General features: G+C 42.4%; 1 protein-coding gene across 2 annotated transcripts; it reads left to right on the top strand.

Annotated features, from left to right (window-relative positions):
* The first annotated feature begins 15145 nt into the window (after window positions 1-15145).
* SHOC2 (SHOC2 leucine rich repeat scaffold protein) lies at window positions 15146-99253 on the top strand. Of its 2 annotated transcripts, none has more exons than XM_084846280.1 (9): window positions 15146-15345; window positions 47654-48632; window positions 55426-55563; window positions 78991-79121; window positions 82555-82743; window positions 85599-85721; window positions 87373-87510; window positions 88438-88555; window positions 90133-99253. In XM_084846280.1, the coding sequence occupies exons 2-9, from the start codon at window positions 47930-47932 to the stop codon at window positions 90339-90341; spliced, it is 1749 nt and encodes a 582-aa protein (XP_084702406.1). In that variant the 5' UTR covers window positions 15146-15345; window positions 47654-47929; the 3' UTR covers window positions 90342-99253. The 2 variants fall into 2 exon arrangements, with proteins under 2 accessions (XP_084702406.1, XP_084702407.1); XM_084846281.1 differs by lacking the exon at window positions 15146-15345 and adding an exon at window positions 15582-16289.
* Window positions 99254-118290: the final 19037 nt, after the last annotated feature.

Genomic DNA, 118290 nt, shown 5'->3' with positions numbered 1-118290 from the left:
ATGGCGGATGGCGATGCCCGGGCAAGCGCGCGCGCACCTACCGCTTTGCGTCCGCGGATACGACTCGGCGTAGAACAGAAGACGAGCCGCGTCCGCGCTAATAGTCGTGGACGCAGCCGGCGCAAAAATCCCCCTCGGCTTGGCTGGGAATAGCCTGAAGAGAAGCCCCGGCAGTAAAACGGCCTCCTCCCCACGCGGGCATGGGAGAAGGCATGGCCGTCCGGCCTCGCGCCAGGGCGCAACCGCCGCCGCTGCCGGGCGCCGCATTCCGCGCTCCCCGCCCGGTGCTTTCCTTTATTCACGCATTCGTTGCTTTCCTGTGTCGCCCAGTAGCCGAAGCTGTCTGGGCGGTTCACAGCAACTAAAACCACAACACACAACAGAAGATACGATAGAAGTTTGAAACTACGGTATAAAATAAAACTAAAAACCAAAATAAGGCCCCGCAGCAATGCAAAGATTTAAAATACGGCGACAGATTTAAAACAGAAACCGCACGACTAAAATGCCTGGGAAAATAAACAGCGCCGGAGAGAGCACCATATAGGTGCCAGGCGAGCCTCTCTGTGGGGAAGCTAGTCCACAACTGGGGTGCCACAGCAGAAAAGGCCCTCTTCTTAGCAGCCACCCATCTTACTTCCTTTGGCGTGCAGTTCATGAGAGACCCTGGGCAACGAGCATGAAAAAAGAAGCATCGCTTCAAGATCACCTCCCACCAACTGGATCAACCAACCTTACTCAGAAAAGGAGCCCTCCCCGTCCCCCTCGATCAGGACGATAATAAAAACACAAATGTCAAGAACGGTGTAAAGCCGGAACAGAATGGAACGGGCCAAGCCGGCACCCTTATGAAAAACAAAACCCCAAACAATGGCATGTTTTACAGACGCCTGAGAAAACTATTTTAGGATTGAAACACTTGCAATATTATATCATTATTAACCCCATAATGCTCAGAACCCATCCGGAACGGAACGTAGTGGCCCGGAAGTCCAGCTTCCAAGTGAGCCAGACCAACCAAATTCACTAGTCACTAGACGGGAGTGATGTCATAAGCCATGAAACCTCCACAGAAACCGTGTTCCAATACCTGCTGAAGCTGGCAGGGCAGGAAGAGCGGTGGAGGTGATCTTCACCTCCCCGTCCTCTGTCTTTGGTGATTTTCTCTAGAGGGCACTTTGGAGCGGGAAGGGAGGAGGCTCAGGATATCTCGTAATTTGGCCTCTCTGGTCTCCTCCCTCCGCGCCCACTGGAACACCCCCTTTCCGCCGCCTCCTCCTCGGTCGCTTTTCCAACCTTGGAAGGCAGCGGCACAGCTCTTTCCCCCGAGGGGCCAGGAGGAGGCAGATCTCCAACTCCCCCTTCCAAGGTCGGAGCACCCTTTCCAACCTCGGAAGGGTTTTCCAAGCAATCCTATGGTCCCTGGGATGCTTTCCCGAGAACCATAGGATTGCTTTTTTCATACACTTGTTGTGGGCAATAGGCAGTTCCAGAGGTTATAATTCCTATTCCCTATGCATCTTTGTCATGAAAATTGACCTGCTGTATTGAATCAAATGGGATTTAAACAGCATGAAAAGTTCAAGGTTAAAGCCACCCAAGCAGGTAAACCTGCTAATGTCCTACTTACATACGCAGTGAAAGATTAGGGCCATATGCTGCAATTGTTTTCAGTGACAGATTAGACAAATTCAATTGGTGTAATAATAGGCAAATTTCATGGGATGATGTCAAATGTTACTTGGCAAGGCTGAGTTAAAGGCACATTTCCGTAATTTTTTAGGTTGTTTTGATTCTGTTCTGGCACTATAAAAGACACTAACGATGACTTTTCATTCTAACAACGAGTGGCAGTGCTTGCTTATGGCGTATTGCACACTCCCATGCAGTTCAGTGAGACGGGTGAACTTGGTTGATTTGGCTGACTTGACAATTGGTGTTCCAGGCCATTTCCCTTCGACAACATTTATTGTCTGGAACAGGTAACAGAACTTGGCCTATGGGGAAGTGGCATGGCTTCTGGCATCCTTCCCATCAGGGGTGCTGCTAGCCAACCCCCCGCAAATAAGTCTTTCCCTTTATCGCAATTAAGCTTAGAAAAATAACTTGTTCCATTGGTTTGGGATGATACAAGGCAGGGTGAAAATGAATTGGAGAATTTATTGTATTTGAGATTATTTGGATGAGAAATTAATTGGTTGGCTTTGCCTCCTGAGAAATTTAAATACACCCTAGTAATTTCTACATTTCCACATATAGACTAGCATATGCAGATTTCATGCGGATTTGTGTCCTGGGGGCCTGGGTTCTGAATCTTTTTAAGCGCCTAGCAACGCCCCTGCCTCTGATACAGTTATGTCTGACTGGTGAATTTCTCTTGGCTAGGCTCATTCAAAAGCTGGTGTTCCGGACAAAAGGCCATTGTATCTGAGACCACAAGGGGGCAGGCTTCCATACATATTGGAGCTGGCCATCCAGTAATACCTTTTTGACTAGGATCCCTTTTTATGGGCAGCATGTTCATGTGGGCTATATGACCGAAGCCTCCCTGCATGTAGACCAAAGGGTGCAGATGCATTTACAGAGCACTTTATAAACTAAGGCTTCCTGTGTGACCAGAGGTAATGGCAAAGTCCTTTCTGGTCCTGACGTTTTGAAAGTAAAGACCTATAGATCTTCAACAGCTTTGAAGACGGGCACTTTTAATAAGGCGGAATGCAACCATATCACTTAGGTCCTTGGCCAGTAAACACAGCAACGCTTTGCACAGATTACGTACTATCTGAAAATACACCCCTCCACTTGGGGTGCTTCCAGATGGAAGTCTCCCAATGCTACGAATCAAAAGGTATTGTGCGCTTATTCCATCTTTTCCTCTGTAATGGATTTTTTTTTTTCTAGTAAGAAAAAAGACAGAAGAAGTGGTGGGAAAACACTGGAAAGTTACAAATGGTAGATGATGTCTGGACGCTCTCCACCCTCCCAGCCCCCCCCCCCAATTCAATGTCTGAGGCAGAGAGACTGCAAGCTAAACGCTTCATATAGAAACACACTTGGGGAAAAAACCCTGTTTGCCCAGGAGCAAGCAAGCAAGCAACTTTTCCACCTTTTCAAGGAACAAATACTTTACTGTCCATAGTCACAATGCTGATCCGAGAGATTTCGCCTTAGCTTGGAGTGCTGGGAGAAATAAATATTTTGCGAGAAATTTTAAGCCAATTTTGTTGTACAACATTATTAGCTGCTAATATTATTCATGTCAATAATTGCCTTTGTATATGAAAACTATTATGTGCATGGTTCACCAATTCAACACTTCTGGTTTTGTATTGTAAATAAACTGTCCATCCTCTCAACCCAATGAAATGGACATTTAAAGGTAGACAGAAGGGGACAATGATGCAATAATGTAGCATGCCTCAGCCAGTACTACCATTTGACTGTATTTTTCCACAGAATAAACAATTGCTTCTTCCAAACAAATATTTGGTGTACTAGACAGGTCAGTTCAAGATGTATAAATAGTTCTTCGCCAAGGTGAGCAGGAGAATGAATGCTCCTGCTTAGGTTATAAGTAAAGCCAAGCCCGCGTATATGTCATGATTCTGTAACATTTCAGCTTCTAAAAAAACTCATAGTCACCTTCTTTAAGTTCTCACCTTTATGCTTGTTGATGTATGCTTGAAAGTTGCTGATGCCAGAGGGGTGGCTGAAGCTGCAATCCTATGCACCAGCATGTATCAATTTAGAGTGCAATCTTATGGGTTGCGCCTCTTAGGGTGGGAGGAGCAACGGAGACTATTTTTGCCTTTCTGTGCTCCTGCCTCTTCCCTCTGAGCTCAGCAGCCGTGTAGTCACCATGAGGCCTTAGGATTCACTCCCTTGGCAGACCAATGCGGGGTGTAATATGAAGGCAAAAACTATAGAAGACACCGCCATCCCCCCCCCCCCACACACACACACCTTCCCTACTTTCCTACTCTTATATGCCTGCTGCTGGGAGCTTGCTTGAAATGAAAATCTGCAGAGGGAGGGGGAAGGGCAGGAAGAGCTCCCTGTGGAATCCTGGTATTTGATAGTCCATCTGATTTTACTGCTCCAAACTGGGACTTCGGGGTTCTACAGAAGCTAAGTGGCTTCAGTGCAGCAAAGGATTTAATTGCCCCCCACAAACTTCTTCCCCCTGCCCCTCCACCTTTGACTTCTCCCGCACGGCTGCAGACTGCAGATTATACCGAGAGGAGGGTTCGAGCGATGTGGCCTCATGTTTCAGAAAGTGCCGCGGAGGCTGTGTGCAGAGTGCCTCATAGCAGTTCCATGGGGATGTAGGGAGCTGCCTTACACCGAGTCAGACCGTTGGTCCGTCTAGCCCAGCGTTGTTGACAGTGACTGGCAGCGGCTCTCCAGGGTTTCAGGGGGGAGTTTTACCTGCACAACCTGGAGATGCCAGGGATTGGATCTCAAATGTTCTGCCTGCAAACCATGTGCTCTACCACTGAGTTATGGCCCCTCCCCAATGGGGCTTTTAAATAGGTTTTACCATTTTAAAAAAGCAAGAACAAGCCCCCAACCACGTCTCCTCATAAAGTTAATTACGAGAGCAATCCTGTGGCCCACAGAGAGAGTCTGGGGGGCCATAGGATACTTCAGAACCCTGGATGCGAGGTCGGAGAGAGCACTCCGACCTCAGACCCAGGAGTCTGAGCTCCCTGCCCCCTCCTCCCAGCACAGAAAGAACTGCATGTGCTGCTTCTCCAAAGTTGCAAAAAGTGACCTCAGAGGGAGGGGAAAGGGGGCGTGCTGGTGGGCGGGGAGGGGAGGGGAGTGGGGAAGTGGGGATACAAGCTATCCCCAGCCTCCGTCCCTCCCCCTTCCTGACACCTCAACTAGATGGGTAAAAATGCCCATCTAGCTAGACTTGCCTCCATGGTCCTCCAACTCTGCCTGGGTTCCTTGTCAGCCTCCAAGTTCGGAGGCTGATGGGAATCCTGATAGGATTGCACCCTAAGATATTTAAAACCCTAACACCCGCAGTTCCTCTGAAGTGCTACCCCTCTGAAAGGAGCTACTTGGCTTGGGGAATTTTGTCTCTCCCCTTCCATTTCCAATCACCATTCTTCTTTTCCTCCTCTTTCCTCCCCTACCCTCTCCTTGTCTTTCTCTTCTTTATTCCTCCAGAGCAAGTCTTGGAATTCTCAAGAGGGGAGGGGAGTGTGGAAGAGACGTTCTGAACTGTATTTGACTTTATACAAACAGGCAAGAAGGATTTCTTTTTCTCTTTCTCATCTAATTCTTTGGGAAAGTGGGTTCACATGGTTGCAGAGGAAGGAATTTGGGTCTGTTTTGTTTGTCCGTTGCCATTATCCAACAATGCAATGACAAATTTTAATAAAATCAGGAGTTAATGGGGCGGGGGGGGGGGAAATACTGCTCAATTATACAGACCTATATATGTGTACTATAACTCCCAGAAAAGTGTACCCAAGACTGTGATTCATATTACTTTCTGCAGCCTGGTCCTCTGCATATTTACTCAGAAATAAGTCCTGAGTTGTGAGCAAGGTGCTGCAGGTTTAAAAAACTGCCCACCCCATTTCATTCCACTAATGTGGCTACCCTTTCAGTTCAATCCTGTGCATGTTTTCTCATTTGTGTTTTGCCATGGACTCTACCTTCAGTGGTGAGGGAAAAGTACTTTGTCTATGCTCAGATGTGCTTTTTCCATAACTTAGCCCTAGTATTGAAAACAGACTCCTTGGCTGAATCGTGGTGAAGTTTGGGCACAGATTAAGTTATGGGAAGGAAGAGACAAGGAAAGCTTGCACATAAGAAGGAAGGGGTAGAGGAAAGTTCCAAAAAACAAAAACAAAGCATCTATTTGATGAAGCATTGCCAGAAGATGGAAAAATGAGGAGGGACTATTGTGTGGAGGGGAACAGAATGTATGTGATCTTGTTGTAGTTTTCTTGCAACAGGTGTGGTCAGTGTTTAATCCCTAAAAAGGGAATGCTGAGACTCTAATCTGTATGCGATATATTCCATCACCATTAAATGTGTGGGGAGGGTGCTATCTCAGTGGTGCGAGAACAGTATTCTGCATATGCTCTGAGGCACTCTTTATTTTGCGGGGGGGGGGGGTTGCTAACATTAGTGAAATATAAATAAATTCTAGTAATTCTATCCTTGCATGCATACTCGCACATATATTCACACACACATACATGCAAATGTATGCCATCAGCTTGTGCCCCAAACCTTTTAAGTACTTAGCAGTGCTCCTGTTACCCACAAACCTAGCCCATCCCACCCCGCCTGGTCTAGCAGGATGGCCTGATTCTCCCTGGAATCATGATGCATAATCTCCATCTATCACTTATATAAGGTGAGGGCAACCTCCAGCCTGCAGGCCTAATCCGGCCCACAGTGGAGCCCAATCTGGCCCACCAAGTGTTGAGCATCCACCAGGCCCCTTCCCTCCCCAAGTCCCACACCTCGGGAAGAGGAATCCCTATGCTATCTCCAGGGAGAGATAACAAAGGGATTCCCCTTTGTGCTGCTCATCCTCCATCAGAGACATTAGCTTGGGATTCCCCTGCGCCACTAGGCTGAGGCTTGCAGGAGCCAGATCTCGCAAGCCCTGGCCAAGCCCCTTCCTGCACCGCTCATACCCTAATCAGCACACAAGCAATGAGGGAAGGAACAGTCTGACTTGACCAGGGCTTGCAGGAGCTGACTCCTGCAAACCTTGGATGAGCCAGACTCCATCTTCCCGCCCTGATTACCCCTGCGCAGGATGCGAGCAGGCAGGAAGAGGAGCTGCTCAACTTGGCTGGCACCCTGATCAGGATGCAAGTGGGGCAGGAAGGAGGCACTCAGCTGGTGTTTGGAGGAGCCTGCAAGTGCCCGCTGAGTTGCTTTCCTATGCACCAGCATGTATCAGTTTACTGGTGTACTATCACGTGTGAACTATCTGGGAGAAAGAAATGGCTTGAATGAAAGAAATGGCTTGAATGTTTTACAATTTTGCTGTAAAACATTATTAGCTGCTAATATTACTCAATGCCTAAGAAAGATGATCCAAAAGTCCCCACCCACAATGCCAATATAGTAAGCTTAGTAATTTTTTTCTGCCCTTTACTGGCATGGTGCCTCTCTCTGCACAAAAATAAAAGTGGGCAACACAGTCCCAATGATGTCATGGGAGGGGATGGACTTTGGGATGGAGTCCCACCCCTTGATGTCATCTGGCCTACCAGCCTTGGTGGCGATGGGGGCAATCCGGGCTCCATTCAAAAAGAGGTGTGTCCCCCGCCCGCCTGTTGACATATGCCTTCTTGGGCTCTCTTCACTCCCTTTGAGATACATCACCTGAATGTTAGCAGCTATCAACAATCTTTTCTCAATCTTTTGTCAGCAAACAGAGGAAAAAGTATGAGTTTCCATCTAGATGCAAACCAGTTGACTGCGTTACTGATGTACAAAGAGAAAAAATTATGTTTCTGACTGAGTCACTGGGAAAACTCCAACAAATGAATAATTGTGGGCAACCCCCAGAATATAATATTTCCTGTCATATATCGAAACACTATTTTACCTTCACTTCAATAAGTACAAATAGTAGGTTTTTGGAGAGGCAACACAAATATAGTCCCAGCAACATATGACCAGAGGATTTTTAAACCTCACAAGTGGATTTGGCCTTGCTGGTTAATTTTTTGTCTTCTTCTGAAGCCCACCTTAAAGCATTGTTGGTATAAACTGCACCAAGATAGAAAGTAAGAGACTCATCCTTGCCTACAGTGTTGTCATTTATCTACAGGGAAGTTTTCAAGTGAAACTAAATCTTTCTTAACTGAATAGTGCTGTGATGTGCTGTGCTGGAAACAACTGGGCATGAGAGGTAGCCTGTGTCACGTAGCCAGTAAAGGGCAGAAAAAAATTACTAAGCTTACTATATTGGCATTGTGGGTGGGGACTTTTGGATCATCTTTCTTAGGCATTGAGTAATATTAGCAGCTAATAATGTTTTACAGCAAAATTGTAAAACATTCAAGCCATTTCTTTCATTCAAGCCATTTCTTTCTCCCAGATAGTTCACACGTGATAGTACACCAGTAAACTGATACATGCTGGTGCATAGGAAAGCAACTCAGCGGGCACTTGCAGGCTCCTCCAAACACCAGCTGAGTGCCTCCTTCCTGCCCCACTTGCATCCTGATCAGGGTGCCAGCCAAGTTGAGCAGCTCCTCTTCCTGCCTGCTCGCATCCTGCGCAGGGGTAATCAGGGCGGGAAGATGGAGTCTGGCTCATCCAAGGTTTGCAGGAGTCAGCTCCTGCAAGCCCTGGTCAAGTCAGACTGTTCCTTCCCTCATTGCTTGTGTGCTGATTAGGGTATGAGCGGTGCAGGAAGGGGCTTGGCCAGGGCTTGCGAGATCTGGCTCCTGCAAGCCTCAGCCTAGTGGCGCAGGGGAATCCCAAGCTAATGTCTCTGATGGAGGATGAGCAGCACAAAGGGGAATCCCTTTGTTATCTCTCCCTGGAGATAGCATAGGGATTCCTCTTCCCGAGGTGTGGGACTTGGGGAGGGAAGGGGCCTGGTGGATGCTCAACACTTGGTGGGCCAGATTGGGCTCCACTGTGGGCCGGATTAGGCCTGCAGGCTGGAGGTTGCCCTCACCTTATATAAGTGATAGATGGAGATTATGCATCATGATTCCAGGGAGAATCAGGCCATCCTGCTAGACCAGGCGGGGTGGGATGGGCTAGGTTTGTGGGTAACAGGAGCACTGCTAAGTACTTAAAAGGTTTGGGGCACAAGCTGATGGCATACATTTGCATGTATGTGTGTGTGAATATATGTGCGAGTATGCATGCAAGGATAGAATTACTAGAATTTATTTATATTTCACTAATGTTAGCAACCCCCCCCCCCGCAAAATAAAGAGTGCCTCAGAGCATATGCAGAATACTGTTCTCGCACCACTGAGATAGCACCCTCCCCACACATTTAATGGTGATGGAATATATCGCATACAGATTAGAGTCTCAGCATTCCCTTTTTAGGGATTAAACACTGACCACACCTGTTGCAAGAAAACTACAACAAGATCACATACATTCTGTTCCCCTCCACACAATAGTCCCTCCTCATTTTTCCATCTTCTGGCAATGCTTCATCAAATAGATGCTTTGTTTTTGTTTTTTGGAACTTTCCTCTACCCCTTCCTTCTTATGTGCAAGCTTTCCTTGTCTCTTCCTTCCCATAACTTAATCTGTGCCCAAACTTCACCACGATTCAGCCAAGGAGTCTGTTTTCAATACTAGGGCTAAGTTATGGAAAAAGCACATCTGAGCATAGACAAAGTACTTTTCCCTCACCACTGAAGGTAGAGTCCATGGCAAAACACAAATGAGAAAACATGCACAGGATTGAACTGAAAGGGTAGCCACATTAGTGGAATGAAATGGGGTGGGCAGTTTTTTAAACCTGCAGCACCTTGCTCACAACTCAGGACTTATTTCTGAGTAAATATGCAGAGGACCAGGCTGCAGAAAGTAATATGAATCACAGTCTTGGGTACACTTTTCTGGGAGTTATAGTACACATATATAGGTCTGTATAATTGAGCAGTATTTCCCCCCCCCCCGCCCCATTAACTCCTGATTTTATTAAAATTTGTCATTGCATTGTTGGATAATGGCAACGGACAAACAAAACAGACCCAAATTCCTTCCTCTGCAACCATGTGAACCCACTTTCCCAAAGAATTAGATGAGAAAGAGAAAAAGAAATCCTTCTTGCCTGTTTGTATAAAGTCAAATACAGTTCAGAACGTCTCTTCCACACTCCCCTCCCCTCTTGAGAATTCCAAGACTTGCTCTGGAGGAATAAAGAAGAGAAAGACAAGGAGAGGGTAGGGGAGGAAAGAGGAGGAAAAGAAGAATGGTGATTGGAAATGGAAGGGGAGAGACAAAATTCCCCAAGCCAAGTAGCTCCTTTCAGAGGGGTAGCACTTCAGAGGAACTGCGGGTGTTAGGGTTTTAAATATCTTAGGGTGCAATCCTATCAGGATTCCCATCAGCCTCCGAACTTGGAGGCTGACAAGGAACCCAGGCAGAGTTGGAGGACCATGGAGGCAAGTCTAGCTAGATGGGCATTTTTACCCATCTAGTTGAGGTGTCAGGAAGGGGGAGGGACGGAGGCTGGGGATAGCTTGTATCCCCACTTCCCCACTCCCCTCCCCTCCCCGCCCACCAGCACGCCCCCTTTCCCCTCCCTCTGAGGTCACTTTTTGCAACTTTGGAGAAGCAGCACATGCAGTTCTTTCTGTGCTGGGAGGAGGGGGCAGGGAGCTCAGACTCCTGGGTCTGAGGTCGGAGTGCTCTCTCCGACCTCGCATCCAGGGTTCTGAAGTATCCTATGGCCCCCCAGACTCTCTCTGTGGGCCACAGGATTGCTCTCGTAATTAACTTTATGAGGAGACGTGGTTGGGGGCTTGTTCTTGCTTTTTTAAAATGGTAAAACCTATTTAAAAGCCCCATTGGGGAGGGGCCATAACTCAGTGGTAGAGCACATGGTTTGCAGGCAGAACATTTGAGATCCAATCCCTGGCATCTCCAGGTTGTGCAGGTAAAACTCCCCCCTGAAACCCTGGAGAGCCGCTGCCAGTCACTGTCAACAACGCTGGGCTAGACGGACCAACGGTCTGACTCGGTGTAAGGCAGCTCCCTACATCCCCATGGAACTGCTATGAGGCACTCTGCACACAGCCTCCACGGCACTTTCTGAAACATGAGGCCACATCGCTCGAACCCTCCTCTCGGTATAATCTGCAGTCTGCAGCCGTGCGGGAGAAGTCAAAGGTGGAGGGGCAGGGGGAAGAAGTTTGTGGGGGGCAATTAAATCCTTTGCTGCACTGAAGCCACTTAGCTTCTGTAGAACCCCGAAGTCCCAGTTTGGAGCAGTAAAATCAGATGGACTATCAAATACCAGGATTCCACAGGGAGCTCTTCCTGCCCTTCCCCCTCCCTCTGCAGATTTTCATTTCAAGCAAGCTCCCAGCAGCAGGCATATAAGAGTAGGAAAGTAGGGAAGGTGTGTGTGTGTGTGTGGGGGGGGGATGGCGGTGTCTTCTATAGTTTTTGCCTTCATATTACACCCCGCATTGGTCTGCCAAGGGAGTGAATCCTAAGGCCTCATGGTGACTACATGGCTGCTGAGCTCAGAGGGAAGAGGCAGGAGCACAGAAAGGCAAAAATAGTCTCCGTTGCTCCTCCCACCCTAAGAGGCGCAACCCATAAGATTGCACTCTAAATTGATACATGCTGGTGCATAGGATTGCAGCTTCAGCCACCCCTCTGGCATCAGCAACTTTCAAGCATACATCAACAAGCATAAAGGTGAGAACTTAAAGAAGGTGACTATGAGTTTTTTTAGAAGCTGAAATGTTACAGAATCATGACATATACGCGGGCTTGGCTTTACTTATAACCTAAGCAGGAGCATTCATTCTCCTGCTCACCTTGGCGAAGAACTATTTATACATCTTGAACTGACCTGTCTAGTACACCAAATATTTGTTTGGAAGAAGCAATTGTTTATTCTGTGGAAAAATACAGTCAAATGGTAGTACTGGCTGAGGCATGCTACATTATTGCATCATTGTCCCCTTCTGTCTACCTTTAAATGTCCATTTCATTGGGTTGAGAGGATGGACAGTTTATTTACAATACAAAACCAGAAGTGTTGAATTGGTGAACCATGCACATAATAGTTTTCATATACAAAGGCAATTATTGACATGAATAATATTAGCAGCTAATAATGTTGTACAACAAAATTGGCTTAAAATTTCTCGCAAAATATTTATTTCTCCCAGCACTCCAAGCTAAGGCGAAATCTCTCGGATCAGCATTGTGACTATGGACAGTAAAGTATTTGTTCCTTGAAAAGGTGGAAAAGTTGCTTGCTTGCTTGCTCCTGGGCAAACAGGGTTTTTTCCCCAAGTGTGTTTCTATATGAAGCGTTTAGCTTGCAGTCTCTCTGCCTCAGACATTGAATTGGGGGGGGGGGGCTGGGAGGGTGGAGAGCGTCCAGACATCATCTACCATTTGTAACTTTCCAGTGTTTTCCCACCACTTCTTCTGTCTTTTTTCTTACTAGAAAAAAAAAAATCCATTACAGAGGAAAAGATGGAATAAGCGCACAATACCTTTTGATTCGTAGCATTGGGAGACTTCCATCTGGAAGCACCCCAAGTGGAGGGGTGTATTTTCAGATAGTACGTAATCTGTGCAAAGCGTTGCTGTGTTTACTGGCCAAGGACCTAAGTGATATGGTTGCATTCCGCCTTATTAAAAGTGCCCGTCTTCAAAGCTGTTGAAGATCTATAGGTCTTTACTTTCAAAACGTCAGGACCAGAAAGGACTTTGCCATTACCTCTGGTCACACAGGAAGCCTTAGTTTATAAAGTGCTCTGTAAATGCATCTGCACCCTTTGGTCTACATGCAGGGAGGCTTCGGTCATATAGCCCACATGAACATGCTGCCCATAAAAAGGGATCCTAGTCAAAAAGGTATTACTGGATGGCCAGCTCCAATATGTATGGAAGCCTGCCCCCTTGTGGTCTCAGATACAATGGCCTTTTGTCCGGAACACCAGCTTTTGAATGAGCCTAGCCAAGAGAAATTCACCAGTCAGACATAACTGTATCAGAGGCAGGGGCGTTGCTAGGCGCTTAAAAAGATTCAGAACCCAGGCCCCCAGGACACAAATCCGCATGAAATCTGCATATGCTAGTCTATATGTGGAAATGTAGAAATTACTAGGGTGTATTTAAATTTCTCAGGAGGCAAAGCCAACCAATTAATTTCTCATCCAAATAATCTCAAATACAATAAATTCTCCAATTCATTTTCACCCTGCCTTGTATCATCCCAAACCAATGGAACAAGTTATTTTTCTAAGCTTAATTGCGATAAAGGGAAAGACTTATTTGCGGGGGGTTGGCTAGCAGCACCCCTGATGGGAAGGATGCCAGAAGCCATGCCACTTCCCCATAGGCCAAGTTCTGTTACCTGTTCCAGACAATAAATGTTGTCGAAGGGAAATGGCCTGGAACACCAATTGTCAAGTCAGCCAAATCAACCAAGTTCACCCGTCTCACTGAACTGCATGGGAGTGTGCAATACGCCATAAGCAAGCACTGCCACTCGTTGTTAGAATGAAAAGTCATCGTTAGTGTCTTTTATAGTGCCAGAACAGAATCAAAACAACCTAAAAAATTACGGAAATGTGCCTTTAACTCAGCCTTGCCAAGTAACATTTGACATCATCCCATGAAATTTGCCTATTATTACACCAATTGAATTTGTCTAATCTGTCACTGAAAACAATTGCAGCATATGGCCCTAATCTTTCACTGCGTATGTAAGTAGGACATTAGCAGGTTTACCTGCTTGGGTGGCTTTAACCTTGAACTTTTCATGCTGTTTAAATCCCATTTGATTCAATACAGCAGGTCAATTTTCATGACAAAGATGCATAGGGAATAGGAATTATAACCTCTGGAACTGCCTATTGCCCACAACAAGTGTATGAAAAAAGCAATCCTATGGTTCTCGGGAAAGCATCCCAGGGACCATAGGATTGCTTGGAAAACCCTTCCGAGGTTGGAAAGGGTGCTCCGACCTTGGAAGGGGGAGTTGGAGATCTGCCTCCTCCTGGCCCCTCGGGGGAAAGAGCTGTGCCGCTGCCTTCCAAGGTTGGAAAAGCGACCGAGGAGGAGGCGGCGGAAAGGGGGTGTTCCAGTGGGCGCGGAGGGAGGAGACCAGAGAGGCCAAATTACGAGATATCCTGAGCCTCCTCCCTTCCCGCTCCAAAGTGCCCTCTAGAGAAAATCACCAAAGACAGAGGACGGGGAGGTGAAGATCACCTCCACCGCTCTTCCTGCCCTGCCAGCTTCAGCAGGTATTGGAACACGGTTTCTGTGGAGGTTTCATGGCTTATGACATCACTCCCGTCTAGTGACTAGTGAATTTGGTTGGTCTGGCTCACTTGGAAGCTGGACTTCCGGGCCACTACGTTCCGTTCCGGATGGGTTCTGAGCATTATGGGGTTAATAATGATATAATATTGCAAGTGTTTCAATCCTAAAATAGTTTTCTCAGGCGTCTGTAAAACATGCCATTGTTTGGGGTTTTGTTTTTCATAAGGGTGCCGGCTTGGCCCGTTCCATTCTGTTCCGGCTTTACACCGTTCTTGACATTTGTGTTTTTATTATCGTCCTGATCGAGGGGGACGGGGAGGGCTCCTTTTCTGAGTAAGGTTGGTTGATCCAGTTGGTGGGAGGTGATCTTGAAGCGATGCTTCTTTTTTCATGCTCGTTGCCCAGGGTCTCTCATGAACTGCACGCCAAAGGAAGTAAGATGGGTGGCTGCTAAGAAGAGGGCCTTTTCTGCTGTGGCACCCCAGTTGTGGACTAGCTTCCCCACAGAGAGGCTCGCCTGGCACCTATATGGTGCTCTCTCCGGCGCTGTTTATTTTCCCAGGCATTTTAGTCGTGCGGTTTCTGTTTTAAATCTGTCGCCGTATTTTAAATCTTTGCATTGCTGCGGGGCCTTATTTTGGTTTTTAGTTTTATTTTATACCGTAGTTTCAAACTTCTATCGTATCTTCTGTTGTGTGTTGTGGTTTTAGTTGCTGTGAACCGCCCAGACAGCTTCGGCTACTGGGCGACACAGGAAAGCAACGAATGCGTGAATAAAGGAAAGCACCGGGCGGGGAGCGCGGAATGCGGCGCCCGGCAGCGGCGGCGGTTGCGCCCTGGCGCGAGGCCGGACGGCCATGCCTTCTCCCATGCCCGCGTGGGGAGGAGGCCGTTTTACTGCCGGGGCTTCTCTTCAGGCTATTCCCAGCCAAGCCGAGGGGGATTTTTGCGCCGGCTGCGTCCACGACTATTAGCGCGGACGCGGCTCGTCTTCTGTTCTACGCCGAGTCGTATCCGCGGACGCAAAGCGGTAGGTGCGCGCGCGCTTGCCCGGGCATCGCCATCCGCCATCGCCCCGCCCCTCTCCTAATGCGCGTTTCGCTCCCCCCCGCCATTACTCTGAGTCGTGCCCGCCGGTTGCCAATAGCGACCTCGGTTTTTCTGCCCTCGGCCAACATGGCGGCGCCCGGGCGCTGAAGCCGGCGCGCCGCTCCACCTGCCACTCTCCCTCTCTATGGTCACCGTGGAGGTCTGTGGGCGGGGAGTCCCGTGACGGGCCGCTCGGTGCGCGGTGACGGTGGCCGGCAGGAGAGGCGGACGGTGCTGGCGGCCGAGAGGGATGGCGGAGCCTGCACGGTAGGCGAGGCGGCCGGGCGGGCGGAGAGGCCTCGGGGTGTGGGCGTGCGCCGACGGGCAGGGAGCGGGCTGCGGCTGGAATGCGGAGGGAGGGAAGCGCCGCAGCGCGTCTGGCGCGGCGGGCAAGGCTGCTGGCGCGGGGGGGGGGCTTCGCGGCGGCGGCGGCGGGCGAGCCGGAGCCTGGTGATGACGGGACGGGACGGGACGGGGCGGGAGGGGGCGGGCGGGCGGAGGCTCGGAGCGGAGGAATGCGGAGGCAGGGCGGCTGGAGCCGAGGGGTCCTCGGCGGCCGGGAGATGGGCGAGGCGCGGCTGGCGGCGGAGGCGCGGCTGGAGCTGCGCGCGAGTCCCGGGGCCTCCGGAGGGCGGGTCGCCGAGGTGAGGGGACACGAGCCCGCCGTTCGGAGGGCGGCGGGCGGCTGCAGGGGCGGCGTGCGTGGAGGAGTGGGGCCAGGCGGGAGCGGGAGGCCGTGGACACGACGGGCCGCGCGGTCCGGGGAGCAGGCTCTGCACCTGTGCGGAGGAGCCCTTCGCGACGGGGGGCGGCGCCAGCGCCGAGGGCCCGGGAAGCCGCGGCTGCGAGAGGGAGCCCCGCGCTCGAGCTGGGGCCGTGGGTGGGGTACGCAGGGAGGAGGGCTGGAGAGGCGGCGGCGAGAGGACGAGCCTGTGCCTGCGCGCGCGCGCGCGCGATTCTGCTTTGCTTTGCTTCGCTTTGCTTCGCCTTGCTTGCTTCGCTTCGCTTCGCCTTGCCTTGCTGGCTGCTGCGCGGCTGTAGGTGGAGAAGCCTCTCCACAGGCTGGGCTCGCGCCGCTGTTGCTGGCAGGAGGCAGGGGCCGGGCCTCAGAGGCGCGAGCAGAAGGGGAAGCTGCAGCGGCAGAGGAGGCAGCGGCGAGAAGCAGCAGGAAGCCCCAAGCACACGAAAGCACTGACGCCTTTCGCTAGCAGGTAGAGCCGGCGTCCTGAGCTGGGTCAGGCATGGACGGTCTGCGCCGCAGTAACATGTCTGGTGGTGGCAGAGAGAGAGCTTCCTCTTTCCTGGGGGCTGTGATGAAGCGTGGACTTGCGCTAGTCGTTTTCAGTCAGGGAGACGCCCCTGTTTCGAGACCCCCTGGCTCGCGCTGCTTCCAAGCACTCCGAGGAGGCAAAGGGTAGCCCTTCAGTTTTTGTGGCGCATGCTGCTTTCTTACCTGTAGGGCGCTGCACTGACCTTTCCGCTGCCTTTCTTTGCCAGCCGAGGTAGTTGTCAGGTGCCCTGGCAAGTACTTTGGGTAGACTCCAGCTGCTGCCTGTTGTCACCGAAATTCTGCAGCCTCTCTCAAAGCGGTGCTAGTGGGTCTTTTTGCAAGTCAGAGTTCTGGTTCACAACATAGCTGCTTTTATATATATATATATATATATATATATATGTATGTATGTATGCAAGTAACATATAAATAGAGTGTAGGGGTGATGCTAATTAAGGCAATGGGGAATGCTAGCTTGTCTCTTACCTAATACGATCAAGTGACATTAAAAGTTGTTTAAGGGCAGGTGAATGTGTATAGTGACCACTGTTGTTTAGGGTTGCATTTTTAACACCAGGCGTCTCAATAGCTCTCTTCTCTTCGAAGGGATGTGCAATTATTGCCCTATTTCATTGTAGCTATTTTGTTAATTGTGTTGGCGGTACGTATGACCTTACTGTATTTAATCAGCTATCAGATATAAAAGATTTGATTGTAAACAACTGTATAGTGGTGTTCTTATGATAAACGTTTTGCACTGATTTGATATTCTTCCTATTTACGTTTATACCTTGAACAAATATAAATACAGTAAATGTATTTGGATCGCTGACCGTAAAAAGACATGCACCGTAGATTCTATAATACACCATGGCATATTTCAAGTTTGCTCACTCAATACCCTTTATAAGGGTTTTAAAGATGAACGGTAATTCAAAAGAAACCCAGTAGCTCAATATTTGATTATGCAAACTTCGAAACGTAGCTTGACATGGGCCGCGGAATCGTCATTCTTAGTAAATGCGTATGCGCGTGGACAAAGATGTTTCCACAGACAAATAGTAATTATGACTTCATTTCAGTTGTATATTGTCTGTCTTTTAGAACCATCAAATAGCTGAAACAGAATTTTAGTGTTTTCCACAATTTATATAGATGTTTAGTAGCTTTCAGCAGGAAAAGTAGAATGGAAATCAAGTTGATCATATTGGAAGTTCCACAATGTATGCAGTCACATTTTAGGCAAGGTTTTTATTGATGATGGTGTTTATTATGTTCAGGGTTGTATTCTAGGTGGACTGGGTTTTTAAAATCCATTACAGTGGACATGGGCTTAAATGGTTGTTCTGAGCATGCAAGCTCTTAGCAAGTAGAGGATTGGATTACCTAAGAGATGACAGCTGGACTCATTTTGGATTGTGATAATCACATGTAAATTGGTTTTATTTAGCTTTTGGGTTTCTCTGGATGTAACAAGTGAAACGAAACGCCCATAGTCGTTTACATACGACTTGGGAAAATAGCAATTGGGGGTGGGGGAGGCTACTTTGGGCTTGGAGCTCTGTTTGTAGTAGATTTAAAAAGAAGAAGGAGAAGAAGCAGCAGCAGAGTGAGAATTATTGATGTTGCTCCTACATCCTCCTAATAGTTGATAGACATTGAAAGTGATTTCCTTATCTGTGCTGTGGATAAGAACAGAAGTAAAGTTTGTAAACAATGCTAGCTGTGTGCTAGTTACAGTTTTGGCTTAGTTTACAAATGTCATGGTGAGGAGTGTGGAGTGCAGAGGCATTCACATATATTATCTTGACAGTTATATCTGATTAACAAGCTGGTTGTTGTTGAAGTATGCTAGATGGTCAAATCTTTGGTCACAGAAATGTATAATTTCAGCAACACTTTCTATGTGTACTAATTTGTGAATGTTTCATATTTGTGTGTGTGCACTTTCATGGTTCTTCTAGTGATCGCATCCATAGAAACAGGTTGATTTTGATGGTCTATTAATTTTATGAGGGAAGTGTGTATGTGGCGGTATACATTGTATCCTATGTTTAAAGTAGATGACCAAGAATTGATGGGGAGAAACATTTTCGATTGGATCAGAATTCATAAAAAGCTGTTGGAACAGACTGGCACAAGAGGAAAGTCTTGTAAGAAGAGCCTGAAATAATTTTTGGATGCTGTAAATGTGGTTGTAATATTCTGTTTAAACTGTGATAATAGATTGTAGGCTCAGGCAGCTGATCTATCGTTTGCTCGTTTTGCCTCAGCTGCTTGTGGTAATGTTAAGCAGATACTTGCTTTCAGATAGAGGAAAGGGGAAGGCAAAGTGAGGCTATCATTTATATCCAAGTATAACTCTAATGTCTTGCTCCACTCTTCTTTTGTTTTTGCTCCCCCATCAGAAGTTGCTGCCTACTACTTTTTCTGTTGATTAGGGTTGGACCAGCAGAGCTTGCTGAAGAACTGTCATACAAGCTCAGTTCCTCATCTTGGTACTTGCCTCAGTGCAATATGAATTTTGGCATTAGATGCTGGATATTGTGGTAGGACCAGTATGCTGATTTCCCCCCCAATTCTAGTGTTTGGATAACTTCTGTGCTGCAAACAGGATACAATATAATGAATTCATTGTAAACTATGACAGGAAATAGTAAAAGCTCCGCTTTCTATAGGATCAGCTACTCTTGGTTAAAAAACTTTCAAAATAAATCCAGACAGAGATGGATCTTGTTTTTATGTAAAAATATGTTTTTTGCTTCACAGTGTTCAACAGCACTTCTGTTTCTGGTTGCGTTTTCCAGTGCTTCTGTATAGGAGCACATCCTGTGAATGCATTTGGGGACTGGACTCTTTCAGGATGTGTGGCATAGTTTGGTTTCTGTGATACTCCCATCTTTTTAGCCATCCTTTACCCTGAAGGCTTGAAGCAGCTAGCTGTATAATAAAATACAAAGAGAAAGTGCCATTTTGTCCCAAAGGCCTAAATCCGATAAAGCGACTGGAACATTTAAAAAAAGGTGGGGGTAGAATACATGGAGGACTAAACTGCAAATCCTGTTTATGGCACAATCCTATGCATGTTTAAATAGAAAAAAAAGTTCTACAACTCCCAGCGTAGCTGGCTGGGGCATCCTGGGAGTTGTAGGGCTTTTTTTCTGTCTAAACATGCACAGGATTGTACCCTTAGTGTGTGAGAACCCAACCAGCTGTGTTTGTGTTAGAACTGAAGTGACTAATACAGCTATTATATTGTATTTTCTGTTTAGATAGCTGTTTGCTTGGCATGATAAGTGTCTGAAGTGTTTCATTTCACCTGCACTGCTTACAGCTCATTTTCCATCAGACACACCTGAAGTACTAAATCTGTTTTAACAGTGATATTTTCCAGCATAAAAGTAAATATTTTTTGACCCTGCTTGTTTTTATTATGTAGGCTAATGGATGCGAGGTGGTGGTGGTGCATTCATATATCTGTGGAACCAGAAGTAACTCCAAATTACATGCACAGACTTCTCTTCCTTGTGCTTCGCAGTCAGGCATTCAATTTTCTCTCATGAGGGGAAGGGGAAATCTGTAGGAGAGGGGCCTCCTTATTTATCGTGTTAGCCAACGGCCTACAGTATATCCCCACTACAATTTTCTCAGGCAGCACCTGACATGGTCATTGCATTATGTAAGTGTTCTTTATTTTTTTGACCATGGGTATATCCTCAAAGCATCCTTCATTCGGAAGGGCTGCTTAAAATGTGACTAATCTCCTAAGAGAAAGCACCTCAGTGCTGGAAGTGTCAAATGTTTAGCAAACATTTTTTGTAAATAGAGAGTCATGTGATTGTGCGTGTCCATTCTGATGGTTTTGGTAGCAGCCAGCTGCAGCTTCCTAGCATGTGTGTGTTCAGTGAAATAGGTGGTGTGTGTAGCTTTCAACTTTGGTACATGGCTATAACATAGTCTGCATGGACAATTAAAATGTCCCGAAATTATGCCACGGTGAGCAGGCAGCCTGAGTTATTCTAGTAGTTAGAGAATTGCCATTTGTCAGTTCTGTTTCTTACCATAGTAGATTGCATTTTCTAAAGGAACTGTACTGTTTACATGATGCAAGTACATTTTGAAATATCTTCTGCGTTTTATACTATCATGAGTTATGAAATATTGCTTTCTGCACAACTGAGTTCATGCTTGCTGTCTAACAGTTGGTAGTAAAATATATTCTCTGTTTATGGAGATTTTCTCAGAGCTGATACTGTGTTTTATTAAGAGAGGATTGTATGGGGTGCTACTTCTATGTAGCTAGGCTTGATTGTTGATAGTTTTTTTGGTTGGTCCTAATAAAGGTATTGCCCAACTATGGATTTTGGATTTTCACTTGCATATATTCCACATTCCTCTTGCTTTTGCTACATGTTAATTAGAGCTTTTTGCTTATACAGTTTTATTCTGTTGTGATTATATTGCATTTTTTTCCAGAGGGGTAGCTATGTTAGTCTGTTGCAGCACAAAAACAAGTCTTGTAGCACTTTAAAGATTAACAAATGTATTGTGGAATAAGCTTTTGTGGACTACATTCAGTTGCATCTGATGAAGTGGATTGTGGTCCACGGAAGCTTATGCAACAATATTTTTTTTAGTCTTTAAAGTGCCACAAGATTCTGAGTTTTTATTATATTATTGTATTGGTTAAAACGGTACATTGCTTTGAGGGCAATGGTGGGTAGAAAAGCAATTTATAAATACTTTGAATTATTTCAAACATCCTCTTTTAAAACTCTCTTCTCTCTTCAGCTATTATATCTGCTTCAGACGGTTGATAATTTTCAACTCCAAAATATTAAGAACTCTAAAACATCTTCCTTTAATCTTTCTCTCTGTGTGCCTCTTGTATACTCTTTCTTCTTGCTCCTTGCCCACATTTCTTCCTCCACCTGCTACACTCTTTATTTAGACTAGGGGTGGGGAACCTATGGCCCTCCAAATCCCATCAGCCCCAGCCAGCATGGCCAGTTGTCAGGGATGATGGGAGTTGCAGTCCAACAAGATCTGAAGAACCAAAGGTTCCCCACCTCTAGTTTGCCCCTTTCTAGTGTTTGGGGGAAATGTAATAGCAGAAGCTAGTTTGGCCTTTTACTGAGGCCTCTGTTAATACCAGGCTTTCATAGAATTGGTGCTCATGAAACCTGATTGGGTTGAAATCTCATGTTTGTAGAAAGCATCGTGATGTACACTAGAGGAGGAGAATTTGGAAACTGCTTCAAAAATGACAGCTTTTCCAAGTAGACATATGTAGTAGGCCTATTGCTTTCCAAATAACTGCTTGGGATTGGGAAAAGCTCAAAAGTAATTTCAAAATTATTTTGAGATCCAGAAGTGAGTGCTCTATAGTATATAGGATTTAGTGGAAATTCTGATTATATGAAAAATTAGATCCTTTTTCTCACTTTATTTCAGAAATTATGAGTACTGTTATAAAAGGCACTTTGAATTTCTGCAGAAAGGCATTCTTGTTGGCCACTGGAAGAAACAGATGCTTTTACAAGCAGGGAATTTGTCATTGATTACACTTCGTGAAAGTTCGTTCTGTTTACATGACTGTTTAAACTTGGACCAATCATTGAACTAACTCTTCTAAAGAATGCAACATTAATTTTAGTTGGACTTGTACCAACTTGCAGTTTTGAGTATCAGTGCCTGTGGCGCTATGCCCTTTGCAATGAATGCTTGCTGAGGAAGTAAAAATAACTTTGTATTTGAGACTGGGAGTAGTTGAAGATGCATGAAATTGATTTTAAATCATGTAATGAAAATCATCCTGAATTGGTGATGATATTTTTCTCCAAACTTTTTCAGATTTATTCATATAGTTATAGTAATATTAAAAGAATCTTGGCTCATACTGATAGGAAGTATTCATACATTTAACCAAAAGCTGGAAGTCTTAGATCCAAGTTCTGCATTCAGCCTTAAATGGTATACTTTTGGAAGATGCATATTATTTTAGTATAATGGTTTTGGAGAAAACTGGAAACCCCTGTTCTGTCTCCTGTAAACTGGGTACTTGTTGGATGCATGCCATATTAGTGTCTCTTGCCCCTGAAGCTGTCATAATCATCATGACAGAAATTTAATCACCACAAATTACTCTGTTCGTGGTCCCTGTCCTCTAAAATGGCTCCAGCATTCCCATGGGTTCTTGGATCTCTAAATGTATGCCCAATGATAACTGGTAGATAACTAAATGTAGCAGAGCACAAAAAGCTGTATTAGTTTTGCAAAATAAAGGTCTTAATTGAAAATCTATTTGGAAATTTTGTTCTATATCATTTTAACATATATTGTTTTCTGTCTTAGGAATAGAAAGCTTAATTGTAGTACTGTATCTTAAACCTGGTATTACAAGACTATGGCTTGAATCCAAAGGTGCCCTACTGCTACATAAAAGCTTATTCTGGTCATGTAAGGGCTGTTTCTGACACAGAAGAAGGGTATTGCATGGGAAAGGTGGCCCCCAAATCCAAAGAAGCTATTCTGTTTGTACAAGCCCCTGCTCAACACTTTTCACCAGCTCTTTTCAGTACCTCTTAATGGAATGAATATGCTGCTAGAGCATGTGTCTTCCTTATTTACCATGACTTCGATCTTGTGTATTTAGTCTGTGAGCACAAAGGACCCATTACGTTCATAGAGCAAAAACTCAGAATGCAAGCCCATGTGGAATGCAACCCCTGCCTGATATGTTGTTGCACAGTGCTACAAGAAATTAACAGCACAAGTATATTCCTTCTGCTGACGGTTCTGTGGATCTAAGTCTGTAAGTCTAGTTTTATGCATTAATTTTTAAAAAGCTATCTCTGCAAAAACTTGTAACTGGATGAACCTTAGAACATGATAAGAGTTCAGATTCCTAACCACAGAGCAAAATTATCTTTGCAATCATAATATGTCAGTTGATGCATCTTTCCGTCATAATTACAGATTTCTTAATAGGAAAAGGCAGAACGTCTTTGAACGTCTCAACCAGTTGTGTGATTATATTTTTCTAGTCTGTATGTGTATACTTGGCTTGAAACAGTATCATGGTGGCTATGCTGCTCTGTGATGCTTCATTTTCTTAACCAGTAGGTTGAAAACACACACACAGTCATGTTTTCAGCCACTTGTAATGGAGAAGTAGAATGTCCTCCCTCCCAAAATAGGCACCCCTCTCCCAAAGTCTTGTAAAAAACCCCAAACCCATTTGGTGAGGAGGGAGTCCCTCTCATATTTCTGTAAATACCGACTTTCATTTTGATGGTCCTCTTTGTTCTTAGTGGGAGGTGTTGTAATAGAGAACAGGACTACTTGTACAAAATAGGATTCCCATAAAAGCTGGAGACATCAGGTGGTTTTACATATAAATAAATACCCACAGAAGTCTAAAAAAGGTATTTGTAAAACCAAACAGTGCCAAAAAGTGACTTTCCAAACAAGGCTGTGTAAAGTTACCAGAAAAGTGCTACAACACAATAGTATCTTGGCTGTCTGCAATTCTGAGATCACTGCAGAATGTTAAGAACTTGCCTTGCAAACCCACACAGCCTTTGCTAACAGAGAGTTTTCCACCCACATTAGTAGCCTAGATTTGTTCTCTTATCAATCTAAAAGAATACAAAAGTGAAGTTGCTAGTTTTACCATCTACTTTTTGTTTCTTCTCATTTGTTAAAGGCAGAGCTTTATCTTAGGCTTGCTTAATGTTGAACACAAATAACAATCAAATCATAATTGGGGTGAACATTATGTTCACAGTGAAGGAAGTAAAGGTCTGTTGGCTCAAGAAGAGAAAAATCTTAACTGGTTTGTATTGTTCCTAAATTTGATTCTCCTTTTGAAAAATCAGAATAAAACTTAGTTCCCCTCTCTCTTCTTTTATTGGTCTCATGGACCATCTGAATGTGTACCTAGATCAGTTTAAGGATTGCTGACCTAGACTATTATATATCAGGTTTTCATGAAATTGACTCTTCTAAACTCATCATCCATGTCCTGGTAACCTAGAAACCACATTGCCTATAATTGCACTATATCTTGTCTGAAACATCTTACTGTGTTCCAAAACGTATGCCACTGCATCTGCAAACTGAGCTAACTGGACCTGCAGCAGTCATGAATTCATGATCTCTCTTCCTCTTCAGAGGGGTTAACCTCCCACTCTGGGAAAGTCTGAAGGGGGTACACTTGCCCCCCTCCACATACTGAATGAATGCACAGAAAGCTTATGGAATCATGCAGGTTAGCCTCACACACTGACAGTGCCAAACATGGTCCTCCCCTGAATGTCTGTTGTAACACTCATTGGGACGAATTCTCCTTATATACATCTGTACATGCAGATAACTCTTTCTGACAAATGCTGAGTGGATGTTCATAGCAGAATGGCGGAAGTGTGCAGGCACAGTATGGCCCTGCAATCCCCTCTGTGCTTTCATTCAGTGTGTGGAGGGGGTTGAGTGTATCCCACTCCTGTCCTCACTTCATAGATTTCTTAGAATTAAAATTTATAATAGTTGTTTTCAGCAATCTGCTGATTTTCCCCATTCCATTTAGGACAGAACTCAGCATTAGAAGAATCACAGAGCTGCTGTCATTCTGTTTCTCTCTCTTCCTGGTAACATGTAGCATAACACAGCATGCGATGTGATGTCATCATGCTGAGTTTGCCTCTATGCTGACAGCCATTTACACAAAGCAGGAGTATGGAAATGCAGTGCAGTGATATAATATCGCACGTTGTGTGATATGATATTGTGTTGTATATACTACTGCAAAATACTAGGAAGAGGTGAGAAAGAAAGATGGAGTTGTGGCAGCTCTGTGGTTTTTGTAAAATCTAGTTCTGTTCTTAGAGGAAAACACTAGTCTAATCCATGGTGTTGAGATAGGTTTCCTAAAGCAACCATGAGAAATGGGTTCCTAATCTTTTATTGAACATCTCAAGAGAAAGGAGATACCAGAGTCTTGTTTTCATTGCTGAGTGGATCATATTGTTAGATTTAGGTTGACAGTAGGTTTCAAACGATCTCCAGTACTTATGGTGAACAGTGATTTAACTCTTGTTTCAGATGAGCTTTTATATATTCTAAACTTGTTTGAATCTTCTGCCAACCCCCAAGCCCCCAAATAATATTTTTTATCTTGGCTAAAAATATGCAGTTCCTTGAGCTTGCACTTTCATTCATAGTGTGTTTTATATCCTCTTCATAGTTCTCATTAAAACCTTTTTGAACAGTAGGAGCACAATACCTCTGATAAGATTTTACCAGTACTGATTAGACAGGTACTATAAATTCCAGAGGTTTGGAAACAATGCTTTTGTTGATACAACCTAAATGGTCATTGACCTTCAGATTCACAGCACCACATTAAATTGGTTAGATTATAGTGGATAGTAGTATTGGAAGTATTGGCGGTCTGGCCATTTATTCCTCATACGCTGTCTCTCCCCCCCCCCCTTCTATGTATAGGCTTAAATTTGCTTTTAAATGTGTTTGTGTTGCAATCTGGCTAAAACCTACAGTGGAAGGATTGCTTTGGATTTTTTAGTCCTTCAAAATTGTCTGTAACTGACAGAATTTAAGAAGTTCTAGCAATATGCAGATGACACCCACCTATTTCTCATTTTCAGCTAAGATAGATGAGACAGTGGAAATACTCAACTAGTGCCTGAAATGAGCTGGATAAGGGCCATTAAATTGAAACTTAAGCCTAACAAGACAGAGGAAGGCTTAAGTTTCTGTGATTGCATCCATTGATTCAGTCCTGCAGGCCCAGTTCCACTCCTGGCCCTTTTAGTGGTTCTCGCTCCCATACCAATGCCAGATTGCCCACAAGATATATCTGAGACTTTGCCTCCCTTAGAGGATGGTACAGCCCCTACAGGTGGCTTGACACATCTCATCTGGCCAGGGGTGGGCAATACATGGCCCACACACAACCACCCTGTCCTCTGGTGTGGCCCCGCTGTGTCACTAAAATTTGCTGCAACACAAAAATTGGTGCCACTGAATTTTGGCTGCAAACTGCTATGATGGCTTAAAAAGGACAAATTTATCTTGACAACTGCCAATTTTTTTGCCACTCTGCTTCCAGAAGTGAGGCTCATGGGAGTGGTTGCAAAGTGGCCCCTGGACACCTTGAAGTTTCCCACCCTGCCTTACGGGAACTCTCCTGCATCTGGGCCCCCAAAGATGCCAGTTTAACTGGAGGGAGGTACATTGCAAGGAAGAGGTGGCACAGGATCTCTGGAGCTGCCCACATAGTCAGTTGTCTCGACCTCAAGGCAGGCTGTTTCTCTCTCTCCAAGCATCCAACTTTTAAACAGCCACATTTTGGTCCAGGTAGGCAATGTGACTGCGAAGGTGTACATTGATAGGCAAGGGGGAACATGCTCCAGCGACCTCCAAGAAGAAGCTAACCTTCTAACATGGACGGAAGCTTATCTAGCCTTAATTTTGGTGGAATATGTCAAGGTCACCCAGAACATTCAGGTGGACTGGCTGAGTCGAAAGGTGATTCAGCAAGGAGAACAATTGTGCCCTAGAACAGTTGGTCATGAAACCGACCAAAGGGGAGGCGGCCTTGGATTTAATCCTAAATGGTGTCGCCCAGGACCTACGAGATGTAAATGTTGTTGACCGTAGTACTATCAGATTTAATATATATTTAAGTGAAAAATTGCCCGGGAAGTTCAACACAGTCACATTTGACTTCAAAAGAGGAAACTTCTCTAAAATGAGGGAACTGGTGAAAAGGAAATTAAAAGGAGGAGTCAAGAGGATTAAATCCCTTCAAAATGCTTGGAGATTACTCAAAACCACAATAATGGAAGCTCAGTTAAAATGTATATCACAGATCAGGAAAGGTAGCACCAAGCCCAAAAGGTCACTGGCATGGTTAACGAGCAGTGTCAAAGAAGCTATTACAGAAAAGAGAGCTTCCATCAGAAAATGGAAGTCTTGCTCAAGTGAGGAAAACAAAAGGGAACACAAGCTTGCACAAAGGAGATGCAAGCAGACAATAAGAGATGCAAAAAAGCATTCTGAAGAGCATATTGCTAACAATATCAAGGCCAACAATAAATAATTATGTAAATATATCAGAAGCAGAAACCAACTAGGGAGACCGTTGGACCATTGGATGACAATGGAGTTAAAGGAGTGCTGAAGGAGGACAAGGAGGTCGTAGAGAAGCTGAATGATTTTTTAAAAAAATCTGTCTTCACTGCAGAAGATATAGGACAGATACCTGTGCCTGAACTGATGTTTTCAGGAAAGGAGTCTGAGAAACTGAGACAAATAGTGGTGACAAAAGATGAAGTTCTCAATCTTATTGATAAATTGAAAGCAAATAAATCACCAGGCCCAGATGGTATCCATCCTAGAGTTCTCAAAGAACTCAAATATGAAATTGCTGATCTTCTAACCAAAATATACAACGTGTCCCAAAGATCAGCCTCTATACCAGAGGACTGGAAGATGGCCAGTGTAACACCAATTTTCAAAAAGGGATCCAGCAGTAGCACTGGGCAGCATCATGACAAATATGCATTGTCCAAGGGGTCCTTTAGATGGAAGTCCTGAAACAAGTCCTATAGAACAAGAATGGAGAATAGTGTTGGAATTGGTGGTACATAATGTTCAGGGTTGCCCCCTCTCTCACCACCTCCTCCTCAATCTCACCACCTGATGTCATAGGGAAATTTTTCCGTGCAGGGAGAGTCACAGAGTGCTATCTCCTGCCTCTCTCTGCAGGGAGAAAAGACTGATCTTTTCTCCATGCAGACAAAGCATGGGGTGGTTGTGCCTTTCTCTGGACAGAGAAGAGGAATGACGCATTAAAGTGATAACATGGTGAGGAAAGGCCTTCTTTGAAGTGTGTGCCTGCTTTTTTGTATGTTATGGTCTGTAGATTTCAGCTTTTTAAAATATAACTTTAAAAGTTAAGTATGAGCTGCTTGGGGAAGCTCATTGTATCAATTAGGGCTCTGTTCTTCACTGCAAGGCCTGAGGGCCACTGGCAGCACCCAATCACCTCAAGTGTGGCTCTCTGCCTCTCTTTATCACTCTTCTTTTGCAGTAGCTACTTGTTCTCAGCAGGGACTCCCTAGCTTTGCCTTGTTGTTTGCTTTAGCAGTGAGCTGCCTGCTGTGATCTAGGCTACCAGAGGAGGCTTTGGGGGTGGGTAGTGTGGAGACTCCTTAGCTGTAAAGTGGCGGGTGGGGTGGGGCTCCAGCTGAGTCCGGTGCACAGCGTCGCCAGTTTACCGGCAGGGGAAGTGAAGCCCACCCCACAGCCCATGAAAGGCCCTTGGTGGTGATGCCTGGAGCCAAAGTGGCTCCTGTTTAAACAATAGTGACAGTCAGTGAATTAGGATGGTATTTGTTGACACAGTGGGTGCCAGGGGAGCAGAAACATTTTTAAAAATGTAGTAGTGCATTCACTGAAAGACAGTGGCTGTGCTGAAATGACTATCACTACCTGAGGGCTGGAAAAAGCTGTGAAGCAAGTTTTCAAACCTGTTAGATGAATTGGTTAAGGACAGCTGACAAGTTTCATGGGTCAGATCCCTCTGCTTGTGGCTCTTGCTACAATAACAGACATCCATGTCTTTTTTATTTTTGGAGTCTAGCTATTGTTTGTGTGAAAAAATATAGTAGGTGGTAGTCTGCTACTCATAAAACTTAGGTTTCAGTCCTGTGCGCATTTAACTGGATGTGAGCTCCCTTTAGTGAATTTTCTGGGTAAACAATTATCAGATCAGTCTGAAAGGTTCTGTAATCAGTAGCATGTTCCTGAAAATTTATGTTGAATTGACAACTGTTCTGTAAAAGACAGTACTGATTCTGCAGTCTCCTTTTCTAGTTTTGCTTTTAAAACTTAATTTACTCTCTCTTGTAGGTCCATCTCTGGTTATCTTGACAGAATCAGTAATGGTATTTAGAATACATGTTCTTGTGCTATGAAGCTAAAATTAAAACAAACTTTTCAAAGATCGGTCCATGCTAAATAGTGGAGGTAAAATATGCAAGGAAGGAGGTAATGGACTATGTGGTATGGATTTTGCCAGCTTTTGAAAGTTCCTTTGTTATCTGAGTTGTCTCCTTCACAACAACGGCGGCAAACCTGTGACACAAGTGGCACAGGAAGCAGGAGTTTGTGGCACACTTGTATAGAACTAGGAGGGCCCATGTGTCTGGTTCTAGCGTAAAGTCAAGCATGCACTCCTGTCTACTTCTTTGCTGCATTTGCTGCTTGCTCTTCTGCTCAGTAGACAGAAACCAAACCTGACCAAGGTGTCAGGGTATATTCTGTAGCATGGTACAATGCAATACTTTGGATTTGAGTTGTGACACACTCGGCTAATAGGTTAGCTACCCTCGCTTTAAGGAATGTAATCTAGTGTGTGGAACACCATGGCCTAGGTGCTGCTATGTCCAAATTTCTATTCCAACTACATACCCTGGTTTAAAAGCACTATCAGATTTGGAAGTAGTACTTTTCCAGCTCCACTGTGTTTCAGATAGGAATTTTATTATTTAAAATACTTTTTGGCTGCCTTGGCTGTCTCAAGGCGGCTTCCAGAATAAAATATAAATAACAATAAACGTCAAATATTAATAAAAGTCAGCAATGTTACTGAAACAAACATCCAGTCCCCCCAATAGTCAAATCAAATAAGTGCAACTAAAACCATTAGCAGTCCATTAAACACAACTCAAGAAAATCTGAAGAGAACAAATAGGTCTTTGGGGCTTTCCTAAAAGCCTGTAACAATGGGGCATGATGAATCCCAGCTGGTAGTACATTCCACCTTGCAGAAGTTATTGTGAAGCCAAGTAAAGCTATAGTGGAATCTGATAGCTGTTTGCCTCTGGAAGGACTAAATCTGTTGATCTGTCACCACAGTGTGATAGGTGCTACTTCAGTACTCTAGGAGAGAATACCTCTGAAACCTCTCTCTATATGTGTGTGAAATGTTCTCATTTTGCATTGGGGAAGGGTACTGCTGGTTAAGAAGCAGTGTATTGCTTATGGTCTTGGCCTCTTCGATATCCTGACCTCCCATTATGGGAGGGAAGTCTGAAAACTTATTCAGCATGCAGGGATGTAATCTCTAGTGAGGCTTTTTGAGGGGGAGAATGACATTGTCAAGGAGGGCATGTCTACAGTCCACAAGCAGCTGTGACTGGCATCCAGTCCCTAGGGCATGAAGAAGCTGGCTTTCTCTGATTAAGGGAATAATAGCACTGATTGGTTTTGCATTGGTCATATACAGGTGAGTAAGCCAAGCACAAGATCCACAGTTGTCATACTGGGAACCTCATACATAATCCTTCCTCTCAATTTTTGCTGTACTTGAATGCAATTGGTGATAACCCTAGGTTTGTGTAACATTTCTGAGAGCTGTTCCTAAAGGATAATTGAAGAACCTTGGTATATTTAGTGTAACCCACGTTGCAGTTCACATTGCTTCCTTTGCTCCCTCTTTTTGAACCTGGATTTTAGTTTTTGGGGCTTGGGGAGGAGGAAATCTGCTTTCAGTAGGAGGACACTGCTCTCTCCCATAGGCTCCCTTCCAGTATTGGTCAGGCCAGCCAATATTAGGGACAGTAAGTAATTACTGCCCTGCCTAATGTTGTCCCCAAGTGTGACACTTTACTTACTCTCATATAAGCAATGGGGGTGGGGAGGTTCATTCCTGCATGTGAAAGTAAAGGCATACACTTGGGGACACTAGTGATGCTAGAGTCTGGAGCAAGAAGTCGGTTTTGCCCCCACAGCTATATTCCATATGTTTCTTGGTCATATTAGAGCAGGGGTGGGCAAACTTTTTGGGCCCGTGGATAGATTTAGCAATTTGAGAAACTGTCCTCGGCACCATCACAAAAATCATTGCAATGGGAAGCACAGCTAGTCACAAAGAAGTAACCTGCACAAAAGCTGAGTAGAAGGCATGTAGTCTGAGTCCCAACACACTAAATAAGTCCCTTGAACCCACAGTTTTCAGTGCCAACAGAAACGTGTTTCTCAGAAGGTAAACTCTTTTTCTGTTCCCACCCTATGCCAGCCAACTCATTCCCCTCATCTCTTTTTCTCTGTCACTCTGGATTACCACCTATATTCTCTGTCTCTGTCTCTCTCCCCCCTCTGCCTGCCCCCCCTTTCTCTGTCTCTCACACTCACACCCTCCCTTCCTCATGTAACCATCATGCATGTATACACACAACTCCCTCCCTTCTCCTCCTCATGGCAATCACACCCTGATTGCCCTAAACCATGTCCCCTAAACCATTTATCTCTCTATTTCTCACACACATGCACCTCTCATCCATTCAGTCATACAAGCACACAACCCTGCCCAAACCTCCAGGTTGCACCCCAATGGCTTCATGCTGGCTTCCCTGACCTTCCCTCCCCATCTGGCTTACCACTGCTCTCCCTAGCCCCTCTAGCCCTTTTCTGCTGTATTTGCATCCCTCTAACCCCCAGCTTACCAGACATGAGTCTCCTTTTCTTCGTTCTCTTTTACGTGGTGGATGTGTGTGCTATAGAGGAAAGCATCCGCCTGCAGCTGGTACCATCTTCATTTCCTAAGTATGTCTCTGAGCCCCATGCGTGGCCCAGAGCTATTCATGGGAAATGAAGGTGGGAACAGCTTCAAATACTTCCCTTTGAAGTGATCACAGCTGCCAGTAAGAAAAATGTTAATTAAAACGAAGTAGGAGAGGTAGGACACCTTGGTGGGTGCCATGAAAGGTGTCCAAAGGCGCACTGGTGCCTACAGGCACCACATTCTCTGCTCCTGTGCTAGAGTATGATAGAAGGTTGGGAATTGGCATATATATATATATATATATCATGAAGCTTTACAACATAAGCAAGACCAAATGTGAAATAATTTGAAGAAATGTGGAACGAATGGTTTCTTGTTTTCTTCTGATATTTGTGATTGCTATTCAGCTGTATCTTGGCTGAGTGTGCTTGATTTGAAGTCTATATGCATTTGAAAACAAATGCAGAAATCACAACCAAGAAGTTAAAAGTTCTTATTGCAAAATAAGAGAAGAAAATCTAATTGCAGCAGATGGTAGTTTTCAACCCACACTAGCAATACAGAGTTACTAGTTCATTATCAAATTTTCTTTTCCTTTATGAAAATCAGTCTAACAAATGCTATCTGCTTTTTGTCACATCACAACTTTTTTTAGTTAAAACAGAAGGCGTTAATTTAGGTTTCCTTGATATTTAACCCAATAATACTTCAAATCATAATTGAGGTGAATGTCAGTTCATAGCTTAGAGAGTGGACAAGTGATTTCAAATGTATATGCTTGCTGGCTTAGAGGTGAAAAAATTCAGAGGGATATATTGCAGCTAGAACTTCTGTAAATACTTTTGCATTTTGCGTGGGCACTTATGCTTGATCACCAGATCAATTCAGATCATACGCAGTTTAACATAGCAAAACTTGCTAATTCTTTTCTGTACATTATCAAGTTGTTCTTGAGTGTCATAAGGAGACACTTAATTTATATTCATGGTATTAATAGTTCAGTGTTTTTAAAGAAACAGTCAGGTATTTCATTTACAAATGTCAGGATTTGTTCAGGTTTTCTGGATGTCAATGTTCTCTAAAATCACATCATTGCTTTCCCACGTTTCTAATGATGTTTCATTTGGCGTCCATTATTGGCATGTTCTATCTCGTTTTTAGAATTGTTTGTTGTCCTAATAAATCTGATTTTATGGCCGTTCTTGTACTTTAAAAAAAATTCTCAGTATGTTTCCCAGAGGCCTAGCTCCATTAAAGACAGTTGGACATTTTGCTTTATTTTAATGGAATTATATATTTATTTGTAATAGGTAATATGCTGTAATGTAGTACTAATGTTGTACAAACTTCTTTAGGCTCAGTTTGAAATAAGCTTTCCTCAAATGGGTGAACTGGGGCTTAATTTTGATTTGGATTCCAATTAAACTTACTTAAGCATTGCCTCGCCTCATTCTAAGCAAAGACTGTGTTGCATACCTGAGAATGTCTTTGAGAGCACACATAGCAATGGTGGTGAGGCCTGACTGCCTTCTTCCTTTTCCATGCTGCCAAATGCCACTTATAACAGTTTTCTCCATGATTAATTGCCACAGAAAACCAGGATCATTTTGTAAATAAGAATCGCCATACTTCATTAGGAATTATTATCTGTACATCTCTGCTCCATTTAGCTTCATATTTTTAAAAAATATTTTATTTTTAAAATGATACTTTTGATAACTTCCTTCCTTCTTCCAGTACATAACCTTTCAAATTTTATGTATTACCAATATTTAATTTTGAATTTAATATTTTAACATATTTAACATATTTAATTTAGATATATGGTAAAAACACAGGAAGTCATTTCCAAGATGTCAACCATTTTGTTATATTTTAAAATCCCTGTATTTTTAATGATATTTTGATATTTATTCTCAGATATCAAAACTCTGTAGATGACCATCCAAATTAATATCTTCACCTTTAAAAACTGATGTTATTGGGGAAATTTAAGATGCTAATTTCTGCTTAAGATTTATCCCATATCCTTCTCCTTAACATTTATTCCATATCTCAAACCATGAATAAATGGTTTCATACTTAAAGTGTATGAAAAGTGTATTGGGCGTTTAAAGGAAAAACTATATAACCACAATTAATGGAGATGGCTGGAACATTAAGTGGTTAGGTGATTGTTTTATAGATATGTGATCTGTTGGATTTAATCAAGGCAGCCTTCTCCAACCTGGTGCTCTCCAGATATTTTGGACCAACTCCCATCAGCCCAGCCAGCTTGGCCAATGGTCAGGAATATTGAAAGTTGTAGTCCAAAACATCTGGAAGGCACCAAACTGGGGAAGGCTGGTTTAAGGACATGAAGTAAAAATATCACAATTTAAATCTGGCTGTGTTCACACACAGATTTTATGGTTGATTTTCTTCTCTTCCCAGCCCCTGCTTCCCCCAGTGGTTGACAAATGGATCTTGCCAAGGGTTTGCACTTTTCCAGGATAACTCAGGGTCCGTTCCATTAAGCTCTCACTTGAAGAGCAGTGGTAGTCCTCAAAGCTAATCTTAAAAAATGTAACATAAGCATTGAGAACTGGGAAGCTCTAACCCATGAGCGTTCCAACTGGAGGTCAGCCTATATTAAAGGCGCTATGGACTTTGAAGAAGCATGAGTACAGAGCGAAAGGGAGAAGCGAGCTCCGCGGGTGGCACATCAAGCAAACGCTCACCGTGACCGCTTCCCACCTGGAAACCTATGTCCTCACTGTGGGAGGCTGTATGGATCCAGAATCGGCCTTCACAGCCACCTGCAGACCCACTGCTAAGACTCTACCCCTGGAAGATGATCTTACTCAGTCACGAGTGATCGCCATGATGAGTCAGAGCCTGCCCTATAATTAGGCAAAGTGAGGCACATGCCTGGTCCCCTCTTCTGCCCCTACCACACTCATTTCCATTTTCCTCCTGAGTCTGGCCACAGCCTCCCTTTCTCTGAAAAAACACACAAAACAAACCCCAGCCACCAACAACCATGTTATCTCTTTGGCAGCCACTGGTCAGCGTGCTGTCCTTGCAAGGGGTGGCCCATTACTCTGGAAATCAGTAACGGGGGTCAGGAATCTTACTGGCTAGGGCATGACAACTTGAATTTGCCATCCACTCCTAGGAAGTTAGGACATGCACATGCATGTACACACACGCACATGCATGTACACACACACACACACACACGGATTTGAAATGGTGGTGAGGATAAGGATGAAAATGTGGCTAAGAGAGGCTATGTTTAGGGGCAGGTTGGCCTAGCTAATGGTGCTGATTGTGGCAGGAGAAAGATAATGATGGCAGCTGGCTGGCTTGCTGCCAGCCAGCACATTAACAAGGGATTGTGCTCTCCAACTTCTCCTGCCCTGCCTGTAATTGGAGTGAAGATGGGGAGGAGGAGGACAGGCAGACCACAGAGACTGACCAGGTGTGCATCCATTTGTCTTTCCCTCCATTCCCCTTTCATGCCCTTGTTAGCCCCCTTCCTTCCCCAAGTTGGAAGAAATGTTTTATTTCTTTATACTTATTGTCTACGCCTTCCACTAACTTTTAACTTCCTGCTAATGCTTTGATTTTGCTGAACTGTTCCCCAGGCTGGGTATTGAAGAAAAAACTTGGGATGGGTCATTGGGGAGAAAGACCCTTGCAAAGATTTTGTAGTATATTCTATTATGTCAGACTTTTAGTGTTAAATCTGGACTTGTCATACTTAGATTATTAAAAGCAATGGGACTAACAAGTTCCATTGATGTGAATGGATCTACTTGGCTAAGTTTGGATCCAACCCATGCCATATCCTCCAACACTGCACACACGAATATAGGGATATGCTTGTAATTATACCATCACTGTCCGATTTCCCTACTCCAGCCACGTATGCATGAAGCTCTACTAAGGCCATCTCCTATGTGCTACATTAATTCACTTACCCTGCAAGGTCATCTCTTTCTTTGTCTTAAAAGACAAGAAGGTGTCTCTTCTATACTTTCAAGACATGTTAGAAAAACATAAGGGGCCCACGAATTGTTATAAACAGTTCAAAATGACCCTTACAAGCAACCCAGAGTTTCCGGGTTCAGAATAGCATTCCTGGGTTGTTCATTAAAAGCGGAAATGGGTTGCGTGTAGCTCGCACACTCCACTCGTTCCTGCAGTTCTTGGGCTAAATAATGCAGGAACTGCTGCCATGACATGCAAACTGGGTCAGAGGGATTTTCTCCTGAGCAACCAAACATATGGGCTCTGTGGGCCCAGAATGAGGATAGTTCTTTTTGCTTAAAAAAGTAATTTGAACAAGGGTGCCTGCAATGGGTGGTTTGTACTACTAAGGTAATTCTGCTGTGCTGTACTCTGAAACTACTTGGTTGGAGTGGAATTGCTCCAATTAAACTTGAAAATTTTTTACTAGCAAAAACACTCCTTTTAGCACAATGTTTATCTTCTGAAATTATGGTGGGAACAGAGGAGAAAGTGCAAAGGTCTCCATGGTGATAAGCATCTTTACTCACTTTGTGACGTAATTCTGTCTGTGTTCAAGGCTGTTAGCTTCCTGAGTTCTTAATGGATATTTGGGCTTGGGAGAAAAGGGTGTGGATGTAAAGGAGTCTGTTTGCAAAATGTGAGATCTTATTTAGATTTTTTTGGCAGGGGATGGAATTGGGGGGTTATGTAAGAAAAAGGCATGAGTTGAGATAAGGAAATAAAATGTTAAGTGGAAAGGAGGAAGTTTTGTGGAAAATAACAGGGAGGGTTTGGATATAGAGGCTGTGAATGCTGTACCTGGCATATGCAGACATCAGAGCTTTTTCACATGATACATTTCTCCACAAGACGAAAGCTTGTGTAGCATAATTGCTATGGGTGCTTTCAGCCAAGGCTTTTATTGCACTATTGCTGTGCCTCATTCATGGAATTTTACAGGGGTGCAGACATCACTGGCATTCACGTGTCATCCTCCATGCTTTGCTATTACTGCTTCCATCTTTTTTCGTAAAGCGGAAAATCTTTTAAGAAAGAAAAGGTGGAATAGCTGTACAAGCCTCCTGACTGCTACCGCTAGGACTCTCTGTCTGGAAGTACCTAAGAAGGTGAGGAGTGAGTCAGAATTCCTTAGTTCAGATTTTACCTCTGCTATAAACATATTTGGAAAGCCATTACGGCTAGGCCTGAACCCCCTTTATTGTATGCGGATACTATTGAGCAGAAAATCACAATTCTTGCTGGACTTAGTAACCATATAATATTTTCAGTCACTACCAACTTCTCCTTTTCTCCAACTCCTCACTAAGGGCAGAATCCAATGGGGTGCTTACACCTCTGCCGATACTCTTGTGCCCTGCTGATTCTGTTGCTCAAGTGGTGGGTCCACCGATTCTGTTGCACGAGCAGAACCCACCGCTTGCACAACAGCAATTTAGTGCTTCCCAGAGGAAGCCCTGAAAGGAGTAGAAATGCTTGTTTCTTGATTGGGGCAGGTCAGCGGAGCTCCCTTATGTGAGCTCCGCTGACCTGCCTCATTCCAGAAATGAGCATTTTTGCTTGTTTCCTGTTGCTCCGGAAGCACTATATCTTCCTTCCTCAAGTGATGGGTCCTGCTTGTGGACAGGAATTGGCGGGGTGTCAGGGACTCAGCGATGGCAGAAGTGCCGCGTTGGATTCTGCCCATAGACCCCTTACGTGCGGTGGCTTTGGAGAAGGTGAAAAATAGTGCAGGTCTCTCTCACTGCTTTTGACTTTTCTACAGTGGCTGATGCAAAGTGAGACATGAGACCCTGACCTTCCCCCATGTTCTCTACATGCGTGAAAGGACAGGGGGAGAGGGAGGTTGCCTCTTGCTTCCGGCACAGACTTAGAGATAGGACTCCCTGCCTTAAAGTTTTCTGCAAGTCTTGGAAGGCAAGGGATGCTGGAGATGGAAGGTGGTGGTTGCCAGAATTCATTGTAAGTTCACCACTGGATTATATGTGTGGTCCCCTGATATTGAAGCTACTTTAGATTGTAAGGATTACGGAGAATTTATGTGAAGTGCTGTATAAATATTAAACATTAAGGCATTTAAAAAAAAATAAACCTATGGTTCTCAAGACTGTAAAGAATATGATTATTTTAAGGTAGTCACATAAACGTATATGTTCTGGGACTGTGATCCTGAAAGTAGTGGTGTTTCAATTTACAGTAACATGGGCCACAATCCAGTCTTTCTGCTGATTTGCTACAATACAAGCACAAACGTGTATGTGTGGGAGATGGCATTAACAGGTGTTCATGTTGATGTTTCCTTCCTGTTAGGCAGTGGAAGGACATCCCAGAAGGGCTGAGTATGTCAGTGGTAGAGCATATGTTTTGCATTCAGAAGGTCCCAGGTTCAGTCCAAGGCATCGCCAGCTGAGCTTGGAAAACCTCCTGCCTGAAACCCTGGAGAGCTGTTGCCAGTCAGTGTCGACAATACTAAGCTACACGAACCGAATGGTTTGACTCAGTATAAGGCAGCTTCCTCTGTTCCTTTGACTAGATGGTCCTTTGTTCTGCCTGTTCCTGCTCAGTTTACAGATAATTGTCACTGCGTCTGAAAGTTTGTACTGCATCTGAAAGTTTGTATCACTATGTGGGGAAAGTTCTATGAATGCAGCTCTCCACTCCCTGGCTTGGGGCGATTACTTGATGTAATAATTTGTGCTAGTTAGTAAATTAGCATGCTGTACTGCCCTATAGAGGAAAAACCTGTGGCCTAAAATGTATTTTGTGCTAGTCATGAAATTCCACAGACCAAAATACATTTCTGAATAAATCTCACCTCATCTATTTTCCACTTAAAGTGGAAAATACGTTGAGATAATGAAAGGGTTGCTTTACAAGATTTTTGTCAGGGTGTTCTTTAATACCAACATGAAGATGTATACATTCCAGATAGATAATGAAAATACAATGTTAATAACCAAACAGGCACGCGTATCTGTGAGTCCAAATGACACACTTCTGTTTAACTATGAACTGCTTGTGAGTTTCTAATATTTAATCTGTGATACAGTTTATCCTGCTTAATTTGGAAACCTAGAAATCCAGAACTCTATTCCTGGTACGTGAAAACAAATCAATTTTTAGATTTATGCTTTACATTTTTGATTGATTGACAGGGCAATAATGTAGCCTCTAACTAGGATATGCAGGAAAGCTTGAGACCCCCACCATTTTACACAGTAGAAATGTCATTGAACACATTTTTGTGATAAAATATGATACATCATTCTAACAGACTTTGAAGAATCTGTTTGGAAAAGATTATATTCTCCCCCCACCCCTGGACAAGATCTTCTGACCTTACTCCTTTTATCATGACATCAAACAGAGCTTGATTTAGAGTTTCTGTCTTTCGCCCTGTTTTGTGGGTTAGAGAGATAGAAAAAGAGGATCAGGCCTGCTAGTCCTGAAGCCTGTAATAACCAGCTCTATTCTTGAAGCAGCATGTGGGTCTCTTTCACTCCCTTTGCGTCTAGTCTAGGAAAGAGGAGAGAGATTGCCCAGCATGCAGCCTTCAGAACAGAGAATCCTTGCTCTGGTGGAAGTGCATGTAGTTTTTCTTTCTCCTTTCTTAGGGAGCAGCTCAGGCATCATTTCAGAGTTACAGAACAACTGAATGCACACAAGTATATCTTGCCTGGAAGCAATCTGGTTATTTTTCAAGCCTGGGTCACATGTAATGTCTGGGGTTGTAGGACTGCCTAACTTCCTCTTAAGAACAGCCTTAAGAATAGCTTTAATTTCAGTATGTGAAGTTTGTGCGTGATCTGAGTGTGATTCCCTACTGGGAATGCTCTCTGGATCTGTGCTGTTTAGCCCTGAAATTTAGAGATTTTGAATGCTTTGGTCGTAGCATTTTGGCTGTTCTCTTAACAGACATTTTATTGTACTCTTAGATGTTTTCTTATGAACAAATGTCTTAAGAGTTCCTCTTTTGTTTACCATGCCTCATGATGTAACATTGTAACCCTCCTTGTGGTCTTTGATGTGTCGTATATATTAAAGTGACTCACTTGAAGGAAGCGTTGAAACACTTTTGTATGTTGCAGTCTTAATTTTTTGTAAAGTTGTGAACCTATGATTATAAACAATAATAATTGGCAATGTGTATCTTGTTTACAGCAATTGCTATGTATCAGCTTTGCTACAGATAGTATATATTTTCATTTCTTCGAGGCTTTTAACTGTGTGCACATTTTTCTGCAAGAGAAAGCCTTCATATTTATAGCCTATTTTATTGCCATAGTTTCCAAGCTATCACCAATCTTTATAAAATGTTCTGCATTTTGTAAATCTATGTCTGAAAATTGTTGGTGTTGCAAAAATGTCCAAAGTATTTTTGATGTTTTCTTCCTTGCCAAGCAAATTCAGGGGTTGGCAAACCTCCCTTCTAATATACTTTGTAATGAGCATTTGCTAATGTGGACTTCAGACCTGCAATGGTAGTTTAGGGAGAAAGGCTCTGTTTTAAATTTGCCATACTGTGGTAGTTTTAATCATGTTCAAAAAGGATTATGTCCTTCCCCATTATGTATATAGCCCTCCACCCTAGATGTAGCCTAGGATTGTTCGCCATTTGTCTCCTTTCCTCGCCCATGTTCCCATCTCTGCTTTTTCCTCTCTTTTCCCACAATGGCAATAGTAAACTGCATATGTGAGAATAATTAAAATACAAAGTGCTGTAGCATAGTTCTCCATTGTTTTTAGAAATATTTCACTCTTCATGTGACAATCATGTTTGCCATGGCTATGTGGATGACTGTTGCAATAAACAAATACTACAGAAGGTAGATATGCGTTTCTAGGTGATGCTGGAAATATGCAAGGGAGTTGCTGTTGGCCATAATTTCCCTGGCATCTGTCCGTGGCATGTTTGGAGATCCATGTCTCCCTTTTACGGTATGTGTTTAGTGAACCAAGCATGATTGTGGTGTAAAGTGCAGTGCCCTTTTAGGAATAGAATGGACTTCTTGGTTTTCATAATGCTTCTGAATATGAAACTCCATTCTAGCCTTTTAAAAGGATTTCTTCATAGCCATAAAAGGAAAGATATTAGAAATTTTGCAGAGATTATAACGTTTGTAGCATATATATACTCCCCAAAATGTGGACTGGAAAATAAAGTATTTCGTTCAAATCAATTTGACTGTGGCGTGTATTTAAATTAAATCTAACCATTGAAACAATTTCCAGAAGGGTATCCGTGTTAATCTGTTGTAGCAAAAACAACAAAGACTAACAAATTTGTGAAAACGTAGGCCATAATAAATTTGTTGGTCTTTTAAGATTCCACAAGACTGCATTTTTCTAATCACTGAAAAAAACAGTCAATAATAAAATGCAACAGTTTTTGAGAATTTGTCTTAGCAGTACTCTTGTTTTAGAAAAACAGAATAGCATATAGACATGAAGGGGCGTGTCTGCTTTTGTTTTGTCAGCTTGTGTTCTTTGCTTTAAATTAATATATGGATACCCTCCTTTTTCTTGTTCAGAACTGAGCTGAAAATACTTCCTTGTTTCATCTTGAAATAAAATCAGTCTTTACTTTCTGAGAAATATAATCCTGTGATTTTGAATGTACAATTATGGGCAGAAAATGCAGAGTGCTGAAAACCATTGCATTTTACACTACTTAGAGGCCAGAGCTGACATGCTAAAAGCATTTAGAATAGAAGCAGACAATTTATAGCAGATAAGATCGGTAGGCAGAGGAACAGCAATTAATATAACCCAGTAGTGGAACAATACTTTGTATGTCTACTCAGAAGTAAGCCTCCCTAAATTCAGTTGGGCTTACTCCTAGGTAAGGGTGTATATAGTATTGCAGCCTTAGTGTACTTAAATTTCCTGATAGACTTTTGTGATTCTGTGTTCTGGGAAAGCCATGGGGATGGATAGCAACATTCCATTTAATTCTTTGCTACCATGGTGTTTAATCAACTCTCTTCTAATAAACCTTCGTTGTATTGAGCTTAGCAAAATATTTCATGGTACTTCGTCCGTCTTTTGTACTTACTGCATTGCTTTGGGATGTCTTGAGTGTTTATTATTTCATCCTGTTCTTCAGCCAAGAAGACTCCCAGAGCAGCTTACATAAGGTTAATAAAAACAATTTAAAGAGGTGGTAATGATGAAAGTTCGTTTCTTCTTTTTCCTCTCCGGCTCACAGGGTAGTTGGTTGTAATGGCCTCTGCATGAGAGGAGGTGCCCAGTCCCACCTTGTTGTGACAATAGTTTGTGTGTGTGAAATGTTTGCAGCTACACAAGTAGCCTCAGCAAACTCTACCATCCCTGCAGAGCTGTTTTCAGGTTAAGGCTTTGGAAACCATTATTTCTTTTGTGCAACATTTGCTGTGTAAAATGATACGTGCTGTTGTCAACAGATATTTGTTTTTTCAGAATTTAGTCTCCACTCATCCTGCTATTGTAACACCAGTACAAGTGATTTATGAAATTCAACTCATAATCATTTTTCAGAGTTAAATATCCACCTCATAGTTATTATTTTTGGGTTCATTTTTTAAAGTTATCCTTAGTTCTTTTTTTCTTTCTGCTACCCCCTCGCCCCTCCACAGTTCTGTTACTCTACGAAACAATAGATCTGATCCAGCATGGTTCTTAGGTTGTTATCTGCCTGGAATAGACTTGTATATTGCTAGTGAAAAAAATTAACTCTGTGGTTCTGTAAACAAGAATAGGAATGCAGAGAGAGAGAGAGAGAGAGAGAGAGAGAGAGAAGCTGCTTTTCAATTGTGTGAAAGGATAGTTTTGCTTACCATACTCTTGAGCACGTTGTCTCTGTCTTTAACTTGAGTATATATTTAACCAAAACTGGTGTAACATTGCTTCCAAAGCTAGTCAACCTTTGCATGTACTCTCATCTATCAACAAATATGTTGGTAGTGCTAGCATTTTTGTAATGTGGGTGTTATCAGATGGGAGCTAAGACTATCGCTCATAGCAATGTATGGCTTTCAGGATTTAACCGATTATGCAAAATTCCAGTACACCACACATTGCCATGACAACAATGATAACTCAAAATTGTACATACTGAGGAACCACATGGGCTGGTGTACAAGCTGTTTCCAATTGCCAGAGGTAAGATAATGCAGGATTGCTATCTGAATTTTTGCTTCACAGATTGCCAGAGGTGAGATAATGCAGGATTGCTATCTGAATTTTGCTTCACAGATTATTTGCTAAAGACTAAAGTAGACATACTGACTAAAGTTTATTGTGAACGTCCTGATAAAACCTGGCTGTCTCCACTTGAAACTGGAGCTAAGCATTCTCTTCTGTGACAGATTTGCTGTCACGTGCAGACAAAATTGCTTACGCAAAATTCAGTGTAACTTGGGAATTGGAAGTTTGAATGCAGAACTTGAGGTATAGCATCTTTTGTGGTGGGTGTATGTTTTAATGACTTATATTCGGTACTGACTGCCTAATGATATGGAGGAGTTATTTGAAAGGATACACATGACTAGCTATGTTTTTGCTAGTAGAAAAATAGCCAGGAGAAATCAGAAGTAGTATTTCCTTTCAAAATTAGTGGAGCAGTTAAGCCAGGATGTTTGACTAAATCATGCCTTTTGGGTTAAAAGCATCGAACGTACCATGGATATGCAGTGATAATACCTAAACATTTCTCATCATGGATCCTCCTTGCATTTACTCCTGTTTTGAAATAAATTAGTTTTAATGTTTATACTTTCCACTTACAAATGAATATTCTCTACATTGAGGTAAAGTTCCCAGTGGTGATTGTAAGGTCCTAACAGAAATAGATGACAAATTTAAATTGAATGCACATAATAAAACACAAAATGAGGAATATGCATGTTCACAAAGTCATATGAAATCCTATAACATTGCTAAATAAATGTACGTAGAAGTGACTCAAGTAACAACTAGAAAATGCTGTTAAAATATGCAAGATACTGTGTCTAAAAACTCATTTTATATCTGTCACTGACCTGATATTAACCCCAAACAGTAACCTCCAAATAAACTTGCAGGCTTCTTAGTTATGTGTGCAAATTGATACTATAGGAGGCATTCATTGATTTATGGGACATAAATATACCAATCCTGTTTGATGGATAAACTTCAACTGGAAACTGAGATATTCTGTTTAAGGTATAACTTCACTCTATGAAGTATATAATATCACTCCTGTTCAGGTTAAAGTATTGCTGAAAACAGTTTTATTTATGGTGGCAAAGAGCAGTTCAGTTAAGGGTGATACTGTAGCATAGGCCTTTGCATGCCTTTTTGCGATTACAGTGACTGGGTTTGGAGAAGAACACGATAACCTACATGGGTTAACCCACTCTTTGTGGGTGTGCCAACCCATGACGGGTTATGTCGTCTGTCAATAATTTTTTGACCCACGATAGCTTATTTACCCAAATTACCCTGTGGGTTATCATATACCCTGTTGGGCACTGTGGGGTTTTTTTTTGCTCACTTACAGAGTCGCGCAGCAAGAATGGTTCAGCTCTCTGCCCTCACTCTGTTTTTCACGCGTGTTTTCTGTTTAATGGAGACACACTGATAGTTTGCTGTGATGGGGCAAAAACAGAGCATGTTTTCCCCCAATTCCCCCATTTTCCACATTTCCCTTTGTTCCTCTTTTTTAATTTTTAACTTCTATACAATTCTGGTTTTGCAGGAAAGCGCTATATCGCTTTACCCAATGAGCAATCTTTCAAACCCCCAAGGTTTTAGGTTTTACAGCCACCCCCCTTTTTTTGTGCTCTTGGGATTTTTGCTCCTCTGGGATGGAGTTTCTTGGTTGGATTGGGTGTGTCCTCAGTGGGAGAGGCTGTGTGTGAAGTTTTCTCCCAATCCTGCAAACCCCCAGCCTTTAAAGCCACAAATCCCTTTTTGGTGCACTTGGGATCTCCGCTCCTGGGTGAGTGATAGTGCAAGGTTTGGTAAATTGGGTGCCTCCTCAGTGAGGGAGGCTGTGTGTGAAGTTTTCTCCTGATTCTGCACCCCCCCCCCGCTTTTATCGCCACAAAACCCTTTTTTTGCGCACTTGGGATCTTCGCTGCTTGGTGAATGATCATGCTAGGTTTGGCTGGTGGATCAGGTGCCTCAGTGGGGGAGGCTGTATGTGAAGTTTTCTCCCGATCCTGCAAGCCTCCCAAGCTTTTATTGGCTCAACCCCCCTGTTTTGTGCAGTTGGGAACTTTGCTCCAATGTGAATGATTGCACCGGGTTTGGCTGTTGGTGTGGGTGCCTTTGGACTGCAAACATCCAGCACTGTAGGTGTGAAACAGCGCCACTGCTCGGGCAAGAAGACTACAGCAAGACGGGGCGGGTGTGTACGTGTGAGTCAGATTATACACAGTAGCTTAATAAGCTACTCACAGTAGCTGTTAGCCCATTCGTGTGGTGGGGGAATCGTGGACTAATTCACAAATAAGCTACTGTGAGTAGCTTATTAACCCATCATGGGCTATCAAGATATCTGAACACGACCATAGACTGGGTTCACATGACATGGCAGCCCACCATGAGCAGCCAGCCATGGTGGGTTGTTGTGTCATCCAAACCCAGTGCATTTTCTGTGGGGTAGCTTAATCTTCATGAACAAGCCACTCTGAGAACCCATGGCTTGTTGTAGGGTTGTTTATGCCCATGGTGGGTTGTCATGTCATCTGAACCCGGGAGATCTCATGGGTTGCCAGGATCAGCTATAGAGCCGCAAGAATGGCAAAAAAGGCCCATGCTGCTGTTTGCAATCTTGGCGGTGCCACCTCCAGCGCCCCTTGCCAGATTGCCCCTTAACCGATGCCAAAACGGCATTTTGGAGGGATGATCACTGGTTCACTACCTGTGTTTTTTCCCCAGGTTTTAGAGCTTTGGAGGTATGCAAATGGGGCCATTTAAATGTTTTAATTATTTTTCCCATTCCTTATTAGTTCCCATTCCTTTTCACGGCTCCTTTTAGGAGCAGTTACTGCTGTGGTTAGCAGGAAGTGGAGACTCCAGGAAGTGTTGAATAGTAGGAGGACACTGACAAGTGTCAGTTCAACACTTAAAACCAAGAGGATTACATTGCCAAATGGGAGATATTGCCCCCGCCCCCACTTTTTTTGGTGTACCTACTTCTCTCACTTCCATGCTCCCTTTTACAGTTGAAACATACAAGGAAATTGACAAGGCAAGGCTGCACATATCCAACAGACGAAAATGTGCTCCTGTGCACTTGCAAAAGAACGAGAAAAATAATTAAAAACAAACAAACAAACACAGCCCCATTTGTGTACTCCTGAAGCACCGGGGGGGGGGGGGAGTGCCAGGTAGCAATCGGAGTGGGGAGGGGGCCAGACGAGGAGGCAAGTTCTGCTGTAAAGGCACTTGGGATACATGCTGGAGGATTGAGGAGGAAGGAGGGGAAGAACAATCCACAGCCAACCCTATAATCTGTTGGGGGTATTGTGCGTTGTTCAGTGAACAACCAACCCACTGTGGGTTTATCTCAGGGTGGCTTAGCGTGACTATGAACCTGCCCAGGGTGTCAGTTCATAGTACTTTACTGCAGCTTGGTCAAGTATCTATATCGCAGCTTGGTCAACTATCTGTCCATCTGTTATTTGCGTGTCTTTACCACTCAATAGATGAAGTTAAAACCATAAAATACAACAACATGATAAAACATAATATTAAACTGTTAAAAGTTTAAAGCTACAACACAAAACTGAAGTAAAAGCCAGCAGCACTGTAATAAAGATCTAAAAATACAATATCACATTTTAAAATAAAAAATCTTAAAGGACTAAAATGCCTGGGAGAATAAAAAGGTCTTCACCTGGTGCTGAAAAGACCACAATTTAGGTGCCAGGCAAGCCTCTCTGGGGCATTCAAGAACTGGGGTGCCAACACTGATCAGGCCCTCTCCTTAGTAGCCACCAGCCTCACTTCATTTGGTGGGGGCACCCAGAGAAGGTCCTCTGAAGGTGATATTATATGGGTGAAAACAATCCTTCAGGTAACCTGGCCCCAAACTGTTTATGGCTTTGAAAGTTAATAGCAGCACTTTGAAATGGGCCCAGAAACAGACTGGAAGCCATCTATCTACTCTGGTTACCATTGAAATTTATTTTTCCTCTGCCAACCATAGGACAGTCTCTAATGGGGCACCTGCACTTATGTAATTGACGTAGTGTTAGTGTAAGCGACCTCTAGTAGAAAGCTAAGCTGGCACAGGGGGTTTTCTGGGGAAACGCATCACACCAGGTTACTCCCTTGGTGTTGACATGCTAACACTATGTCAGTTGTGTAAGTCCAGCATCCCTGTTGGATACTGCCCATACAATGCAGTCAAGTTAGAAAATGCCAGCTTAGAAGAAGACAGGGGAGTCTCTTTGAAATTTCATTTCTGGTGATGGATCGTTTTAAGAAATTTAGAGCTTGGGTTTTTTTCATTCATTTATTACGGTAGTTTTACGTAATATTCATTAGCAGTGAATTGTACCTTTTAAAAGTGTATTGTACTTTTTAAATTGGTTTCTGAAAAACTAAAAAAAAAGGTGGTGGTTAGGTGTGATTTCATGCCATCCTTTTCTTTCAGTGCAAATCCTCAACATGTTGTCTGAAAATGTGTCCATGTATTAATATCTGCCTTTTCAATCTTTGTATTACAGAGCTTCTAAGGAAGATCCTCGGATTATCTAAATTCCAATTGTTGGGTCTTCTACTATCAAAGCTGGGAAAGAGTACTTCTGGAACCAACATGTAGCAGATAGCTACTGTGTCATCAAACCTGCTGCTTCTAGCCAAGGTTTTTGTCTATTAATCCTCCTTGTGCATTCAGCAGTGAATGAATCATTTTAGGGATTCTTATTTCTTGGGTGGTGAATGAATTTTGTTAACTAAAATTCAAATTGGATTTCACGAGGTGTTGGTTAAACTAAGAAACCATGAGTAGTAATCTTGGAAAAGAAAAAGATTGTAAGGAGAAGGACCCCAAAGTGTCATCAGCAAAAGAGAGAGAGAAAGAGGCCAAGGCTTCTGGTGGATTTGGGAAAGAAAGCAAAGAGAGAGAGCCGAAGACCAAAGGGAAAGAAGCCAAAGATGGGAAAAAGGATGCAAGCAGTGCACAGCCAGGTGTGGCTTTTTCAGTGGACAATACAATAAAACGACCTAATCCAGCTCCAGGCGCTCGTAAAAAATCCAGCAATGCCGAGGTGATCAAAGAGCTAAACAAATGTCGAGAAGAAAATTCAGTGCGCTTGGACTTGGCAAAGAGATCTATACATATGCTCCCATCATCTGTCAAAGAGTTAACACAGTTGACGGAACTTTATTTATATGGAAACAAACTGCAGTCACTACCAGCTGAGGTGGGCTGTCTTGTGAATTTGGTGACACTGGCCCTAAGTGAGAACTCGCTTACCAGCCTTCCTGACTCTCTCGATAACTTGAAGCAACTTCGCATGGTTGATCTACGGCATAACAAATTAAGAGAAATTCCTCCAGTGGTGTACAGGCTAACTTCCCTTACCACACTTTATCTACGCTTTAATCGTATCACAACTGTGGAAAAGGATATTAAAAATTTGTCAATACTGACCATGCTAAGCATACGGGAGAACAAAATCAAGCAACTACCTGCAGAAATTGGTAAGAACTTCATTTTAAAATCCTGTACTAAATCTTATTACGTAGCTGAATGTTCACATACAAAGACATCAACAGTGCTTAGCTGCCTTCTCCCTGTCAATGCTAGCATTATTGCATGTCTGGCTTTAACGGTGCTTGTAACAGTATACTGAAGAACTGATATTGATTAATGCATATAACTATTCAATTCTTAAATACTGGGCTGTTCTTTATATTAAAATTCCATTTATAATGACTGAACGAATGAATAAAATGTATATTTCACTGATTTTCAACCACTGTCCCACAGATTTATACCTACTGATTGGAAACCATAAAACCACAGAACGTAAGTTCTGCCTATGAACCTGTTTCTCCAATTTTCAGCCACAAATAAAGGCATATAGATCTAATAAGGAGAGGCTCTTCTTCCTGTCTCCTCCCAGAGCAAATAAAGATACTTTGGTGTATTTGGCTCTGGAGCCCTCTCTTGGCTACCTGGGGTCAGATGCCCATGACTGGATATTAAGGGTTGTGTATTTCAGTCACTATAGACACAGGAAGAAATTTCATTTGAGGTAATTGTTTATGTATGTAAAAGCAGAGCAGATAAGATGAGAGGGGAAATAGGGCTGTTCCACCAGCCCTGCTGAAAGACTTCGTGGGCGGCTCCTCCTCCGTCAGCTGTCGTCACCAGCCGCCATTCTAGCAGGCTGTACAGAGAGAAATGAGAGGGGAAGCAGGGCCATTCCACCAGCCCTCCTCAAAGGCTTCTTAATTCCCTCCCCCCGCCCTTTCCTTCCCATCCCCTTTTCCTTGTGTGTCATGTCTTTTTAGACATGTCCCTGTGTGCAGGGACTGTCTTGTTTTAATGACTGCATGTAAGCTACTCCAGGAGCCTTTTAAAGGATAAGAATACTTTAAATAAATACCTTCTGGTTAAGAATTGGGTATAAACAACCCCTTAGATATTTATCTGATCATTATGAATAAATATGCCTGAAATTAATCCTTTTATAAGTGTAACATTGAATTGTACATTAACATTTCTTTCAAGAATGGAAACCAGGTTAAGTTGCAAAAAAGCATGATTACTGTCTCAAGGCTTAGTAGGTGATATATATACCATACATACATAAACTGAGAGAGAGAGTGCAGCAGTTCAGTTTGTAAGCCTGTGAATTGTCTGTCGATCCCGGAGACCTTCCAACTCCTATGTTGGAAGTCATAATACAGAAAGCACTCCCTTTCATGAAGACACAAGTCATTTGACAGTGATCAGGCTTGCACGTCATAACAAACCCAGAATTGTTGAGGCTGAGAAGCAGTGAGCAAGCGTGTTGCCTCCCACGCACTTGTTACTTTTGCTTTCAGTTAACCCACGAACACTCATTCCTGGATTGTTACCTTGATGTCCACACCCAGAACTCTGGGTTGTTGAGGGGTACACAATCCACAGTTAACCCAACAACAAACTCTGGGCTGTTTAATCCCACTTCCTGGGTTGTTGATTGAAAGTAGAAGCCATGAGCACGCGGGAGGCAGTGCACTAGTTCCCTAGTCTCCAGCCCTGACAACCCATGGTTTAAATAACCCATGGGTTATCATCACATGCAAGCCAGGCCAGTACCTGTTAGGCTGGATTGGGTTTCGGGAATATGTTCACTGTTTTCTTGAATTAGGACCATATGGGGTAGTCTGAAGACCTAAAGAAGCATCATGCAGAATAAAAGTCTGCATAGGTAAACTCAGTACAACTTCAATATCTCCTGAATAAATGACCAATTACATGCAAACATCTGTCCTTTGAGTTCCTTAAGAAATTCAGCTTACTTTTAACTGGCCTTAATAGTCTTATATTATTCCTAATTTTATAACATGGAAGCAGATACTTCTGATTCAAGAAATTTAGGAGACTATGGCTACAATCCTGTATCAATGGAATCAGTCAGACTTTCTTCTGAGTAGACATGTGTAGGATTGCACTGTAAGGCAACAATCCCATACCCAGTTATCTGGGACTAAGCCTCAGTGAAATCAATGAGATTTTCTTCTGAGTCGACATGTAAAGGATTGCAGTGTAAAGTGGTTGAGATATAAAAGTTGATCCACATAGGCAGATAGACTTCATGCAGTCCATCTTGACTGTCTCAGGTATGGTGATCAAGAGGAGAGAGAGAGAGAGAAAGAGAGAGAGAGAGTGTGTGTGTGTGTGTGTGTGTGTGTGTGAATGGATGAATGAACGAACCAATAATGTGGGGCAGAAAATGTTCCAAATAGTTTGTTGGGTTGTAAACTTGTGGTTGTTCATGGTTAACAGGACACAGTTAAACCATAGTGCAGGATTCGCACATAACAACAACCCACGATTCAACAACCCATACTCAACCCACACTCAGGGTTGTTATTACATGTGAACCAGGTCACTATGTCAACAGTTTCCAGTACCTTTGTTTCTTTTCTCCTTAAATTTAAACAATGTAAGGGACCTATATGCTCTTGTCTTTCATTTTTTTACAAGTATTCCAATTAAAATGTCTATATAATATAATTAAATCATGATAAGTGTGCTTTAAATTCCCCCCCTCAAATATTTCAGGTCAAATACTTGTGGTGCAATGGGACATAAAATTAACATGGTTTTTTTTAGCTTTGTTTACTAAATAAGAGTAAAATAAACATGCTAAATTAGATTAACCCATGGCCTCTTGCTGAGTTATTTGAGGGTTGTTTTCCCCTCAAACAAGACATGCTGCCCAGGTTTGGACATCAAGACAAGCCGCACCCAGGCAGGTAATTAGGGAAATGGTACCCGGCATGCACTGGGACGTGCCAGGAATTCAAACAAGCCATTGTGGCTTGTTTTGATCGTGTGAATTGACACAAAGTCTTGGAAGACTGTCCTGTGCTGTTTGTATTGGAGAAATACTTACTATACAATACTTCTGTGCTTTTGTACATTCAAGCTGAGACCAGTTGTTGCATCAGGAGCAGGTATTATCCTAACCCTGTTTGCAAGTTTGTTTGAAGCTCATGGCTGCTCTTGGAAACTGTCTTCTTGCCATGAGCTTGGTGCCTTTTGAAAATAGTTCTTCTTTGTCTAGGTCTTGGCTAAGACTTTTCAGGCCTCTGCTCTGTGCTTGGATCATTTTGCTGCCAACGTTAGGGTAGTGGCCATAATGTTACCCACTATGGTTCAAGAGGATGCCACCAACGAGGTTTCTGTTTCTCTTCTCTGACCTGTTTAGTCTGTGTCACCCTCTAGTTAAAATAGGAAGTCTTGACAACAGCTAATGCTGAGAATTATGCACTTCCTTAAAAACTTTGGGGATCTCCCTCTGGTAGATTCAGCTTATTTTCCATATCTCTCCAAGAAATCCACCATTCCATTGAAGCAATAAAGATGAAGAGTGGGATAGAAAATGCAAAATGCTAGTGAGTCACAGACCAAGCATGAGAAATATGCAGATGGGAGTGTCTGTGACCGAATTCAAGGCATTCTTATAATCTGAAATTGTTGTTTAGAGTTATCCTGTGTATTAATTTTATCTGCTAGGAGGCTTTCTGTGGCTAATTTAGGAAGATTGTGCAGACAATTCCTTATTAGAGATACTTAATGCATTTGGTTAAATTTTCAGTCTCAGTGCCTTTATTCTTAAGGGGTTACATGTGTATAGACTCTAAAAGAAATCTGAAATTGTCATATGTCAGCAAAACAGACCAAGAGTAGATGCTTAAAAAAATTATTTAATTTTGATTGGTTTGGGGAAATGGCAACAAAAGCTGAAATCTTGCACCCCCAACATAGAGAAGCTCATGTACTACACATTACACAAGGATGTAGATATTTTTTTTAATATGGAGCAGTGTGGGGCGGGTGGGAAGATCTTGGAATTGTGGGCTGGCATGTCCCAGAGATATGTGGGCCACCTTCTGGGACTTCTACCACATGGCAGTAGAACTGTAGACTTGATATAGGATGGCTGGTCAGTGCCCCACATAAACCAGAAGCAGTAAGACAGCATGCAAGGCTGCCGCAGTGTAGATTTGAGTTGGGAGATGTGAGGAGGAGTTTCTTGTGTTGTGCTACTGAGCTTCTGCTAGCTCTTAGGCCCAGTGTGTTATGTGGAAAACCTACCTCCTCTCTCCCAGTTGGGGAAGGCAAAGAGGGAGTGTCTCATGTTGCTAAGTTTAGGCATCAGCAGAAGCAACAGGGGAGACCCATTGATTCTGCTTCCTACAAAATCTAGCGTGGCATAAGACCCACAACCATTGACATGTGCAGAGGACTTGGGGAAAGTGAGGATCAGTGTTGACCACAAGTTAAGGCTGACGATAAGCTAAGCCAAAACTTGTGGACTCCTGATCAAAATCCATTATATTTCTTATTTCTAGAGCTGCCAGCAATAGAAATGAAAGCTCATTGTTCTTAGTAAGATGGCATTTTCAGAATCAAGCAGGACACACAGTTGATCATCTCTTCTGAATTCTAAAATTTCAAATAGTTTTATGGACACTGCTACTCAGTAGCGGAATGACTGGCTGTAAGAGAGAGGACAGGATTTAGAAAAAAAAAGAATAGTAAGGGATGATTTTTACAAATGCTAATTGAAGCAAACATAAAATAAAATGGCTAATATTCATAATGCCCTTTTTCTTATACAGCCTAGTAAAAGCTCTTATTATTTTCTTCTGCCAGTTGGTGCAGGATTTATCACGATATAAAATTTTAGAAATTTCAATCTGATTAAGGAGAGAGAGCATAGTCAGTCTGGAGAGTTAATCCAGTGAGTGAAAGGCTATCTTGCATGTCATGTTTACAGTCTTGAATATTTTCTAAGTAAATTGTGGCAGGAAGAAATTAAGAGTCTGGGATATTTACTGTATCTGTCTTTGTATAGTTTATGTATACATAAACATGATACTGATACTTTACTTTTAGTAGAACTGTAGCCCATTTCTGCATGTATACCTTTTTCTTTTAAAACTCATTATATAGGTCATATCATCTGTTCTCACAGTTATGGCTGAAAACTAAAGTTATTTAGGTGAGCCAAGTTTGGGATTCCTATCCCTGGAAGAGGTGCATAGTATTTAACAGCAGCGTCAGGTTGTGCACATGTTGTGTGTCTCTATCATTAAATGCAGGACCATCTTCTCCCATATCAGTCTGCCCATCCACTGAGATTGACATCTGAAGCTCTTAACCAAGTACTACCATCATTGGAAATAAGGCATGTGGCAACCAGAGAGAGAGCCTTCTCAGTGGTGGTGCCCTGCCTGTGGGATGCCTTCCATAAGGAGGCTTGCCTGGCCCCTTCTTTGCTAACATTTCACTGCGTGATGAAGACCTTTTTATTCTAGGGTTTTAAACATGATTAACTTAAAAACGTTTTAAAAAAATATTTTTGGTTGTTGTGAGTCTCGGTTGGTTTTTTATTCTATTCTGCTTTGTGCTGCTATTTTATTGGTTTATTTGTTCTGTAATGTATGTATTTTTAAAACTAAGCTGTCTTGGGGATGCCAGTTGGCCCTTGAAGAGTGGGATATAAATGGTACAAATAGGAACCCTTTTCAAAACCTATATTTTGGTTCTAGCACATTCTCTTAATTTTATGGAAATATTAATTTTATTTACCTCTTCAATTCTAACTCGAATTTGTCTATCCAGAGATGTATCATGGAAGCCTCAGCACACAACAGGGTCTCTTTTTCCCACTTTGCTAAAAGCTTCTTCACAGTACATTATAAGAAGCTTTTAAAACTCAGTTGAAAGTGTTTGGTATCAACAATACCTTGGGTTTTTCTCTCTAGCTCCATTGTAGTTCTAGTGAAATAATCAGCTGAACAAAATCTATAATGGAGGGGGATATTAAAACCAAGCAATGGTTTTGACTGTCAGTTTTAATTAGGGAAAATGTGTAAATAAATAAATCTGAGTTTTTCATTTTCACTGTGAACAAAGGTTGAAGACTTGCTGTTACTGTCAGAGTTCTACTTTTTATTTGCACGGTCCTAAAGTGTAATCTCTGAATCTTTCATGCAATCACAATTTGTATGTTATGAAAACTGAACCAGATGTCATGTGATATGTATTGATGGAACAATTTTAAGGAAAGGATGCTTACAGTGGAATCCCATATGTGCGTATGTAGAAGTAAATCTCATTGAACTCAATGGGACTTACTACCAGGTAAGTGAACATAGGATTGCAGCCTTACATTGGGATTAATATGTTTCCCCAACATTTTTATTGTAGAGAAACCTGCCCTTAAAAATACCATGTCAACCCAGGTAATTTAGGATTCTGTGGTGTTCAAAGTACTAAGTCTAACAGAAGCCAAATTAGTGCAAAATGGAAGGAAGAAGTGAAAAATACAGATTATTCTAGTAGGAAGAATACTGGCATCATACAACTATTACTCCTATTACCATTTTACTACATTAGACTGATAAAACAGCAATATGGAACTAAGGGTTGGAGGATTAGAGGTTGGAGCTTGATAATTAGTACTTGAGATACTAATGTGGTAAGGAATAGTTAAGGGACTGTTAAGAATAGGTAAGGAAGCCTGATAGAGGGTGGACCTGTCCATGGCACAGATATTCTTTTCTATGAAAACCTTACTTTGAGACTCTGATTTAACAGTCGTAATGAATAAAGTAGATTGAGACCCAAATATTGAAGTGCTACATCTATAACATTAGCTAATGATTGAAAGTGTCATGCATGACCTTTCACATCTGCACTCAATGCTTAGTCCTAGGCAGAATGATAACTTTCTCATTCCCATCTATCTTTGTGCACTTTCAGGTGAGTTGTGTAACCTCATAACGCTGGATGTAGCACACAATCAGCTCGAACATCTTCCAAAGGAGATTGGAAATTGCACACAGATCACCAAACTTGACCTACAGCACAATGAACTCTTGGACCTTCCAGACACTATAGGTATGTAAACATGTGTTTAAAATCTTTATTTCCTGGGTTCAAGTTTTGAAAAAACAAAACGTTTTACATGTTGCCTGTAACTATATAAAGGAGAAGTGAGTTTCATTATAGATGTCTGCAGTGTTGACTGGTTACAATAAAGTACACTTTGGAAACTCAGATTTAAAATAATTCCGTTGGTTGTATACACTCAGGATTTCTGATCTGAGGGTTACTTCACATATTGCGCTTTCCATACATGAGACACACTTCTGTGTAGAAAAAACTATGTAACTTGTATAGGCATGTGTTGTGATTACAAGCATGCATGTATTTTCTCTGGAAATACAAGCTGGGTAACTGAAGCCAATTACAACTTTCCATATAGTTTGTATAGTAGGCACATGTTACCTGGCTTATTTTTTTCTGCATGGAAGTACTTCGTGTACAGAGAAAGAGTAAACTGTGAAGGAGCTTTAAATGTGGGGTACATGTAAGAACTCAGCAGTTTCTCAAAGAGAAAAACCTCTTGGAGATTTACAGGAGGGGATAGAATTGAAAGAATACAAATTATGGGAAGGAAGGGAAAATTTATTTTTTTTAATGTTATTTATTTATTTATTTTTGCATTGTGGGGTTGCATATGTGAAGAGCTCTCTCACTTTTTGGAGGTGGGGGAATAAATACCATCCCTTTCGTAGTGCTAGTACCGGAATATTTAAGAGTTGTGGTGTTCCATTATGTCTTGAGTAAATATTGTCCAGTTTATGGTCGCTGATAAGCACAGATTGCAGTGATTTGAAAAAGAACTAATCTTCTGAGTTTAAAGAGTCTTCTGGAGTAATCCACTCTGACCAATATGTGTTACCCATTGTGGGTGGATCATTTTAGTAAGTTTTCAGGTCCAGAGGTTGAAAAAAGTGTGGTGTAGCTTGCTTGTGCCACTCATTAAATTGTGCCACCATTCTAAATTGTTCGTAATCCTCCGTAACTCTTTTCACTGCTTGCTTCCTTTTCGTTGTTGTTGGCTTGTATGTTTTTTGTTCTTAACCCTGAAGACTGACTATACATACTGGTTTGAATCCTTTCTTTTCCTGCTACCTGCATACTCCTAAAATGGAGATGTCACAGAATGTGAACCGAAATTTATTTTGTTTTAGTTACTTCTGGAGTAAATAAACAAAATTTATTTTGTTTTAGTTACTTCTTGAATAAAGTTTGCAAAGTCTTGTTTAATGTTCCTTTAAAGTATTTTCAACTGACGAGAGCACAGAAGGTATAGGATTATGGTTCTATATATGGTTCACAGTACTAATGCAAAAGTTTATATTCTGTATTTTTAGTATTAGCATTATTCTAGGTTCAAAGCCCCTTTGGTTTAAGACAGGGGTGCACAATCTGCAGGCAACTCCCCAATACCCCCAGCTGCTACCACAAAATCTGCCAGTGCCGAAAAAACTGTGATGCGGTAGTAAACAGGATCAGGGCATGGGGTGGAGAGGAGGCCACATTGGGTGGCTGGGGGTCACACATGCTGGGGGTCACACATGTGTGCACGCACATAGTATCACACTTCAAGGGTTGCTGGAGGTGGGAGGAGGCTAAAGTCCCCACCCTGACCCAATCACTGCTTAGGGTTCACAGGGAGGGAAGAGGCAGCCTCCTCCCCACCTCATGCCCTAGATCCTGCTTTATCATTGCCATTAGTGCCATGCCGCCACAGTTTTTTCAGCGGCAGCAGTTTTCACAGCAGCAGCTGAGCATCTTGGGTTGGCTGTGGATTGTGCACCCTCTAGCTAGCCAGCCCATGATCACCCACTGAGCTTCATGGCTGAGTAGCGATATGAACTTGTCTCCCTGTTTTAAGTCCAAAACTCTAGTCATATTGACTCTTGCTTGTTGGTGTGTTAAGTATGCACTTGTTAAGAATCATTGCTGAAGGCAAACACGTATAGGAACTGTTTAGTTTAAAGATGCTCAACAGCAAAGGAATTATCAATAGTTAAATAGATGCTTCATAGAATCATAGAATAGTAGGGTTGGAAGGGGCCTATAAGACCATCAAGTCCAACCCCCTGCTCAATGTAGGTATCCAAGTCAAAGCATCCCTGACAGATGGCTGTCCAGCTTCATCTTGAATGCCTCCAGTGTGGGAGAGCCCAGCACCTCCCTAGGTTAATTGGTTCCATTGTTGTATTGCTCTAACAGTCAGGAAGTTTTTCCTGATGTTCAGCCAGAATCTGGCTTCCTATAACTTGAGCCCATTATCCGTGTCCTGCACTCTGGGATGATTGAGAGGAGACCCTGGCCTTCTCTGTGGCAGCCTTTCGGGTACTTGAAGAGCGCCCAATTAGCTATCCCGCCCAATTTTGTGTCATCTGCAAATTTGATGAGCGTCCCCTTCATTTCCTCTTCCAAGTCATTAATAAAAATGTTGAAGAGCACTGGGCCCAGGACTGAGCCCTGCTTCTTACCTCTCCCCAGTTTGAGAAGATCCCATTGATAAGCACTCTTTGGGTCCGATTCTGTAGCCAGCTGTAGATCCAGCTGATCGTTGTTTCATCTAGCCCACTTTGAGCCAGTTTGCTCATCAGGATATCATGGGGCACTTCGTCGAAAGCTCTGCTGAAGGTGAGATATATTATGTCCACAGCATTCCCACAGTCCACAAGGGAGGTTACCTGATCAAAAAATGAGATCAGATTCATCTGGCAGGATTTCTTCTTGACAAATCCCTGTTGGCTTTGAGTAATCACAGCATTGTTTTCAAGGTGCTTCCAGATGGATTGCTTTATCATCTGCTCCAGAATTTTCCCAGGGATTGATGTCAGACTGACTGGTCTGTAGTTCCCAGGTTCCTCCTTTTTGCCCTTTTTGAAGATAGGGACAACATTAGCCCTCCCCCAGTCATCTGGCACTTCACCCGTCCTCCATGATTTCTCTAAGAGAATAGACAGCGGTTCTGAGAGTTCTTCTGCCAGTTCCTTTATGACTCTAGGATGCAGTTCATCTGGCCCTGGAGATCTGAACTCATTCAAAGTAATTAGGTATTTCTTGACCATATGCCTTTCAATCTCAAGCTGCAACCCTGCCCCTTCAGCCTGTACTTTGCCTTTGGCAGGCTGGTCATAGATCCTCTTTCCGGAGAAGACTGAGCCGAAGTAGGAATCAAGCTTTATTTTTAGATAACATTTAAAATGAGATTAGATTTGACAAGATTCCTAGTATGAGTGTTGTGTTTTTTCTTTGCCATTTCTGTAGAATACTTTAATTTGTGACTGATAACTTTTGCAATTTAGAAAGTTTGTTTTTGAAAATGACTTTCTGGGCAGGTTAGGATGTCACTTTAAGCCATGGTGGTTAATAAACTGCTCACAGTAGCTTATATTTGAAATAGTCCATGATGCCCCACCACCCAAGCAGGCTAATAAGCTACTGTGAGTAGCTAATTAAGTTATTGTGAGTAATCTGTGTCATCTCCCTGCCCCCAGTCCCACTGCTGTCCTCCAACCCAAGCAGTGTTACTGTTTCACCCATTGACAACACTGCAGCAGCCTGTTTTAACCTTCCACAATATCCCAATGAGAGGGGAGAGGTGTGGGGTGAAGTACAGGGTCTTAATTCAGCACTTCCAGCATCATCCTGACAAGGGGATGGTGGTTCTAAAGTGCTGGACGTTTGTAGAATTGGGACCACACTTCACGCACAGCCTCCCCTAGTTTGGAAGCACCTAACGCACCATCAAAACCCTGCGCGATTACTTAGAAGGAGCGAAGCGCCTGGGTACACCAAAAAGGGGTGGTGCAAATAAACCCTTGGAAGTTTGCAGAAACAGGACAAATTCTCGCTCACAGATTTATTTATTTATATTTATTTATTTATTGCATTTATACCCCGCCTTTTTTCCTCTTGCAAGGAACCCAAGGCGGCTTACATTATCATCCTCCTCTCCATTTTATCCTCACAACAACAACCCTGTGAGGTGGGTTGGGCTGAGAGTCTGTGACTGGCCCAAAGTCACCCAGTGAGCTTCCATGGCCGAGTGGGGACTAGAACCCAGATCTCCCAGCTCCTAGTCCAACACTCTTGCCACTACACCACACTGGCATGAGATGCCACTCAGGGAGGCACACCCTCAAATCCCTGTAACTTTTTCCTCACCCATTTCTTGTGTTTCCCCCACTGGCAGTAGCATGCTTTGGAGCACTGTAGTGCTCTTTCGCTCATTTATTAAAGCGCTGCAGCGCTAAAGCACAATTGCACATTTTTTCCCATAGACGCTTCTGGCATAGATGCTTTAACGTGTTCCCAATTGTGCATTTCCCCCATAGACAATACTGAAATAGCCTGTGTAAGCTGTTTCCTTTACAAAGAGAACGCCTGCGAGGAGCAGAGCAGCAACAATCTGAACTGCTCTTGCAGCACAACTCTGTAGGTGACGAAAATAATCCATGGTGACCGCCAGGTGACAATGGGTTAAATAACCCCTACTGTGGACTGTGGGTTATCAGAGTGGGTTATTTTGTGCGAATAAGCCATTGTGGATTTAAAAATTTATGAAAGATGACACAATAACCCACAATGGGTTAAAGAAACCATCATGGTTTATTTAACCCATCATGGGTTATTGTGTCATCTCAACCCAGTCTCTTTCTGAGGAACCTCTTACTACCCATAAATGGAAATAGTGTTTGCAAAGTGAGAAACTTACGGAATGAATAATCTTTCTAAACTGCTTTAATGACCCCATGTTACCACATGCCCATCTATATAGTACTTATAATTATTTAGTCAATTTGTGTCATCTGCTGATTTAGTACAAGATATTTCCTGTGAGAAGAATGTTTATATTCCCCAAGGAACATTTCCTCATTGTTCCAGCTTTTAGTGTATGTAGAACAACATGTATATGAGTCTGAAAGCTTGCATGGGAATTGTTGACCATAAACAATACTTTGCCTATAGGCAAATCCTGTGTCTTAGAGTCCTGTTCCATCTCCAAGTTTTCCAGTTTTTCTAAGTGGACTATTTTTTAACAATTAGTCAGAGTAGGAGCCCTTTCAATCACTGATTTTGTTGAAGTCCAATGAAAGACTACAGCCTAGCAACTCCAGAGCCCATATCCACAAGCTTACTGTTAACTGTCCCCATACAAGATTGACATCACTCTGTTTTATATTGAGATATTTGACATTAATTCTGTGCCAATTTGGGGGCTGTTTAATGTGTGAATTTCAGATAGGTTGAGGATATTACTGGAGGACAGCCTGCAGAGGAAGAATTACAGGGGAACCTGCATGAGAGTGAGCCAGAGGCTGAAGGTCAGTCAAGCAGAGGAGATGAAACCAAGGCCTACAACAACAGGAAGAGAAGAGTAGTAATAGTGGGAGACTCCCAGCTGCGTGGGATAGAAATCCAAGTATGTCGCGAAGACCCATGGACTCACCAGGTATGTTGTCTCCTGGAAGTTAGAGACGTGACTGAAAGGTTGCCTGCACTCATAAAGCCCACTGACAGGTATCCCTTTCTTCTCATCCATGTGGGAACAAATGATATTGCCAAGCGGAGCTACGAAGAAATCACGTCAGATTTTGAAGCTTTGGGAAGGAAACTCAAGAACTTTGGGGCCCAGATAGTTTTCTCATCCATCCTTCCAGTAGTTAGAAGAGGGATAGAAAGGGAAAGAAAAATACTCCGGGTGAATGACTGGCTATGAAGGTGGTGCCGGCGTGAGAGATTTGGCTTCTGGGACCACAGGCTATACTTCCTGGAAGATGGGCTGTTGGCAAGGGACAGGTCGCACCTCACAAAATGTGGGAAGAATGTGTTTGGCCACAGCATGAAGAACTTCATCAGGAGGGCTTTAAACTGAATCCTACGGGGAAGGGAGATGTAAAGTTGGGGGTAGCAATGGACGAAGGCTCATTCACCGCAACAGAGAGAACAGCTCTGATAGCGCCCAATGATAGTCTTCAGACACATGTAGGAAGAAAGCCAGACTATGAAGCACATGGTCTTCGATGTCTATATACTAATGCCCAGAGTATGGGAAACAAACAGAACGAACTTGAACTCTTAATACAAGAGGGAAATTATGATTTGATAGGTATAACTGAGACTTGGTGGGATGACTCTCATGACTGGAATACAGCAATTGAAGGATATAACTTGTTCAAAAAGAACAGGAGGAATAGAAAGGTAGGTGGGGTTGCGCTCTATGTGAAAAACGCATTATCTCTGCACAGAAATACAGGAGGATGAGCTTGGTATCCCCATTGAGAGCATCTGGATCAAAATAAATAGAGCAAAGAATAAAAGGAACATGGTGGTTGGAGTCTACTACTGGCCACCCAATCAAGGAGAAGATGAGGATGAAACTTTTGAAAAGCAAATTGCCAGTGTTTCAAGGAAGCATGATGTAGTAGTCATGGGGGACTTCAATTTCCCCAATATCTGGAGACAAATTCTCCAAAACATGGCCCCTCCAGGAAATTCCTGACTTGTATATTGGATAACTTCCTCCTACAGAAAGTAGAGGAAGGAACTAGAGGATTAGCTATCCTTGACTTGAATCTAACCAACAGAGATGACTTAGTGGATAAAGTAGCAGATACAGGAACTCTGGGGGAAAGCGACCATGTTGTACTTGAGTTCTTGGTTCTAAGGGAAGCAAAAGCCGAGTGTAGTCAAACACGTAGCCTGGATTTTAGGAGAGCTGATTTTAATAAACTCAGAACAGTGATCAGTAAGGTCCCACGGCAAGTGACTCTAACGAGAAAAGGAGTCCAAGATGGGTGGGAGCTCTTAAAAAAGGAAATTCTCAAGGCACAATTACAAACCATTCCAACAAGAAGAAAAGGTGGAAGACAACAGAAGAAGCCAATGTGGCTTCACAAAAAGCTGAGAGATGACCTGAAAACAAAAAAGGACACATACAGGAAGTGGAAAGAAGGCCAAGCAACAAAGGAAGAGTACAGGCAGGTAGCACAGAATTGCAGGGATGGCGTCAGGAAGGCTAAAGCTGAGAATGAGCTGAGATTAGCAAGGGATGCTAAAAACAACAAAAAGGCTCTCTTCAGATACATGCATAGTAAAAGACAGAGGAAAGAAATGGTGGTTCAGCTATTAAATAACTGATAACAGAGGACAAAGAAAAGGCAGAGGTGCTCAATTCCTACTTTGGCTCAGTCTTCTCCCAAAAGAGTGTCTATGAGCTTCCTGGCAAAGGCGAAGTACAGGCTGAAGGGGCAGGATTGCCGCTTGAGATCGATAGGCATATGGTCTATGCCTATTAGACCATAATTATTTTGAATGACTTCAAATCTCCAGGGCCAGATGAACTGCATCCTAGAGTCATAAAGCAACTGGCAAAAGAACTCTCAGAACCACTATCTATTCTCTTTGAGAAATCATGGAGGACTGCCAGATGACTGGAGGAGGGCTATTGTTGTCCCTATTTTCAAAAAGGGCAAAAAGGAGGAACCTGGGAACTACAGACCAGTCAGTCTGACATCAATCCCTGGGAAAATTCTGTTAGAGCAATCCATCTGTAAGCACCTTGAAAACAATGCAGTGATTACTTGAAGCCAACAGGGATTGTCAAGAACAAGTCCTGCCAGACAAATCTGATCTCATTTTTTGATCAAGTAACCTCCCTTGTGGACTGTGGGAATACTATAGACATAATATACCTCGACTTCAGCAAAGCTTTCGACCAAGTGCCCCATGATATACTGATAAGCAGACGAGCTCAAAGTGGGCTAGATGAAATAACGATCCAGTGGATCCACAGTTGGCTACAGAATCGGACTCAAAGAGTGCTTGTCAATGGGACCTTCTCAAACTGGGGAGAGGTAACGAGTGGGGTACCGCAGGGCTCAGTCTTGTGCCCAGTGCTCTTCAACATTTTTATTAATGACTTGGAGGAGGAGGTGCAGGGAATGCTGATCAGATTTGCAGATGACACAAAATTGGGCGGGATAGCTAATACTTTGGAAGACAGAAACAAAATTCAAAGTGATCTTGATAGACTGGAGCGCTGGGCAGAAAACAAGATGGGGGATACGTGGCTCAACAACACTACAAGCGAGAAAGATCTTGGAATTGTTGTCGATCACAAGCTGAATATGAGCCAACAATGTGATGTGGCTGCAAAAAAGGCCAATGCGCTTTTGGGCTGCATTAATAGAAGCATAGCTTCCAAATTCCGGGAAGTACTAGTTCCTCTCTACTCAGCACTGGTGAGGCCTCATCTGGAGTACTGTGTCCAGTTCTGGGCAGCACACTTGAAGAAGGATGCAGACAAACTGGAGAGGGTTCAGAGGAGGGCAACAAAGATGTTCAGGGGACTGGAAACAAAGCCCTATGAAGAGAGACTGAAAGAACTGGGCATGTTTAGCCTTGAGAAGAGAAGACTGAGGGGAGATAGGATATGCTCTTCAAGTAGTTGAAAGGTTGTCACAGAGAGGAAGGCCAGGATCTCTTCTCGATCATCCCAGAGTGCAGGACACGGAATAATGGGCTCAAGTTACGGGAAGCCAGATTCCGGCTGAACATCAGGAGAAACGTCCTGGCTGTTAGAGCAATACGACAATGGAACCAATTACCTAGGGAGGTGGTGGGCTCTCCCACACTGGAGGCATTCAAGATGAGGCTGGACAGCCATCACTTAGGGATGCTCTGACTTGGATTCCTGCATTGAGCAGGGGGTTGGACTCGATGGCTTTGTTGGCCCCTTCCAACCCTACTATTCTATGATTCTATGATTCTTTTGTACTGTGCAGGAAGCTGATGACTCTTTGAGCTCAATATAAACCAGCAAAATGTGTGTCTCCAAAGCATAGAACTCCGCCCAAGTTCCCACATACCTCCCCTACATTCTTGGTTCAGTCTCCTTGTCCATCACCTATTCCATCTATGTTGCCAGAGGCTTCTTGTATTCCCTTCACCTCCAGTTGGGACCAACAGCAGCTTTGAATGAGGTGTTGGGAATAGCTTGGTGAAATATACAGAATGGGGGCGAGAAGGATTAATTCCTCACTGGGTGCTGCTGCTCTGATCATATTTGGAGCCGCCTGCCACCCCCCCCACACCTGATTTTAATTAAAAATAAATGCATTGGGAGATCCAGTCACTGCAGGCTTCAGGTTCTGTGGTACTTGGGCAACAGAGTACCACCGGGCCTTCTTTGTCACTGCCTCTTCCTCGTCTTATAAACATAAAATGGGACTTCTATCAATATGCAGTATGTATCAGGCGCTTTACTACAAAAGCATTTGGTTAAAGACTTGTTCATCCAGCTCCTAAACAAAAACGTAGACCGAAGATTAAGTTTGTATCGCTTCATTCATTATGCTATATTTGTGCAAGCTGTTCTAGATTCACATTGAATTCAGTGTGGCTTTTTGTTATTTATTCAGTCAGTCGCTTCCGACTCTTCGTGACTTCATGGACCAGCCCACACCAGAGCTTCCTGTTGGCCGTCGCCACCCCCAGCTCCCCCAAGGTTGAGTCCGTCACCTCCAGAATATCATCCATCCACCTTGCCCTTGGTCGGCCCCTCTTCCTTTTGCCTTCCACTTTCCCTAGCATCAGCATCTTCTCCAGGGTATCCTATCTTCTCATTATGTAGCCAAAGTACTTCAGTTTTGCCTTTAATATCATTCCCTCAAGTGAGCAGTCTGGCTTTATTTCCTAGAGTATGGACTGGTTTGATCTTCTTGCAGTCCAAGGCACGCTCAGAATTTTCCTCCAGCACCACAGTTCAAAAGCATCTATCTTCCTTCTCTCAGCCTTCCTTATGGTCTAGCTGTCGCAGCCATAGGTAACTACGGGGAATACCACTGCTTTAACTATGTGGACCTTTGCTGTCAGTGTGATGTCTCTGCTCTTAACTGTTTTATCAAGATTTGTCATTGCTGTGCTCCCAAGAAGTAAATGTCTTCTGATTTCCTGGCTGCAGTCAGTGTCTGCAGTAATCTTTGCGCCTAGAAAGACAAAAGTCTGTCACTGCCTCCACGTTTTCTCCCTCTATTTGCCAGTTCTCAATCAAGCTGGTTGCCATAATCTTGGTTTTTTTGAAATTTAACTGCAACCCAGCTTTTGCACTTTCTTATTTCACCTTCGTCATGAGGTTCCTCAGCTCCTCCTCGCTTTCAGCCATCAAAGTGGTATCATCTGCATATCTGAGATTGTTAATGTTTCTTCCAGCAATTTTAACTCCAGCCTTGGCTTCATCAAGCCCAGCACGTCGCATGATGTGTTCTGCGTACAGGTTGAATGGGTAGGGTGAGAGTATACAACCCCGCCGTACTCCTTTCCCAATCTTAAACCAGTCCGTTGTTCTGTGGTCTGTTCTTACCATTGCTACTTGGTCGTTATACAGATTCTTCAGGAGGCAGACAAGATGACTTGGTATCCCCATACCACCAAGAACTTACCATAATATGTTATGATCCACACAGTCAAAGGCTGTAGAATAGTCAATAAAACAGAAATAGATGTTTTTCTGAAACTCCCTGGCTTTCTCCATTATCCAGCAGATATTGGCAGTTTGGTCTCTAGTTCCTCTGCCTTTTCTAAACCCAGCTTGTACATCTGGCACTTCTCGTTCCATGAATTGCTGTAGTCTACCTTGCAAGATCTTGAGCATTACCTTACTGGCATGTGAAATAAGTGCCACTGTTCGATAGTTTGAACATTCTTTGGTGCTTCCCTTTTTTGGTATGGGGATATAGGTTGATTTTTTCCAATATGTTGGCCATTCTTGTGTTTTCCAAATTTGCTGGCATATGGCATGCATCACCTTGACAGCATCATCTTGCAAGATTTTAAACAGTTCAGCTGGGATACCGTCCTCTCCTGATGCCTTGTTATTAGCAATGCTTCTTAAGACCCATTTAACCTCACTCTTCAGGATGTCTGGCTCTAGCTCACTGACCACACCGTCAAATCTATCCCCGATATTATTATCCCTCCTATACAGATCTTCCGTATATTCTTGCCACCTTTTCTTGATCTCTTCTGCTTCTGTTAGGTCCTTGCCATCTTTGTTTTTGATCATACCCATTTTTGCCTGGAATTTACCTCCGATGTTTCTAATTTTCTGGAAGAGGTCTCTTGTCCTTCCTATTCTATTATCTTCTTCTGCTTCCGCGCATTGCTTGTTTAAAAATAATTCCTTATCTCTTCTGGCTAACCTCTGGAATTTTGCATTTAATTGGGCATATCTCCCCCTATCACTGTTGCATTTTGCTTTCCTTCTTTCTTGGGCTGCTTCCAGTGTCTCAGCAGAAAGCCCTCTTGCCTTCTTGGTTTTCTTTTTCTTTGGGACGTTTTTTGTTGCTGCCTCCTGAACAATGTTGCAAACTTCTGTCCATAGTTCTTCCGGGACCCTATAGTCCCTTAAATCTATTCTTCACCTCCACTGCATATTCATAAGGAATATTCGTGAGCTCCTAACTGATCTGTGGGTCTTCCCTATTCTCTTTAGTCTGATTCTAAATTGTGCAATAAGTAGTTTGTGATCTGAACTACAATCAGCTCCAGGTCTTGTTTTTACTGACTGCATAGATGTCCGCCACCTTTGGCTACAAAGGATGTAGTCAATCTGATTTCGGTGTCGACCGTCTGGTGAAGTCCATGTATAAAGTCGTCTCTTAGGTTGTTGGAAGAGAGTGTTTGTTATGCACAGTGAGTTGTCTTGGCAAAATTCTATCAGCCTATGTCCTGCTTCATTTTGTTCTCCCAGACCATGCTTGCCTGTAATTCCAGGTGTCATCTGACTATCCACCTTAGCATTCCAGTCTCCTGTAATGAAAATAACATATTTTTTTGGCTCACTATCCAGTATGTGCTGCAGATCCTCATAGAACTGATCTACTTCTGCTTCTTCAGCATCTGTGGTTGGAGCGTATATTTGGATCACTGTGATGTTAAGTGGCTTACCGTGAATTCAATGTGGCTTACAATGTGGCAGATAAATGAGTATAGGATTGCAGCCTCAATCACTGATGTTGCAATCCTGGACAAATGTACTAGGGAATAGATGCCTTATGGAACACAGTGGGACTTGCTTTGGAGTAAACATGCATAAGATTGCGCTGCACAGATCAAAGTATGTAAGATTTAGTAAGTGACAATTTTAGAGATAAAATTGTCGTTAAGTTTTTTTTTCTTTATTTTTGCAAGCATTGGTTTGTGTAAATGTCTGCTGTTACTCATCAGTTTTCATAACTAACTGAAAAGCTTTGCTCTATGGAGCATGCATTGGATACATGCAGTTTTGATTATAAGCTATCTGGAAGGTTTGTTAGAAAGGCATGGTATAAACGTTGAAAATAATAAACACAACATATTAGATTGATTGGTGGTCCTGGAGTTTGTCTGGCTTGTCTCTAACTTCGTCCTTTAACAGATTTTGAGTTCATTCCAGTTAGAATTTAAATGTAAACTTATTCAAGCAGATTGTAGCAGTTGAGCATCAACTGTGTGTCATGAGCTGCATACCAGTCTTTGAACCCAACAAAGCTTTGAATGGTCTGCCCACTTGTACCTTATTTTGGGAATATGTTGCTATAGACAAAGATAGATTTTACATCTTATCAAAAGAGGTTGAAATCCCCCCCCCCTTTAGGCAGGGGGCTTCTTTCTCCATAATTTCTTGGGACATATGTCACAAGAAATTGTCATATATTGGAATAGAGATGTAAAATTTCTGGAAATTTGAAGCCATAGAAAACAACTGGGCATCTTTTGGGGGGGGGGGGCACAGAAAAGAACAGAAATTTTGGGAAAAATTGAAAAACATGCAATACTTTTTTGGGGGTGCTTTTTACAGATCTAAAGTCACTTTGTTGCTTTAGGACAGCCTTCCCCAACCTGGTACCCTTCAAATGTTTTAGACCTCAGCTCCCACCAGCACTAGCAGCCTGGCCAGTGGTCAGGAATGCTGGGAATTGTAGTCCAGAATATCTGGAGGAAACCAGGCTGCTTTAGGAACATAAAATATATTATGTGTAACGTGGTTTGTTAATAAAATTATCATTAAAATTAAACTTTTAAAAGTAAACTCAGTAAATTCGTAATTATTGTCTGAATAAACTGTACTTTTAAATGCATTACACCAAACATGATAATTTTATGAGCAAAGCAAATTATACATAGTATATATTTAGATTCCTATTTTATGTTTGACCAAAGGGAACTTTAGTAAATAGTCCCTGGAATATATGAATCACCCTAGAAGACTGAAGAAGCAGTAAGAACTGGAGGCAGAGGAAAACTAGTGTACAGCATCTGTTCCTATTTGTAAGGAAGTTTTGGGAAATCCCTAAACCTGTTACTGTTTGTGGGGTAGAGTCTAAGGAAATCTGGTCTGAAGGAAAAGCTACTGAGATTTTATTTAGCTGGGAAAGACACCCTCACCTATTAGGAATGGTAAGCATCCATATTAATCTCTGCCTGTTATTTGAAGTGTGACATTTTATTTTTGTTTGTAAATCATTTCCGTTAATGAACATGTTTACTTTTGTTCCTTTTGAAAGGTTGTCTATAGTGGTGGTGTCGATCCCATGCCTGTGCAATAGGAACTGAATTTCTTTTATAGATTGAGAGGGTTTATTCTAGTGGCAGCAGTTAAAGGTTTTATAGCCGAGACAGGATTCCCTAGCAGTGATGTCTAATTCGGAACTTTATTAAAAATTAGGAAATGACCTCCATAGACTCAAGCCTCAAAGTTAATTAAAAAAAAAGAAAAGAAACATTGGTGGGATAATCCACATGCTATTCTGTCACTTCTGGTGACAGTGGCAGGATAACCTTCAGTATTCCTTCCACATGTAAGCTTTAGATTAGAACTACGTTAATTGACTGTTACAGAATTTAGGCAGAACAAGTCCAGAAACACAGGAGTCTTTTAGAGATGTAACATTTTCGGAAATTTTGAGGCTCTGGGAAAAAAAACATTTTTTTTTTCCTCTGGGGTGAATTAATTGTGTGTGTGTGTGTGTGTGTGTAAAAACTGAAAAATAAGCAATACTTTTTTTTAGCACTCTTTATAGATCTAAAGTCACGATGTTGCTGTAGGGAAAAACTTCCCCAATCTAGTATCCTTCAGATACTTTGGACTTCAGATCCCATCATCCTCAGGCAGCATAGCCAATGGTCAGGAATGCTGGGCACTGTAGTCCAACACATCCGGAGGGTACCAGGTTGGGGAGGGCTGCTTTAGGAACATAAAACAGCCTTTCTGTTCCTAAAGTTATTTTATGCATGACTTAGGGCTCAATCCTAACTAGATAGGTGTCCGCCTCCAAACTTGGAGGCGACCGCCTGTCCAAAGCAAGGCAGGAGAGGCACGGGGGAATCGTTCCTCCGAACCTCTCCTGCCTTGCTATTTTTCACTAGACAGTCATTTTCAGCTGTCTAGTGGCGGGGGGGGCGGGGGGCGACCAGGAGAGGAAGCTGCCATACGACACACTAGATGTCTCGTACGCGCAGCTCCGCTCTCCCTGCCTCGGAACACCCCCCAGGAATGCCCCTTTTCAGTTCCTCCGTGCTCCTCTTCCAAGCGCAGAGGATGGGGTTTCTCCGTGCTGCCTGGGAGGCAGCGCGGATGATGGGGGAGGTTAGTTTTCCGGGAACCAACCTCGGAGCACGGGCTCCAAGGTCAGTTCCTGGAAATGAGCATATCCTGTGGTCCTCTAGACAGTGTCTAGTGGCCATAGGATTGCTCCCTTAGTTTGCTCATAAAATTATCATTATATTTTAAAACTTTTAAAAGTAAACTCAGTAAATTTGTAATTATTGTCTGAATAGATTAGAACTACATTAAATGACTGCTACAGCATCAGAAACACAAAACTCTAGAACAAAACCCAAGCTGTCAAGAACACACATTTACTGTCAAGAATCACAATGGCAACTGTACTCACATGTTGGGAAACTGAGCCTGTCTTATCAGTAAAATATACTTTAGAGCAATAATTTTAATAAGGAATGAAAGAACAAACTATGCTGGGAATCTTACAGAGAGGATTAAAAAATATTTTCCCCCATGGAGTCCTTATTTCCAGACATTTTACATCTCTATAGTCTTTCTGTAAAAGTGTTCTTATTACATAGTTTTTAGAAATAATTTTAGGGGTAATAAAGTCTATGTAACAATACATAAATACTTCATCTTAAATTTTGTAAGAAAATATTTCATAATCCAAAGCTGTTCAATATTTTTTTTCATAAACGTTTGGTGGTGGTGATATTAGAATCTTTCCAGTAGTTTCTAATAATGGCTAGACAGTTAACCTTGGAAGCTCACACACAGGATATGAAGACAATGCCCATTCTCTACCGTGCATATCCTCTATCTGGTAATTAGAAACTGCTTCTGCACATGTAGGTTCTATTTTGCTGTTGTGGCCAATAGCAACTGTTTTGTCCTCCATAAATTTGTCTGACATGTTTTTGCAAGCCATCTAACCCAGTGTCCACCACCATATTATTGTTCCCCAATGCTGAGGAATGTCGAATCTTCCCTGTACTATATACAGTCATGTGAAAAAGTACACCCTCTTTTGAGTTCTATGGTTTTACGTATCAGGACATAATAAAAATCATCTGGTCCTTAGCAGGTCTTAAAATTAGGCAAATACAACCTCAGATGAACAACAACACATAACATATTACACCGTGTCATTATTTATTTTACAGAAATAAAGCCAAAGTGGAGAAGCCATGTGTGAAAAACTTAAGTACACCTTATGATTCAATAGCTTGTAGAACCACCTTTAGCAGCAATAAGTTGAAGTAATTGTTTTCTGTATGACTTTATCAGTCTCTCACATCGTTGTGGAGGAATTTTGGCCCACTCTACTTTACAACATTGCTTCAGTTCATTGAGGTTTGCGGGCATTTGTTTATGCACAGCTCTCTTAAGGTCCCGCCACAGCGTTTCAATCGGGTTGAGGTCTGGACTTTGACTGGGCCATTGCAACACCTTAATTCTTTTCTTTTTCAGCCATTCTGTTGTAGATTTGCTGGTGTGCTTGGGATCATTGTCCTGTTGCATGACCCAATTTCGGCCAACCTTTAGCTATTGGACAGATGGCCTCACGTTTGACTCGAGAATACTTTGGTATACAGAGGAGGTCATGGTCGACTCAATGTCTGCAAGGTGCCCAGGTCCTGTGGCTGCAAAACAAGCCCAAATCATCACCCCTCCACCACCATGCTTGACAGTTGGTATCAGATGTTTGTGCTGATATGCTGTGTTTGGTTTTTGCCAAACATGGCGCTGTGCGTTATGGCCAAACATCTCCACTTTGGTCTCATCTGTCCAAAGGACATTGTTCCAGAAGTCTTATGATTTGTTTAGATGCAACTTTGCAAACCTAAGCCGTGCTGCCATGTTCTTTTTAGAGAGAAGAGGCTTTCTCCTGGCAACCCTTCCAAACAAACCATACTTTTTCTAATTGTACTGTCATGGACTGTAACATTTAACATGCTAACTGAGGCCTGTAGAGTCTGAGATGTAACTCTTGGATGTTTTGCAATTTCTCCGAGCATTTCACAGTCTGCCCTTGGGGTGAATTTGCTGGGACGTCCACTCCTGGGAAGATTGGCAACTGTCTTGAATGTTTTCCACTTGTGAATAATCTTCTTCACTGTAGAATGATGGACTTTAAATTGTTTGGAAATGGCCTTATAACCCTTCCCAGATTGATGGGCAGGAACAATTGCTTCTCTAAGATCATTGCTGATGTCTTTACTCTTTGGCATTGTGTTAACACACACCTGAATGCTCAAGACCAGCAGACTCCTGAGACTTCAGCTTTTATAGAGGTGGTCACACTTGCTGATATTAATCAAGGGCATTTGATTAGCAGCGCCTGGCTGCTACTTAGCCTCTTCATACCTATGGAAGCAGTAAGGGTGTACTTAGTTTTTCACATATGGCTTCTCCATTTTGGCTTTATTTCTGTAAAATAAATAATGACACGGTGTAATTTGTGTTGTTGTTCATCTGAGGTTGTATTTACCTAATTTTAAGACCTGCTAAGGACCAGATGATTTTTATTATGTCCTGATACGTAAAACCATAGAACTCAAAGAGGGTGTACTTTCTTTTTCACAGGACTGTAAGTGCAGTTCAGTAACATTAGCTATATTTTAGCCATGTTTAGTTCAACATTAAGCAAGTTGGGGCCTTGTTTTTGGATTACATTTTATTTTGTGGTTAGTATTGGAGGATCTAACACTGGGAGACTTCAATGGTGGGTGAATCACAAGTCCTGGAATTAGAATTCTGACTTACAGTATTCAGTCATATAGCCTTTAGCTTGAGGAATTTTAAAGACCTTTTCACCATCCTTTTCCTATAGCCTCCCATATCAGCTTGTTCCATTGCTGTGAACTAGTACTTACAGTGAGGATGTTTTTCCTGATTTTTTTAAATACCTAAAATCTATTTTCCTGTAACTTCCATGGTTCTCAGCGGAAAGGGCAAGCAGTATTTTTCTCCAACCTCTTTAATATTTGCAACCTGTCAACATCTCCTCTTAATCATAATTTTTGCTACAGACTAAATGTTTCTGGGTTTTGAGCCTCCTTGCTTTTTAGGCCACTTAGTATCCTCATAGCTCTTCACTAAATGCTTTGACTGTCAACATTATTTTGGAAAGGTCAAGTGGCAACCCAAAACTGCCTATTTGTTATGCATATTCCAAAGGTCATAGCCATTAGTTGAAAGGACTAAAAGCTGAACTTCCAACTTTTCTATCATGCCATCACTTCTGTGTGTGTTTAAATCCTATTAAGACCTGTGAGGTCTGTGCACACTAATTAACTGAGCACAGCATTGTAATCTTCATTATTAGTTCAAAAAGAGTTATATGATTTGCTTGCTTAGAAAGGGAGGGAGAGTTTATCATCATCTCCTCCTCCTCCTCCTTTTGAGAAGCTTAGGGGGAAAAGGAGAATGCATGGCTTAAAGACCTGTAATTTCAAAATAAATCCAGGCAAGTACAATAGAGACATCTCCTAAACTGCTCTGAGCAAAATGTTGTCCTGGACAAAGTTTACAAGCATCATTGTAACCTTGGTACTTAGTCTATTTCTGGATTACCCATGCTGTGCTATGTGACTAAGCATAATTCCTCAGTCTCTGTGAAGTGGTTCTCTGTCTTCAAGAGCAGTTTAGCTTGTTTCACTTGTTCTAACCTATGTTGGCAGATCCAAGATTTGCTACTTTTATTTTTTCTAGATGATAAAATCTAGACCATAAAAACTAGACCATAAAATGTTCTTGGGTCCACACCAAAAGCTTCACTTTTAAAGGAATTTTTTGCTTAATCAAGCACCTCCTGAAGAATACCTACAAGAGTGTTAACAGGATCTCCAGCTCATTCTGAGGATATGATGAGTTCCTCCTCCATGCTTGGTTCTGGAAACAAAGCATCCATGATGTGGCAAGCAAGTGGAGAGGAAGATGAGGTTTGACAGGCTGTTAGGTGCTGTGGCCATAAAGGCCAAAAGTGGCTTGTTGTTTGCAAAATTGCTGTTGCATTTGAAGGAATGCTCCCATTGTATAAAAAGACAAGTCAGACATATCTGCTGTTTCTGTGGTTTTGCATCGTCTTCAGAGGAAGCTGAACCACCGTGCAGAGGCAGTGAAGTCACTTATGTTGATCATAGGTATTGATAAAAGTTGCTTGTAAAAATAGGGCTTTGAAAAGACTAAAAAATTCAGAATTGGCGTGAGATGCCCACATCAACAGTGTCAACAGACTTGAATTGCTGAACCCAACTATACCCAAACTTGAATAGGAATTGGTTACTTTCAAAATATTTTCACTGCTCTTTCTGTTCCCTTATTAGAGCCATCACAGAAGTAAAACAGAACGACTACCCTCCCCTTCCATTTCTAGGATTTAACAGTTTAATTCATATCTATTACAAATAAATTCAGTGTTGATATCTGCTTTTTACAAACATTGCCCTGGTTTGCATGACACAAAAGCCCACTGAGGCTTAATTTACCCACAGGGGCTGGTGTGGCATGGCTTGTCGTGTGAACCCAGGCAGCAGGGGTTGTTTGACAGTTAGAAAACTCTCAACCCATGATTTGTTATTTGAGGGTTGTCTAACAATGTGACAGCCCCTGTGGGTAGATTAAGCCCCAGTGGGCTGTCATGTCCTGTGAACCAGGTCATTGTGTTACTTGATAGGAAGAAGGTTGTCTGTCCTGCTTTATGTATAAGGTTGCATCATGCAAGTGCAGAACTGGTTGGGATTTGGATGTTTTGGGTTTTGGGTTACCAAGGTCTTTCCACTGAAGAAGACTTTTTAGGCTGCGTAGTTACATCACAGACTTTCCTAGGACTATGATTGTGTTATGAGTGAAAAGCTTATGTTCCCAGGAAAGGGAGGTATGTCATTCTGAAAAAGGGTGGTGCAGAGATGGACAGTGACTTGCAGATTTATGGCTTCTGTGCAAACCTTATCAGCCTCAAAATTAGTTGAGCTTGGTAATAATGTACATTAAATAGAGAACAATGCATACTAGAAGGCCTTATTAAAGCATGTTGCAATCATGATCACAAGTATATTTCTGCAGGAGGAAAGACTGAAAAATAGCACCTGCACAAAAGTTTTGATTATCTCAGAAGTGGGACTTCCTTTTTTTGTTTTTGATAAATAAAAACATACTATAGTATATGTTTTCCAGGAAAATATGAGATTATTATGGCACTCAGACAGCTGTTCTTTGAAGTTTAGTTTAGTCTCCAAAATGTTACTTCGGCAGCATAAATGAAGAATGGACATTTTTGTGGAGAAAAAAGCTTTAGGGTAGTGCACTTCTAAATACATGTTTAAACTGCCAGACTATTATATAGTGCACCGTCTTTAACTACTTTACAGCTATACTGTAGTTTTTCTACAGTAGCTGTAATTTTAAACAGAAGTAAGAGCTTTAGCTGACAAAAACAAACCTCTAAATGTGGAAATTCTAGCAGAACATTTCTATATGCATTTAGCAGACAAGAGATTCTTGGATTCTAAATTTCACTTGGCAGTATTTCTTAAGACAAATCTTCAGCCCAGTGTGTTCTCTTATCTGACTAGGTGGAGTGAATTCAGTGACTAATGACTCATTTCAGTATGAGGAAAGGTAAAATGCTTTTTAACACCAAATTAATGAGAATGAGGGAGCGTTTTGGATGAAACTGCATTATTCAACCACACAGAACTATGTTTGATGTGGAACACATCAATAAAAAACTTATCTGAAGTAGAGAAGCGTCAGCAACTGGTGGCTCTTGAAGGTGCTCTTGAAAGTGTAGTCTGGCCAGTCTCCTTTCCCTCTGGCTGAAGGAAAGACAGAAAGAGAGGCAACTTGAATTTCTTCTGTGTGCCACTTTCTCTTTAAGAAGCGTCTCAAAGGAGGATGACAGGAGGTTACCACAGGAGGACTGCCTGTCATCTTCCTGGTTGGCTTTTAGGAGGCAGGTAAAACAATTTTATTTCAGAGATCTTTAATTTAACATTCATACATACATACATACATACATGCTTCGTTTCCATGCTTTAAAAAAGGTTCAAGGCGGTTTACAATATATTTAAAATGAAACGTCACAACTTCAAAAATAAAATTTTAAATATCAGTTTAAATGAGAGGGGCATAGCAAATGAAATGGACAAAGAAGTAGATCAGCAGAAAAACTTGAATTCAACAGGCCAAATGCCTGCTGGAAGAGATAGGTCTTTACCAAGAAAGCCATTAGTAAGAGGGCAAAACAGATCACTATCAGACTGGGGGTTGCCACAGAAAAGACTCTCTCACTGTACATCCCAGCTGGGCCTCAACCTATGATGGGATGTGGAGTAGAGCCTCTTAGATATACTGGACTGAAACAGTTTAAGGTTTTTAAAGTAAAAACTTGTATTTTGAACACATTCATGTGACGAGGCTTTCTTCCCTTTCTCCTAAGCCCCCAGACATCTGCTCCTGGGGTTTAGGGGACCTGTGGAAATGGTGTGGGATATTGTGAGGGGAGTTGGAGGAAATTTTTAATTTTATTTTGAGAAATGATTTTATAGCTGATTATTCCAGATATTGAACTTTGATTTCCTTAGCTTGCTTTTGTTGGCGGAAATAATTCTTTTTACGTACTGTTCATCGCCTTCCTTAATTCTAATAGGTTTCAAATACTTGTTTTTTAATAGTTTCTTAGCTAAACTTTGAATGTCAGCTCTTGCCCTTCTCGTAACACCACCTTCCTCCTTTTATATGCGAGTGCTGATGTTTTCTGAACCATTTCCTGTATGTCAGCATTTCTTGGATATTTTAGAGAAATGAGCATTTTGCACTGAACTGGAAAACAAGGCAGTTACACATTTTCAGAGTTCTACCATGGTCTTAAAACATGAAGCTGCTTAAGGCTTCCACTAAATTAAAGTGGAAGTGCACCTAACCTTTTGGGAGACTAGCAAGATAATTTTAAATCGTATTTTGCAGTTAAATGAAACCCTTGATTGCATGAAGAATGATTCCATGTCTGTTCACTTGGAAATGAGGAACTTCTTAAAATTAGGATTTTAATTCAAAGAAAAGAATTGTGCTGCATGAGTCTGAAATATCTGCCTTTTAGGTTGTTTATTCTTCATCTATGAATTTTGTTTAAGCTGATAGTCCTAGTGATTTACCTCCTATTTAGGTTATTTTCTAGAGCAGCACTGCTTTTTAGCCAAAGTACCTAACTTTAATTTCAGATTTCACAAATTGCTTCTAAATTGATCAGTCTTTGGACTTACTGTTGCCCAAATCATAATCAATAAAAAGGTGGTGAATTGATGGATGGGTAGAAATGTGAAGGCCTGGGGGACCCCCGCCCCTGGAAAACAACATTTTTTTTCCATTTTTTCCCCAGGACTGTTTTTGTCCCGTTCCCCCCCCCCAATTGGAAAAATGGAACAGTTTTGGATTAGGAAATACTTTCTTTTAGAATTTAAGACAAAGTATTTGTATATTGTTACCCAGCCTTTACTCCCCCAAAATGATTTATAAATACTATGTAATAAGAATACTTTTATAGAAAGACTATAGAGATGTAAAATGTCTGGAAATAATGAAGCCATGGGGAAAATATTTTTTAATCCTCTCTGTAAGATTCCCAGCATAGTTCGTTCTTTCATTTCTTATTAAAATGATTGCGCTAAAGTATATTTTACTGATAGACATTTATGCTCAGTATCCCAACATGTGAGTACAGTTGCCATTGTGCATTCTTGACAGTAAATGTGTGTCCTCGACAGCTTGGATTTTGTTCTAGAGTCCTGTGTTTCTGATGCTGTAGCAGTTATTTAATGTAGTTCTAATCTATTCATACAATAATTACAAATTTACTAACTTTAAAAGTTTTAAAATATAATGATAATTGTATGAGCAAACTAAGTCATGCATAAAATAACTTTAGGAACAGAAAGGCTGCTTTATGTTCCTAAAGCAGCCTTCCCAACCTGGGCCCTCCAGATGTATTGGACTACAGTGCCCAGCATTCCTGACCATTGGCTATGTTGCTGATGGGAGCTGAAGTCCAAAATACCTGGAGGGTACCAGGTTGGGGAAGTCTTTCCTAAAGCAACAAAGTGACTTTAGATCTGCAAAGGGTGCTAAAAAAAAAAAAAAAAAAGTATTGCTTATTGTTCAGTTTCCCCCCAAATTTCCATTTTTCCCCGAACCCCCCTAGAAAAAGTCAGTTTTTCCCCATGGCCTCAACATTTCTGGACATTTTACATCTCTAGGAAGTTTGCCTTGGCAATACTGATCCTGTGTGCAATGTTGTACCATGCAGGATACATACATTTGCAACTAAGCATCATAGATGTGTGCAGAAAGCATTAGGAGATGGCACCAGGTTTTTCATTAATTAGCTCCTGGCATGCAGCCCTCTTGTGAGGCTTTTTATGTCCTTTATTGTACTGCTTTTGAAGGCTGTTAATATTCCCCATCTCTGCTCTTGTAGAAATGCTTATCCTTGTAATCTAAAATGTGTAAAGTGGTCTAAAGTACTCTAGTGATGAGTGGCCAGAGGCAGTAATGTTTAAAAAGAAATGAAAACTCAGATGAATGCTTTTAGAGAATTGCTAGGAAGACAGAGATTAAAGCACAGCTCAGTAGAGGAAAGTGATCATACCCAATGGGACATTGCCGAAATACTGATTAATTTATCAATGTTTTGTATGTGTTGTTGTGAAATCCTTTGAAAATATAGTACTGCTTGAAGTATTCATAGATATTTTTGTGGAAAGAGTGTCCCCCTTCTGATAAAAAGAAATTCAAGGGATAGAGGAATTCATTCTTTCCCAAGTTAATATAGTCACTTGAAATTTCTAAGTACTTATTCAAGTTTCTAAAGCAAATCTCTCTTAACCATTTTCTTTTGTTTTTAGGAAATCTATCCAGTCTGAAAAGCCTTGGTCTGAGGTATAACCGGCTCTCAGCAATACCCAGGTCTCTAGCACAGTGCAGTAAACTTGATGAGCTGAATTTGGAGAACAACATCATTTCTACTCTACCAGAGGTGAGGCACTCAACAGCTTAGGGGTCCTAAAGAACGTAAACATTACATTTTGGTAAGGCATTGAAAGCAAGGATTTACTTTTCTGTGAAGGAAAGGGGAGCACTTTGTGAAGAACACTTTAAATCTGCCAAATTCACAGCCATTAAACCAAAGCCTTAAGGCAGCCTTCCCTAACCTGGTACCTTCCAGATATTTTGGACTTCAACTCCCTTCAGTCACAGCTCGCATGACCAATGGACAGGGACGATGGGAGTTGAAGTTCAAAACATCTGGAGGGCACCATGCTGGGGAAGGGTGCCCTTAGGATTGAGCTTTGTGTTAACCCAAGCTTGAGAAGGGTGTTTTTAGGGCTGTCTTCCTCATCCTGCTGCCCTCCAAATATTTTGGTCTACAGCTCCCAGGATTCCTGACCATTGGCCATTCTGGATGGGGCTGCTTGGGAGTTATAGTCCAAAATGTCTGGAGGGCACCAGGTTGGGGAAGGCTGATGTAGAGTGTGTGTGTGAGAGAGAGAAAGGATGAGGGAAGACTTTGATCATAGTTATAATTATTGAAAAACTGGCAAATTTGAATCACACGTTTTAAAAGTGTGGACAGTTTCTTATGGGCAGTTCCTCTGGACTTTTTTTTTGAGAGATTATTTAGTGAATTTCTATGATATAAGATTGGTCCAATGTTAAGTGAGTCCAGGGTTGAACTGGCAGAATGAGTTTAGTTCTAGAGACTCACTTCAATAAGGACACAATATGTAAAAATGTGAAGTGAAGACTTTTTGGCTGACACTTCAGATTAGTCAGTATTTTCGTAGTCTGTCTGTAAACTGAAAAGATACAAAAATGCATAGACTTTCCAATTTGTATTCCATTTCTCCCGTAAAAAAAAAAATATAGGGAAAAACCTTATGTGCAAAGCAGGATTGAGTTTTCAGCATCCATAACTGAGCGTAATGAGGCTATATGCTATCTTTTGGAAACTGCTTTCAATGCTTAACCTGTTGCACACCACAAATAACCACATATGGTGATGATTTCTTTTTAATGTTATATAATGTTGATCTAAAGCACTGGAATCTGCACTGGTTTTAATAAAGAAAAATGATCTGGGAATGAGAGCATGCTAAAATCTGTCGAATTGGTTATAAGTGATTAGCATTAGCACTGATTGGGAATGAATGAATATTTCTTGAAGAAATTGCTGATGGGAAAAAGTTGCCTGGTAGCTTTTAAGAACAAAGCTGAATCGCCCCTCCCAAGAACATTACGAAAGTTTCTGAGGTCTAATTGCATATACAAAGGAGACTGGCTGGAAAACAGATTGCTTTATCTTAAGATAAGTTGGCTTCCAATTCAGAACTCCCTTAACAAATAAAAACAATTTGCTTTATTCACAAGTGCTAGTATGTGTATAAGTTGTAATTGTTGCTGAAAAGAGCCTCTTACATGTTATTGTAGTGGTGTAATCCATTAAAGTAAGTCTCTGGCGGCAGAAGAAAGAAAATACATTTGCAAAGAAAACTGCAGAATTGCAAAACATGCCAAGCTCGTGATGATGCAATGCCTAACAAACCTTAGGTCTTAAAAGACTAGTTTGGGAGAGGCAGCTGTCCATGAGTAGTCATAAATACTGTGGACTTTGTTTCTTTTTAAAGGAGTATATTATCCAATCTCATCTGATTCTTTTTTAAAATACGCAATGTGTTTGAAAAGTCTAAGACATGTAATATCTATGTGGCTCAGTGTATTATGACAGTCTTGAGCAGGCTTTTGGAAATGCCAGGATCCTTTTGAAAAGTCAGCTGTTCCAAAGCTTCATTGCAGTCTTTGGAATGACGGACTCAAGTAATAAAAATGCAGAGAGAACCCTGTTCTAATGATTAGAATTTAATATGCTCTGCCTCTCTTAAAGTTATGTTTTTTAGGATTTAAACAAAAGAAATTGCTCAGCAGAACAGCAAGTGTGTTTTTTCCCCCATGGGTAAAGGTATAGACCAGTCTTCCCCAACCTTTTGCCCTGCAGATGTATTGCTCTGCAACTCCAGTCGTCCCCAGCCAGCATGGCCATTGGTTGAGGATGGTGAGAGCTGTAGTTCGACATCTAGAAGACAACAGGTTTGGGAAGGCTGGCTTTAATTATGTCATCATGTACAAAGGTAAAAGACAGGTTTATATATGATTAATCTGGAATACCCACAGGTTTAATCTTTTGAGACAACTAACTGGTCATTCCTCTTACCAGTACTTCAGAGTACATTGCAGTATGATCTAAAATTTAGCTGCTAGCTGGGCTGCTAAAGCATTGATCCAGGCTGTGTTGTGGTCATTAGGAGAGGGAGGAAGCAGCCGCCTCCCTGCACCCAGATCCTGCTTTGCCGCCACCATTAGCATCATGCTGCCACTGTTTTTTTTGGTGGCAGTTAGGATTTTTGGGTGCTCCACAACAGGGCCTGGTGGTTCTCCTGTGGGCAGTGGGTTGTGCACCCCTGATCTAAATACTAAAAATAAGACTCTAGTTCTCAGATGATTTGCAAGCTTGCCAGCATCCTATTCCCACCTTAATGGGATGGGATGGGATGTTTTGTGTATACCAAAGTACTGCACTTTTAAACTGCAGTGGGTATGTAGCTATAGCTATTTGAATGGAGAACTTACTGTGTCGCTCAAGTGAGATCATAGCGTAGCTCGTACAGAGATATTAGTTTTCATTGAAAATCAGATAAGCAATTAATTTGTTATCTTCTATAATATGAGGATATAATAAATGGTGAGAGGAGAATGTTAAGTCCCTGAAAGACTACTACAGCCATGAAGTAATCGGTCCCCCTTACCTTTGACCGAGCTTGTTACATACTATGCTGAACTTGTAACTGTACTATAATTGGCTGAGCTATCTAGACATTACCTCACTGCTCAGAACTACTTGTAGGCTTTCGTGATGCCCAAAGTTTCTTTTCAGCCATCACTGTGGGGAAATAATTTACCAATGTAATGAGTTTCTAAAAAATGACATACATGTCTTTTGAAACACGTGTGAATTATTAGTTACACCAGTACATGTCTACCTCAGTACAAACAGATGGTTCCTTTTCACATCCATTTTGGTGACAACTTGGCATCCCCCCTCCCCATTGTGCACATGAAACCATTTCTGAATATTGAAGAAAACACAGAAACTCGTGTGAGTGTGTTTCATCAGTGCTTTGGGGTTCTTCAGACATTTGGATCAGGCTGAACATGTCTAAGAAGAAAGAAGCATGAAGTTAATGTGGTGTCTGTAAAAATAACAACAAAACGCTTTATGTTGCTGCACTAAAGTGTTCAACAGACTGTGGAAATTAGGTTGCGTGCAAGAGAAAAAAGAATGCCTTTTCAAATGTTTTGGGGTTCAGGGTTCACGTGAATCTGTAATTAGACATATTTCTTTTTCTCTTCTCCAGGGTCTATTATCTAGTCTTGTGAATTTGACCAGCCTTACTCTGGCAAGGAACTGTTTCCAATCATATCCGGTGGGTGGCCCATCACAATTCTCCACCATCTACGCTCTCAACATGGAGCATAACCGCATCAATAAAATCCCCTTTGGAATTTTTTCTAGAGCAAAAGTGTTAAGTAAGCTAAATATGAAGGTAAGGCATTATTATCTGTCAGGAATTGAGTTGCTTCTGGGCTTGTCAGTGGTAAAAAAAATATTCTATGAATGTGCAGTCAAAGAGATACTGCACCATGTATTTTTGACAGTTTACAGGATGAATTTTCCAGTGTTAATTACAAAACTGAAAAACATAGCTTTTAACCGTTAATATACAGTTTTTCATATTCCTGATGCTTTAGATCAGATGTTAATCTAAAATTAGATTATGGAGCACAAACATTTTTTCTGATTTGTTGAATGTCTGACATTAGCAGCAGGCAGAGACCTTCCACTTTTCTACAGCTCCTGCAAAGGACAGAGTACTTTCGTTTTGTATAATCAGAATTTCAAGCTGACCGAGCCCAAATGGCAGCAAGTTCATCCTTTTCCTAGTGAAAAACAAATGCATTGGCTCCCATAAAAAGATAAATAGACAAAAAGGACCCTACCATATAAGATCTTGAAATTTTTTTAAATTAAAAAGTTGTTCAAATGTTGGCAGTCTGAAAAATAGAAGGGCTTGCTTCTGTTGTAGTTGAGGTGGTAAAGATTGTTGAACAACCCAGCTACTTGCATAATACAAAATATGGCTTTGGAACATAAGGTGTTGTGAGCATAGATCAGTAACATTTGGTTTTCTTCTTAGCTTCCATTAAGATATAGTATTTAGACTGTACACACGTCATTTGGGTGAAAGCAACCTTATACTTGGATTTCCATTTATACTTACATTTCCAAAAGCAAGATTTTATGGTTGTTTTGTTTGGAGTCCAGCTGAACTCTGTTGCAGCACATCACTTCTCTTGTTTGGTGATCCACTAAAACAACGGACCTAAGTTTTGCCAATTTTGTTAAATGCTGCTGTTATACAGGTGATGAGTCCTTAATTATAGAGAACTGGTTCTTCTATAAAGATGAGTAGTACTTCCAGTTAACATGAATACTAGTCACAGCCTGCTTTTTAAAATAACCTATGGTTTTCTTGGCCAGATTATCATTACTGGTTCAAATAATATACAGTTTTGATTTGATTACAAATATTTTACTGTAAGCACAGTATAGCAGCATTGTATGCATTAATGAAATTCTAGGCATTGCCATAAATATTAGCTGCTCCTTTGCATCACTTATCAGGTATTTTTATTTAAATAAAATGTTTAAAAGGTTTTCTCTAATACATTCTTCAGTTTTTATTGTCAGGGTTTCCAAATAGTGCTCTGCTTTCCCTAGTAAACTGTTTTAACTTGATAAACAGGAGGGGAAAGCCTTGCTGTATAATTTGTTTGCTTATTTTTTAAATTTAAAAATGGTGTTCACTCCAGTGCTAGAAAAAAGACACCATAAGCCTTTCAGAGAATCTATATATGAACAGTGCCATCTCCAGGTTTTTGAGGGCCCTTGGGCAAGACACCCTCAATGGGCCCCCTCCCTCAATGAATCTAACTTTTCACCACAATTGTCATCAGCTGCTGTTGCTCCTTATCCTCTTTCTCATCATTGCTACCACTTGCTTGCTTGCTTGCTTGACAGGCAGAGAGCCAGTGAGCAAGTAAACTGTGGCATCTCCTCCTTTTCACCACCACCATTGTCTTGAGCCAGAGCGAGAGGAAGGTGAACAAGCAAGTTGCAATGAGGAGGAGGAGCAACTCCAGGGGATTCTTGACAGTGGGCCCCTGCTGGGGGTTGGGTCCCTGGCAGGTATCCAACCATGCCTACCCTTGATGCTGGCCCTGTATACACACACGCGCGCATATGTATGCACGCGCACACACATATAGAAAAGATTGCTATGGAGGAGAGAGCAGCCTTGCATTTTCCTCTTTTTATATGTTTGACTATTTATGTACCACAGTGGATAAGCACTTACACTTTACCGACTCCCTCCCCCAGCAGCCATCGGTGAAGGGGATTGTGTCTGGTGTCAGCAGTGGTGTCAAGGGAACTATCTAGTAGGAATCCATGACAATAGCTAAACTAGATTCTGCTTATCTTTTACAAGTGGGGAATGGACTTGTGGGGGGAAATTGGCTTTTACCAGAGACATCTATTTCCAGTTTAAGTGCTGGCAAAACCTATTTATCCAGCAATGGAAGTGCAGTAAGGAGGTTTGCATTCCCTACAGTCCATGTGCCCTGACCTCCTGCAAAAAACTAATTGCTTATACACAGTGTAAGGATAACTTAATGTGTCCCAGATGAATTATATGTGGAGATGATGTTATGCCATGTTTATACACGAGATAATGAGCAATTACAGGCGATATTTTCACACCCGATCACCCTCTTCAGACATGGCTGCATGTGTTTTGTAAGCACATATAGCAAAACATGTCTTTGGGCTGCACCACAAAGCTGCATCTTCCACAGCTGCATCTTCAGCTGTGAAAGTTTAGTGAACTCTTCCAGTTTATGAATTAGTTTCTTATATCTCAAATATTTTCTATCATTTTATATTTCAGTTCTTTAGATTTGTACGATCTGATCAATTTTACAACCTTGTCCTCGGAAGTAATGAATTTGTCCATTCTCATAGTGATAGTTTAATATGTATATCCTGCTTTTCTTTTAAAACATAGTGGCTTATAATAAAAATTGGAAAATACAATAGGACAAAAATGAAAATAAAGTTAAAAACAGATTAATAATAATATCAGTTAAAATATTAATGAACAGCAGTAACAATCTAAAACCTCAATAGCTTTCAAAGTTTTTAAAGAGCAAATTAAAAGTAAAAATGTTTAATTTGTGAGAACCTAAGTGATTTTGTTCCTTTACTTAAATAAATGTCATCTCCAAATTGTTTTTACCTTTTCAACTGGATTGCTAATTTTGCTTTTATGTTAAATTGCAGGACAATCAGTTGACATCCCTTCCGCTGGACTTTGGGACATGGACCAGCATGGTAGAACTCAACTTAGCTACAAATCAACTCAACAAGATTCCTGAGGATGTGTCTGGACTTGTTTCCCTTGAGGTGAGCAGAATGCATTAGAAAAGCCAACTAAGCAAATCCTGTCAAAGAGGCTTGCCCAGCACTTAACACTAATCCATCAGAGGATTAATAGAAGTAGCAAACATATATTGAAACAGCAAATAGCCTATCTTGGAATGAGTATTAGCCCAAACTTTGAACTAAGCTTTTGTGTGATATTTAGAGGATTTTTGTTTTCATCCTGCCTTTTAGTTCTATGTGACACCTTAGGACAGGGGAAAATACATCTATCAGATGATCTCAAAATCTCCATTTGCTGACACGATAGTATATGATAGTAGTCCGCAGCACCAGTTTTATTGAAACCTATATTTTCTTTTTTTATGAAAATTTTGACCTGAAACATTTTATTACAGTTGTAATGTAAAATAATGACATAGTAAGGGAAGGGAGCATGGGAGAAACTGCAGCCATTTAGAGAACTTGTGCATACATGTAAAGCTAAGAGACAATGTGAAGCCTGCAAGCCGCCTCTGTCCCTCTTTAAGGCTTCTGCCTAGATTGTACAGCCTATGTTTCCACTATGTGGTGATACACCCACAGGTTAGTTATTATGGGGAAAAGAGAAATCTTTTTCTTAGGGAAAGAGCCTTAGTTGATGGTTACAGCCTGTGGGCCTTGGGTTGTCCACCCTTCATGTAAAGAACAGGATTATTTTTGAGATCCTAGAACTCAGGAATTCGGGTGTAATCTTATAGTCCCTGGGAGGGTGCCCGAGGGGCCATAAGGTACTGCAAACCTCCCTGTACATGAGGCAGAGGGGGAAGTCTACCACCGGAAGTTTTCTTGTTGCAGTGGCAGAAACCTCCCACAGCGGGGAGGGGCTTGGGGGCAGACTGGGGGATTGATTGAGGGAATCTCTGGGCCCACAGGATCCAAAGCTCTCCCATTCACCTGACCCCCACCAAAGAAAACAAGGGAGGGAAAGTAAGGCAACCCTGGAGATGGCATACGTATTTTCCTTCCAGCTGCCCCCCAGCCCATCCTGGTACCCTCTGGCCTAGCTGGTGTGAGCTCAGCAGGACTTTGGATGCAGTGGCTCCTCCAGTGCAGATTTTCCCTCCCCAGCCACCATAGGATTGCTCTGTGTGCGGTACATAATGGAATATGAAACCATAAAAGAATATGAAATAGAAAACAGATTTGTACAAAACAGGTGCGAAGCTACACAGGAATTTTCTAAACGTGGTTTTCTTAAAGTTCCTTTGTAAAAGTTGTTTTTATTCTTGGTAGTGTTTCTATCTACTTTCAGTGGTTGTTAAAATTATTTAGTCTTTTACTCTGTCCAATTTTTAAACTGAAAATTAATTTATTTTATATACATTTATATTTTGAGAAACCCACTGAAGTGCCATTTCTACTTAAACATCTGCTGGCAAGAATGTAGAAGTATAATACTTTCCATAGATCCTAAATAGCTACCTAAAGAATAATTGTATAAAGTTGAAAGCTTATGTGCTCCCCCCTATTGGCCAATAGTTTCCTTGTCTATTTCATGATTTCCATTGCTGGAACCAACATGGCATTAAAGTTTGATACTGAACAGCATCTAGATTTTTTCACTGAAGAATACTTAGCTTACTTAGCGGATAGCTGCTGGCTTACTGAAAGTTCTACATGCGTTTTTCCTTAGGTTCTTATCTTGTCAAACAACCTTCTAAGAAACCTCCCCCATGGCATTGGAAACCTGAGGAAACTAAGAGAATTGGATCTAGAGGAAAACAAGTTGGAATCCCTGCCAAATGAAATAGCATACCTTAGGGATCTACAGGTGAAATAATCATATGGAGCGGTGACCATTCAATTCATGTTTTGGCAATAGAAAACATCTAAGTCTGTGGGCAGTATCCAGTAGAGCACTGCGCCCCCGCCAATTCCCTTGCACCCCCACTTACTCTGTTCAGGAAGTGAGACCCACCACTTGCATAATGGAAATTTAGCGCTTCTGGAAGCAACCGGAAACAAGCGGAAATACTAGTTTCTGGAATGGGGCAGGTCAGCCGAGCTCGCATAAGAGAGCTCTACCGACCTGTCCCGATCCAGAAACAAGCATTTCTGCTTGTTTCAGGACTTTCTATAGGAAGCGCTAAAGCTTGGTTGTGCAACGGTATCCGTGGAAGGGGCCACGTGCTCAATGGCCCCACTGGATACTGCCCTATGTAAATGTTGCCTGGCAGTGTGCCACATCAAAACTGAATCCATATCATTGGGTCAGGTTGCTGATTTGGTGGTAGGCTTTGCCCCTTTTTATGCATTGTTACATTGGTATGTGGCATTGCCATGTAAGGAAGAGAGTCTTAGGTACTGAGGATGGAAAACTCAGAATGTATCTTAGGCTATAATTGTGGGAAGAGTTTATGGAAAATACAGGTCCTATGCTTATTATATAGTGTTTCAGAGTGATGAAGCCCAAACTTTAGGCCAGGGATGGGCAACTTGTGGTCCACAAGATGTTTTGCCCTACAGTTCCTAGCCAGCATAGACAGTGATGAGGGGTGATGGGAGTCGTAGGCCAGAACATCTGGAGAGCCTCAGGTTGCCCATCCCTGGTTGACGCCATGTTTTGTTGACCATTGGGGGCTGGAAGAGAGGCTGTGATGCTAATTATTGGATAACATTACTCACCTTTGTTAAGGCTGATTTTTGTGACAGAAGATAGTATTAATTTGATATTTACATATACATATTCCTCCACTAGAGACTTATTCTAACCAATAATCAGCTGAGTACCCTCCCTAGAGGAATTGGCCACCTTATCAACCTGACGCATCTTGGACTGGGAGAGAATTTTCTTACACAGCTTCCTGAGGAAATTGGTAAGATGAGATTGGCTTTTCCCATGCATAAATGATGTAGTATCTTTTCAGCTGCCCCAGGATCAAGACGTATTCTGTATATCCTGATGTTCTGCAGTATCCACTATGTTCCAGTTACATTTTGCCCCCCGGGGGGAAACGAAAGGGGTAGTCCATTCTGCTGTAACTTTTATCACATGAATACTCTCCTGTTCACTATCATTGGAAATTGACACATGGCTATAACATTTTTTTCTTTTAAGAATTGGATGAAATTTGCAGGTGTACTGGTCCCCTATAAGGGGGTTGCATTTGCAAAATTTCGAACAAATAGGTATAGGGGGTTTTCTGCTATGTGCCTTTTAATTTTTTTTTTTAAGGGAACTGTCAATAACTTTTTTATTTCTTGGCAGAATTGAAATTTGCTGTGATAGTTGTCCCTTCTGAGGGGATGAAGCCTGCCAAGTTTCAGATGAGTAGGTGCAGGGAGCTTTGTAGAAGACCAGCCATTACAGTTTGGGGGTGTCCAAAAAGAGTGCACTTATTCCACCTGTTTTTTGTGGGCAATTGTTATGAAAATGACATGGAGCATAGAGGTGTCCCTAGTTAAGAAACCTGTAAAATTTCAGACGGATAGGTGCAGTGATCTTTGTGGAAGGGGAGTTTTCAAATGCGGGTGGTGGTAAGTGATCCACTTCTCCTCCCCCCCTGGTTTTTTTGGCAATTTGTTTGAAAGCTGCACATGTCAGAGGTATCCCTAGGTAAGAAACTTGCAGACTTTGAGAAGCATAGTTGTAGGGACCAAGACGTTACGGTAAATGAAAAACAGTTTAAGCATTTTTTTGTTTTATGCTCAATTGGGACCAAAGCCACAGAAAGTGCAATAGGACAGGGGTGGGTGATTGATGTGAAGTATACAGTGGCAGAGGCAGAAGGACTTGAACATCCAGCATTTTCAAGCATGCATCCAGTACTGCACCCTCCCAGGTCACACAGGCTCCACCAAACTTCTTTTAAAATTCCTGTTCCTGGGGGAGAGAATTAGCAAAGAGCTGTGATATATTACTTCACCATCTCTTCCCAAAGCACTGGGATTGGAGAGCCCTGTTAAAACCATTCGCTATGATTAGAAGCTAGAGCTGCCAGTCACAAAGTTACACCCTCTCCCTACCCTGGTGTTTGGGGAGAAGTGTATCAATTTTTGGAGAGACACTGTCTGGCTTCCCCCAAATTCCAAATCTTCATGAGTGTTCAGATTCAGATTTGGTCCACTTCAGAGGAGCCCTGCTTCAGTTTGGGCATATCCTGAAGCTGTCTGAATCAGCCTGATTTGATTCAGCGTTTGTAAGAATCCGAAGCATACCCCTAGTTATAAGTTCTCATCATTAAGGTATTTTCTTTATGAATAGTATAAATCAGGAACATATGGCTCTCCAAATGTTGTTGGACTGCAACACACATCATCCCTCACCATTGCTGTACTGGCTAGGGCTGACTGGAGTTACAGTCCAGCAACATCCCCCATACCTGGAATAAATTGCTTTCAGCCAAGGGTATGTTTTTAAAATACTAATTGTGGTAATGCTTGCTTTTTGTAGGTACACTGGAGAATCTGGAGGAATTGTATCTAAATGACAACCCGCATCTGAACAGCCTTCCTTTTGAACTGGCTCTCTGCAGTAAACTCTCTATAATGAGCATTGAGAATTGCCCACTCAATACCCTTCCTGCTCAAATTGTTGCAGGCGGACCTTCCTTTATCATCCAGTTCCTCAAAATGCAGGGACCATATCGTGCCATGGTCTGATGGATATCTGCTCTAATGATGTACAAAATATAAATGGCTTTGGGGGGTGTCGTGTATATAATATCTAGGCTACATGGTGCCAGGATTATTGAATAAAAGTTGAATTGTCCCATGCACTGTACAAAATGCAAAGAGCATTACTGGTATTGTGTATGTGTGTATATATAATATAATATATAGGCTGTATATTATATTATATATATAAAACATAAATAATATAAAACAGACAAATTTAAGACCACATTTATGTGTTTCTGCTAATAGAGGAAACATAGCCATTTAGCATTTGTTTTTCTTTGTAAAATGCTTGTCTAAGTTTTCTTTGCTGAATTTGATGTATATCAGGGGATACCAGTTCACTGAAATCAATTGCCAGCTAATTGTGGATCAATTTCAGGGACAAAACATTTTTTGATGGAGCTTTCTTCCCATGGAAAAAGCAAGCAAATTGATTATTCCCCTCAGCACGCCTTCTTTCTGTCCAAAATCCTTTGGGATAATTTGTCCTTTAGTTGTGGAGATCCTTTAACTTATTTTAAGATTTGAAACAAGCAGTCTTGTATGTTGTTTACAATCAGAGTAAATCACTGGATTTGGGGTGGGGAGATTTACTCTGTTTTAATCATATCTAGAATTTTTATGCTCCTGCTGAGGGCCTTTTATTGATTGATTCATATTAAAACAAAATCATAAGCATCTGGTAAATAGGAAAAGATGCAGTCCAACAAAAGCTTGAATTAATTTTAGCATATCGTATTTGAACCAATTATTTTATGGTTGGCCTCATCTAGCACAAGCAACATTTTCTTGTTTAGAAATTGACAGATTTGTTGAAATGCTACATCTTCTGTTAAGGTCTAATAGTGCATTGATGAGGATATATATATTGGTGTTGATATAAAATGCAACAGGCAATTGTAAGGGTTTCTCCTGGTCTTTGTACAATTAATGAATGTGTCTTTCTTTGAAACACTGCAGTATATGTAAGATTTACGGTTGGTTGACAATGTTACTCTGGTTTTATATCTTGCCTTGCCTTGTACATCCTTCCATTATTATGGGGCACCTGCATCCAAGCACAATATCTTCATGCTGTGCTGTTTTGCTGCTGAACTAAATGCACTTTTCCCTACAGATGGGACACTTGCTTCAAAGTAATCAGTTCAGTGCCATGATTTATTCACTTAACTTCATCCTATCAATCTCAGTATTAAAGTCTGGTCTGTTAAAAAGGACACCTTTTCATTCGTATTTAGAATTTGATTGCTCTCTAGAAAAACAGTAAAGTGGTTCACATGCGGTTTACTGTCATTTTCATGGCTGTACAAAGGGCTAATGCTGCTGCGGTGAAATAGACACTTGCTACTACACTAGGAGTGCCATTTCAAGTTTGATTTTTGGAAACTCATATAGCAGTTACATTCCAGATAGTTTTGTTTTCCACATCAATTCACTATGGTGGGTTTGCTTCTGGGATATAAGAATTTAGAGAATTCTGTATCTTTTGAACAAATTTTGCATCATAGGTGCCAGAATTATTTTTTTCACCTATTGAAGGTTTTGTAATGTTTGTTTCTGACATTAGGATCTATTTAATAGGCACAATTCAGAGATAGTCAGGCATGTTTGTCCGACTGAAATCAGTAGGACTTAAGCTCCAAATAGTATACTTAAGGCTGTGATAATAAGCACAGTTACTTCTGAGTAAATATGCCTAAGAATGCCCTGCAAATCTCATTGATTTCAGTGCGATTTGGCTGTTCATGAGTTCTTTTGGGTTGAGTCAACATAACTTACTGCCTACTTTCTCTGCGGTGAATTCTAGCTTTCATTAGTTTTCTCACTAGCAAGTAAGAATTTCCTAAAGAAAGGCAGGTAGAGATTTAAAACCTTTAAAGGGCTTAAGCTGGTAGTAAAAACTGCTCTAGATATCACTGGATTTTCGAAGGAATATTGGATTGGATTCAGAGTTATGGTATGTGACTGGATTGGCAAAAGCAGACTTCGCAGTCCCTCTCTGCCCCTCAAAAATGCTACACGGAAGATCTGGGAACATGCTGAATTGCACGGGCTATGGCATGGGGCAGAGGTTAGGAGGAAGGGTGATGGCCCCTAAAATTGATCAGAGGCATGTTCTGTGAGTGTCTCCTCCATTCCACAGTGTCCCCTGACCCTCTTGTGTAGAATGGTATGGGGCAGTACCTAGGAAGGACGGGCAGGGTTCTGCATGCGTAAGTCTGGATCCATCCCATTAATTCTGCCGCCTTTAAAAAAAAACTACTAATAACTATTTCACTCTAGATATTTGTTTATAAAAATGTATAGTTTCAGCTGTGTGCAAGCGTACCCATCTGAGCATTAAAGTGTTAAAATACAAAGATGCCTGTAGTGGTGGTTTAAAAGTCGTTGTTTTTTAAAAAAGATTAAAGTCCACTTTATGCTCAAGCTGTAAACTTGTTCTATTGATTCAATATTTGTCTTTTTATATGCTGCCCACATGCACTTTTACTTTTGGGTGGGGATGATATTTTCAAGTCATTTGTTTGTGTTACTTTTAAGGCCAGAGTTTAGCCATGCATTGAACATTGTTCCAGGCAGAATTGGAGGACTCTCTTTGTAAGCTTTTACAGAACTGAAGTAGGATAGTATGCTTCTAGTAGGCTGGCTTCTTCTGCCACTCTGTGGAATTGTGGGTAGATGAAGTTGGGCTGCATTTATGGAACTGATAGTTTTGTCTGTAAATATATTAATATGATTGTTCATCTTGCCAAGGATTATATGACTGACTGTTTCTCTCTCTCAGATTTTCCTGCATGTTAGAAACTGGTTTTTCATTCATTGATACACTTCAACAAATTATCTCAAATAACTATTTGTTTGTTCTTTTAAAACCAGTAATTATACTTTAGCATCATATGTAAACAGGAGTTGAAATGCATTCTGATACTAAGCGTTGAAACCAAGTGTTCCCAAAACATATCTGCATTATGTTTTTGTTCTGTAATCAGTCCAGAATGCAAAGGTAATAAATTTACAGAGAGGTAGTAATAAATTCTGGGCTAAAAAGAATTGAAATATATTTTCATGATGCAGGTAATTGTAATGTGGATTTTAAAACTTGATTAATTGAAAATTATTATGTTTCATGGTGTATCTTTACTTTCATTGGTAAAATAATGGAGTTTAACCAGTTAGGTAATCTTCACCTAAATCTAGGAAGAATACATTAACTGAAGTTTAAGAATCGCCAATCAGAATGCATGAGATGCAGGTGGGTGGGGGGTGGGGAGAGAAGGAATGCTAGGATTGTTAATACTGAGGCATTATCAAGGTAGACGAACATATATCTAGATAATTTTTTTTGGAATACCTTTTTGAAGAGCTAATAAATGTATGCCAAATGTTTTAGTTGCTCTACTAATTCAGTTCTACCTTCTAGGTGAGGCTTCAGAACTTGTGACAATCTTCCCAAGTGTTTCTAAAGGTTTTGATGGAAATCAATGTGTATCCTCTAGTATTCATCACTGAAACATCACCAGCTCTCTTTAGAGCACTCTTAAGATTCCCTACCACAAGGACCATCTGGTCATCTTGTGTCAGTTTAGGAAACATTAGCCCTGTTGCAGCAGCTGCCATCAATGCTGTGGTTTCTATTCTGTCCTCCAGTTGCTGTAAAAACTTTCTCCCTCAACCTGGTGCCCTCCAGATGTGTGGGGCTACATCTCTGATCACCTGGAGGGCAGCAAGTTGAGGAAGGCTGCTGCAGAACAGAGGGATAAAACCTGAGTCACTTGTCTGTAATGTATATGGTTATCAGTATAGCCATTGATGTTGTGTGTTGGGACTGCCCCATACCTGTGTGATGGAACAGTTAACAGCATTTTAATGGCTAGTAGGACAGAGCTGACTTCAGTTGCAGCAGTGCAAATCACCTGTGCAATATTGAAGCAGCTCCTTAGATGGGGCTTTGCTACTATTAGGGGAAATGCAAGAATCCGGCCTCTACTTCCTAGGATTGTGTTACAGCATTGAAGTCTAATGGAGGAATGTTGGCATTGTGATTCCTTTTGAAATAAATGTATTTATCATCTTAGTATACACCTCATGGAATATTAATGGCAGCTGAAATGCTATGTTTTAGGGGCAAGGATAACTAGAAGGAAAGCAATTAGGCTGTATAATTGGCCTTAAAGACCTTTGCCCAACTTCCTTGGTGAATGCTTTTAAATTTGTTTTCTGTTAAAAGTTTGCTGTGTTTACTATTAGGTATTTCAGACTTTATTTACATTATTTATTTTTGCAAATATTCAGACTTGGAAGGGAATCTAGCTCACCAAAATGGTTTTGCAAAATAGTACTAAGAAATAAGACCTGCAGCTACTTACTTGCTATGGAGACACACACATTTCAAAGTAGCATTTTTAACCTGGATAGTTTTTGAAATGGGACATGGGAATGGTTTTGTATTCTTCACATATCAGAGAAAAAATGCTGAATGCAGCAGAGCATTTGTGTAGTCAATATTGCACTTCCATTGTATCTTTAATCAGCATGTCAGAACTTGCTTTTAATTAGGTATACACTTGGCAGTAATTTGCACAATGCACCAACTTTAAAAGGCACATGTAGGACAGTTACTGATGATGATATCTGCAAAAAAAAATCTGATGGCTTTTTTATTCTACAAAAATCTGAAGAGTCTGTTATGATTTCAATGTTTAGGTCTTAAGCAGGACAGTGCAGGATTCTGCCTGTTAAATATAAGGCCACACTAATTTGTGATTAAAAATGAAAGAGTGTAAACAGTCTACAAAAAATTGTACTTTCTGAATTATTGTAATGTTGATTGTTATGTCTATAAAAGATTGCCTTGCTTTTTTATAAGTCATTCTGTATCAATGTATTCATTATAAATAGTACATTTGTAAATGAGCTGCCACTGAGTGTTTTGGGCATTTTCTAGTGGTTAAGTCTCAACTTGATCTGTAAATCTGTGCAGTATCACAGATAATTGACATTTTGGATAGCCGTTATGTATCTCATTTTTCAAAGAGCTCCTCCTACCCTATACCTCCAATATAAAACAAGGTTTAGGGCGCAGTCCTATGGGGATAATCAACCGCCTCCAAACTCGGAGGCGACCAACTGTCCAGTGTAGGGCAGGCAGAGCACAGAGGGGGTCTTCTCCTCCCTGCTCCAGCTGCCCTGCATTTGCAGCTAGATGAGTGATTTCAGATGATTAGATGGGTGATTAGCCAGGGCACCTCAGAGTCGGTGCGGGGGAGGCTGGATGGTGCCTAGGAAGCATCGCAAAAGCGCTTCTGCCACCCCCAAGACTGCCCCCCTTCCCCCAGCTCCACGCTGCTCTTACGAGCTCGGAGCTTCAGATGAACTGCACTGCCTATGAGGTGGCAGTGGTGGGGAGTCAGTTTTCTGGGAACCGACCTCAGAGCGCTGGCTCCGAGCTTGGTTCCCAGAAAATGAAAAATCCTATGGCTGTCCAGCTGCTGTCTAGTGGCCACAGGATTGCACCCTTAATGTATATTACCCTTTATTTCCAAAGCTGCATGACAATAACTGGTCTAAAACGAAGCAAGTTGTGTTAAAATGCACACCTTTATAAAGGAAATCTTGGTTAAAAACCCATCCCTCCTTTTTTCCATTAAGCCTTAAAGTGCAAATTACTGGGTGGAACACTACATTTGATAGATGGAAAACCTATTTTGACAAGGAATTTTGGTTCATACTAGATTTTATATATTGTATAGATGGGATATCTGGAGTCAACCAACCTTACTATAGAAAAGCATACAAAAACAGCTGTTTCTTCCAAATGTTTTGCAGATTGATATACATTATGTCATTCCAGGTAGTTCGGGCTGAATTCATATATTACAAGTGTTGTTGTTTTTTTTCATGGAATACTTAGGATTACAAAACAATTCAAATGATAGCTAATATACTTAACTTTTAACACAAGGTCAAATAAGAATGTTACAGAAGAAGGTGCCACAGAGCTTCTTGGATCAAAACATGATTTTCTCTACCAGGATTATAAATATGCGAACAAGGCCCTGTTCAGTGTGTTTCTCTAAACACCTTAACACTTTTTTGAAACCTGAGTTTTAAGAGATTCCATGCTTCTAAAACATCACCCAAATGTGCTTTTCATGGCCACTTTCAAAACTGGAGCCTAGGTTAGTTCTAAACTTTACACTTGTGGGGGTGTAAAACCAGCCAAGTGTGCCTACTATTAATAGCGTTGTCTTTCCATCTGCTGTCGTTCCCTTTTCATGCTTACTCTGACCTTCTTGGTGGCCTTTTGCAAATCGGTTCAGTCAGTTTCCTCATTGGTGTATAATGATAATGCAGGGCCGCTGTGGGGATTTATTAATGCTTATCCTGCACTGGGAAGATAAATCCCAAATGCAAAGGAGTTATATCAATGGAAAATAATCCTATTACAGAATCTATAATTTGGATTAAAACTATCAGAATGAGAAGTCACCTACAGCAGTGATTTATTTTTTATGATTGAATTAGTTACAAATTACATTATTTTGGTCTGTCTTCTGCTTCATGTTCCTATTCATGTTCTCTTGTTCATGTTCACTTCATGTTCACTTCTGCTTCATGTTCCTTCATGTTACTGTTCGTGTTCACTTCATGTTCACTTCATGTTCATTTCATGTTCCTGTTCACTTCATGTTCCTGTTCCCTTCATGTTCCTATTTCTGAAAGCCTGAGGCCTTATCAAGGGCTGGTGCACTTGGCAGTGAGGCTCAACGGCTGCTCTTTCCTTGTACCCATGACTGCTCATTGCTCAGGGCAAACCAATATCTCATCTGTTTTACATGTTGCAGAATTTCTCAGTGTGGGTTGAATGCTAATGTGCACTCTGAAGGTTCTGTTTGTAAATCATCACTGCCCTTGTGTGTGATATTCTGGCCAGTGTTGTAGAACGTGAATGGTTTATTGTGGCACAACCTTACAGTGTCCAGCTACTGAATGAGATGGAGGAACTGAATGTTTCTACCATGTGTGAATGGTCTCCAAGTTTGGCCCCACTTAGGGTTCATTCCACATATGAGAAAATTTCTGTATGAATATTGATTCCATTTAGAGGTTTCACATATACTGTAGCATGGGAGAAATGCACATGTCTGTCCTATCACATGTATATATAGGAAGATTTAATTCCTTTGATTGCAGTTCCCTTGAATTCCATGAGTCAGTGGATTCTCACTGCATTGTTTTCATAACACCTACTGGTATCTCAGATCACAGTTTGTCCATCTGTGTATGTATCCTGCTGGGTTTTGTCTCAATTTTTGCAGACCATATTCCATTGTAATCTCAAGGAATCTCACATTATGTACATCACAAATTATCTTTGCGCCCACTGTAACATGTAAAACTTTTTGTGGGTTGTTAAGTCATGTCCGACTCTTCGTGACCCCATGGACCATAGCATGCCAGGCCTTCCTGTCCTCCGCTCTCTCCCGGAGTGTGCTCAAGTTCATTTTTGTGGGTTGCTGCCATCATGTTATTAGTCTCCATACTCTTGGTCAGTCAACAAGATAGGTGTAAGCAGAGGTATGGACCTCATAACATGATAGCAGTGATTCACTCGGTAAATGATTTTACAAGTTATGGGCTGAACAGAAATTGCTTGTCATCTGGGGGCTAGTTTCAGTGGCATTTCCCATGGCAAAATAACACATGTTCTGGGCTTCCTTTAGTTTCTTAAGAACATGCGAATTGCATGATCTGTACCATGAAGTAATGCAGCAAAATATATGTCTATAAGTGAGTTCTTCTGAGTTTGATTGTGAATTCATTTCATGAAAGAAAATTTTTCCACTATTGAATATAACCTGCCTCCTGAAAGATGGCAATAACAAGCAGACCACATAAGTTTCTGTATAACAGAGAAAGCCACTGAAAAAGCAATGTCTGCCACTCTGTGGTCAGGTAAGACATTACAATGAAACATAGCTAACAGACCATCAAATTAAAACACAATAGAGGTACATAATCAGCAGAGTGTCAACTAAGGAGATGGATACATTTCCCATTTACACATATGCCAACAGCTGAAGCCCACATTGAGTGGATTTGTGGTCCTCAACCTTGTAATATGTTGCCTTCTGTTGTACTTTCTACCAATCCTGAATATAGGAGCCCACGGGGGGGGGGGGGGTTAAGCAGCCACTCTCCAGCTCTCTCTCCAGTGAAACTTGTGACTGCTCTTCATTTTATTTCTAAGGCAGGTGGTTGAATGCATCTGCTCTTGGCCCTTGGCTCTAATAAGATTGTTTCAAACTACCATTATGGTTTTTAAAGATAGCTTGTTGAAGAAACTAAATCACATCATTAGCGCTTTGAAGGGGCCTTGTGCCCAAACAAGCTAGGAGGCGTAGATACGAAGATTTTAAAGTAGGAGAAGAAAATGGCCCTGGTATTGTGGATATCACTTATCCAAAGACAATGAGCTGCAGTCCACTTAAATCCAAGAAACTGGCTGATAATCATTGTGATTTTCTTAGAGGCATTTTGTAGTAGGTTGTTTTGACAGCAGGAGGTTTGAAACCAATGTCAGTCAAGCAGTGGTGCTTTGGCTCCATAATTTTTGAATGAACAGATGGTTATTCCAGACTGTTCCATTTAATTATCCTACTGCATAGTTCATTATTCATGTGGACTGGTTTTTAGCAGATCTCTGCAATTCATCCAATCTTATGGGTTTCAGTATGATAGAGGCTGCCAAAGTTCAAAGAACATGTTCTTGTGCAGTTAAACAGGTCTCAAGACTTCTACCACGATGAGATGCTTTCCATCATATCTGCATTTTGGGCAGATAAAATCCTCTTCTATGTAGTTTGAACATATCACATAATTAACACATTTGTTTCGCTTAGGAATTTGTGGGTAAGTACTAAGTAATGAAGCCTTTAACAGGGCAATATACATATTGATAGCATTTGCTCTTTTAAAAACCTCATGTCTGCTTTTTGAGAATATTAGCTATAGATACATAAAATAACATTTCTGACATACCAAAGAATAATGGGAGAAAAGGAATGAGAGCCACACATTGGAAAGATATGGCAAACTGACAATGAAATCCTATTCCGAACTATGTTCCACTGAATTCAATGGGTCTTACATCACTTATTTTCAGTTGTATGTATAGGATTGCAGCCTGAGTGATGTATTCAGGTGCTGACCACTTTATTTATAGAAGCCCCATCAAACTCTCCTGGTTTTTGAGCATTTGTTAAATCTTTTTCACACACCCCCTCACTTTAGGATGGCTCCAATGTAACATATTTTTAAAAGTGAAACTCAGTGGAAGCTTATAACTGGCAGTGCTTACATCTTTAATATTATAAACTCTAAATTATCACTATCTCTGTGGCTAGATCACCTAGGCAATTGTCCTCTCTTGTCATCTTTTCTCCAAACTATGTTGTACCGCTTTTCTGCCTCTTGATATTGACAGGTTTCCAGGGCCAAGGAAGCACTCGTTGCAGTAGCTCTGGCCCAGGATACTGCAACTCTAGATTAATATTGGCTGCCCCATCATCTCCATGGGCATACGTGGACAGGAATGTGCACATACTGGGCTCGGCTATTGTTGCCCGATCATCAGTCTGGGATCTTGCCCTCAGAGCTGCTTGGGCTTTGTTCAGAATTTGTACAGGTTTGGGAGAGGAGGGGTCTCCAAGCTCAGCCTCTATCCTCTGGCTTCCTCCCTTTCTCATAGCAGTCCCATAAGCTGCTACTTAGAAAAGTGCTGAGGGGCAGTATGGCTGCCAGGGTCTTCAGTGATGTCAGTTCCTTGCCCACAGGCAGCAAGGACCTAGTTTAAAGTGCAGGGTTCTCCCTTTCCCTCCTCACCTGCTCCTTTAAAAACACACACAAAACAATACTCAGCCCTGCCCACTTCCCCTGATTGTCTGCAATCCAGCAAGACAATCTGGGAGGGAAGAAGGAAGCCACCTTTCTCTGCTATATTGTAACAAGGGGTTGCAAGGGGGGGGGGCACGGCTCTTTGCAGAGCAAACAGCCCCTGACTATCTAGACCCATTTCAGTCGGGCTTCAGGCCTGGGCATGGGACAGAAACGGCCTTGGTCGCCTTGGTGGATGATATGAGGAGGGCTCTGGATAGGGGTGAATGCTCCTTCCTTGTTCTCCTCGACCTCTCAGCGGCTTTTGATACCGTTGACCACGGTATCCTCCTGGACCGCCTGGAGGGGTTGGGCATTGGAAACACTGTATTGCGGTGGTTCCAGTCCTTCCTCTCTGGCAGGTACCAGAGGGTAGCACTGGGAGAGGAGGTTTCGGACCCGTGGCCACTTGTGGGGTGCCACAGGGTTCCATCCTCTCCCCGATGCTATTTAACATCTATGTGAAGCCACTGGGGGCTATCATCAGGAGGTTTGGGGTGCAGTGTCATCAATATGCGGATGACACTCAGCTCTACCTCTCATTCAAATCTTCACCAAGGTTGGCCGTAGAATCCCTGTCCAAATGTCTGGAGACGGTGAGTGGCTGGATGGGGAGGAATAAGCTGAAGCTCAACCCTGACAAGACCGAGGTACTTTTGGTGGGAGACAAGAGGAAGCTGGGGGATGTTGACCTGGTGTTGAATGGGGTACAGCTACCCTTGAAAGACCAGGTCCGCAGCCTGGGGGTCATTTTGGACTCCCAGCTGTCCATGGAGGCTCAGGTGTCAGCTGTGAGCCGGACAGCGCTGTATCAACTCCATCTGATACGGCGGCTGCGCCCCTACCTTCCCGACCATCTGCTCCCATCAGTAGTACATGCCCTGGTCTCCTCTCGTTTAGACTACTGTAATGCGCTCTACGTGGGGTTACCCTTGAAGACGGTTCGGAAACTGCAGCTGGTACAGAACGCGGCGGCTCGCCTGATTAAAGGCAGCCGCCGGCGAGATCACATCACTCCAGTGCTGAAGGAGTTGCACTGGTTACCAGTTGTTTTCCGGGCCAAATTCAAGGTGTTGGTTTTGACCTTTAAAACCCTATATGGTTCCGGCCCAGCCTATCTTAAGGAGCGCCTCCAGCAACACCAGACAGGCCGCTTAACAAGATCAGCCTCGGATGGCCTTCTCTCTGTCCCATCAGCCAGGACAGCTAGACTGGTGGGGACGAGGGAGAGGGCCTTCTCTGTGGTGGCCCCCACTCTGTGGAACTCCCTCCCTAGGGAACTCCGTCATGCCCCCTCTTTAATGAGCTTCCGTCGTGCATTAAAAACGTGGTTGTTCAGGCAGGCATTTGGGGTGGGTTAGGGTATTTTTTTTAAAAAAAAATTATGGTAAAATTTTATTGTTTTAAATTGTTTATGGTGGGTTGTACATCGCCCAGAGTGGCTGGGTGACCAGTCAGATGGGCGATTAATAAATTTAATAAATAAATAAATAAATAAACTGACTAGGTAAGCAGTAGCAGTGCCCCTCTTTGTCTGGCAGTGCTCATTTTCTAGTCCTGCTCGTGTTTGAGCCTTGCTAGAGCAGCTGCTGTTCTGTCCAAGTAAATGCCAGGCTGAGCAAACCAAATATCTGTGAGTACAAGAATGCAAAAGGTCTCCAACTTGATATGATGGCCCTTAATTGTACTCGCATGAAAATTCTTGCATGGAAACACTTAGCTGTGCCCCACCTTCAGTCAAATCACTTGTGTGTTTCCTCTTTCTTTTCTTTTTTTAATGAGCGGAGTTCTTCAGTTCTCACCTTCAAGTGTGCGTGTGTGTGTCATCTGTGAGAAAACAACATGGAATGGCACCAGCAGTCTGCCTGACTCAAGAAAGGTGCACTGTTTATAGACTGTACAGCTAGTATTTCCATCACCACTCCATTAAAAATGATCACCGCGTAAAGCTGAGGAAATTAGTGGTTCTTGGAGAAGGCAACACACTGGAGTTTCTGTTGAGTTTGAGAATAATGAAAAACACAAAGCTATCCTGCCCAACCAGGTGACTTTCAAACATGCCAAGTAGAGTCCTTATCCAGTTTATTTGTAGTGGCAAGTTCAAAGGCATACTCTGTAAGTGTTGCCCACTCTTTTTCTCATTGGAAGGATGATACTCAGTACAGCAACAGGTTTGCCAATTGAAACAGACTCACTCACTGACTTCACCGAACTGCCAGGTAGTTCTGGATCTTTCAGTGTTGATGTACTTTTTCTTTGAGCTCTTGTGTGTGAGGCAAAATAGATTCCCTTTATCCTAAACTTGCTTACTGCATCTGCTACTTCCTTTTGGTTTCCACCGACACTTGGACACCAATTGGCAATTGCCACTTTGTTACAGCTGTAATCCTGCCAGTCCTTCAAAGTCAACTTGCTTGAAAGCTGAGTTCAGGTAGAGTTCAACTATAGCCAGTTATAGGAACAGGTTCCAGCATTTCTTATGTAGTTTTATGTTTCTTTTCAATCTTTCACTAATTTGATATCACGGAAACAGCAAACAATAGAAAAAATAATGCAAATTTTTCAATAATTGTTTTGGTGTATGGTGTGCGTGTGTGCGTCTGTGTGACTGAGGGGGGGCGGGAAATGGAATCGAATGTTGGAAAGACTTCTTAGGTATTGACCATATATTGTGTCAGGGTGTAAGTTTGGGGTAATGTAATGCAATGTAATATAAAATATACATTCACTTAGCTCAAGAGGAAAGGAGTAGCTTATCGTCCCCTGAAATACGATTACATTTCTCAGTAGCCATTTGCATATAAAAATAACCATCTTGTGCAATGGATTAACAATTCCAGACCCTTTGAAAATGTGAATATAGTGGAAATCTGAAGTTCAGAAGATGGTAGACGTTTTTCAAAGCTCATTCTGGTATACATCTAGCTTTTGTATGTCTTCACAGAAACAGTCTTGAGCATAATCTTGGGCAGACCTGCTGCAGACCTCCTGCCCCAAATGTTAGGGAAAGGTCTGAGGGAAGATATTAATCTCTTTTTAAAAATAAGATCCTTCCCTCTTTTCATGATGACACACTTAATGATCTCAGATATCCTGTACAACTATTTGATCTCAACTTTAAATATTTCGGATCTCTCCCCACCCCCCACCTGGGGACTTTCTCAGTTGACCCTTTCTAGGTGAATCCACATGAATGTTCAAGGTTTTATTGCAGTTTAGTAAAGTGCTTAAGGGCACAATCCTATGTACGTTTAGACAGAAAAAAGTCCTACAACTCCCAGCATTCCCCAGCCAGCCATGCTGGAGTTGTAGGACTTTTTCTGTCTAAACATGCATGGGATTGCCCTTAAGCGGTGATTAATTCAGGGACTTTCTGCTCTGTATGTGTGCTAAGAATCAATACACTTTGCCAAACAACACATTACAATAGAGATGTGAATTTCTCTCCTTAAGCTGTTTACAAATAGGAGCCACAAAATCCAGATTGTGACCACATTGTTGGTGGAGATTTACTTTTCAAAAACCTTTTCTGTTAAACAGTTTTCCAGTTGGAAATTTCCATGCAAAACCTGTATGTCCTTCATTTTTACAAATGGGATAAATAGTTGTTGCCCCTCCCCCTGCCACTCTGCAGTGATGTTAAGGAGATGAAAATGCATCCACACATCTCCATTATAATTTGTAGTCCCCTATGCTGCATAGGGGAGCATGTGAGAGGGGAGCGCAGAGCCAGTGCAGTCTGCTCTGTGGTCAGTTTTGCATTGTTAATATGGAAGTATCCTGTGGGAAAGGGAAAATCATATGTTCCAGAGACACTTCTAGCATGTAAAGCTATATGGTTGCTTCCACTTGTGGCTTTGTGCAAGTGGAAAGCACTTCTGCTTGTGCAAGGTAGGGCACCCAATTTTCATCCATTCCGTTTACCTGCTGCAGCCCTCTGTACCATATTCTCTACTGTTCCAGAGCATCCAACAACCCCCAGGAACAGTTTTTCATAGGGTATGAGGGATGGCAGTGGATTGGTGGATGGGTGAAGATTAGGTGTCCCATCTTACATACTTTAAGGTGTTTTCTGCTAGCACAAATCCACCATTGGGCACAACCCATATTTGTATGATAGTAAACGGGTACGGGTTGGAATAGCCCTTAGTTTGATACAGTGAAGCCCTCAAGCAAACCTACACAGCTCTCAGAGTTGGACACATGGTGCCTGTCCAGTCTGAGTGAAGCCATGCCCATTGGCACCCTTAGGCACGGCTCCTGTCATGGTGCACCCACATAGTCCCCTGAGGGAGACATCTGTCCACTCCATTTTTCGGGGGGGGGGAGGAGAGAAGGGGCCAGGTGTATAATTGTCCCTCAGCTTACAGATCTCCCCTACTTTCAAACTGTATGAATTGCAAAGGTATGTACTGGTAAGAGAAGTCTGCCCCTAGTGGCTGAAGGAGTTACTGCAGGCTTCAACCACATGGACACATTAAACTTAAAACGAATGCATTGTAAAGCAAAATAACCCCGAGTTGCACCCCCCCCCCCAGGCTCCCCTTAGTATACATGCTAAGTTTCAGGTGTTTGGCTTTCACTGTCCTGGTGCTATGTCACAGATGGGCAGACAGACAGACACACTTTGTCCAGAAGGAGCTGCCTTTATACTGAGTGAGATCATCGTTCCCTCTCTCCCAGGACTATTCGCTCTGACATCTGCTCGCCAGGATTTCAGGCAAAGTCTTTCCTGGTCCCTTTACCTGAGTTCCATTTATTGGGGGCTGAGCCTGGGACTTTTATGTATACAACATGACTTCAGCCACTGATCTATGGCCCTCCCCTTTCCTCCCTGCCATCTGATTGGTCAACAGATCATGTAGTCTGTTGTGCAGAAGTGCCATTGCCCTTTCATGCATGTTTTTTTAAGAGCCAAATTTTGCTCAAGTCAAAATGACAATGGTTTCCAGGTTACAGGGAAGGTGCTGTTTCAAAATCTCACTACCTCTTCATCTTCAAAAGGATTCTTGCTATTGATTTGTGCTGTGTGAAGCAATAAATCTCTGCAGGGACTCGCTAATCGCTGCAGCCAAACCCAAAGCACTGAGTCAGCCTCTAAGGCTCTTTATGGGGAAAGTGTTGTAAAGCCAATTAGACTATTGCTTTTTTGCACAAGTGAGAACATTCAGTGTTCTGCCTCTGGGATGGGCAAAAAGCATTGCATTGCATTTGCTGTTTGTAGGGAATTATGCAGGGCAGGTCACAGGTTGTTCCACCCAAGCTGGCATTGTGCAGTATTGTGATGTAATGCTAACATAGGAGGGGCTACTGCAAATACTATGACAGACTGTGCTAAGGCAAAACTGAAAGCCTAAGATTGTGCAAGATCATATAACCTGATACTTTATGTATTGAAAAACAAGTTTCTAGGCCCTCTGTTTTGAAAAAAGTGAGCATATGTTCTAGTTGTCATGTTGTTATACAAGAATGACTCCCTCTCCCACTTTCAGAGAAATTAGTGTGACATAAATATTTGAGAGCAGATGTGATTGGTAGCTCCCGCCCACCAAACACATGTAAGAACATCAGATGAAGGGTCCCTCCAGATGTTTTGGCCTACAACTCCCACCAGCCCTAGCCGGTATAGCCAATGGTGAGGAAAGATGGGAGTTACAGGCCGAAACACCTTGGGGACCACAACTTGCCCACCCCTGGTCCACCGGAATCTATATAGCTCTATTTCTCTACTTTGCTTTCCCACCTACAGGCTCCTTATTGGAGGAGAACATAAGAACATAAAAGCCATGCTGGATCAGACCAAGGGTCCATCTAGTCCAGCATTCTGTTCACACAGGGGCCAACCAGCTGCCCGTGGGAAACCCACAAGGAGGACATGGATGCAACAGCACCCACCCACCCATGTTCTCCAGCAACTGGTGTACATAGGGTCACTGCCTCTGGTACTGGAGGTGGCATATAGCCATCAGGACTAGTAGCCACTGATAGCTTTCTCCTCCAGGAATTTATCTGACCAACACATTTTCTTGGCTCAACTTCTCCCTCTTGAGGAGAGGTGGCACTAATCTTCATCTCCTGCACCAGATGATTCCAGGGTTTCATATGCCTTTCATCCCCTTGGCCTGGGCCAAGGCAGGGCCAGCTTGACTAGGGTTTGGGCCATTTGGACTGGCTTGACACTAGAAATGCCTCGCCTAGCCATTTTAAGCATCATAGCTCAGTGGTAAACATGTGTTTTGTCTGAAAAAGGTCCAAACTTCAATCCTTGGTGTCTCCAGCTAGGGCTGGGACAGTGTCTGAAATTCTGGAGTGTTGCTGCCAGTCGGCACCGCCAATACCAAACCAGATGGACCAGTGGTCTGACTCGGTGAGCAGGTTTGCACCATCACCACAGCCCACCCCACAACATACCATGGTTCACCACAGCCCACCCCACAACATACCATGGTTCACCACAGCCCACCCCACAACATACCATGGTTCACCACAGCCCACCCCACAACATACCATGGTTCACCACAGCCCACCCCACAACATACCATGGTTCACCACAGCCCACCCCACAACATACCATGGTTCACCACAGCCCACCCCACAACATACCATGGTTCACTTGCGGGTTGTTTCACCCTCAAACAACCCCTGCCACTTGGGTTTGGATGACATGACAAACCCCCACCAGGCACTGAATTTTCAAAATAGCCACCAGCACGTGCTGGAACCCTCCTGTGATCATGCGGACCAGCCAGTATTTGGCAGCTTCCTATGTCCTTTCCATGTAGATCTTCTAGTGGACACCACAGCTTTGATGAGCAGGTACGTCTCCTAACGTCTGGCTTGGAACCTATTAATGATAGGCTGCCTTTCATCATCAAAGATAACAGGGCAGTTTACAAAATAAGACCAATACAAGAAAACCACAAGAAAATGTACAGCAAATACCCAAACTTCAATAGCTTATTCTTGCAGACTTCGTAGCAACGCATGGCTATTGTGGGTTTCTATCAGCCCATCGAGGTTGCCAGCCTTGCTTCCACCAGCCAAGGCGATCATGCACTTGCCAGCGGCCCGCCCTGAAGCCAGAATGTATCGCCACCGTGTGTCCGTGTGTGCGCACAAAACTGACTTTTCTTATGGTGACGTGCCAAAGCTACTGGGCAGACTTCATTGTGAACAGTCTACAATAATGTCAGCCTGAGGGACCCATTGCTGTAAGGGTAGCATAGGCTGATTGAAAATCTCACCTGCGATGGTCTGGGGAAGTCATCCAGATAGGACCTCAGGTTCTGCACAAAATGCCTTTTGAAAACACTTTCTTCTGAGGGTGTGGAGGAAAAAGAATAGAAAATGGTGATCTTGCTGATGGCTACACTTTTCAGAGGTAAGCAACGAAAGGGCTGCACCCAGTGGTCCCATATATACAGATGTGAAAGGAAGTTTTTACAAGAAAGGTTTCTGAATGATAGGCAAAAGTATCCTATTTTTATTGCGTTTTGCTACTAGATGAGGACATCAATAATAACTAAGTGCATCCAAGCCACTAGTTACAAGCTGCTGGTAACCTCTTCAATTTGTGAAATGGCTCCCAAGCTGTCTGCCTTCTGGAAAGCCTGCAATTTTGGACAATTATCCCAACGCACCTTTGTTGTTGTCGTATGGTCTCAATGCTGAGGTTGCTACACAGCAGGTTTGCCCATAGGATCTCTGTTAATCATAAAGCCATGGAGGCCACTGATGTGGGAGAGAATTTCAGTTCCATTTATGCCACTGTGATGATTTGCAAGGAGAGCAAACTGTTGAGCAAGGAGAACCAGGTATGAAAATCCTGGTTGATGCAACTCATTTTCATGCTGTAGATTAAAGGAGTTGAACATCTTTCAATCTGAGGACCAAATTCCCTTTTAGAGAAGCTCTCTGGCATTGCACTCCAGGGTTGGTGGTGGTGGGGCTGAAGGCAGAAGGGACGAGGGCCAAAGGCGAGGCCAAAATACAGAAAATAACAGCACATTTTAGCCTAGAGCTCGTACTTGCCAGTGACTAAGCCTTAGGTGAGGCATTTCAGCCTTTTTAAAAGTGTGTGTGTGTGTGGGCGGGGAGAGATGCACAAAAGCTAAGAAATCACCACACGTTCCGTGGGGGAGGGAAAGGGGTGGGGGCAGGGAAAGGGGTCACTGCCCTCTGGGGAACCCCAGGTGAACTAGATCGGGAAAACAGGTGGGCCAGGGAAAGGGGGCATTGCTTTGAGGGGGGCTCCAGCAGGCCAGAGTGGGCCTCCAGGTGGGTCATATTTGGCCCACAGGACTGAGGTCAACATGCCTGCTGTAGATATATATCCACACCCCAGTCCAGAAGGCTGTGGGTAAATGGCTGCACTCAAGAGTGCCGAGAATGCCGAGAAGGAACATGAGCTTGTGTCCAGGCTCCTGCAGTGAGGTGCCTGGCATGTGTGTACATGGTTTGTGGGGTTCTACTAGCTCATGTAGTAAGACCTTGTGCAATGGATTTGTAGTAATTGGAAACTAGAGTTAAATATTGTCTCCAGTTATGATGGATTGGAGTTCAGACTGCACCCCTTTAGCCGGTGCTTGTGATTACTTTCCTTTTCCTATTCAGTTCAGTGCTAGCCTGTTCCTCAATAAACAACCTGGTTGTTTGGGCCTATGAGTGAATACTTTGTTTCGTTTATATTACATAATTGAGAACTCAACAGGTTCCATGCACAGAAACGTGCCTCCATGTGTGGAAAAAGGAGTTTATCTGTTCATCCCAGTTTGATGGACACAATAGGTATCGAGGCCAGATTGGGAGGTGTCTTGCACTACTTCAGTGGCATTATTTAGGTAGGATGGTAGGGGGGTGGGGGAGAGAGAGGTTTCCTGAGTTTTGCACCACATTTGACCATGTGTCAGGATTGTGCATCAGTCCTGACATTGGCACCTGGCACCTTCGGGATCCATCAGGCCTCACAGGAACAGCGCCCCCTGGTGCCTGGTCATGGATCTGTCACAAAACATTGGTGGCACAGTCCCCAGTGTGCTCAGAATGATTACTCAAGAAAGTGACTATATCTCCCCCACAAAAAAGCAAAAGCTGTCTTGCCTTGGAGCTGCAAGCCCCAGGCAATTAAGCATATTGCATAAAACGTAATTAGGAATCCAGAGAATTACATAAACAATAAGGTAACTGGTACCAATAGAGAAGGCATGAGCAAGTTCACAATGAATTCTGGGTAACTGGCATAAAAATAATGGTCAAGTTGACCTGGATGGTATCCAAAGAGAAAATGTTGATTAAAGCCCCAAAGGTTATTTGAGTAATGAACAGCTGTGAGACTGTATTATTCCAGGTCAAAAGTGTACTTAAAGTGTTTGCTTATCAGCTAATGAGCAAAAAATGTTGTGTAAAAACCTTGTTATACAGATGTCTAGAAAAATATATAGACTTAAGTTTAATTGACAAATTTGGAGTAAGAAGTATATCTTCTCAAAGGTATAATTCAAAATTGATCTTATCTAGCCTGAAAGGTGTACGTCTAAGACTTTATGTACTAATTTTTAAGAGTTTTTAATAGCAATGAAATAATTAAAACTGTGAGCCCTAATTTATGGAACAGTAGATATATTAGTTATGCTGTAATATCTACATACACAAAAATATAAATATGTGCTGATTCTAGAATGCGGGAGCTTCTTATTAGAAGCTCATCAGGTCTGTGTTCCTGTCACCTGAATAGCTTATTCAGTATTGAATGGGGAACTTGGTACTTAAAATGAGATCTCGCCTTTTAAAGCTGTCTTTTGCAAAGCTGTATTTAACAACAAAACTGTTTTTATATGCACACATTTCTAATGTGATGCTACAAGTATATTTCTAATAAAAATGAAAAATAGACCAAAACATTTTCTTTTGCTCCCTTAGCAAAGGAAAAGCATTTTCCTTTGCTAAGGGAGCAATCCTATGGCCGCTAGACAGCGGCTCGACAGCCATAGGTTGTGCTGTTTTCCGGGAACCAACCCCAGAGCCCGTGATCCGAGGTTGATTCCTGGAACACTGACCTCCCCGCATGTCCATGCTGCCTCGGAGGCAGCATGGAGAAGCCCCGTCCTCGGCACTCGGAACAGGAGCGTGGAGAGGCTAAAAAGGGGCAGGGTTGGGGGCGTTCTAGGGCAGGGAGAGCAGAACTGTGTGTACAACACATCCTATGTGTTGTACATGCAGCCTCCTCTCCCAGTCAGTCCCCCGGCAGCTAGACAGAAAAAGCAGGGCAGGAGAGGCGTGGAGAGATCGATCCCCCACATGCTTCTCCTGCCTTGCTTTGGATAGGCGGTCACCTCTGAGTTTGGGGACGGCCACCTATCTAGATAGGATTGTGCCCTAATTCTTGTTAGTACAAAACCAAAACTGAATTCACCTTTGGGTAGTTAACTGGCAGCCAAGGACTTCCTAAATTCTGGAACTATAGACTGAAAACACTCAACAAAGGCCAAATCTGTAACAGCGTGGGTCCGCAAGCCACCATTTTACATTTCCCACAGTGGTCCAGAGTGATGCTACCTCGGGGACATTGTGGGAAATGGCATTTCACAGTTGCCTGCTATTGCTATTAGGCAATCCCATGGCCAGGATGGAGGGCACCAACATAGTAGAAGGTCCACCAGAGAACAGTTGCCAAGGGCCCCCTTAAAATTGGAGCTGGCCCAGGTGTGTGCGTGGATCTAGTCTACATGCTGGTATTACTCAGCTGACTGTTGCTCCCTCCACAGGCTCACATCTAATGTTAAGAGTTGTTACAGCACAGGACCTCTACTGACAGGACTTCAGAATAATGAAATGAGTTTAAAGAAGAACATCTGAGCAAGTATACATTTGAGGATCATGGTACTTAATGTTCTTAAAAGAAAATCTGGGATTTTCTCCAAAAGTTGTCTGTGTACAGTATAGATAGCTTGGTGGCTGTGTATGAATCTTCTAAGTCAGCCTCCCTCATCGCAGATGTGCGTGTGATCCAAATGCATTTTAGCTTTTCCAGGGACACACAATCCTGTCCAGATAGGACAGCCATGATGTGAAAGCAGGGGAATTTGTCGTTCTGGTGTTTGTTACTTGTTAAATGTAGCGAGATGGTGTGGCTGTGTCCTTCTGCAGGCAAATTAATATTAATATCGTTTTCCCTGCAAAGTGACCTTCTGCATCACAACTTACAACTCCCATCATCCCTAGCCAGTACAGCCAATGGTGAAGGATCATGGGAGTTGTAGGCCAAAACATTTGGAGGACCACAAGTTGCCTACCTCCGTTCTACAGCTAGAGTGAGGAAGGTGTCACCCTCCAGATGTTGTTGAACTGCAATTCCATCATCCTTGACCATTGGCCATCCTGGCTGTGTCAGATGGGAGATATTCAACAAGATCTGCAGGCCACAGTTTTCCACCGCTGTTCTACGAACTGGGGCTTTTAGGAGTCCAACATGTATCAGTGAATATGAATTTGGGAAGATGATCTTGGATTATTAACCAAAGTACAGAGGTACTTTTCTTTTAAAAAAGAAGCAGAAGAAGTCCCAAGAAAAGTTAAAAGCAAATGAAAACCTAGGACTACCTTCAGATGAATGGCGGTAAATTGAAACAAACCTTAGAGGGAATTGCAGCCCTCAGGCCTTAAAGAAATTGGTAAATGAAATGCCCATCCTAGAAAAGCTCACCCTTTAATTTATGCACAGTGGTTTAGATCCAAACCTGCAAATGGGAAGTGCTTCCATTCTCAGATGGCTCTGTGTATTAATTATTTATGTAATCTTTTAAAATCCCACCTTTCTTCCACTTGGAAACCACCACCACTGCATCAGGTTGCCAGTATTTCTCAGGATGCAGCAATCTAGTCCATAAATGGATTTCTCCTGTGGCTGGGCATGGTGAGGGGAAGCTGCCTAGTGCAAAATGCAGAGTTCTGTATCTTGGCCAAGATCTCCAGCCTGAGAGCTTCTCAGCAAAGTGAAGGCTTTCAGACTACTTAGCATGAGAGGCGTGGCTAAATGTGAGAGCTGGAAATCTCTGTGTAGGAAGGAGAAAAGAAAGGACAGATCTCCACCTTTACATCCTGGGGTTGTCGCCTGTTCTTTGTCTGCAATTGCATTGACTTTAAGACGAGTGTTTCACAATACTGATTGTACAAACGCCGCCTGCTGTGGTGTCTTACCTGTTTGACTTACCTATTGCCAGCATTACGATTGCTTCCAAGGCTTATTCGCATACACTGTACGTTTTGTCTCATTAAATTACGATGTGTCAGACAAGTGGAGACTTCTCATTTGTTATCGTCCTTTCTGCAAAGTCAGATGTGGGATAATCATCCTTATTTACCTGTATGCCCTGGAAACTATCATCTGTTTGGGCAGCACTCTTAAAATTACACACTTGTGAGAAGACTCACGGGTAGCCTTGTTGAATAAGTGCGAAGGAAATGAGATTGCACTTCATTGTTTACAGAGCAGGCAGTTACCAATAATCTCTTGCCTTATTGACGCAGCCAGGACTGGCCTTCCCATGACTCGGGGTGAATCCCCTGCTTAGGTGTCAGGTCATCAGGGGTGGTGGAACGTGCCCCACCCACCACAGGGAGCACCCCTGCAGGCACTGCCGCTGCCATCGTTCCTGAGCTGGCTGTGCTTCCCTGCTGCAGCAGATGCCACAGTGGGGGAGCGGCAAGCCAGCGGGGCTCCTTGAAGGAGCAGCCCACCCCCACATCTCTTGCTCTGAGCCCCCCAAGCAAAATACACGCAGGCCCGAATGCTGCATTTGAGGGGCCCTTCCTCAGAGCGAGGCATTGTGAGTTGGCTCTGGAGACTGAGTGCGCTCCACCACAGGCAGCGGGACATCTTGCGCCACGCCTGAATGCGGCCTTCCCCAACCACACCTGAGTGCAGCCTTCCCCAATACAACTCCCAGCATTCCTGACCACTGGCCATGCTGGCTGCAGCTGATGGCAGCTGAAGTCCAAAACACCTGGAGGGCACCAGATTGGACCAGGTTGTATCAACAGATCTATCTCTGACCATGAAACGGCAATGCCTGCATTACAATGTTTATTATGTTCATTGCACAATTTCCTATCATAATTCTGCTCTTATCTTACAGTAGTGTGTACATAAAAGTAGAAACAAAACTGACAACAGTGGATAATAGAAATGAAGGAAGGTGGTGAGTTTCAGTTGCCTGTTTTCTCTCTCTCTCTCTCTCTCTCTCTCTCATACTTTGCTGTGGGTTGTGCAAAAAGAAAGTCTAGTCTTTACAGCATGAGATCTGATTTCTCAGGTCAAAGAGCAGAGTTTTCCGGTAATGTTGCTCAATCATTTGCTGCATAATTTTCAAACCGCAATGGCTGATTTCTGTGTGTGTGTATACACACACAATTATTTAACACTTTCAATTTAATTTACTTCACATTTCGAAAATTCATAATATATAGAATGCTAAAGTAGTTTCAAAACAAAGTTTGAAATATTTATATTAGAGACTTGTTGCAAATGCTTTCTTCTGCTTTTGCCTTCATGTTTGGATACATGGTGCCTTACAGGGATTCTCACTGATTTGCTTCTTTCTTTATACTCAAGGTGCCTAAAGAAAGATATAACCCACAAGTAGGATTCAGTGTTGTCATTTTTTATTTAATCTCCTGCCGGTTCAGCTCAGCTTCAACTTGCTCTCAGTCTTCAAATGACATACTTGCTCAAATGACACAGTCAATCAGGGCTGATTTTCTCTTCCTCCGCCCATACTTTAGCTGGACTCTTCACCTTAGTTTTTTCCCGAGTGCCTTCCAAGTTTACCTGATTGAACACTTGTTCAATATCTCTTTTTTGAAGTTTAAATAATTTAAAAAACTTTGAAAAACTGATCAGGGCAGGAGAGATGGCTTCATGATTGTTATAAGAACAAGTCAATCAGTACAGTACACCAAGGGTGATGAACCTCAGGCCTGCGGGCCAGATCCAGCCTACCTGGGGTCCCAATCTGGCCATCTGGGGTTCCCCAGAGGTCCACACACCCCTTTCCCTGGCCTCTACCCTTTCCCCCTAACTGCAGATTGTTTGGTGGTTTGTTCCCTGGTTTTTGTACAGTCTCCCCCTCCCCTTCTTAAAGGTTGAAACGGCTCTCCAAAGGCTTAGTTACTGGCAGTGAGAGCTTTAAGCTAAAATATGCTGGCATTTTGGCCCCACCCCTTTTGCCTTTGGCCACACCCACTACTGGAATGCAGCCCCCAAGAGCTTCTCTGAAATTGAATCCGGCCCTCAGACTGAAAGAGTTTCAAACCCCTGCTGTACACAGTTCTTTTGGATGCAATAAAAAAAATGAGTGCCTTTTTCCAGCCCTCTTCAGACAACCCTCTCAGCTATACTGTGAACACATGTTGGGGGCAGGGGTCTGCACTGGGTAACCACACCCCTGACATCCAAGGACATGGCCAGGGGAGTGGGCACCAAAGTCTGTGCATTTAGCTGATTGTGTGAAAGGGGCCCTGGGACATTCCAGCCTGGGTTCTACCCCCCTCGCCAGTCGCCAGATGTCGGCCTCCACTGGGCAGTTGTCCTCACTGACACAGACAGCTTCAGCCCCTTTTACTCTCTGGGTTACAGAGACACCCAGTATGCCTAATTGGTTCCCTCTGCCCAATACAGGAGAAGTAACAAGGAAATACATTTTCTAATGGTAGAGCAATAAGATAAACCAACACGTAGGATTTTGTAGATAAATAAAACAAATAGAAATGTATTTAAAAGAGTTATATATTTATACATTATTATTAATCAAACTGTGCTTGACCCTAAGCTACCTACCTACTCTATCCCTTCTAAATCCTATTCCCCAACCCTACTCACTGTATGTAGCTTCTACCATCCCTAAGGCCCTATCTGACTAGCTATCCGCTCTCTCCTTTTATAACCTCAGAATCTATACACACACACACACACGCACGCCCCTCCCACCTTTCATACTCCCTCTAACACTCTATTAGCCCTATCTTACCTGAGTCACATTTAACAATGCAAACACATGGAACAGGCATATGTTGCACAATCCCTACACATGTACAGCTGTCAAGGGGTACCTTTCATGCATTAAACTGAAGGAAGCACATTGGGGGCATCGCTGGAGGAGTGTGCCAGTGTTGGGGGGAATAGTCTCACTCCCCCTTCATGTGTTTGCTACAAACACTTAAGGGATTTGTCTGAAGGGGGATTTAAACACAATGCTCAAGATAAAGTTGTATGTCCTAACCAAAGTGTAGTAAGTGTGGTTCCATGGTGGGTTTGCCACTCAAATGATGCATGTCTGGATGCACTTTTACTGGTGCTTTCATGCTTACCAAAAACATTGCATCTTCAATGCTTTAAATGCCCTCTGATCAATTAGGAGAGCCTGTCCAACTTCTCCAAAGCCAGAGCTCATTTCTTGAATTGCATTATATATTGCATAGTTACTGCTGTTTTTGGCATCTCAGATGATGGAATCTGGTTTGAATAATGATCCTTGGTTAACTAGCGAGACCCCATTGTGCCATATTGTCCCCTGGGGCACATTTTCTAATGGCAGGGCTGCAAAATGACACAGCTTAATCATAGGACCCACTGGTTTCAGGAAACTGGTTTCGGGGATGGTTTCAGTTTCGGATTACTTTTGGTCAGCTTGGCCCCCTGGACTCTGTTCTGTCTTCTGCTAGCTGGCCCAGCTCAGTGTGCAACAAGTTGGGCCAGCTGGCAGAATTTCCACAATTATTATTTTTGCATAAAAAACATTTGTGCAAATTACGGCTGAAAACTGTGCAAGTTTGCATAATTTGCACAAATTTTGGCAGTGAATTGCTCGAATTTGCATAATTTGCACAAATTTCGGCTGTAAATTCTGCAAATTCGCATGATTTGCATCGATCACAGCCATAATTTGTGCAAATTATGCAAATTAATGCAATTTGTGGCCGTACTTTGTGCAAATTAGGGCTGAGACAAAAACATTGCAGTAAAAGTCCCTAGAACTCAGGGGAACCATGGCTCAGCTCACAAAAGCAAACCGAGTGTGGCATGCTGCTGAAGTCAGGCGAGACCCCAAAGGGACAGATTTCCTGGCAACGAACATCCCTACTTATAGGCTCAGGCTTCAGTAGGATTTCTAAGCTGAGAGCCTTGGCAAGCAGACCTCCAGTTGTGTCCTGTGGCAGGAAAGAAAGGTAGCTGAATGGACTGTTAAAATACCAGGATGGGCAGTGCTGCAGTTGCTGCCTGCTCTGGTCCCCTGGGCTCTTAATGCTTCAGGCAGGGTCTCCAGCTCTGGACCTGAAATCTCAAGATGGAATTAAGCATACTTGCCCGGTTGCAGCAGGCATTGGCTCAGTGGCAGTGCTGCTGTTGGCCCCTAACTCAACTGTGCTGCCAAATGGCATTTGCATGGTAATGGAGGTGGTGTCATTCGAGGCTGGTGGCTCTGATTTTGGTGGGGCTGTAAATCCATTCTGGGTTTCAGTCTGAACCAGCCAGAACTGTAAAGAAGCTATCCAAGGTGATGAACCCATTTTGAGGATAGGGTTGAGTGCCATGGATAACTCATTTAGAGTTCTGACTGAAACCCAGAATGGATTCACAGCCCCACCAAAATCAGAGCCCCCAGCTTCCACTGTGTGGTATGGATCCACCGCGTCCATTCATAACCGACACAGAATTATTCCAGTGGCCGCAAGGGTAATTAGAGAGAGTCAGGAACACTGGCCCAATCCTGTGTGCATAAAATACAAAACTAGGCAGGTTTTCCCCCTCCCCTGACAAGGTAGAGCTGCTCTACCCAACTTGTCAGTAGCAGCCAGATTCTACGTTTTTACTCAAGTGGGCTGACACACTCAGTTTAATGGGACTTACTCCCAAGTAAGTGCACACAGGATTCCAGCTTAGGAATGCAGCAGGAGTCCAGCTCTGGCTGCTGCTATTTGAGCCACCACCACTCAAAATGGACTTCACAGCATTCTGTAAAGGCTATCAATCTGTTTTGAAACATCATCTTAGCAGGTCTCCCTACAAAACCATCAATTCCTTTGTGTGCTGTCTTGAAAGGTTTCTCAGTCCTTTGATCCACTGTGGTGGCTGAAGGTGCTTTATTAGTTCTCACATTTCTTCTTTACTATAGAAATATTTCTCTCTTGGTACTGTTGTGGTGTCAGTGGCTTGTCATTTTTTTCAGCCATAAACCATTTGTGGGCAGAGATCACATCTAGTTTTATCGACAGCAACCAGATTGCCTTCACTTCAATCTGGTTGAGGATTCTTTATTGCTTCCTGAAATGCTGTACCATTTAAAACTTTTAAATACACTTGTGAATTTCAGAATTGATGTACTTTCGCTCTTACAGTATCCAGCTGCTCATTGCTCACTGCCTGCTCTTCAAAAAGCCTGACACTTCAAATTGTCACTTCCCTACCATGGGGCTGTCAGTAACCATCAGTCGCAGATGGATGTAACAGATTCGCTCACCTTCTGGCTGCAATGTAATTGGAGCGGGGGGGGGGCGGGGGGGGCAGCAGAATCATCCAAGCAGTGGTAAACTTAAATTGCAGTGACTTGATACTACCACTAGGTGTCGCTGCATCCTCGCTCTCTTCGTTCGCCTTTGCTTTGCTCAGTCATTCATTCATTATTTTTGTTTTGTTCAAACTTTACATTAGGTAACCCACAGGAGGGGATTTTCTTTGGTGCAAAACAAAAAACATTTCTGGCTATATCCTACTACTTTTCCCAGCTACGTACTAACGAGATTTCCTGTGGTGAGTAATCTGAGGGCAGGACATTTCAGAACTCTGAAGCGAACATTTGGCAGCCATGCAATCCTGTATATGTCTTCTGAGAAGTAAGTCCCATTGCTTTCAGTGGGACTGACTCCCAAGTAAGTAATAATAGGATTGTAACCCAAGTCAACTAAAATCCTGAAAAAGCTTCTCAATGATGGCTTGTCAATG

Source organism: Heloderma suspectum, chromosome 3 (assembly GCF_057233095.1).
Source record: "Heloderma suspectum isolate Gila_16-S chromosome 3, 16-S_ref, whole genome shotgun sequence".
NCBI classification, from domain to species: Eukaryota; Metazoa; Chordata; class Lepidosauria; order Squamata; family Helodermatidae; genus Heloderma; species Heloderma suspectum.
This window is presented reverse-complemented; position numbering and strand designations above follow the sequence as displayed.

What these genes read in the sequence shown, in the direction of transcription:
- SHOC2 (XM_084846280.1), top strand. Translation starts at nt 47,930, where the DNA reads ATGAGTAGTAATCTTGGAAAAGAAAAAGATTGTAAGGAGAAGGACCCC. An exon ending in GGACCTTCCAGACACTATAG is followed by an intron (nt 55,564 to 78,990) that starts GTATGTAAACAT and finishes TTTTGTTTTTAG; the next exon opens with GAAATCTATCCAGTCTGAAA. An exon ending in CTGGACTTGTTTCCCTTGAG is followed by an intron (nt 85,722 to 87,372) that starts GTGAGCAGAATG and finishes GTTTTTCCTTAG; the next exon opens with GTTCTTATCTTGTCAAACAA.